We start from the raw sequence: 144179 nt of genomic DNA, 5'->3' as shown, positions 1-144179 counted from the left end.
CTGATGCTCGGAAAGATTGAAGGCGGGAGGAGAAGGGGACGACAGAGGATGAGATGGTTAGATGGCATCACTGACTCGATGGACGTGAGTTTGAGCAAGCTCCGGGAGTTGGTGATGGACAGGGAAACCTGGGGTACTGCATGCAGTCCATGGGGTTGCAAAGAGTCGGCCATGACGTGACTGAACTGAACAAATTGTGAAAATTTTTGCTCTAGTTCTGTGAAGAATGCCGTTGGTAACTTGATAAGGGATCACATTAAATCTGTAGATTGCATTTGGTAGTGTAGTCATTTTCACAATATTGATTCTTCCAACCCAAAAACATGGAATATCTCTCCATCTGTTTATGTCTTTGATTTCTTTCATCAGTGTTTTATAGTTTTCTGTAAACAGCTCTTTTGTTTCCTTAGATAGGTTTATTCCTAGGTGTGTTATTCTTTTTGTTGCAGTGGTAAATGGGATTGATTGCTTATTTTCTCTTTCTGATTTTTCGTTGTTAGTATATAGGTATGCAAGTGACTTCTGTGTGTTGATTTTGTATCATGCAACTTTACCAAATTCACTGATTAGCTCTAGGAGTTTGCTGCTAGTATCTTTAGAGTTTTCTATGTATAGTATCACGTCTGCAAACAGTGAGAGTTTTACTTCTTATTTTCCAATCTGGATTTATTTTATTTTTTTCTTCTCTGATTGCTATAGCTAGGACTTCCAAACCTGTGTTGAATAGTAGTGGCAAGAGTGGGCACCCTTGTCTTGTTCCTGATCTTAGAGGGCATGCTTTCAATTTTTCACCATTGAGAATCATGTTTGCTGTGGGTTCATTATATATGGCCTTTATTATGTTGGGGTAGGTTGCTTCTGTGCCCATTTTTTGTAGAGTTTTTAATCATAAATGGATGCTAAATTTTGTCAGGTTTTTCTGCATCTATTGAGATTAGCATATAGTTTTTAATCTCATTTTGTTAATATGGTGTATCACATTGATTGATTTGCATATACTGAAGATAAACTTGGGATAAATCCTGGGATAAACTCAGCTTGGTCAAGCTATATGATCTTTTTAATGTGTTGTTGATTTCTGTTTGCTAGAATTTCATTGAAGATTTTTCCATCTATATTCATCAGTGATATTGGCCTATACTTTTCTTTTTTTGTGATGTTTTTGTCTGGTTTTGGTATCAGGGCAATGTTTGCCTCATGGAATGAGTTTGAAAGTGTTTCTTCCCTTGAAATTTTTTGTAGGAGTTTCAGAAGGATAGGCATTAGCTCTTAAATTGAAGTCTAGTTATTTTTAATAGAAATAAATGACAAATAATAAAAAGAATTTATAATGTTCTGTTTGTCTTATTTCTGATGAATGTTACTGTTTGTGAGGTAACATGAACTAGTAAAAGGGATGCAAATGTGTTCTAAATTGACTCAACTATGATGGTGTGGTAGGTACTTGTATGTATCATGATGTGGGGGGAAGGAAGCAAGAGTGGGGTCTAAAAAAACAAATTAACTACCTCATCGGGTTGCTGGGCTTGCCAGGTGGCACTAGTGGTAAAGAACCTGCCTGTCAATGCAGGAGACCTAAGAGGTGTGGGTTCGATCCCTGGGTTGGGAAGATCCCCTGGAGGAGCGCATGGCAACCCATTCCAGGATTCTTACCTAGAGAATCCCATAGACAGAGGAGCCTAGTGGGCTACAGTCCATAGGAGTTGCAAAGAGTTGGACACAACTGAAGCGACATTTCACACACACACACATATAGGACTGCTGTAAGAATTCAGTGAAATATTGTACAGAAACGTCTCTTAACAGTATGCTAGACAGCAGGCAGGCACTCAATACAGTTTACTTATACATTTTCTTATTCATATCCCATGCCAAGATTTGAAGTCTGTTTGATTTCAACAAATGAAAGCAGTGAAAAAAGGATTATAAATATGTCAAAACTGTGTCCTGAATTTGATTGTGATCAAACATAATTATCTGCTCCTGTCACTTCTTTTTGCACTTTCTGGCTAACTCTAGGCAAAAACAGTGGGCTGAATATTTATATTGATGCACTGTGATCAGATAGATAGGACCTTCTAAGGGATAGAATTTTAAGATGAAAAGAGCCAAAGAAGAGGTCAGCGAACTGGGACAGTTATAATGTTACAATCCACAAAGCGCTTTATGCGTCCCACTGCTCCTTCACCTCCCTTGATGCTTACACGGACGAGCCAAGCATGGATGATACCAGCCTCATTAATGGGCACGATGGAAACTGAGGCCCAGAGAGGTGAAGTGACTTGCCGACAGTCACATTCTGAGCAAAGCCAGGTCTTACACCCAGGCAGTTTTTATTCCTGTTATTCTCCCAAGATCAGTGGCCTATTCAAGAGCTGAAAATGCAGAGGGAAAATCTTTTTAGAGACAGGACAGCCTATTTTTCCTGCAATAGAATGTAAGTACTCCAAACGATCAGTGTATGTGTTATACATATTATATATTTTGGTTTAATATTATTCAGTTAAGCAATGAATAAAGTGGAGAAGGAAATGGCACCCCACTCCAGTACTCTTGCCTGGAAGATCCCATGGACGGAGGAGCCTGGTAGACTATAGTCGATGGAGTGGCAAAGAGTCGGACACGACTGAGCGGCTTCACTTTCACTTTTCACTTTCACACATTGGAGAAGGAAATGGCAGCCCACTCCAGTGTTCTAGCCTGGAGAATCCCAGGGATGGGGGAGCCTGGTGGGCTGCAGTCTGTGGGGTCGCAGAGAGTCGGACATGACTGAAGCGACTTAGCAACAGCAACAGTGAATAAAAATCTTAAGTCTGAAAGTAGTCCAGCATCATTTTGGTAAATCTATTGGAGGGTGAGGAGTTATGCTTTGGTGTTAGCCTTTGTTCATTGTGAGTGAGGATTTGTTGAAGAAAATTGTGTTGATTTAATAAACCATGTATCAGCCTCTTAGTGGCACAATCAGCCTACTAAACTTTGGGCTGTTTGCTGTTTATTCAGCAAAGAACAATCAATAAAGCTTACTTGGAGGGCACTTGGGGACAACAGAGGCAAGCACGTGAAGGGCCATGTGCATGTGACTTTCATGGAAAATACTCTTTGGTGATGGTGATTATGAAGCTATGCTGAAAGGAGAAATCGAGGGTAGGGGAAGATCAAGGGCAGTTGGCGTGCAAGCTTACCCAGCAAAAACACGCAGTGTTAAACCAATTACAAGGATTATAGTGTCTTAATTTTTAGGAAGGATTGATTGTTGAAGAAGCCAAATTCCAGTCTGCGAAAACACCAACTTAAATTTGAAAGAGACTTGACCAAGAACTATTGAGGTATCTTTTCCATGTCTCTGAGAAAATCCGGAAGCATCAAGAGTGCACACCCCACACCTCATTCCAATCTATCAACATCCTGGCCCCAGAACGCAGGCTTTTTAAGTCGATGAGAGAGGTCTGGGACCTACAGTTGGGCTCCATCATGTTCTTTTCACTCCTTTTTTCCACCCCACCAGTTAAAAAAAACAACTGGGTGTGCCCTCCCAGTAGTGGACACCTACTCAGTGGTGGTCCAACTCTTTGCAGCCGTATAGACTGTAACCCGCCAGGATCCTCTGTCCATGGGATTCTCCAGGGGGGAATACTGGAGTGGGTTGCCCTGCCCCGGTCCAGGGGAGCTTCTCAACACGGGACTGGAACCTGCATCTTCTGCCCTGGCAGGCGGGTTCTTTACCGTGCGGCCCCGATCTAGGTTGAGGTATAGTTGATTGACAATGTTGTGCCAGTCTCTGATGTGCAGCAGGGTGACTCAGTGATACACATGGAGACATTCTTTTTTAAAAAGATATTCTCTCCTATTATGGTTTATCCCAGGATATTGAATATAGTTCCCTGTGCTATACAGTATGACCTTGTTGTTAATCCATCCTAGTTTACATCTACTAATCCCAAACTCCCAATCCATCCCTCCCCTAGCCTCCTTGGCAACCACCAATCTGTTCTCTATGTGATTCCTGTTTCATAGATAGGTTCATTGTGCCATATTTTAGGTTCCACACAGAAATGATAGCCTATGATATTTGTCTTTTCCTTTCTGACTTACTTCACTTAGTTTGATGATCTCTAATTGTACCCATGTTGCGCAAATGTCATTATTTCATTCCTTTTTGTGGCTGAGTAATATTCCATTGTATATATGTACCACATCTTCTTTATCCATTCATCTGTTGACAGACATTTAGATTGTTTCCATGTCTTGGCTTTTGTGAATTTTGCTGCTATGAACATAGGGGTGCATTTCCTTTTTGAATTAAAAGAGTTTTCTCTGGGTACATGCCCAGGAGTGGGATTGCTGGATCATATGGTAACTCTAGCTTTATGAGGAACCTCCATGCTGTTCTCCACAGTGGCTGCACCAGCGTACGTTCCCACCAGCAGTGTAGGAGAGTTCCCTTTCCTTCACACCTCCTCTGAAAGAAGGTTATCTTGACAAATACAGATGGAGTTTTGCTCCTGCTGAACTGAGTGTATAACCTGAGACAAGCAGGAATCAGTTCACAAAGCCTCCTGTCCTGGTGAAGGGTACTCTTGCTGATAATACACAGTGGAAAACTGCAGCTGCCTGGTGTGGGTCAAGAAGGACAATAACTAGGGATGAGTTGGTTCTAATAATTCGTGTTGTTAAACTGCTGTCAGAAGGAAAATCCCTAGGTCTCATAATATAGCAGAGGTTCATTTGATGTTTGTTACCTCTGTTGTTGTTTGTTGTTCTGTCAGTAAATGGCGTGTCTGCCTCTTTGTGACCCCATGGGCTACAGCATGCCAAACTTCCCTGTCCTTCACTGTCTCCCAGAGTTTGTTCAAACTCATGTCCATTGAGTCAGTGAGGCCATCCAACCATCTCATCCTCTGTCATCCCCTTCTCCTGCACTCAATCTTTCCCAGCATCAGGGTCTTTCCCAATGAGTTGGCTCTTCGCAGCAGGTGGCCAAAGTATTGGAGCTTCAGCATCAGTCCTTCCAATGAATATTCAAGACTGAATTCCTTTAGGATTGACTGATTTGATCTCCTTGCAGTCCAAGGGACTCTCAAGAGTCTTCTCCAACACCACAGTTAAAAAGCATCAATTCTTTGGTGCTCAGTGTTCTTTATAGTCCAACTCTCACATCCACACAGGATACTAGAAAAACCATAGCTTTGACTAGACGGACCTTTGTCAAAAAGTGATGTCTCTGCTTTTTAATACACTGTCTTCATTTGTCACAGCTTTTCTTCCAAGGAACAAGCGTCTTAATTTCGTGGCTGCAGTCACTGTCCATAGTGATTTTGGAGCCCAAGAAAATGAAGTCTGTCATTGTTTCCACTTTTCCCCATCTATTTGCCATGAAGTGACAGGATCAGATGCCATAATCTTAGTTTTGTGAATGTTGAGTTTTAAGCCAGCTTTTTCACTCATCTCTTTCACCTTCATCAAGAGGCTCTTTAGTTCCTCTTCACTTTCTGCCAATAGGGTGGTGTCACATGCATATCTGAGGTTGGTGTTTCTCCCAGTAATCTTGATTTCTGCTTGTGATTCATCCAGCCTGGCATATCGCATGATGTACTCTACATATGTTAAATAAGCAAAGTGACAATATACAGCCTTGATATATTTTTTCCCCAATTTTGAACCATTGTTCAAAATTGTTCCATTGTTCCATGTCTGGTTCTAACTGTTGCTTCTTGACCTGCATACAGATTTCTCAGGAGGCTGGTAAGGTGGTCTGGTATTCCCATCTCTTTAAGAATTTAAAGAATTTGTTCTGATCCACACAGTCAGAGACTTTAGCATAGTCAATGAAGCTGACTTTTTTGGATTTATCTTGTTTTTTCTATGATTCAGCATATGTTTGCAATTTGTTCTCTGGTTCCTCTGCCTTTTCTAAATCCAACTTGAACATCTGGAAATTCACGGTTTACATAGTGTTGAAGCCTGACTTGAGAATTTTGAGCATTACTTTGTTAATGTGAGAGAAGTGCAATTGTGTGGTAGTTTGAACATTCTTTGGCATTGCCTTTCTTTGGGATTGGAATGAGAACTGACCTTTTCCAATCCTGTGGCCACTGCTGAATTTTCCAAATTTGCTGGCATATTGAGTGCAGCACTTTCACAGCATCATCTTTTAGGAATTCCATCACCTCCACTAACTTTGTAGTAATGCTTCCCGAGGCCCACTTGACTTTGCAGTCCAGGGTGTCTGGCTCTAGGTGAGTGACCACACTATCGTGGTTATCCAAATCATTAAGACCTTTTTTTTTTTTTAAACAGTTCTTCTGTGTATTATTGCCATGTCTTAATCTCTTCTGCTTCTGTTAGGTCTATACCATTTCTGTCCTTTATTATGCCCATCTTTGCATGAAATGTTCCCTTGGTATCTCTAATTTTCTTGAAGAAATCTCTAGTCTTCCCCATTCTGTTGTCTTCCTATATTTCTTTGCATTGTTCATATAGTGTTACCTCTATTAAGAGTTACTAATCAGTGAAATACTTTTACTCCTATAGGAATAGAGATAATTACAGCAGCTGATGGGAAGTATACTCGTGTATCAACATCTTTACCTACTGTAAATATATGATGGGTTCACAGGATAAATCCTGAAAGTTGATGAATATCATGGCCCACCTATCCTAAAGGTTCTTTTTATTTATTTGTTTATTTTTTCAGAGTAAGAAGTTACAATGTGCGAGATTATTCCACATCCAGGTAAAATCAGGATATAAACTTGAGGGTGACCAAAGAATCAGAGTAAGTGTTGGCATAGAATTGGATCTCCTTCTCCTGCAGGGTCAAAAAACGTTGTGTTTCCATTTTGGCCTGTGAAGAACAGAGTCATTTTGGCTGGTGATACTGGTAGGAATGATAATAGTAATACAACTGTTATCAACACAGCTCATACAAATAATGGTGTTTGGTATTGAGATGGAGCAGTTGGCTTTATATTAATGATGGCACTAAGGAAATTAATAGCTCCTGGGATTGAAGAAACACCTACTAACTGTAGGGAACAAAAGTGTAAGGTCGACGGAAGCTCCTCCATGAGCTGTTTCCTGGGGATGGCTGTTACATAGTTCCGCCTGTCACAGCGCCAGTTTGCACCACGGATGCAAGTGAGTAAGAAAGAGGGTGCGAGGAATCTGAAGCTTCCGTTGTTAATACGGGTGAAGCTGTACTGGGTGCTCCGGTTAACAGTGAGACTAGTCAGCTTCCAAACCCTCCAGTTATGACAGGTATAACTGTGAAGAAAAAGATTGACGAAGGCATGGGCTGCCTCTGCTGCTTTGTGGATTTGGGCATCTCAGGGCCGTGCTCCGGGGTGACCTAATTCAGCATGAATTAGTTGGCTTCAGGGAGAACCTGCTGTTCCAGCCCAAGCACCAGTTAATAAACAGAAGGGGACTTCCCTGGGAGTCGAGTGGATAAGACTCTGCCTGCCAGTGCATGGGACATGGGTTCAATCCCTGGTCTAGGAACAAGAATTAAATACACTATTTGCTGAGGGCTTTGAAGGCTCTTGGTCGTGGTAAGATTGGCATGAGGGGTAGAATTTATGTGAGGATTACAGTTAACATTGGGAGGAAAGTCACTTGCTTTGTGTGCTCCAATTATTGTTTATGGAGGGGAACATGCTTCATGACGTAGCGTGTGGAAGTTGTATGGGCTTCTCTGCTGGCTCAGACAGTAAAGAATCTGCCTGCAATACAGGAGACCCTGGTTCGATCCCTGGGTGGGGAAGATCCCCTGGAGAAGGAAATGGCAACCCACTCCAGTATTCTTCCCTGGAGAATCCCATGGTCAGAGGAGCCTGGCGAGCTGTAGTCCATGGGGTCGCAAAGAACTGGACGTGACTGAGTGACTAACACATGCAATGATGTAGTAATTATCAGTGTAGGTAAAATACTCTTGTCATTTCTTGACTTAATGCTTTTACTTTTTGGCCATGGTGCATGCAGGATCTTAGTTCCCTAAGAAGGGATCAGACGCCTGCCCCCTGCAGTGGAAGTACAGAGTCTTAACCACAGGATAGCCATAGAAGTTGCTTGAATAATTATTCATTTGGGTGTAAATCCTGATAGTGGTGGGAGGCCTCCTATTGATAATAGTGAGAATAAGTGAAATGGGTATTTTGTTTCATGTATATGATCATGCCAACATAGTATTGCTTGAACTGTGAATGAATAACATAAATGTTGTGAGTGTTATATAAATGGGTGGGTTTAGGATTGTTCTAGTTGTTACTTGGCCTGTAGGGGCAGTAGATGAATAAGCTATGATTTTTTTGTTTGATTTAGTCTGCCTTGTCCCCCAGTTATAATGGGGAGTATGGATATGCTGCTGCTGCTGCTGCTAAGTCGCTTCAGTTGTGTCTGACTCTGTGCGACCCCATAGATGGCAGCCCACCAGGCTCCCCTGTCCCTGGGATTCTCCAGGCAAGAACACTGGAGTGGGTTGCCATTTCCTTCTCCAATGAGTGTGGATATAGGTAGTACTAAATTTAGGTTAATGGAGAGTGAAATTTGGTATAACCCCGACAGGTGGGTGCAATTTTTTGTCACATTATTAGGATTAAGCCTGCTGTTAGTGAAATGCCTTCTGTGATGTCAGGTACTCAAATGTGGAATGGGGAGACTCCTCCTCTGATGACTAGGCCACTGTTATGACTGATGACGTGTTGGATGATGTGATGGTTCATTGCCTGGTGTATAGGAGATTGATGATGATGGCGAGGGACTTCACAGGTGGTCCAGTGCTCGAGACTCCATGCTTCCACTGCAGGGGGCTCAGGTTCAGTCCCCATCGGGAAACTAAGATCCTGCACATCCTGAGATGCAGCCAAAAATTAAAAAAAAAAAAATTTAAATAATGATGGCTTAAATTGTGAGTAATACTGATGCAGTGGCTTGTGTTAAGAAGTATGTAGTGGCTTCTTCTATAGCTCATGGGTTAAAGTTATTGTTGGGATGGGGAGGATACCTAGTATGCTTATGTTAAATCTGAGGCAAATAAGTAATCAGTGTGAGCTAGTTGTTACAGTTAAGGTGCCTGAAATAATAGCTGACACAAAGAAAATGGGGTTTCTTAGTACAGGAAGGCTGTTAACCATCATTTTCAGGGTCTGTTTGGGCCTGATCGCTTATTTAGCTGACCTTACTATGCAATGTAGTGTAATGTGCCAATACCAAGAGTTTTGGATTCTTAAGTGAAAAGGATACGAGAGTGTTAGTTGCTCAGTTGTGTCCAATTCTTTGCGACCCCATGGACTGTAGCTCCCAGGCTCCTCTGTCCATGGGAATTCTCCAGGCAAGAATACTGGAGTGGGTTGCCATGCCCTTCTCCAGGAGGTCTTCTCCACCCAGGGATCAAACCCGGGTCTCCTGCGTCGCAGGCAGACGCTTTACCATCTGAGCCACCAGGGAAGCCCCAAGGGTCAGTCCAGTTCCTGTAATTCTAGAAATAAGATGTAAGCTTCTGTCACTCTATCAAAGTTGTTTATGTTTGTGGGGGTATGTTTGACAGCGTCTTGTAAGCAGTGAGGTGTGTCACATAGACGAGGCTAGTGGCCCCATCTGAAATTCTTTCAGAGTAGAGGTATGAGTGATCATACTGGAATTGTGGGTAGGAGGCTCACGTTCATATGAAGAAAATTGTTAGAGATTTGGGGTTTTTTTTGTTTTTATTTTGCCATGCCTCAAGGCAAGTGGGATCTTAATTCCCCAACTGGGGATTGAACATAAGTCCCCTGCAGTGGAAGCGTGGAGTCTTAACCCTACACAACCAGGGAAGTCCCTAGTAAGAGTGTTTTGATAATGAAGTTAGTTATATGTAGTTCTGGTATGTGGAGACCATGGAATGCTCCTAGGAATAGGATTGTAGTGGCCACAAGACTGGAAAAGGTCAGTTTTCATTCTAATCCCTAAGAAAGGCAATCCAAAGGAATGCTCAAACTGCTGCACAATTGCACTCATCTCACAAGCTAGTAAAGTAATGCTCAAAATTCTCCAAGCCGGGCTTCAGCAATACGTGAACTGTGAACTTCCAGATGTTCAAGCTGGTTTTAGAAAAGGCAGAGGAACCAGAGATCAAACTGCCAATATCTGCTGGATCATCGAAAAAGCAAGAGAGTTCCAGAAAAACATCTATTTCTGCTTTATTGACTACGCCAAAGCCTTCGACTGTGTGGATCACAATAAACTGTGGAAAGTCCTGGAAGAGATGGGAATACCAGACCACCTGACCTGCCTCTTGAGAAACCTGTATGCAGATCAGGAAGGAACAGTTAAAACTGGACATGGAACAACAGACTGGTTCCAAATAGGGAAAGGAGTACGTCAAGGCTGTATATTGTCACCCTGCTTATTTAACTTATATGCAGAGTACATCATGAGAAATGCTGGGCTGGAAGAAGCACAAGCTGGAATCAAGATTGCTGGGAGACATATCAATAACCTCAGATATGCAGATGACACCACCCTTATGGCAGAAAGTGAAGAGGAACTAAAAAGCCTCTTGATGAAAGTGAAAGAGGAGAGTGAAAAAGTTGGCTTAAAGCTCAACATTCAGAAAACTAAGATCATGGCATCTGGTCCCATCACCTCATGGGAAATAGATGGGGAGACAGTGGAAACAGTGTCAGACTTTATTTTGGGGGGCTCCAAAATCACTGCAGATGGTGACTGCAGCCATGAAATTAAAAGACACTCCTTGGAAGGAAAGTTATGACCAACCTAGATAGCATATTAAAAAGCAGAGACATTACTTTGCCAACAAAGGTCCGTCTGGTCAAGGCTATGGTTTTTCCAGTGGTCATGTATGGATGTGAGAGTTGGACTGTGAAGAAAGCTGAGCACCGAAGAATTGATGCTTTTGAACTGTGGTGTTGGAGAAGACTCTTGAGAGTCCCTTGGACTGCAAGGAGATCCAACCAGTCCATCCTAAAGGAGATCAGTCCTGACTGTTCATTGGAATGACCAATGCTGAAGCTGAAACTCCAATACTTTGGTCACCTCATGTGAAGAGCTGACTCATTTGAAAAGACCCTGATGCTGGGAGGGATTTGGGGCAGGGGGAGAAGGGGACGACAGAGGATGAGATGGTTGGATGGCATCACCAACTCGATGGGCATGAGTTTGAGTAAACTCTGGGAGTTGGTGATGGACAGGGAGGCCTGGCATGCTGCGATTCATGGGGTCGCAAAGAGTTAGATACGACTGAGCGACTGAACTGAACTGAACTGAAAGATATGATGATAATAGTGGTGTATTCTTCTGGGAAAAATATGGCGAATGGGCCTGCTGCATATTCCATGTTGAAGCCAGATATGAGTTCTATTTCTCCTTCTGTGAGATCCAAAGGGGCACAGTTAGATTCTGGTAGGGTAGAAGTAAACTATGTGATCCAATAGGGAATGGGATGAGAAGATTATTCATAAACATTCTTGTGTTGTGATAAGGGTTGGAAGGGCAAAGGATTCATTTATTCAGTTCAGCTGTGGTTTTTCCAGTGGTCATGTATGTATGTGAAAGTTGGACGGTAAAGAAAGCTGAGCACCAAAGAATAGATGCTTTTGAACTGTGCTGTTGTAGAAGACTCTCGAGAGTCCCTTGGACTGCAAGGGGATCAAATTAGTCCATCCTAAAGAAAATCAACCCTGAGTATTCACTAGAAGGACTGACACTGAAGCCAAAGCTCCAATCCTTTGGCCACCCGATGCAAAGAGTTGACTCATTTGAAAAGACCCTGATGCTGGGAAAGACTGAGGGCAGGAGGAGAAGGGGACGACAGAGGATGAGATGGTTGGATGGCATCACTGACTCGATAGACATGGGTTTGAGCAAGCTTTAGCAGTTGGTGATGGACAGGGAAGCCTGGCGTGCTGCAATCCACGGGGTTGAAAAGAGTCAGACATGACTGAGCGACTGAACTGACTCAAGGAATGCCATGGCTAGAGAAATTGGATTAAATATTAAAAAACATTTTTTAAGGGAGAGGAGTGCAACCTCTGATTATAAAAGTTTAAGTTTTTTGAAATTATGGGGCTCTGTCACCCTAACAAACCCTTTTCTTGGGCAGAGTAATTATGAATTACACTAAAATTATATCATTAATTATTTTAAGGCAGTTTTGTAAGTAGGCCTTATTTCTCGTGTCCTTTCATACTGGGAGAAATCCAGTGTAGATGGAAATCAGTTGGATGGCTCTATTCTGAACTCAGATCACTTAGATCTGTTCAATGATTAAAGTCCTAATAGTGGTTACACCACTGGGGTGTCCTGACCTGACTCTGTGGTTGTAAATCCTCATGTCGCTAGGAACTCTAGAATAAGGCTGTGCTGTTAGCCAAAGGGCGACCAGTTCTGTTGATTGAGTTTTTGGATCAAAAGAGGTTTCATTCTTCTGACCACTAGGTCTAGATTTTAATCACTTGGAGGCTTTTTATTCTTCGAGGTCACCCCACCCAAAATTGTTGACCCATATGAAATTGTTAGCCATTAGTGGTTTTATTTTTGCAGTTAATTAAAACTCCATAGGGTCTTATTTTGTCATTCCTGCCTCTTCGCAGGAAGGTCAGTTTCTCTGATTGAAGGTAAGAGACAGTAAAACCTTCACATGCCCATTCATACAAGTCCTCATTTAGAGAACAAATCGTGATGCTGTCTTCACGCGGTCAGGATGCCGCACCTGTTTCCTGATGTCAGGGGGCAGGCAGTGCCTCTAATGCTTATTATGCCAGAGGTAGTGTTTTTGGTAAACAGGCACAGCTTATGTTTGCCAAGTTCCTTTTATTTTTTAAAATCTTCCCATAGGTGCCTACCTGTTTTGGTTTAACAATATATTTGATAAATAGTTGACTATTGGTTTAGTTTTACTTACTATTATCAGTATAGTGTTAGTCATCGATGTAAGCTTATGCTTATATTTCTTATTACTCATAAAAATTTCTTCTTACTCATATTAACATTAGTGCTTCTATAAATTAATGGGTTAGTTCAGGGTTAAACTAGGAGTTGATTAATTTGTTGTTGGTATTAAGATAATGTTGAATGCTTTCCTAACTGATGGCTAGATAAGGTTGTAGACTGTTTCTAAAAAGCTGTACTTCTTTAGATGAACATTTAAGTTTTAGTTTTCTGAGTAATTTTAAAAATTGAACTAAAGTTCTTTTCTGGACAGCCAGCTTTCACAGGCTTGTTTGGCTTATCATGTCTACTTATAAATCTATTTTGCCACGTAGATGAATCTGTTCTGGGAAACTGATTAGCTCATCTGGTTTTGGCACATTTAACTTAAATTCTCTTTTTATTATTATTTTTTCTTTCTTTCTTTATTTTTTCCAGTGGGTTTTGTCATACATTGATATGAATCAGCCATAGATTTACACGTATTCCCCATCCCGATCCCCCCTCCCACCTCCCTCTCCACCCGATTCCTCTGGGTCTTCCCAGTGCACCAGGCCGGAGCACTTGTCTCATGCTTAAATTCTCTTTTTAAATATTTACTAGTTAAATTATGCAAAAGTAAAAGGGACAAGCTCTGATTTTTATTACTTTTAATATTTCTTTCATCACTCCCTTATGGTACATTTTTTGTTGTTGTTCAGTCGCTCGGTGATGTCTGACTATTTTGCAACTCCATGGACTGTAGCCCACAGTCTCCTCTGTCCGTGGGCTTCTCCAGGCATGAATACTGGAGTGGGTTGCCATTCTCTTCTCCAGCAGATCTTCCCGACCCAGGGGTGGAACCCGGGTCTCTTGCATTGCAGACAGATTTTACTGCTGAGCCACTGAGGAAGCCTAATGCCAAAAAAATTTTTTGAATTTCTATCTCCTGCACTTCATTTTTTAAATGAATTTTTATTGGAGTATAGTTGTTTTGTAGTGTTGTTAGTTTCTGCTATTCAGCACCGTGAATCAGCTGCACGTCTACATGTAGCCCCTCTTGTTTGGACATCCTTCCCGTTGAGGTCCTCACAGAGTGCGGAGTTTGCTGAGCTATGCAGTAGGTTGTCATCAGTTATATACACTGTTGACAGTATGTATAAAAGAGATATATCAGCCTCCATCTCCCAGTTCATCCCACCACCCTCAGCCGGGGGTCCATACATTTGTTCTCTGTGTCTCTCTTTCTGTTTTGCAAATAAGGTCATCCGTACCATTTTTTCTAGATTCCACATATATGCATTAATATATTTTTCTGATTTAGTTCACTCTGTTTACCAGTCCCTAGACCGCGTCTCCATCAATAACCCAATTTTGTTCCTTTTCTGCCTAATGCCCATTGTCTACATGTACCAGATCTGCTTTATCCGTTCGTGTCGATGGACATTTTCGTTGTTTCCACGTCCTGATGTTGTAAATAGTGCTGCAGCGAATGTTGGGGTGCCTCTGCCTTTCTGAATTATGGTTTTTTCTGGGTGTATGCCCAGGAGTGGGATTGCTCGGTCGTTATCTCCTGTGCTTTAGATATTGGGTGAATGTTTTGTATAACTTGTAGTAGTTGAATGTGTGGGTGGTTTGGACTGGATTTAGTTCAGGGTATTTGTGACTCATGCATTCTCCTGGGTGTGAGCTAGGTGCTCCGTCTAAGCTATACCTTGATTTCTCCAAGCACCTTTTCTGGTCTGCTGGGCTTCCCTCATGGCTCAGCTGGTAAAGAATCCACTGCAACGTGGCAGACCTGGGCTCGATCCCTGGGTTGGCAAGATCCCCTAGGGAAGGGAAATACTACCGACCCCAAAGTCTGGCCTGGAGAATACTGTGGACTGTATAGTCCATCAGTCACAAAGAGTTGGACACGACTGAGCAACTTTCACTACCTTGTTACGACTTGTTTCCTCTCAGTTAAGTGGTTTACAGGTTAATGTGATACTTGAAGAGGGTGATGGGCAGTGTGTGTGTGTTTTATGGCCTGATTCAATTAAACGCTCAATTCTGAATTTACCACTAAATCGTTTGGTTTTCAGTTTCATGAAAACTTTTTTGTCATAGGAAATAAGTTCTTGAAATAGAAAATGTAGCCCATTTCTCCTCATCCCATAACTTACACATCTGACCCAGTGTTTTTATGTTTTTTGAGTATGCTTACTGCAGTTCATTTTTAGGGTTTTGCTGAAGATGGCAGTGTATGGACTGGGTTAGCAAGCGCTGATGAGGTTTGCCTGTGTTTATTGATCATTGAACAGACTCCTTTACGTGTATAAAGCTCTGCTAAGTCCTAAGTGTAAAGCTATTGCTAGTATTCTGGTGAATAATTTTGTTATTGTGACTGTTTGGGTTTAGGCTTGGGGTATCTAATACTGGTTTGGGTTTCAGCTGTTGTGTACTCAGGAAACATTAAAGTCACTTTCAGTTTATTTCTGCTATGGCTTTTTAAGGCTTAGAACTTGTTTGTTGCGGTGGTTATTCTGTAACATTTTACAGTGGTGTTTTCTATGAATTTGGATTACTTGTATGATGATGGTGGCTGACAGGAAATTTACCCACCCTAGATAAACTTACTCAGACTTCATTTATGGCTTAATTTTGATTACCGCTGTTTCCCTTGGGGGTGTGAGTAAGACAGGCATTGTGAGCTACTATTTTCATGTGCTTGATACTGGTTCCTTTTAATCTTTATGATGCTTGCATGAACAATTTTATTAAAAACAAAAGAGGCTGGGAGCAAACCCATGTTAATGGAATTCAATGCCTGCCTTTTAAGTATTTTAGCTACATTAACAGGTGAGTTTGTATATTTTGTGTAATAACGTAGCTTATGTATGGTTGATCTATATAATTTATGTTGAATTGAGTGCTGATTTTTTAACTTATTTTGGTAAAAAGATACACTCCTTATATAGACAGACACCTCCCTAGATCTAAGTAATTCATTGATACGTTTAGGGTTATTTTCTAGGTCTGTTTTCCTTTGAGCATGAAAATGTTTGTTAAACAGATCCACTAACAAACTCTGTGTATTTGTATTTTTTGCCTTGTTTTGGGGGTTTGGCATGATGTCACAGGCACACGGAGCACGGCATTTAGTGAGGGTGGTAAGGGCAGTTTGTTTCGCGGGTTACTTACTGTTTAATGCATACATACGTGTACACGTCCACAGGGAATGTAAACTAAAATGAGGCTGTTTCAGTGCCAGACTGGCTGCAATAAATCATCTGAGATTAAATGCAAGACAAGAGGGAGGAACCCAGCATACACATTGCCAATGAGAATATAATCCAACTGGTTCCACCACCTTGCAGACCCATTTGGAAATATTTAGCTATGTTGAAATTGCATATGCCCCCTGACCCAACAATTTTGTTTCTAAATACACACCCAACACATGTGCACAAGATGTTCAAGTATGTTTATTTGGTACCACACTGGTTGAAATGATCAAGAATTTAAAACTTTTGTATCAACAGAGAAATGATAAGTAAATGTGGCATATACATTCAGTGAAATACCAAGTGGCAAAAAATAAACCAGCTAGAGTTACATATATGAGATAAATTTCAAAATACTATTGACTGGAAAAAAGCAAACTGCACATGTTACACACTGTGGATACATCTGTACATATAGTACAGACAAGAAAAACAGAAAGGATGTCCAGCAAATTCAGAATAGTGTTTACCTTTGGAAAAGGAAAGAGTAAGATTAGAGGTGGTGGTACTTAAGAGGATAACTTCATTTTCTCTTTAAACAGGGACCCTTAAAGCAAATGATAGCAAAATGTTATGACCTACCAAAGCTGGGTGATACCTACCACAGGCATTATCCTGTACTTCCAGTGCTTGACAGATTTCAAAAATTAAAAATAAAAGTAGCCAGGGGCTTCCGTGGCAGTCCAGTGGTTAAAGTGATCGTGTTTCCACTGCAGGGGTCCAGGTTCCCTCTCTGGCTGGGGAACTAAGGTCCCGCATGCCGCGTGGTGCAGCCAAACGCAGTAACCAAATGGCGTGGTATCAGGGAGAGAATACCCACCGTTTGTTAAACCAATTTTCTGTGGTACACATTGTTTGTAGAATTGTAATTTAGTATGAGTTTGTATGATTATAATTTTCTATTTTAAACTGTTGTCGGTTAGACAGGCCTCCCCCAATTTCTTAAACAGGAGGACAGACACTGCTGATCCCTAACCCATGTCCGTTCTCTTGCTAACAGAACCAGTTTTGTTTAGCTTTCAGAAGGCTATATGCTTCACAGGCTATTCATAACCTAAGGGGAGGGATCTTGGTGACTTTAAGCCAATCACAGCAATTCTGTTCTCCATGTTAATAACTGATTTGGAAACAGGCATTTAAGGGCTCCTAGTAAGACACGTAGGTGAAATCTACCAAGGGGCTTGGGTGAAAAGCCTTGGAGAGACACGGACGTTGTTGTACAAGCAGATGATGCCTGGAGATGTCAGCACTGTGTTACACCACAGAGGGTCAGCCAGGAGGACAAAAAGAGGACAGGCAGGAAGACGGACAGAGCCTGGCTCCCTGGTTACAATCCTGAGCCACTGAAGTTACCACCTGTGGAACTGAGCCCCCAGACTTCTTGTGAAATAAGTTTTCCTTAGTGCTGTGTGTTAGAGCTTCCCTGGTGGCCCAGCTGGTAAAGAGTCTGCCTGCAATGTGGGAGACCTGGGTTCGGTCCCTGCGTTGGGAAGGTCCCCTGGGGAAGGGAAAGGCTACACACTCCAGTATTCTGGCCTGGAGAATTCCACGGACTGTATAATCCATGGGATCGCCAAGAGTCAGACACTCTTTCTGAGCAACTTTCACTTTCTAAGTGTTTTAAGACCCACCTAGTTAGATGTTCTGCTCCTTGTAGTTGATTGTATATTGATAAAATCATGCTCTTTATCAAAACACAGATGTCTGAAGAATGTACAAATTCCAGCGAGTTCATGACAACTGTAAAGATCTTGTTATTCTCATACGTCTGGAGGCAGGAATTTCGCTAACTACACAAATAGCTTTAGCTTCACCAGAACCGCCCTAGTTTGGCTTCCCTTTCCCAGTCACCGAGCAGCCCGAACGAGAAGGAGCCTGTTTTGGGGACTGTTACCCATACTAGGAAATGTGACTGAGTCCAAATTTGCTGCTTTGGAAGTATTTGAAGGCCTTTAGTTCACAACATTCCTTTGTAACTCTTCACACATAGTTCCCTAAAGATGTCTGAATGTGTATTCTAACTTTCCAACAAGAGGGAGAGCCCATGGGCTGACGTTTTTCCTGCCCATGCCCCACGCCCTGGCAGATCCAAAGTCCAGTGTTCTCACCCACGTTGTAAAGCCAACTCCTAGAAGTCTGGGGAACACTTTCATTTAAACACTATGCTTCTGTAGTAAACAAACAACTACAAAGGTATGAACAATAAAGTGGATTTATTTTAAAAGACTACAAAATTTGACACAGAGACACACATAAGGCCCACAGGAATTATTAAATATAAAAATGATTGGCTATAAACAATGTAAAAATACATTCCCCAGCCCCCATACAGAACATAATTTAAGTATAGCAATTATAAAATCTTTGTACTGTATGTCCATTTCCCTTTTAAAAGAACCGTTCTCAAAGGTCTACTTATGTAACAGTGGCTTTGGTTTCACGTTCTCCTTGAAATTTTTATTGACCACAAAGATCTTTTTACTCCTAACTCCTACCATAGCAGATAGAGGCTAATTAGTCGTGGGTCCTGTTTAAAAGAAAAAAATGGTGAAGAAAGGTTCTAGGATGCCCTGAAATACCAGTGAAGGTCGTATATTTGGGTGGCCAGCCAGGAGCTCCCCTCTGCACCAATGAAACAAGTGAAGTGAAACGTGGGGACAAGGAGCGCTTCCACTGAGCACCGGCCTGTTGAGGCCATTCCCTCAGCCTCCCGAGTGGGGACCCTGAGCGGGCCCAGGTGGTCTGCTGGGCGGAGACAATACTTCCAAGGACAGCGGAGCCTGCCTACCACAAGCTGGTTATCTAAGCCCAGGTTAGACCTAAGCCATCTCTCCTCCCTTACTTCGCACACCCTGTGAACACACACACACACACACCCTTGGCTGGTTCCATGACCTCCGGAGCAGGCAGTGGTGACGTCGCCACCGGCAACCAAACTGACACCAGCAGATAAGGTTCTGCATCAGGACGGCAGCAGAGGTTGTGTTTGGGCATCTGTGTCTGAAACCCATCCATGACACAGTGGCAGGTGAGAAATGAGAGGAGGATGGGGCCATTAACCTGTCTCATTGGAAACGCAAGTCCACTCTGGAGTCTTGAGTGAAAACTCTTAACAGGAGGACAAGAAAGGTCTAGCCTGTGAAGCACTTGGTTAGAAAGCTCCTGTTATAAAAAGACCTCCTTTAAGAACGGTCTCATTCAAAGTGCCCTGGCTGGCTCTAAGACAGCTAAACTGGGCACTCCCTTTCTTAAGGTCTCCTCTGAAGAGAAACTAGGGCAATGTCTGTGTGGGAACAAGAACCCTAAAGATCTGCTGTGAATCTATGCAATTCGACAGACCCGGGAATCTGGAGAGGCTGCCCTCCAGGCAGCCAGAGCCCCAGGCCCACCGCTGCAGGTACTGAAGCAGTACCTGGACCATCCTGCTAAGGAGACAGCGGGGAAGCTCTCAAATAGAAAATCAGAGGTTGAGGTTTTAAAATAAGATGGGCTCCAAAGAAAACACTGAACAGAAGCTGAATTTCAGGAGAAATAATCGTGTGGCAAAAAGGAATGAACCATTTTCTGTCTCGTAGTATGAACTCATCTCTTCGGACACGAGTGGTGAAGGCCTGCTTTTACAGTTGCTTTCAACTGCACTGTGCAACATGGATCTGATCTTTGGTCCTTAGTTAGGGTAGCAGTTTCTTCCATTTTTCTATGTGTACTTTTACATGGGGTTGCTGACATTGTTGTTTTTATAACATGTAAAATATCAGCATCTCCCATACATTTTCTATTAGGCTATAAAAGATCTCAGAGTTAGTAATTATATCCTAAAATGTTCCAGTATAATTTTTAAGGCAGAGTGAGATATGGCAAAAGCCTGGGTTTTACATGTGTAAGGAAAAAACCTAGACCAACATTTAAAATAATGATCTCTTAAATATACATTAAACTGTAACTAGTCATCAAAAAGCAAAGTCACAGCTAAGCAAATTAAAAGTGAAACCATTTATAAATGGATGAACTTCATCACGCTGTTTATACAGCTATAAAGCATAATTTGAAAGCTAACCCTAGTAACAATGATGGAATAATTTATCATCAGCTGAGCTATGTGATTTAAAGGAACAGCTGCTTACCTCCAAACAAAAACAAAACTTCATCTGACACAAGTTTCAACTGTTATAAAAAAAAATTTTTTTTAAAGCCCTCTGGCCTTATTTATGGTGACTGATACACAGTCCAATCAATACTGATCAAACTGCCGTCCTGCCTTGCTCTCCAAAAATCAGCGGTTTAACAAGGACCCAGGGTCTACGGAAGCTGCTGCACCCCGCGCGGCAACCTTGCACACCCATCCCCTCGAGTCTCTAAGCATTCAAAGGTTCGGTGAGGCACTCTCTCCTCACGGCGGCCTCCCCTTTTCTCGGCTGGGGCTCCTTACATTTTTCACGGAGCATAAAGGAGAAGTCAGTCAGGTATGCAAAACTTGCTAGAAATCCAAACACCTGAAGAGGGAAAGGGGACAAAGATTACATGAGGAATTATGGAGTATACACTCATTTCCTGCTTGACTCTGGACCCATTTTATACAGCAAGACAACTCGATTTACTTTTATACACATCATTCTTAATATCATGTGTGTGTGCTCGGTCGTGTCCAACTCTTCGCGACCCCATGGTCTGTAGCCCACCAGGCTCCTCGGTCCATGGATTTCCCAGGCAAGGACACTGGAGCAGATTGCCATTTCCTTCTCCAGGGGATCTTCCTGACCCAGGGATCGAACCCACGTCTCTCGAGTCTCCTGCATTAGCAGGCACGTTCTTTACCACTAGTGCCACCTGGGAAGCCCCATTCTTAAGTTAAAAAAAAAAAAAAAATTCAAGGTCAGGTCATCAAAAAATGCAAAGTTAAAAAAAATTTTCAGAATAATGCCCATTAGTCAAAGTCTCCCAAAATATCAACATCCTGTCGTGTGTGTGCGCGCAGTGCCGATCTATGAAGCTAAGGTTAATAATGAAAACCAAGTCCTACTACATGATGTGAAACAAGATGGTCAGCAAGGGTTAGACTGCCCCACAGATGAAAAGAGCAGGTGACCGCGCCTAGGCAACAAGGAAAAGTTATTCACAGCAAAACACTCTACAGTGAAGACACTTTCCAATTACCTAAGGACTATTTTCCAGTTCACCGTCACACTGTAATGACACAGCAACGGGGCGCCACTACCTACTTCCTCTTCCTTAAGTCACTTCCTCATCGCGCGCGTCTAATATCTGATCAAACATTCTGAGAATTCTGTCGAGAGACAGAAGAACAGTTCAAATTTAGCTTCATCACTGACAAGCCCCTTAAGACCGGGGGCCGAAAGAGTGCTCTGCGGAAAGGGAAAATCGCTGGAGCGCTAGGGCTCCAGCCCCACACCGTGACAGCTGGTGGTCGTCTGCCGCAGGCCCCCGCCCCAGCACCAGCCCTCCATCCTGCCGCATTTCACAGGAAAGCAAACGGAGGGAGCTTCCTCGTTCACCGGAGTGTGCCCAGCACATCCAGCCAAGGTGGAACGATCAATTCCACCCCTCAAAACCCAAGTCCCTTTTCCCCTCTGGAGTCTTTATTTGGCTTGATGGCGGCATCTGTCCCCTTATTTGGCTGGCAAACATATTCCATACTTTAAAGGCCAGACCAGATGTCACCTTGTCTGTGACGACTACCTCAGAGAGCTCTGGTCTATACAGGATCCCCTCTGCATATCACCCAATGATCTTCTAGCTTTTTCGCTCACATCAGAATTCTTTTTTTAAATAGACTCCCTCACTCATTTAAATCTATATAATTTTCATACTTAAATAGCTGTAAAAGGTAATTTTAAGCATATTATAAATACTGAGCTTTTAAACCACCACTCTTAAAACATATTCAATGAAACTGAACACGGTAACATTCTAACACACCACCTATTAGAACACACAACTAAGCTTTTACATATCTGGGAATTTGAGGACATGCTCCTTCCCACCCTCCATAAACTGAACATTTCCTCAACTTTATTTCACTTTTCACTTCCTCCACAGGATTTTTATAGTAATACACTTCTCTACTAGAAATTACTGCTTCACCTTATCATATTCTTCTGCAACAAAATTGACTATAAACTGAAATTAACCATAAGACTTTCTCTTTAGTTGGTACATGTATAATCCATGGCTAAATACTTTATTGCTAAAATGCACCAAGGTTCAGCATTAATTTTATTTCCATTTTGTTTTTACATGTTTAAGTACTAAGATGTTGTGTTCATGTAAGTAGGTAGATGATATTACAGCCAACCAATTCTCTGAATGCCTTTTGAGTTGTTCTAAGCAGTTTGAATGATCTATATGCTGATGTTTCCATTAATTACAACTGCAGTTTTGTTATAAACAAAGCATTAATTGGAAATTGGCTGACTAGTGAGAAGACTTGTTAACTAATTGTTAATTATTCATATTCACAGCACTGGCCCGATTAAATCCACGATCTTTGATCTGCAATTCTGAAATTCAAAAAGCTACAAAAACTCAAAAGTTTCATGATTTACTTGGCTCAAAATTAACACAAGATAAAACTATTTGGTCCTTACCCATCTCTTTTACTGTGAATATTCAGAATAATATTAATATGCAGAAATATTAACGTTGGGTAACAAGGTGCTGCTCAGACTGCCCAAAGGTGTGTCATACAGTGTATGTACAGTTACTGCCTTTCTAAAATCCGGAATATTCTGAATTCCAAAAAACATTGGCCCCTCAACGATTTCAGATAAAAAAACGTTTACTTATCTCTCTCTTCTATTAGACCGAGCTTTGGGGTCATACCTCTGCTATCCCCTACACTTAAAACAGCACCTGATATATAAGTGTGCTTTTGTTGAACTGAAAAGGGGAGAGATTTTAAGATAATCAGTCAATCCTACCACTTCCATTAGCAATAATGTTCATAGGCAGAGTAAGTGGATTTTTGTTAACAGAACTCAAATTCTAAAGACAGGTTCTAGGTTTTTAAGGCTATCATATTTATTTGCTTTTAGGTCCTCTATTGAAAATAACACTAAAAAATAAGACAAACTACTCTCCCTTATTGTGTAATCTGTTAAGTACTTTCCAAATGCTGTCTTTTTAAGCAAACAAAAACAAGCAAAGGTAAAGGGTACTTACAATTGCAGCAATTTCAGTTATGGTATTGTCATGTGTCAAAGCGAAAATGATGGATGCCACCAAGAGTACCAGTCCTGTGCCCAGAGTAATAAAGAAGTCCTACACATTCATGAAACAGAGGGATACAGACAACAGGGTTAGGCTGGTTGAAAACAAGTGTGTTCTACTTTTTAACTTTTAAAAAACAGTGACTTCTTTTTTCTTTACTCAGACTTACATATTTCAACTAACTTTTCAATAAGCTTGGTACTTCATAAATACCTTGTAAAGGAACACCCTATAAATATGCACAGGCTATATTCAAAATACAGCAGAAAATAATCTTTTAATAAAAATAGTTCTCCATTATCACCTCTATGTGGAGTCTAAGAACTAAAATCAATGTGTGTAACTTTGAAACAGACCCACAGATGCAGAGAAACTAGTGGTGACAGGGGGGAAAGGGGAGGGGCCAGGTGGTGGGAGGACCAACTAACTGACTTTAAATGGAGTATAATCTATAAAAATATTGAATTGCTGGGTTTTACATCTCAAAGTAATATAAAATCAACTATATACTATTACAAGTAAATAAGATGAAACACGCATGCATGTATGTTTATCTTTTTAAGACATAAAGATCAAAACCATAAGATGAAATACCATATTACTTCCAGCAAAAAAAAAAAAAAGCATTTTTCTTTCCTTTTCAGGTAACCCATGCTAGGATGGCCTCTCTCAGAGTACTTTTAAAGTACTTTGGACAAGAGACTCAAAAGGACTGCCCATCAATAAAGTTAGGCCAATAGTCTGTTTTTTAGACACTTAAGCTTTGTTGTATAGCCTGTTTTCAACTGTGCCCACCAGGTCATCCAGCACAAGCTTGCATTAATAGGATGAGATTATCTACCATGTAGGAGCACCCACAGCTCATCAGAATGCAGCTTGCAGCACTGGACTGGCTTCCTGGTTTCCAAGAGCTCTCTCGGGCATCACCTCATGAGGCGCTCTCTCAGAGGCCGACTGCAAATGGTGCTTGACACACAGATTTGATTCAGAGGAGAAACTGGAAACATGAGTCACTCCAAAGGGTTTTAAGTCTGGTATTTCTTGAGTTTTCTCAAACACATTCTCCACTAAACCTACTATCAATAAAACTACCCAAAACAGAATTCACTATTTTGTTAGTTCAACATTTATAAAAAACACTTGATTTTTCTCTCTGCTTCTAAAAGTGGTGTTTTTCTGCAGTTTTTCTTTTTTTCTATGCCTTTGAATTATTATTTCAAACCTGTTACTTATAGAACTATTAATATTTGGAGTACACACGAAGGATTTAAACAAGACAGTCATATTTGAGACAGGATGGTAGTATTCAATAACATGGGTTCTAGAGCTAGACTACCTGAGTTCACATACCAGTAATATTCCTTCCTGGCGGCATGACTGAATTAGTTACCTATGGAGTGTGTGCTTTTGTTTCTTCATCTGCAAAGTGAGTAGTAACAATATTGTATTCATTGGTGATTCTATGGATAAGAGTTCTTTAATCCAAGAAAACGCTCAGACCAGTGTCAGATACATAATAAATGTTTCATGAACACTGGCTATTGTTATTCTTCATGTAATGGGACAGAAAAGATTCTCTCTTCAAAAAGATTACTGTTCCACCCTAGACACCACAACCACTATACACTCAGAACGTTTTCTCAAAAAGAAAACCTTACATAAAACAATTTTAAGTATGTTAGAAAGCAGACAGTAAGAGTAACTTTTAAATCAAAGAAACATGACTTCCTTACAATGTTGGTTGAAAAGTAGAATATCTATATGATTACAAATATGTTTAAAACTTTCTATAAGACCCAAAAGAAATATTGTAAGATATTTTACAAAAACTATTTTAAGATGAAGTGACTAATTTTTTTTATCAGTATTTTAAAATCAGTGTTTACTCATAACTTTTTAAAGGTTGGGAGTTTGATGTCATAAGTGTTCTACCTTTTGCTTATTTTGACCATAAGAGTAGAAAATTTATATTGTTTCTCGTCCAAAAGATCGATGTTCTTAAGCACAACCAACCATTTCTGGGGCTTCCCTGGTGGTCCAGTGGGTAGGAGTCCACCTTGCAACTCAAGGGCGCGCTCCCGCAGAAGTCACCGCACTGAGACCTGAGCGCTGCAATCAGAGAGCGGCCCGCCTGTCGCAACCAGAGGAGGCCGGCAGGCAGCAACGAAGACCCAGTGCCGCCAGGAAGTAAACAGTATTTTAAAAGAACTAAACGCTTCTGAAATACTTTCATGGAAAGTAATGCTGTCTGGCTGTTGGACGAGAAACGCATGAATGTGGTCATCAGAGTCTTCATGGATTTGATTCAGACTCTACCTGACTTTCAAAGTTATTTTTTAATTGTTTTGTATCAACTTTTTTTTGTTGCTTCATTTTTCAACCTTAAAAGAATCATTATATATATGTACTTATTTATTGACGTATGGCTGATTTATCCTTTTGTGTTCACTTCAGGTGTAATACAAAGTGTTCAATTATGTTTTTTCAGATTATATTCCATTAGAATTTATTATAAGATACTGAGTGTGGTTCCCAGTGCTATGCAGTAAATCCTTACTGCTCCTCTGTTTTATGGATAGTTTCTTAACCCCGCATCCCTAATGTGCCCCTCCTCTCCTCCTCACCTCTGTGGCAACCACAAGCTCGCTTTCTCTAAGTCTGTTTTGTAAATATATATTCTTTTGTATTTTTAAGAATCCACATGTAAGTGATATCATATGGTATTTGTCTTTCTCTGACATAGTATAATATTCTCTAGGTCCAGCAACATGTTACTGCAAATGGCAATATTTCATGCCAGAAAGAATTATTTTAACAGACAGTATCCAATCAAAATGGTGGGACAGAAGGACATGGAACTTGCTTCCTCCCACAAATACATGAAAAATGCATCGACAAATGGAACGATTCTCACAGCACATCTACTGAACACCAGCAGAAGGCCTCAAACCCCTGAAAGGACAGGAATGATCTCCAAGTGACAGGCAGGATGAAAGGGGCAAAAAGGCAGCAGAATGGGACCTGTACCCCTGGGAGGAGCTGGAAAAAGGAAAGGTTCTCAGAGTGTGGGAAGCCACCTCCCTAGCCAGGAGATAAGCCAGCACAGACAGGGAGCTGCAGAGGAGCCAAACCCGCACATGCAGTCCAGGCCGCCACCCTGCGCGCCCCAGCTCGAGTAAACTCGTCCAGGCGGAGGCTGGGTGCTGGCCTCCGGAGTCTAGAGGGCAGGCCCGCGGACAGGACCGCTGTTGGCTGCACAGAGATGGCCCGAAGGGGCCGGCGTGTGCTCTAGCCACAACCTCAGGGGCTCCTGCCTTGGCAGGTGCCGGGGAACAAACGCCAGCAGGCGTCCATGCACAGAGGCGGAGCTGAAACCCCAGCTGGACCCAGGGGCCATGCGGCTTAGGAGCAGGACCGCGGTCTCTCCCCATAGCTCCGGGAGCCGCCAGCGTCCATCTCTGCTGGCAGCTGTGTCAACTCCGCACCCACAGAACATCGTGCAGACCACGGGTCCTCCCGTGGCTGACAGATGCAGCCTGAGCAGTGGGGGCTTCCTGGACACGTGCACACAGGGCCAGGGCCTGAGCCCCTCCAGAGCCCCACAGCAGGTCCAGGGGCCCCACTCCTATGGTCCTGGAGCCTGACTTCAGTGGAGCTGGGCTGGTGGCCAGGCCACAAGGACCCCAGGGCCAACTGGTGGCCGTCCCAAGGCTGAGATGGGGTGAGGGCAGAGCTGACCACAGCACGTCTGAGCTTCCTAACAGGTGCCAGGTGAGCAGACTCACCTGAGAACCGCTCTGAGGAAGGCTCAGTGGGGACGCTCCCATCCCCCCCACCTTGCAGCACAACTCAGAAGCACATCCGAGAACTTCTACTCAACAGCTAGGGCACACACCTGGCCCCCGACAGGCCAGTGACCACCCGAGCAAGGAGGCCCCGCCCGCAGCCCACTGCACGTGCCGGTCACGCCAGTCACACCTCCCAGCAAGGGCAGAACGGCAAGCAGACACGCTGAGCAAAGCCGGGGCAGGCGTCCGCGCTGAAAGCAGCCCCCGCCCCCAGCAGCAGTCAACAGGGCCACACAAGGGCGCTTCCACGTAAAAACAGCCCTCCAAAACCACAGCAGATAACTGCTTCTCCTAAATGCATACAGCAAGGGAAATACAAGTAAAATGAGGAAGCAGAGGAACCACTCTCAATTAGAAGATCAAGAGAAATCCCCTGAAAGAAGAAACAACAAAACAGACTTCTTCAGTCTAATACATGGCAAGTTCAAAAAGGAGATAATGAAAACAGTGAAGAAATTGAGGACTACTGATAGAAATGCAGATTACTATGAAAAGGAACTAGAAACTAAAAAGGGAACCAAGAAAAATTTAGTGAATTCATTTCTTGAGATTAAAGTTGACCTAAAAGTAGTGAATAATAGAATGAAAAATGCAGAACAATTAAGTGACCTAGAAGATAGAATAATGGAAATCACTCAATCAGAACAGCAGACATAAAGCCAAATTAAAAAAAAAAAAAAGGAAAGCAATATGAGACCCCTATGGGATAATATAAAGCATGCCAATCTGTGAACAATTGGAATTCAAAAAAGGGAAGAAAGAGAAAAAGGGACTGAAAATGCATTTGAATAAATTATGGCTGAAAACGTCCCAAATCTAAAGAAGGAAACAGATATCCAGGTACAGGAAGCAGAGAAGAGTCCCAACCAAGGTAAACCCAAACAGACCTACACCAAGACATACTTCTCTACAGCAACTCTGCAGGCCAGAAAGGAATGGCAAGATACATTCAAAGTCCTGAAAGGGAAAAATCCGCAACCCGAGATACTCTATTGAAACAAAGAATCTCCCAAACAACTAAAAACTAGAACAATACAGCAATACTAAACCCATCCTAAGGAAAATATTGAAGAGTCGTCTCTAAACATAAACGAATTTTAAGAATCTACAGGAAAGAAAATCGTGATCTGAAAGTAAATCACTTAGGTAAGCTAGTATACAGATTAAAAAATCAAACATTCCTGTGAAGTGGGAGGTTGGGATTGACACATGTACACTACTGATCCTGTGTATGAAACAGATAGCCAGTGAGAACCTATGTGTGGCATGCAGTGCTCTCTGGTGACCGAAGCTGGAAGAAAGCCCACACACAAGGGGCTGAATGTATACATGTAGCTGACGCACTGTGCTCCACAGTAGGAACACTGTAAGGCGGCTGTGCCCCAATGGAAACTGAAACAAGCACAGCGTGGCTCTGGCAGAAAAACAGACGCACACAGATCACCGAGACGGAGCAGGGAGGCCAGAGGTGAGCCCTGACGCGGGTGGTAGGGACACATGGGTGTAGCCTTGACGTGCAGCAGCATGGAGGCTCCTCAAAGACTAGAGAGTTGCCACAAGACCCTGCAATCCCACTCCTAGGCACAAACCCAGACAAAGCTGCCATTTGAAAGGACACATGCACCCCAGAGTACACAGCGTCACTATTGTTGCCGAGACATGGAGACAACCTAAAATGTCCATCAACAGATGAACAGGCAAAGAAGATGTGGTGTGTGTGTGTATGTTTATATACACACAATGAAATGTGACCCCATAAAGAGAATGAAATTATACAATTTGCCGCAAAATAAATGGATTAATCTTACTAAGTCAAGTCAGTCAGAAAGAGAAGGACAAATACCATATCACTTATAGGTGGAATCTAAAATATGGCCACAAATGAACCTACCTATGCAAGAGACTCCAGACACAGAGAACAGATGGGTAGCTGCCCCGGGGGAGGAGGGTGGGGGAGGGATGGATTGGGAGTGTGGGTTAGCAGAGGCAAACTGGTATATATAGGATGGATGAACAAGGTCCCACTGTATAGCACAGGGAACTAGATCCAGTATCCTGTGATAAACCATAGTGGGAAAGGATATGAAAAAGAACTGTGCGTGTATGTGTGTAACTGAATCATTCTGCTGTAGAGCAGAAATTAACACTGTAAGTCAACTACACTTCAATAAAAGTTTTAAAATGCAAAAAAAAAAGGTAACAGATTCTTATGGTACAAAAGGGTATACAGAAAAAAGTAAATCTTAGGTATATTATCAACATAGGACCCAAAGCTTGCTTCTCATTAAAACAATAATAAAATCTTAACTGGTTTGTATTTATCCTATTATCTTGTTTTTAATAGTTAAAACTTACTCTGTTTTTTTATCTTTCTCCTCAAAACTGTGAATTTCATAAATCAACCCTGCTAGTTACAATTCCTTATAAACCACTCTTGAGAACCTGAATGCTACCGAAGTAAACTGTTTGATTTTTTCTTTCTTAAATGCAGTAACTCTGTAAATTAGCTCATCTGTCATCTCACAAATCCATACTAAAAGAAAAACTGAGGGTCAGACTAAGTCTTTAGAAAGTTATACATCTCTTAATTTTGTGAATATAAAATTGCCCCCTCTACTTTTATTAAAAGGGTTACTTCTAAATAATGAATTTAACAAGTACCTTCTAAATTCATTCAGAGACAACTTTCTTTCATAATAAAACCAAAACAAAATAGGTAGAATTACATGCTGTTTTGCTTAAAGGCTCCGAACCCTGTCACATTAGTTCATCACTCCATCTTATGTTCAGCACAGTGCCTGACCTAAAACAGGCACAGTGCAGAACTGCAAAAACCCACACTCTGAAATGTGAGAAATCAAAAATGACAAAATTCCTAGTTTTTAAAAAATACCTAATGTGAATCAGATTAAACCACCAATACCTGTAAATTACTGGCAGTGTCTGTCACTAATTTCGCCCTCCCCAACCGTCCCATTTGGCAGGGAAAAGCAGGCTGCTTGGAGGCAGACCTGAAACAATGGAGGGTGTCTCTTCCTGTTAGGGTTGTGAAAGCACTATTACCGTGAATAATACAACTGCACAAGGTCCAAAAACATCTACCTCCTTGTCACAGGGATTATGTTTTCTCGTGCTTACCGATGACTTGACTTTCGCGGGATCGACTCGGTCGTACACCGGCGTGCAGTACACGATCAGTATAAGCAGGCTCAGCAGGAAGGCGCTGCAGCTGACGAACTCAAAGAAGTAGAGTCCCCCACACAAGGTGCACTGCGAGACCACCTCCTCACAGATGAAGGCCAGGAGAGACAGCACCTACGGGAGAAGCAGCACCGGCTTAACTTGTCAGGGAGACCCACAGAATTCAGAGAATACCATCTGTTCACCCAAACATTTGCTGAGTGGAGACCTGGCGAACAAGATTAGTCAATGAACCCGATCTATCCACACAGAACTCAGTCCAGATGCCCTGAAGGGAATCCAAGTACACAGAAAATAGTTACTATGAAAAAGTAGTTACTATATGCTGAGTGCCAGAACAGGAGACATTCAGGACCGGTCCTAAGAGCACACGGCACAGGCACTCAACCCGGGTTCAGGAAGGGCTTCCTACAGGAACGCTGAGACCAGGAGGGCTGCAGTCAGCCTGGGGCTGGGGCGGTAAGGGACTGGGGCACGGGCTCAGGCAGAGGAGCGGTGCACAGGAGACCTGGAGATGACGGAGCCCGGCACCGGCCCACCCCAGCCACACACGGCGCCCACGACCCCCGAACCGCGACAGGGGCTGGGCCCTGTCCAGGTGGAGGGGAGGGGATGCCACAGAGAAGGCGACGTGACAGTGGGGGGTACGCAGGGGGCTCTCCAAGTGCCTCCGGGGGCGTCCCTGGCAGTCCAGGGCTAAGAATCTGCCCGCCGACGCAGAGGCACAGGTTCGACCCTTGGTCCGGGAAGACTCCACATGCTGCGGAGTAGCTAAAAGCCCATGAGCCACAACTACTGCTGCGGCCAGGGCCCGCGCTCTGCAACAAGAGGAGCCGCCGCAACGAGCAGTGATGCCCCGCAGGCAGAGCAGCTCCCGCTCGCTGTAAAGAGCGCACAGCACACCCAGCGAGGAAGACCCGCGCAGTCAAAAGTAAGTGTGTGAATAAAGAGACGCCTGCTTTTCCTGGTGTAAGGACTCTGAATTTTAAGGGTTTTTAACGCAAAGGGTGACATGATCAGGCTTATGTTTTAGTGGTTCTTTCTAGCTACAAGACAGCGAAGGGATGGGGAAAAGGGCAAAACGGGGGGGTAGCCATCCAGTCGAGAAGCTGGTGCCAGAAATGAAGGGAAAGATGAACAGGGTAGCTGTAATGGACGAAAGTCAAACCCCTGATGATGGAGAAGCCCTGAGCTGACAGGATGAATACAGACAGAAGAGGAAACAAGATAACACGTATGTGCTTAAACACTTTAACACAGAAAGGCACGTTTATTCATTCACCTGTCTCTGCAAGTGGGCCTGTTCTTTGCGAGTGCGCCTGGCTGGAATTCCCCTCCGTGTCTGCTTCATTAATCACCTCCATCATTTATGACTGCCACTTCTAAACTGATGTTGTTTCAAGCGGAACAAGATCTGGGACACTCAAGAAGCAGCATGCTGACTCTTTCTAGAATCAGACTAGTTTTACTGGCCTTTCACAGTTGCCGCACTCTTAATTCCACAGCAAGTATTTATTAACTTATTTTTTGGTCTTTCTGAAGCATCCCATTTATTTTCATAGAAAAAATTCCTTTTCACATTCAATCTCAGTCTTGCAGTATTTAACTGGCCAATGCATTTGCGGTGAATGGCTGTCTGGCTAATTCGACAACTCAATTAAATGTAGGTGGGTTTTAACAGAGCTCCCACTGTTGTGTGATGAGGTACTCACACACTGATGCCTCACTGCAGAAAGAAGAGTCGGTCTGCTTTTTAAGAGGCAAGAGTGCTGGGAAGAGGAACAATTCATTTTAAACATGCTGTAAATGAGTGGTCTATGGAGGAGTTAGGTGCTGCCTAAGGCAAAAGGATATATGGGTCTGGAGCTCAGAGGACGCATCTGAGGTGGAGCCAACACGTGGGAGATCACCCAGAGCTGGGAACGCTGGCCCATGGCAGAACTGTGATGAACCCCAAGACTGGGGGGCTCGACAGAGGGGGCTGCCGGTGCTGATTCAGTTGCTCAGTCGTGTCCGACTCTTGGGACCCCGTGGACTGCAGCCTGCCAGGCTTCTCCATCCACGGGATTCTCCAGGCAAGAGTACTGGGGTGGGTTGCCATTTCCTTCATCAGGAGATCTTCCTGATCCAGGGATCGAACCTGCGTCTCCTCCACTGCAGGCAGATTCTTTACAGCCTGAGTCAGCAGGGAAGCCCCAAAGAGGAGATACGAGCATAGGACAGTTAGGAGCAGCATCCAGAGGGTAGCAGATCAAGAAAAAGGGTTTCTATGCAGAGCAAGTTACCAGAAGTGCTGACTGTGGACTTCCCCGGTGGTCTAGTGGTTGAGACTCCGTGCTTCCAATGCAGGGGGCACGGGTTTGATCCCCGAGGTCAGGGCACCGAGATCCCAGGCCTGCCGTGTGGCGCAGCCAAACACAGAACCAGCACCAAGAGTGCTGCATGCCCCTCAGAGGCCAGGCAAGAGCGATACCGGAACGCTGCGAGGGCCTGAGTGGCAGGGCCGCCTCAGCGAGCTCTGCGAGGGCAGCTCACGCTCCAGCGCCGTCCTCGGGCAGTGAGGGCTGAGGCCGGGCAACAGACGGCCCAGTCACCAAGTGCAGCGCCACGTGGCCGGGTGGAGGGCAGTGGTGGATGAGCTCAAAGGGAAGGGCATTTCAAGACAGAGAACTGAGCATGTTTAAATGCTTAGAAGCCTGTGAGATGTCTCAATAGGAAGAAGAGAGGATCTCTAAAAGCAGGACTCAGGGCTCAAGGTGTGGGGCGAATGCTGCTCTACAAACAGAAAGGAAGAGGGAGCAGAGATTCACTTGGGCAGTCTGTGGGTTTTGTGGAAGCTGAGGGAATTTCCTTCTGAGCACTGAAACCTGATGGCTGATGAAATGACTGATGACCCAAGTCAAAGCCTACTGGGAAACGTCATCCTACTCAATTCAGGCCAGCAGGTGCAACGAGATACATGAATGGCAATAACACTGCTACCAGAATCAACAGTGAAATTTCAGAATAGCTTTATCCTACAAAACATTTTCATCAAAGCAGAGGTCCTTGATACAGCCTTTCTGGAAAACCGTTTAGCAATTTCTTTAAAAACTAAGCAGGCAACTGCCATATGACCCAGGAACTGCATTCCTACAATCTGCTCATTTCTTGGTCCAGAAAATGTACATTCCTGCAAAAACTGATAAGTTAATGTTCTCAACATTTTATTCATCAGAGTCCCAAACTCTGAACACTCCAGGTGTCCTTCAATGGTTAAGCAAACTGTGGTATCCATACCATGGAATACTACTCTTAGCAATAAAAAGAAACTTGATATATGCAACAATCTGATGAATCCCCAAAGAATTCTATAAAGTGAAAACAATCCAATCTCAAAAGGTTACATACAGCATGACTGCATTCACAGAATAACACAACTTTTCAAGATGGAGAACTAATCCATGGTGGCCAGGACATGAGGGAGCTACATGGTAATGGGACAGCTGGGTCTTGGCTGTGGTGATGATTAAGGAAGCTACACTCGATACAACAGCACAGAGGTACATGAACACACACGTGTGAACGCAAAGGACCTCCCTTCACGTGTTTCTTTGCAAGTTCCTGTGATACTATGATTATTTTAAACAAGTTTAAAAACAAATCTAAATTAGCACTGAAGCCTCTAAGGGATTTCCCCCCTCCTACTGGCCATACAAAATTCACATGTGCCCACAACAGAAAAGAAAGCACGTAAGGATGAAAATAGATCCTATTTTGCTGTGATTTCCTGTAAGTTAATGAGGCATAAAACAGTCCAGAAGATCCCAAACAACTTCCTCATATCAGACAGATGTTAGGTGAGGCGTTCCCAGTCATGGCACCACAGACAAAGCAACACACCTAGACAAGTCCCAGAAAGTTACTGTGTAAGGAACTTCCTCTCCTGTAATTACAAGGGCTTTTAATGTCTAGAGTGTAGTAAGTGCCAAATGTCTAAAACTCCATTTCTTTTGTTCTCTGCTATGTTAAATCTTACCTGAATGTTAGGAGTTTCTCTACAAGAAATCTTCAGGATATATCTAAGTTGTATGAAATTAACTGTGAGAAGATATGAGCCTAGCACTCATTGAGATCGGAGAACAGCAGCTCTTGAACCATCCTTGTTACAAGAAGGAGATTATCGGGAACACTCATCAGTGTCCCTAAGACAATAAAATCCTATCTACAGTAGATACAGACCACTTATCTACTCTCCCCAAGAAAAGTGCAGGAACCAGCTGGGCCAGAACCTATCAGAGACAAGTCATTATAAGCCCTCTTCCAAACTCCTCAAAGGAGGCGTTCTTACCGACCTTAAACCTTAGGGCTCTATCAGGAGGCGGGTTCAGCATGGACATCCGAGAGAAGGAAGGGGTACTATGTCAAGCTTGGCTATTTACTAGTTCCTATTCCCAGTTAAAGGCCAAGAAATTAGCACTATAAGTTGTATTCGGTATGAAAACTCCTGACTCCCCACCTCTGTTAATACTGAGCTTCCTTTAAAATCTCCCACAGCTCTCTGTGCTTCCTGGTGGCTTAGTAGTCAAGAATCTGCCTGCAATGAAGGAGATGTTGGTTCGATCCCTGGGTTGGGAAGATCCCCTGGAGGAGGGCATGGCAACCCACCGCAGTATTGTTGCCTGGAGAATCCCACGGACAGAGGAGTCTGACGGGGTACAGGCCATGAGGTCACAGAGTCAGACACGACGGAGCGACTCAACTGCAAGGGCAACAGCCGCTCTGTATGGTCTCCCACACAAGACAAGGGGACACTTCACAGGCTATACAAGTGTCGCATCGGTACACACGAAACTAACCAGTCAGTTACATCTCAAGTTCAAATTTATTTTTAAAGTGTGTTGAGCATTATGTATCCAACATTGTCATATGTGTAGGAACATGTAGTAACAGAGCAATAAGACCTATGTATGGACTCCCTTGTAGCTCAGGTGGTAAACAGTCTGCTTGCAATGTGGGGCTGGTAAACAGTCCGCCTGCAATGCGGGAGACATGGGTTAGAAGATCCCCTAGAGAAGGGAAAGGCTACCCACTCCAGTATTCTGGCCTGGAGAATTCCATGAACTGTATTTAGTCCACAGGGTTGCAAAGAGTTGGACATGACTGAGCAACTTTCACTTTTAAAACCTATGTATAAGGAAAAAAAATAAGAAAACAATAATTTTATATCTCATACTTGAGCATTTGGTATAAATTCAGGAAAATGTTCAGATCCACCTGGATTAATAGTAGCCACAGAAGGATGTGTGAAAAGACAGACCCAGGATCAGGACAGGCAGAGGGCACTCTGGGTGTGGCACAAAGGGAACAGAATCAGACCAGTGAGGATTTGCAGGGCAGCCAAGAGGGTAACAAGGCAACTGACCCAACTGGATGGGGAGGGATGAGGTAAATGATTACGGAGCCGAGTGTGGTTATGTGATGATCCTGCCAGAGAGGATGGACTTTCAGATGCAGGAACTGCCTGTCTGGTTTTGTTGGTTAGCAGACAGGCGGGGTGGAGGGCTGGGAGAGCCTGAAGAACGTCTCAGCCCGAGCGGAGGAGGGACCAGGGCAACTGACAGCAGAAGAGCAAGGCCGGGAAGTTGAACATGTCTCAGGGAAACGCCTTAAAAAGCAAGTACACACACTCCAAACTGTTAATCCAACAGTGAGGCAGCAGAGTGTGTTGATGAGGCCTGAAGTGTGACTTGTTTTAATCTCATATATATAATGTATATATTTATGTTTTTATTTGTTTGTAAGCAGACACTTTTTTGTATTAAAGAAGAAAAAGTGAAAGTAAGGGAAGAACTTCAAGAAATGTGTGGTCACCAGCATTAAATACCTAAGTGGTTGAAGACAGGAAAAGCGACAAGGTCACTGAACGAGGTAAGGATATGATGGTGAGCGCAGCCCCTAAGTTCAGAGGCTCCGTGATTACTTTCTGGTAGACAGTCTTGCTCCCAACAGCATGACAGCATCACACTGAATGCTGCTTACTGATTATTAGGCTAAGCACCTAACAGGGTACACATGCCCAGCATGGCTGCTTCTGATGATATAAAAGTGTATCAAACGTAACCAAGGGCATTACTGATCTGCTAAGAGTGGGCAGGGCCCTTGGAGAACAGGGCCTCCCACCCTTCTGTTCACAGCTGAGGGCTCAAACCCCTGACAGACTTAACTCACAAGTTAGCCACATACCCGACTCCCACTCTGTACTCTTTTCCCCCTAAAGCACTGTTTATTAAGCTCATCTTTCAACTGGATGTGTTTGTGTAGGATCTGTCTGTCATCTGGGTTTTTGAAGTTACAACTAGAGGTCTGTGCATTTCCCTTTTTGCCGTTAAGTCATACATTAAAACCACCATGCTAGAGTCAACACATCTGGGAAGTCTTAGTGACTAAAGATGCACTTACCGTTCTGGTGACTTCAACATTCAGAGAATGACTCCTCTGTCTCTCCATTTCAGTTTCACTACCCTTTCTGAAACTTCAGTCTTCCCTAAAATTAACAGTTACCACGCTAAACACTAATTCTCCATCACTGAACAGTCTACCGCCAAAAAATTTCTCATAAAAGAACTTTTTAATGTTTGCATTAATTGTAAGGCTCCATTTACACAATTCTTTTATTCTGTGAATTACTAAACTCACTTTAAAAACCTTGTAGTGATATGTAAGGTTCACGTAAACAAATGTGTCGGCCTGTAGTCAGGCTAAGCCTCCCGTGCGTTCAGCAAACATTTACTCACAAAGATTCAGATTTGCTGACATTATGGATCTTCTTCAAGGTAAAAACAAAGCGCTTCAATTTAGTATGTATCAATTTTCACATTTAAGTCATGAAAAGAGCACCAAGATAAACGGCTTCAAAGTGATTTGTTTCTTGGCACTTACAAAATAACACTATTCACAATCTAATACATTTAAATCACTGGTGAATTCTAAACCAAACTGCTTGCCTGAAGTCATTATAATCATAGTACTATGCAGCCTTCAGGACATTCAGCTGGTCCTATAAACACAATGCTTGTTTGTGACAGAGACTATATCATACGTAGTTAGATCACTACACCAGTTTACTAGCAAGGAATTTGGCTGCCAAAAAGGTCAGTTCTCCTCGTAAAGCCAAGAACAAACAAACAAACAAAAACCTGCCTCAAAAAATAACAGTAACAACAAAAACCTCACAAAGTACCTGCGTAAGGACCAACCTTAGGGATAGGATAAACTACTAAAGTGACTGCATGGACCGGGAACTGCAATGCCGCCTTACGGTACCTTCTCCGCCGAGTCTCCCGTTTCCTCTTCAGCTCTGCAAGGGTGGACGGACAAGCCTTTGACAAAACTGAGGTCACACGTGAACGGCAGATACAGCCCTCTAACTCCCAGAGTATGTAACTCAAGAGCCAGTCATGCCGTTTTCTCTCTAGCCGCCCCTTCCGTTTGCAGGTGCCGCTCTCCACCCCGGGTGTTCGGATCTGTTCTGGCACACACAACCTGCAGAGCCCCAGACTGTAAAAACCTTAAGGCTGGAAAGAACCTCAGAGGAGACCCAATCCCACCTCCCAGGACTCTATGAATTTCCTAAGTACACAGTGTCTGGTTTGTTAAATTTCAGAATAAGGCATTTCTCTTTTGGGGTTTTTGAGAATCTGGTATGATTTATGGGTCTAGAATAATGAACACAGAAATGCACTGTATTTTGAGTAAAATGATCTCGGGCTTGCAGGTCCCTTGTTAAAGTACCTCGTCTTTTTTGATTATGGGTTTCTCCACTTCAGTTATTCCTTCTTGTAGCTCGCCAACTCTTTTTGATTAAAAAATAATTTATCTAAAGAAAACAACCTAAAGGCAGAGTTTGAGTTGAGGCAAAGACTTTGTTGCCCCTGGCTGGCTGAATTTTCATTTACTCCATATAAAACTTTCTTGGGACTTTCTGGAGAAATCTATTGTTGTGAAGATGTAAGACATTAAAACCAACAAAGCAGAAACAAAAAGACAACCATTAGAATGAAAGGCAATACTGAAGAAATATTTTTCTAAATCTATGTTAAAGAAAACGTAATATCATAAAATCCCCTGTAAACAAGGGGATTCTCTGGCAGTCCAGGGATTAGAACTCTGAGCTTTCACTGCCGAGGACAAGGGTTCAATCCCTAGACAGGAAACTAAGATCCTGAAAGCCGCAAGGTGAGGCCAAAACAAAGTGAAAAGGATGGGACAGGTTCACCATAAACAAACAAATGGATTTCAAGAAGAGACATTAATTTTCATTCTTTTGCTCTTTCTCCTTATGGATGATGGAGAACATGCAGGAATAGTCTAACAATCCCCACAAGGCAAACTCATTCTCCCCCTTCTCTCCAAGCAAAAAGTCTACCATCCAAACTTATGGCTGCATTCTATTCAGAAGATATGGAACTAGTTTATTAAACTATAAATAAGGCAATCAGAAACTTTACTTTAGATTTGCCAGTTCTCATTGGAAAGAAAAAAGAAAGGCAACTGTAGAGATTTAAAGGGGAACAGACCAATACTGACGATGTCTTTTGAACAGCAAGAGTGCTTCGAATGAATATTACCTCTTTCCTGTTCCAAATAATTCTTCTACTTATATAGAACCATTTTAACTCTAAGGCAGAGAAACACAGCTGACATCCAAAAGTCATGCAAGAGCTGAGAACAGGAAGAGCAGAAGGAAGCCCTTCTTGGGTAGGAGGATCCGCTTATGCAGAAGAACAAAGGCAGGAGGGGGCTGAGGACACTGTAGGAATAGAAAGGCTGCCAGCAAGCAGTTAAAGGGAGACACAGGCCGACCCTCCTGGGCCATACTGTCACTTGCTTCCAAGTGACTTCCCAGCTATTCCCAGAAGTGATGGGGGGGGGGGGGGGGCTAAAAAGCTATGTTATTATTATTTTTTTTTTTGCAATTTTTATTTTCAATGAAAGTAGGTCATCTGAGTTCTAAGAACGTACGTTCTGGTTATCTGACTTCTAAGAACTTAAGATCTTCCAAAAAAAACCAACTGGCTGTTTTCACTGGGGATGATTCAAAAACCAAACCAACCCAGAAACATTCTAAACAGTCTGATTTTTCCTTTTGCAGGAAATGTTACTCATCGTTCATTAAAACAGAACAAAGGAGCTCAATGTGCATTTGATCTGAATGAAAATTTAAATTTCAAAGATGGTTTGGTATTTTCACTAGTAGATTTAAGGTCCTTAACCAACGCCTAAAGCAAATTGAAACTCAGTGTCCCTGAAAGAGAATGCCCTCGGCCTGCTTCCCTTCACACAAAAAGCTGTCCTTCTGACTTTGTATTTGGTACACACACTGCTCACTTAGAAGGAATTCTTTTCCAGTTAGTACTAAAACTTCTTAACGACAACTTACTAGACACATCTCTCTCTACGCCTCGCGTAGTATCGGAACACTCTGTCCAACAAATGTAACTGCCCCCTTGGGTTCACACCAGGAAAACCGCAAGAACCAGAGAAAGATAAAAAAGCATTTTGTGGCCCAAATACGGACACTTTGGGAGATAATGCAGGGTAACAGCAGGGAGAAGAGCCAAAGGTCACTACACAGGAGCAGGAAACGGTTAGGCTGCTGGCTTGGGTCTCCGACGCATTTCCTGCGCCCGCCCAAAACGCTGGGTGGTCCCAGAACACCCGGGCGGGCGGGCGGGGGTGGGGGGCCGGCCCTCGAGGGACCCGGGAGGAGGGAGCGCCGGCGGACTCCCCCGTGGGGAACGGCCCCTCCCCGGGCGGAGAGGGAAGGAACTGGGGATGTGGAAACGGCCGCCTCTTAGCAGCAGGCAGAGCGCCGCTCGCTGCCTCCTCTCGCCCAACCCGGCCGCGGACTCACCAGCTCCAGCAGTTTGAGTCGCCGGAACCCCGTGAGCCGGCTCAGGGTGAAGTAGGCGGCGAGGCCGCTCCGGGGGCCTCTGCCAGGGCCCGGGTGCGCCTCGGTGGTGGCTCTGTAGACCTCCCCGTTCTCCATCGCCCAGAGCCCGGGAACGCAAGGCCGCGGCTGGTGCCCCCGACTCCACTGACTCGGCGGGGTAGGCCGTCACTTCCTGGGCCTCCGCCCCACTTCCGGCAGACTCCGCCCAGGCCCCGCCCCGCCCCGCCCCCTGCCGCGAGGCCTTACCTCTCTTCTCGTAAAAATCTCGGGAGAGACTGGGGAACATAAACAGCAAGTGCAAACGTCCTGGGGACCGCAAACGTCCCGGCTCCCTCTGAAATGGCTGCTGTGGCCAGGTTGAGCAAGGGAGAAAAAGAGGAGGTGAGGCTGGAGAGGCAGGCAGAAGCCAGACAATGTACGGGCCTTGCAGAGCAAGGGAAAAAAAGAATTTCATTTTCAATGTTACAGGTTATCTCAAAGGACTTTCAGGATTGCTCCCTCCTGCTTCTCTGAATTCCTTTCAGGCTTACGTGTCAAAACTGATGCCATAGTACCATATATTAACTTTGTGTGAACTTAACCTCATCAAGGAAGGTAATCATAATTTAGCAACCAAAGCTGATCAATTCACATGCCAGGCACACGTACTTTCTCCACAACAATATAACGTAGGTACTGTCATTACATTAATTTTACAGATGAGAAAACTGAAGTTGGAATCCAGCCCTCCCAGGTACAAAAGCCTCCCTTCTTGAACCATGTCCCCCATTTCTTGTTTTTAGAAAAAGGCTTTAAATCTCCTAGGCCTTCCCTGAGTTCCAAAGAGCAGATTCAAGCAATTACTAATTAAGGAAGTGAGAAATGCAGAAACAAAAGCAGTCAAGACAACAGTTCAGGGATTAAACAGTCCTAGTTCTTCCTCAGGCAATACCTGCCCCTAACAATCTGACCACGGATCTTGGAGCTGTTCTGCAGGAAGAACTAAGACCCCTGCGCAGGTGGAGGGTGGTGACTACAGGCTGACCACCAGCACACAGACCCCAGACTGGCTGGAACCAGACAGCTGAAGAAGATGATTCCTGAAATGCCTTACCTCACCACCAGCCAACCAGAAAAAAGTTAGGCCCTCTGCATTCTCACCCCAAAACCCACTCATGTTCTTGCCTGGAGAATCCCAGGGATGGAGGAGCCTGGTAGGCTGCCGTCTATGGGGTCGCACACGACTGCCGCGACTTAACAGCAGCATTCTCATCCCAAATGCTGCCTTTAAAACCTTCTGATGAAAACCATTGGGAGTTCAGGTCTTGTGAGCACAAGCTGTCCACTCTCCCTGCTGGTCCTGCGAGAGACGCTCTCCTTTCCGTCACTGCAAGGTCAGTGTCAAGTCCAGCTGTGCTGGACTGTAAGCAAGAGGACCCGAGTTCAGGTCAGAAACCAGGCCAAGAGGCTGAGTATGACATCCAAGGTCAAACACCCACGGGCAAGTGGAAGGTAGGCCCAGGCCACCTGACTCAGCCTTGCTGCTGGCCACGAAGCCAGAAGCCCCAGCCTGCACCCCTTGAGGGCCTGGAAACTCACATGAAAGGGAGGGGATACTGCTTCCACATCGATCTTCTGTTCTCCACAGCCCCAAACCTCCCTTTCTCCCATTCAAATGGAACAAAAAAAGTAGATCCTATGCTGGGGGTGAGGGGGGTGGGGTGGATAATCTACAGTCAGTCCAAACTATCCTACCGTCTTTGATTAAACACATTCTTAACCTCTTGCCAAAGCCAAGCAGCCACCAATCCTAGCCAATAAAGCCTCTGTGTTTTCACAGGACTATAAGGATTCATTGCCTTGTTATTCTTCAAGTCACTGTCATCCCAAACTAGACACTACCTGTGTCTGAAATTTACTTGGAAATTCATCCCCCACAAGGAGAGAGAGATGGGTTAATGAACAGAGAGATGGATGAAAGGAGAGACTTGTGATAAAGCAACTGTGGGAACATGTTAATGGGGTAGCACACGGGTGTTCACTGTACAATTACTTCAACTTCTGTGTTTGGATATTTTCAAAATAAAGTATTAAGGGAGGGAAATGGCAACCCATTCCAGTATTCTTGCCTGGAGAATCCCATGGACAGAGGAGCCTGCTGGGCTACAGTCCAGAGGGTCGCAAAGAGCCGGACACGACTGAGCAACTTCACTTTCACTTCCCTGGTGGTCCAGTGGTTAAGAATCCCCCTGCTGAAGCAGGGAATACCAACTTGATCCCCAGTCCGAGAAGATCCCACATGCCGAGGAGCAACTAAGACTGTACACCACAAGCCTGGGTTCTAGAGCCTGTGCTCCGCAACAGCAGAAAGCACCCCGGAAATCAGTGCCCAGCAGTCAAAGAACATCCCACGCTGGCAGAGACTGGGGAAAGCCTGAGCACAGAAATGAAGACCCAGCACGGCCAAAAAAAACCCAAACAAGTGAGGATGTGCATAGGTTACATACAAATACTACATATTTTTAAATGAAAGACTAGAGCCGCTGAGGATTCTGGTATCCAAAGGGGGATGAATGAAGTGAACTCAAAGTCACTCAGTCATGCATGACTTTGCAACCCCATGGACTGTTCAATCCATGGAATTCTCCAGGCCAGAATACCGGAGTGGGTAGCTGTTTCCTTCTCCAGGGGATCATCCCAACCCAGGGATGGAACCCAGGTCTCCCACACTGCAGGCGGATTCTTTACCGTCTGCGCCACCAGGGAGGCTCCCAAAGTGGGGTCCTAGAACCAATTCTCCCAGACACCAGAGGATGACTATACTAGGGAGTCCTTTCGATGGGGGGAGCCACACAGAAAACTTTCCCTTCATTAATGAATAAACAACCCTGAATAAATGCTGGGAGTGGCTACACTGAAATGAGAAATCTTATTTATGGAGAAAAGATACACCAAATAAAAGGAAGATTAAGTTTTGAAGATTATTCAGTTTTCTCCTTTAATAGCAGTATTTTTTTTTTAATGAAGGAAAGAAAACATTCAAAAAGAGACAGTTTGTGGAAACACAATTTGAGATTTTCACTATTCAAAAAGTAAATTGGTGCTACTTTTTCAATTAAAATTTTGTTTTCAGCAGGTCCTACTGAAACATCTTCAGGGCTCTCTTAACTATGTTAGGACTGTTAGGCTGGAATGTGGATACAAATCTGGATCACAGACCCTGACCGTCCTACAGAGACGTCCACAAAGGACCATGTCACAAAACAGAGTGTGGATGCCATAAAAGAGAGAGGACACAAATTATAAAAAAGAAAAAAAAGAGAGAGATAATACAAATTAAATGTTTTGAGAATTCAGAGTCGAAGAAAATGACTTTCAGCTGAAAGGATCGGCGTGGCGGAGCTTCAAGCTGGGGGTTAAACAATAGTGGACTTCGGACGTGCAGAAAGAGGACAGGGGTTACTGCAGGCAGAGTGGCAACAGGAAGAGAAGCCAAGAAGTGCCCGTGAAACAGAACAGAGGAGGAAGGCCACCGTGGGAAAGGAGGGAAACTGACCGGCCAGTTTTGGACGGCCTAAGGAGGCAGGCTGAGGAGGGACTTGCATTGTGGTCTAGTGGTTAGGACCCCGTGCTTCCACTGTGTGGGGCACAGGTTCGATCCCTGGCCCAGGAACTAAGATCTCACATGCTTCGTGGCACAGCCAAAAAAAGAAAAAAAGAAAGAAATCAGGCTAAGGAACTAGAGCTTTCCTTTACTGCTGGACAATGAGGAACCACACAAGAGGAAAGTGAATGACCAGAGCTCTTCCTTGGGGGTGTTTTTCTAGCAGCCTTGTGTAGACTGGGTGGTAACAGGCAGGCAGGGACTGCTGCAGATGTTCTGGAAATAGGAAAGGGAGGCTCGAACTTGGCCAGTGGTCACAGAACCAGAGCAGAAGGGGTGGCCTGAAGAGACTCGTGGGAGGGAAAACCAGTGCGATTTGGAGGTTGATTCGCTTGAAGAAAAAGGGAGGACCTGGAACAGAGGCTAAACTTTCAAGTCATGTAACAGACTAGAGAGACAGGGAGCACAGGAGGAACTGCCTCTTGTCAGCATCAAAGCACGCACTTCAAAACATTAAAAGCGTGACAGTCCTACAAGCAGAGTCAGCATGCTTCAAAGATTTATTTAACTTACTGGCAATCAAAAGAATGCAAAAACACTTCGGAGGATGATATGAACAATCGTGGGATGTGTATATATGTGTGTGAGTGTCTGTGTATGAAAAAAATGGGAATACAATTACTAGGCTAGTTCCAAAACTAGCTGATACTCTACAGGACATAAACTGGTGGCCTCTGTGATTAACTAAAGCAGAGAGAAACCATTTTCATCTCCATCGGGAAAAAGTGAAGTAAGTCAGACAAAGACAGCTATCACATGCCATCGCTTACAGGTGGAATCTAAAAACTGAGACACATGAACTAATCCACAGAACAGAAACAGACTTTCAGACTTAGGAAAACAAATTTATGGTTGTCAAAGGGGAAAGGCAGGGGGAGGCAGAGGGACAAACTAGGAGGTTGGGCTTGACACAGACACACACATATATATAACATAGATCACCATCAAGGACCTGCTAGACAGCACAAGGAACTCTACTCAATATTCTTTAATAACCTACACATATGGGGAAAGAATGTAAAAAAAGCAATGGCTATATGTATAACTGAATCACGTCAGGGTACACCTACAACAAACCTAACATTGTAAACCAACTATACTCCAATATAGAACAGAAAAATTTTTAATGCCTCTATATTCCCCTCAGGCCCTGGTGGCCCAGGCTGGTGTCACACCCCTGGAGCCTTGGGTCCCAACGATGGACTGTCCTGTGGCTGAGGGAGCCGGGCAGGATGTACCAGCAAACGAGCCCCACTTGGACATGGAGTGCACAGTCCTCTCTGGTGGGACCACAATCTCCAGACTCAGGAGGGCCCTCCTACAGCGATACCAAGCCAAGGACACCTTCAAATGGTGGATGCTCTGGACCGGAGGAGCTCTGAAGAGTCACCCTGTCTCCACGTGGCCTGGTGCTGAGTTCCCACCTCCAGCCTCCTTCCTTAGAGTGGCCCCACCTGTGGCCAACAGCGCCCTAAGTGTGGCAGTTTTGCAGGGGTTGCAGTTTGTCTAGGGAAGGGTGAAAGGGGAAGAGGTAATGAGCCAAGTCCTTGGGGTTTTGTTCTGGCACATGCCACCCTAATTGACAACCCAGGAAACTCAACTTTTCCTAAGGCTCTGACGGCCCCAACTAACCAGGTGGGCATGAAGAAATGCTTCTGTCTTGTGGCCATTTCCCATCATTGCTCAGTCACTAAGTTGTGTCCGATTCTTTGCGACTCCATGGACTGCAGCACGCCAGGCTTCCCTGTCTGTCACTATTTCCCAGAGTTTGCTCAAACTCATGTCCATTGAGTCAGTGATGCCATCCCAACCAACTCATCCTCTGTCATCCCCTTCTCCTCCTGCCTTCCACCTTCTCTCCCAGATGAGAATGAGTCAGCTCTTCAAATCAGGTGGCCAAAACTAGTTCTGATTGCACTTCCTATTCACAAGGCCCATGGGGCTGGAAGTGACACCTGCCCTCAAGAAATGTCCTATGGCAGGTCACGGAAAAACAATTCAAAACAGCGCTGACTTTCAGGAAGCCAACTTCAAGAAGTAAATGTCACTCATTGAAAAAAAAAATTTTAATGGAAAACATGCTCCACACGGCTATTATTGAGACATGCAAATCAGAACTGCTAGGAGGTATCACACTGTGCCAGTCAGAATGGCCATCAGCAAAACGTCTACAGACAATAAATGCAGAGACACCGAGGAGGAAAGGGAGCTCTCCTACCAGGCTGATGAAAATGAAAATTGGCAACATGCACTCTGGAGAACAGTGTGTGGAGGTTCTTTACAAACTAGGAACAAAGCTAGTTTATGATCTAGCCACCCCAGCCCTGGACCTACCATCAGAGAAACACAATCTGAAAAGGCACCCCAACATTCAGTGCAGCCCCGTCTACAACATCCAAGCCACGGACGCCACCAGTGTCCACTGACGGAGGAACCGAAAAAGATGACGTGCTGCGTGTACACAGTGGGATGCTGGCCACAAAAACACAGGTGAAGTGATCCCATCAGCAGCCACGTGAATGGACCTAGACAAGATCACACTCAGGGAAGTAAATCAAACTGAGAAAGACTAGCATCATATGAGATCACTTACACTCGGAATCTAAAAATTGATACAAATGAGTTAATTTATAAAAGAGAAAAAGACTCACAGAGTTAGAAAACAAAAGCATAATTCCCAAAGGGGAAATCAAGGGTGGAAGGGAAGAATTAGGAGCTTAGGGTTAACAGATACACTGTCCTATATATACACAAGAGATAATCAAGACAGACCTACTGTATAGGACACGGAACTCAACTAAACACTCCTGTAATAACCTATATGGGAAAAGAATCCGAAAAACGAGACATCTATACGTGTGCCTAAGTGAATCAAGTTGCAGTGGACCTAAAGCAAACACAGCATTGTAAATCAACTCTACTTCATATAAAATAAAAATTAAGAAAGCAGAGCCAACCCTACTCCCCTCAGGCCTCAGGGACCCAGGTGGGAGTCACATCCCTGGGGCCTGAGCAGGCCTGGGTCTGGAGGCTGGACTCTCACGGGACTGACGGAGGATCTGCAAGCAAATGAGCCCCCTTGGACCTGCACTGCCCCCTCCCCTCTTGATGGGAGCACAAACCCCAGATCCAGGCAGGCCCTTCAAAAGCTACAGGAAGCCTACCTCACCCAAAGATCCGTGGATCCTCCTGGGTTAGAAGAGCTTTGTAAAGTCACCTGGGCTCCCCTCCTTGTGCCCTGGGGCTGGGGTCCCACCTCCACCCTCCCCCGAGAGTCCCCACACCTAGGGACCACAGCACCCTTAGCGGAGAGGTTTTGCAAGGACTGGGCTTTCTCCGTGGGGTGAAAGGTATCAGGGAAGGCGGAAAGACACACCAGCCCCTGAGCGTTTCTTCTCACGCGTTCAGCTCTCCTGGACAACCCAGGAACCCAGGTAACCAGATCTGTATGTGGGAAAGTGCTGCCGCCTTGTGGCCCTTGTCTGTAACAACACTTCAAAACCTGCAGCTTATGGTCACTTCCTAGTTACAAACCCTGGGAGGCTGGAAATGACACCCACTCTCAGGAAATGTCCTGTGGTAGATCTTGGAAGAATAATGCAAAACGGGGCTGACTTTCAAGAAGCCAATTTCAACAGGCAAATTTCATTGACACAGTTTGAAAAGAAAAAGCAGTGGAAAAGATAACCCATTGGCTATTAATGTGCTGCACTTAGTTGCTCAGTTGTCTGATTCTTTGCGACTCCATGGACTGTAGCCTGCCAGGCTCCTCTGTCCGTGGGGATTCTCCAGGCCAGAATACAGCAGTGGGTTGCCATCTCCTCATGGCTGTTAATAGAGAAATGCAAGTGAAAACTACAAGGCGGGGGCTTCCCTGGTGGCTCGGTGGTAAAGAATCCGCCTTCCAATGCAGGAGACATGGGTTCAATTCCTGACCTGGGAGGATCCCACATGCCATGGAACAAGCCCATGAGCCACGACTGCTGAGCCTGTGTGCCTCGACTACTGAAGCCCGTGTGCCCCAGAGCCCGCGCTCTGCAACCAGAGAAGCCACTGCAGTGAGAAGCCCGTGCACCGCAACTAAAGAGCGGCCTCCACTCTCCACACTAGAGAAAAGCCCTCACAGCAACGAAGACCCAGAACAGCCAAAAATAAGCACATTTTTAAAAAAGAGCTACAAAGACATATCACCTCACACCAGTCCCAAAAGTATCAAAGGTGGAGACAGCATGGAGCAAAGGGAACCCTCCTATGCTGCTGGCAGGGATGTAAACTGGTAACAGTCACTATGGAGAAATCTGCGAAGGTTCCTTAAAATCTAAAAATAAACCTAGCATATGGTCCAGCAATCCCACATCTGCACATATATCCAGGGAAAACTGTTAACTTTGAAAGATATATGCACCCAACATTCACTGCAGCATTACTTACAACAGCCAAGACATGGAAGGAACCTAAATGTCCACTGACAGATGAATGGACAAAAAAGTTGTGGTATGTGTGCGCGCGCACGCACACACACACACACACACACACACACACACACACACAGAGTGGAATATTACTCAGCTATATAGAAGGAACGAGTTTGAGTCAGTTCCAGTGAGTTAGATGAATCTAGAGCCTGTTATACAGAATGAAGTAAGTTAGAAAGAGAAAAACAAATATCATATATTAATGCATATATATGACATCTAGAAAGATGATACTGATGAAGCTATTTGCAGCAACAGAGATGCCAACAGAGAACAGACTTGTGGACATACTGGAGGAAGGAGAGCGTGGGATGAACTGGGAGAAGAGCGCCGAAACACACACATATATATGTATTACCACATGTTAGAGAGACAGCCGGTGGGAATCTGGACTATGACACACGGAGCTCAGCCCCGTGCCTGCGACAACCCAGAGGGACAGGATGGGGAGGAGGGGGCTCCGGTGGAGGGAATGTACGTATAATTACGACTGGTCTGTGCTGTTGTACAGCTGAGACCATCACAACATTGCAAAGCAATTCTCCTCCAATTAAAAAAAAAAACTAGAGAGGATAAGCAAATCACATCATCAATCTTGTTTCATTTACACCAGCAGAGGGCTGCACTGGCCAAGGAATGCTAGTGCTGCCTTTTTTCTAGGGCTTCTGCATGCCTGTACATGCACTTAATTCCTCGATGGGATTTGGGGGGGGCGGGGGTGACTACAAAACTCAGCCTCCTTGCTTCCATATCAGTTGGTATTTTAGTTCAGCACAGTTGGGTTACTTGGGAGGGAGATGTGATGGAGAAAGGTAGAAATCAGAACCCTTTCTAACACCATACCCCAAAATAAACTCAAAATGGATTAAAAGACCAGAAACTATAAAACTCTGAGAGGAAAACATAGGCAGAACACTCTCTGACATAAATCACAGCAATATCCTCTATGACCCACCTCCCACAGTAATGAAAATAAAAACAAAAATAAACACATGAGACCTAATTAAACCTAAAAGCTTTCGCACAATGAAGCAAACTATAAGCAAGGTGAAGTGACAGCCCTCAGAATGGGAGAAGATAAAAGCAAATGAAACAACTGATAAAGAATTAATCTACAAAATATACAAGCATATTATGTAGCTCAACACCAGAAAAACAAACAATCCTATCAAAATATGGGCAGATGAACTAAACAGACATTTCTCCAAAGATATACAAACGGTTAATAAACACATAAAAAGATGCTCAAAATCGCTCATTACAGAAATGCAAATCAAAACTACAATGAGGTATTCTGATATTCTGACCTCATACCAGTCAGAATGGCCATCAACAAAAAATCTACAAAAAATAAATGCTGGAGAGGGTGTAGAGGAAAAGGAACCCTCTCACACTGTTGGTGGGAATGCAAAATGATACAACCACTGTGGAGAAGAGTAGGGAGACTCCTTTAAAAACTAGGAATAAAACTACCATACGACCCAGCAATCCCACTGTAGGGCATATACCTTGAGGAAACCAGAAATGAAAAAGACACATGCACCGCAAAGCCCAGTGCAGCACCATTTACAGTCGCTGTAAATAACTGGAAACAACCTAGATGTCCATCGGCAGACGAATGGGTAAGGAAGTTGTGGTACTTATATACAATGGAATATTTCGCAGCTATAAAAAGGAACGCATTTGAGTCAGTTCTCATAAGGTGGATGAACCTAGAGCCTATTACAGACAGTGAAGTAAGTCACAAAGTGAAAGTGAAAGTGAAGTCGCTCGGTTGTGTCCGACTCTTTGCAAGCCCATGGACTGTACCCTACCAGGCTCCTCTGTCCATGGGATTTTTCCAGGCAAGAATACTGGAGCGGGTTGTCATTTCCTTCTCCAGGGGAATCTTCCTGACCCAGGGATTGAACCCAGGTCTTCCGCCTTACAGGCAGACGCTTTACCGTCTGAGCCACCAGGGAAGTTATAGACAGTGAAGTAAGTCACAAAGAGGAAGACAAACATTGTACATTAACACATATATATATGGAATCTAGAAAGATGCTACCAACGATCCTGCATACAGGGTGGCAAAGGAGACACAGATGTGAAGAACAGACTTCTGGACTCAGTGGGGCAAGGAGAGGATGGGATGATTTGAGAGAACAGCACTGGAACGTATACATTACCATATGTAAAACAGATGACCAGAGTTTAATGTATGAAGCAGGGCACCCAAAGCCAGTGCTCTACGACAGCCTGGAGGGGTAGGGTGGGAAGGGAGGTAGGAGGGGGGTTCAGGATGGAGGGGACACATGTGTATCTATGGCCCATTCAATACTGATGCATGGCAAAAACCATCACAATACAGTAAACTAATTATCTGCCAATTAAATAAGTTTTGTTTTTAAGTTTTCTGATTGCTTAGGGAAAAGAGAAGTCCAATTTGGGAATGTGAATTACAGGGCATCTCTGCCATTACAAGGCCACCACAGACTTGCCTCATACTGAGTCATTAAAGAGTACAGAAAACAGTTTTCCACTCGTTATCAATTAAATCCTAGTTTTTGAAAATGGGAAACATTAACAGAGGTTCCCGAAGAGAAAATATTACAGAAAGATACCCACTCTCTGCAGGGAACATCTTGTTTCTTGTTATCCTCCCTGTGTTTCTGTAGTCGAAAGAGGCACATACTCTCCTGAAGCTGCTGCATGTCAGTTTATAGTAACCAGCTTAGTTTTGTTTTTAATGATTACATTGAATGGCCATACCTCAGTTTACCTACCCAATTTCTCATGAAGAGGCCTTTAAGCTGTTTCCAATATTTTGCAATTAGAAACAATGTCACAGAGAATAACTGTGTCAATATTATTTTTGTATCCTCAGATATGTATCTTTGGGGTAAGTTCCTAGGTTAGGTGGTTACTGAGTTTGCGTAGTTTTGTTAAATAGTGCAAATTCCCCTCACCAGAGGTTGTACTGTTTTGCACTCCCAGAAATAGTGCACACACTTGTTTCTCCAACATCTCCCACAAAGTGCTTTCTCAAGCTTTGAATTTTTTTCATTCAGATAGGGAGAAATAATATTTAGTGTAATTTTAACTTGCATTTCTCCCAGAGAAAAATTCAATGTATTTACATATATTCAAGAGCTACTTTTATGTTTTACTTGCCTGTTCATGTTTTTTGCCTATTTACATCCTATAGGGATTTTGGTTCCCCTACCTCTATTTTAAGAATTCTTCAAATATTAGGTATATCAGCTCTTTCTCTGTGGTATAACTTTTTTCTTAACCTTTTTGCCTGCCTTTTGCTTCTGTTTATGGTGTTTTTTGCCATCATGCTTTTTTTTCCAGACTATTTTTAGATAGTTGAGTATACAATTTTTCTTTAATTGCATGTATATTGAGTTAAAGTTAGAAAGCCTGTCCCCATTCGGATACAAAAGAATTTTAAGTTTTTTTTTAGTACTTGTATGGGTTCATATTTTACATTTAGGTCTGATACACCTGGGAGTTGATTCTTGTGACTGATGTCAGGGATGGATCTAATTTTACCTTTACAAACAGCTAGCAGTTGGTCTAATACCATTTTATACATGTGTATGTATAAATACATATTTATATATGTGCATACATGTATACATATATAAATATATAAAACTGTTTTCTTGTAGAAACAAGCACTCAAGGCAGCAGGATTTTCAGAATGGTCAATCACACCAATACACTTAGAGCAGATGGCTAAAAGTGCTTGAAAAATCATGGGACTAGTATTTAATGAATTTATGCAAATTAAAATTCCTTCCCTGGTGGCTACCAAAATTTAATTTGTGTAACACGTTACAGTTTAGAAAAGTACCCCCACACCCTCAGTCTGGTTTACCCCACTGTAACTCCAATCCCAAGCAGGCTGTCCTCAACACTACGCAGAGGACGGACTAAGGCTACAGAAGAGCAGATGACTTAGAGCCACGCGCTTAGTGAATGGAGCACCCAGTCCGCTACCTCCTGCCACGGTTCTCCAGAGTCCTGGCACCACAGTTCATTCACATTAAGACAGCGGTGGCTTTACAAAGTCCATTAAGAAGGTGGTGGCGGCTAAGACGCTCAAATATCTTGCAAGGCAGGGATGGATTAAGACTTTACTTGAAGGTTAAAGATCTCAAAATACTGAGCATCTCCGGCAGCTAAAGAGAAGCAAAACATCTGGGAGTATAACAACAGATGTGGCTATCCAGCAATTCTGCTCCTGGGTATGTATCCAAAAAATCCAAAAACACTCGTTTGGAAAGACACATGCACCCCAGTGTTCAGAGTAGCATTACTTACAACTGCCAGATACGGAAGCAACCTCAGAATCCATTAACAGATGAATGGATAAATAAGATGTGGTACATAAATACAATGGAATATTACTCACAAAAAAGACTGAAATTTTGTCATTCGCAGCAATATGGACGGAGTTGGAGGGCATCAAGCTAAGTGAAATAAGTCGGACAAAGACAAATACTGTATGATATCACATATACGGAATTTAAAAGTTACAATAAACTAGACACAGAGAACAGCTAGGGGTTACAGCGGTGGGCGAGTGGGAGGTACAAACTAGCAGGTATAAGGGTGTACTGTACAACATGGGGAATATAGACAGTATTTCGTAATGACTTGGTGGAAAGTAATCTTTAAAACTGTATAAAAAATTTTTTAAACTAAAAAAAAAGTTGTGGTCATTAGCTACCATCTTAATAGTACACTTCCCACCTGCACAGAATTTTGCAAAAGGGCAGAGAGCACACGTACCCCAAACAAGAGCGGGAGACCAACCCGGCTAACTATGGTGAGGTTGTGGCATTAAAGACAGAACAGACTTTAACAAAAACTGCTTGGAAGAGTCGCATCCTACAGGATGTCAGCTCCAATTTCTGAACCAAGACCTGGCTTTAAATTCAACATGGGGCAACATCAAATGACTGATTTGGCTACTGAGTTATCACAGCAGTTCTGAGGGTGATCAGAGGACCCCGAGAGGTCTTGACAACTTCACAGGGATTCTGGGAGGTCAGAACTCTTCTCCTCCGCCTGCTAAGAGGTCATCTGCATTTCTCACTGTGTGAATACTGGTTTGCACTGCAGGTGGAGTAAAACGAGGAGCACTCTAGCACAAGGCAAGGCAGTGGGAGCAAACTGAATTTGCAGTCATTCTCTTCTTCACCACTCTGTGGGAAAATACAAAGCAAATTCACTTAAGAATTCCCTTGATGAAGTAAAATTTTATTAAGTTGCACCAACCAGTACCAGTTCTTCTACTGTTCTGTGAGGAAATGGAAAGACACATGTACATTTCTGCTGCTTACGAAAGTGTGTTTGTACTATCGAGTGATAAGCTGGTCCAGCCAATTCCTTCCCCTACTTGAAAGAATTACTTACAGACCAACTGGTTCTTCAGGCGTATTTGGGAGACATTTTCTCAATAATGAATGAACTGATCCTATCAGTACAAGGAATATAAACTGATAGTATCTGTTGCATTGATAGAATCTGAACTTTCCAGAAAAAAATTAGAACCTTGGAAAATTTGTATCGGCCACTGAGCCTGACAGTTTCCCACCACTTTAAACTTTTCTAATGAGATTTAATAATAACTAAAATTATGTTATTTGGGGAGGAGACATTTTATAATGGGACATGTTAGAATTTGGAAGAACCTGGAGTTTAGCAAACTGAGATTTTCTAAATCCAATGAATGATGTTACAGAAGTCACACGGGGGTAAAAATCCACTCCAGGTGAAAGAGAGACCAATGGTTTTCTCCACTGTAGTTAGCCTGCAAAATACACTTGCCAAGTCTTAGCATCAAAAGAGAAAAAGCACAATTCTCTGGAAAATCTATTAAAATACTACCTTTTTCCACCTATGTATTTTGAGGCTGCATTTTCTTCCTGGAATTCAGACAGCATTTCAGATCAGACGGAATATAGCAGATGGGAGAACCCAGTTGTCTTCCATTAAGCCAGACAATAAAGAGTTTATAAAAATGTAAGACAACAGCACCCTTCCACACACTTTTTTTAGTTTCACAGAGTTGTTTTCTATAAAGTTATGTTAGCATAAAATGGATATACTATTGTTACTTATAAATGAATATTTTAAATTTTTCAGCTTTTATTTACCATGTAGCAAATATAGATAAGTGACTACATTAAAAATAATTCTTTGGGGTTCTTAATAAATACAAATATAAAGGAATCCTGGGCATTCCCTGCTGATCTAGTGGTTAGGACTCCATGCTTTCACTGCTGAGGGCCCAGATTGGGCAACTAAGATCCCGCAAACTGTGAGCAAAAAGTAAATAAAACAGAAGAGGAATTTTGTGAGCAAAAATATTGAAAATCACTGTATCTAAAATTTTAGAAAAATAAATTTTACCCCAAGACAAGACAGAAAAGAATTGTCACCAACTAATTCTAAAAAGTTTTGGTAATACAATGACATCAAGGTACAGCTCTGCCCCTGCATGTGTGGTGGTGTGTCTGGGTGTGTATTACTCTCCCTCCAAATATATATAATCGTATTTTGAGAAATTGGAGGCATCATTATTTTATTGTTTCTTAAAAATATAACTATCTCCATATATGCTCTATCTGAAAAATCTTTAAAAATATCCCTGAATTTCATGTACCTCTTCACATTAATCATTTCATGTATTTTTTATTTTATGTATACATTACAGTTCTTCCTATAATTCTCTGAAGTGATCATGATCACAGGATAAATCTTACACATATAGCGAGAATTCCCTATCACTGTCTACAATCCTATTTCAGCATGGGGAACCATTATTTGATAAAGACATTAATACAGGTGCTACATGAAGGAGGAATTCCCATATTTTGGCATTTTTCCAATTTAAGAAGCAAGTACTTTCTGTAAAGCAAAAGCCCACATAGAAAACGGTAAAGAATATTACCATTTGGGCCACTGTTACATTCCATAATGGGCCTTATAAATTGATATCTGATAGCTTTAAAGAAGCAAAAATAACAAGTTCTACATCAATCTTGGGCTTCCCTGGTGGCTCAGTACTAAAGAATCTGTGCCTGTCAACGCAGGAAACATGGGTTCAGTCCTTGAGTTGGGAAGATCCTCTGGAAAAGGAAGTGGCAAGCCATTCCAGTATTCTTACCTGGGAAATCCCAGGGACAGAGAAGCCTGATGGGTTGCATGAGGTTGCATGAGTTGCATGGGGTTGCAAGAGTTGGACTCAACTTAATGACTAACCACCACCACCAATCTTACATAAACTCTTTACAATGAACACAAAGAGGGAATACTTCAAAACTTGATTCATGATGTCAAACATAAGCTTGATATCAAAGACTGACAAGTCCATGAAAAGTATAGGTCAATTTTTCTCAGAAGCATGATGTAAAATCCTAACAAAATATGAACAAACCAAATTCAGTTTTATCAAGATCAAGTTAAACCTATTTCAGAGATACAAAGGTGGCTTAATATTTCTAAGAGGTAATGTAACTGATAATCATTAACAGAAAAATTATCTCTAATATATTAAAAAATTTTTATAAAATTTAACACCTATCTATAATAAAACTTACATAACTAGGAAAGAAGAGAACTTTCTGATAGACGATCTACAAAAAGCATGCAACAAATAAACTCAATAGTGAAATACTTAAAGCTTTCACTCAGGAAACAAAGATACTTCTACTCCTTGGTTCCAGAGAATCCTACATTGGCGTATAGGTGTCACAAAGCAAGATAACATTAGAAAAGAATAAAACTCATTATTTACAGATGACATAATTGTTCTAGAAAAATATAAAGTACAGAGGGTGCACCTTTCCATAACCCAATTTGTAGAGCAGAGGACTGTAGACCAGATGCATGTATAATAAACTACAGATGAACTATTACATTAATAAATGGATTTTAGTAAGGTTGCTGGATAAGATCAATATAAAAAAAAAAAGTGTATTTCTACATACCAGCAACACAGTAACATTTTAAAAGGATGCCATCTAAAATACCATCAAAAAGAGAATTCTCTGGCAGTCCAGTGGTTAGAACCCCTCGCTTTCACTGCTGAGGACCCAGGAGTCTGGGAACTAAGACTGTGGTCTGGGAACTAAGATCCCACAAGCTGCACAACACAGCCAAAATAAATAAATAAGTAATAAAATAGCTTTAAAAAATTAGCTGAAAAAACATCTACCAAAAGAAAATGCAACCTGAAATACAAATACACTTGAAACTATAAATACTGCAAGGAGACAATGAAGATCTATATAAATACACAGATTTTCCTCTGCATAGTTTTGGAGGATATAAAAATTATAATTATCCCCAAAAGGATCTATAAATTCAATGCAATCTCAATCAAAATGCCACTTTTCTTTGGTGTGGCAATGGACCAGTTGACTCTAAAGTTTATATGGAAATGTAAAATGTCAAGAATAGCTAAAATAATCTTATGGAAATACATTAGAGGAGGGCTTAGGCTGCCAGACAAAGGCTTCTTTTTTAACTACAGAAATTGACAAGGCAGTACTGGTACAGGACACACACCCCGGCATTATGGATAAGACGGAAAGCCCAGAAACAGACGCATGAACCAACAGACAGTCCAATTATGACCAAGGTGACTGCAGTTCAGAAGGATGATACCCTCCCCCCAACTGATGGAAGAAAAGCTATGATAAACCTAGACAGCGCATTAAACAGTAGAGACGTCACCTTTTGACAAAGGTCCGTCTAGTCAAAGCTATGGTTTTTCCAGTAGTCATGTATGGATATGAGAGTTGGACTATAAAGAAAGCTGAGCACTGAAGAATTGATGGTTTTGAACTGTGTGTTGGAGAAGACTCTTGAGAGTCCCTTGGACTGCAAGGAGATCCAACCAGTCCATCCTAAAGGAGATCAGTCCTGAATATTCACTGGAAGGACTGATGCTGAAACTCCACTACTTTCACCACCTGATGCAAAGAACTGACTCATTGAAAAAGACCGATGCCAGGAAAGATTGAAGGCGGGAGGAGAAGGGGACGATAGAAGATGAGATGGTTGGATGGTATTATCAACTCAATGGACATGAGTTTGAGCAAGCTCTGGGAGTTGGTGATGGACAGGGAAGCCTGGCGTGCTGCAGTCCACGGGGTCGCAAAGAGTCGGACAACTGAACTGAACTGAACGATAACGAATTAACTGAACACGTTAAAAAAAAAACCCTTATCCCCTACTTCACACCACGTACAGAAATCAATCTCAGGTGAATTGATGAATTGTAGAAAAGTAAAACAATAAAGCTTCTGGGGGGAAAAAAAACTTAAGACTATCTTCACAACCTTTAAAAGTGAAGTCGCTCAGTCGTGTCCGACTCTTTGCGACCCCATAGACCGTAACCTACCAGGCTCCTCTGTCCATGGGATTTCCCAGGCAAGAGTACTGGAGTGTGTTGCCATTTCCTTCTCCAGGGTATCTTCCCGACCCAGGGATTGAACCCAGGTCTCTGGCATTGCAGGCAGATGCTTTACCGTCAGAGCAACCTCTGAGGACAAGCAAAAACACTTCAGAACAGGTTAAAAAAAAAGTGAAAGGGCCAAACCACAGAATGAGAAAAGATATTTGCAATGCATATCTGACAAAGACTAGTATTCTGAATATGTTAAGAATGAGTCAGAAAGACGCCACATATTTCCCTGTTTTTCTGAGGAGGGGAAAAAAGAAAAGATTCTTAAGATTCTCAAACAGGTACATTACAGATAAGGATAACCAAATGGCCAATAAACATGAAATGTGCTTAATTTCATTATTTATCAAGGAAATAAAATTAAAATCACAGTAAGATTCTACTGTATTAATAAAACTCCAGCCAGAATGACAGACAATAGCAAGTGTATACAAAGATAGACAGCAACTGGAACTCTTGTATATTGCTGGAAGCAATGCAAATTCCTTTTAAAAAACTGATACATAATTCACGTATCATAATTCACCCTTCTGAAGTGACAAGTCTTTAGTCTATTCACAAGACTGAGGACTATATCATTTCAGAACTACTTCCATAACCCTCAAAAGAAACCTATACCTATTAGCAGTCAATCCTCACTGCCCTCTCCTCTTGCAACCACTAATGTCTCAGAGAATTGGTCTATTCTGGACATTTCATATAAATGGAATCACACATTTTGACTTTTTGTGACTGGCTTCTTTCACTTAACATGTTTCCAAAGTTCATCCATGTTGTAGTAGATATCAATACTTCATTCTTCTTGTTTGTTTGTTTGGGCATACCACCTGACTTGTAGGATCCTAGGTCTGGACCAGAGATTGAGCCTGGGCCCTCGGCAGCAAAAGCATAGAGTCCTAACCACTGGACCACCAATTCCTCATTCCTTTTTATAGTTGAAAAATATTCCATCGTACGGACAGGCCACACTTTGTTTATCCATTTGTCCAATGATGGATGTCTGGGTTATTTTCACCTTTTAGCTATTATCACTAGCTGGTAATAGCTGTACTGTTATATATAATGCTGCTATAAACATCTGTATACAAATGTTTCTAGGAGGACACACATTCTCATTTCTGTTGGGGATATATCCAGGAGTGGAGGTGCTAGGTCTTATGGTAAGTATATGCTTAACCTCTTGAGGAACCACCACACTGCTGTCCAAAGCGGCTGTGCCACTTTACATTCCCAACAGCAACATACAGGTGTTCTAATTTCTTCACGTATTTGCCAATTGTTACTTTTTATTTTTGGCTGTGAGGCTGGGATCTCAATGTGGCTTTGTTTTGCGTCTCCCCAGTTATCAACACTAATGACATCAAGCATCTTTATATGTGCTTGTCATTTGTGTATCTTCTCTGAAGAAGGATCTACTCAAGTATTTTGTCCATTTTAACACTAGGTTGATTTCCTATGAAGTTTTAAAGAGTTTTCCTAAATTCTGAATACTAAACCCTTATCAGATATATAACTTGCAAACATTTTCTCCCAGAAGTGTGACCTCTTATAACTCTGGAAAAACTGTTTGGCTAAACATTTAACATCTGCTAATGCTGAAAATACACACAGTTTATGAATCCAGCAATCCAGGTCGACATTATACACCCAACAGAAAGAACACATTTTCCACCAGACACACTGCAGACTGTTCATGAGAGCACCAGTCATAACAGCAAGAGGAAAACTGAGAAACCACCCAGATATCCGGCAGGAAGCTGAATACCGGTCCCCCAAGGATGCCACTGTTCTCGTCTCTGGCACCTCTGTGCATTACTTCACTAGGAACTCCACAGGTGCAATCAGGATTCTCAGAGGGGGAAATCAGACTTCCATATTCTTGGAAGTCATCCCTCCATCCCAACAAGTAAAAAAGCTGAACACACTGGGAAAAATAAACAAGTCTTCTTGGATCTGTCAGAGAAGCGAGGTGACAGGGCCAACTGCAGCCCCCACACTGGAGAGACAGGTGGGTGGACACGGAGAATCACAACCTACTGAAGCAGAAACTTCCAGGCAGAAACCTCTATGGGAGGCAACACTGGGGTGAGGGGGCCTGAACTGTAACTAACACATTGCTAGAGCTCAGCATGGACGAGTCTTGAGTTAAACACTACGGGGATCATGAGGGGGTCCCCACAGTTTTGTGGGTTTTACCTCCAGGAGCTCTACTAGAGTCTCAGAGGGAAATTCAGAGAAAAATCCCCTGGTGCTTCTGGCAGGGGAAGGAAGAAAGTAACCATTTTGAAATGTCAGAGTCTTCTGTTCTTAACAAGGCCTGCCCTCAGCAGAAATTATTTTATCAGAGACTGAACATACTGGTAGGGAAATCCCCAACTCCAGCTCCCCCTAGAGAAGCACTTGTGAAGTTCAGAGCCCAGGGACACGGGCTTACTGAGAACTGATCACACCTCCCCAAGCCCTCACCATCAATCACAGCACTAAAAGGTCTATTCCCTGGAGCTCCTGTTACCCAGCACACCATGCTCAGCTGTCAACAGAAAATTACAAGGCAGAGTAAAAGCTCCCCCACCCCCAAAAAACCCCCATCACAGCCTGAAGAGACACAGCAAGCATCAGAACCACATTCAGACTTGGCAGAAATGACAGAACTATTAGACCACGAACTTAAAACAGCTGTGATTAATACGTTAAGGGCTTTAACAGTAAAAGTAGACAATACACCAAAACAAATGGGTAATATAAGTAGAGAGATGGAAATTCTAAGAAATAACCTTTTTAAAAAACAGACATAAAACTGTACAGAAACGATGAATGCTTTCCACGGGCTCATCAGTCGACTGGACTTGGCTGAGGAAGAATCTCTGAGCTGAACGATAGGTTAACAGAAACTTCGAAAACTAAAAAGCAGAGATAAAAAAAGCCTGGGGGTGGGGTGGGAAAAAAAGAGGAAACAGAATACCCCAAAACTATGGGACAACTACAAACAATGTAATATATGCATGAGAACGCTGAGATACGAGAGAAAAGGATGGAAAAAATACTTGAAGCAATAGTGACTGAGAATTTCCCCCAAGTTAATATTATTGAGAATTTCCCCCCAATTAATGTCAGATACTAAACCACAGACCCAGGAAGTTCAGAAAGTACTAAAGATAACAACCACTCCTCCACCCCCACCCCTAGGCACCTAGGCATAGCATATTCAAAGCTGCATAAAATCAAAGATTTTTAAAATCTTAGAAGAAGTCAAAGGGAAAACACCACCTATGGAGGACTCAAGGCAGTAACATTCAATCCCTCTTCAGCAACCACGCAGGCAAGGACAGAGAAGCGCTGGGGGAGCTCACAGCGGATTACTCACGTGGGCCACCTTTAATCCCATGGATCCTGATATGCAGAAGCAGCAGGGTCAGAGTGAGCAGCGGTGTGCTGGAAGCAGAGACTAGAAGATGCAACGCTGTTGCCTTTGAAGACGGACAGAGGACCAGGAACCAAGGAATTCAGGCAGCCTCTAGAAGCTGGAAAGGAAGGAAACAGTCGCTCCCTGGAGCCTCCACAAGAAACCAGACCTGCTGACACTTGAACGTAGCACAGCTGATTTGGGGCTTCTGACCTCCAGAATGGCATGATAACACGTTTGAATTAAACCAGCAAATTCTGTCCGCGTGTTACGCAGCAGGAGGAAACCAAGATACCCCTGTCAACAGTACGCTAGAGAAATCACAGCGCTTTTGCACAAGGAATAGTGTGATGCAATGAGAATCAGTAACTATTGCTACAGGCAACAAAATGGAGGCAGCCCGGAAAACGGAAAGAAGCCTGACACAAAGAAATATGAACGCTAAGATTCCATTTATATACAGCTTAAATATAAGTAGAACTCATCTGTGGCTTTGGAGGAAAGGGCAGGAGTTACTTGCTGGGTGGGAGGGCTGATGAGGGGGCACACAGGAAATACCAGCAACGCTGTCCTTCTCCATGCTGGTGCTGGTTATATGTGGTAACTTTGTGGTATTTCAAACCACACACCTGTTAAGTTGTCTACTTTTCTGTACTGTATACATCAATTTAAAAGGGCTAAAACAAAATTAATTTAAAAACAGATTTCCTTGCAAAAATTGGGACCAAAAAAGGTTTAAACTCTAACCACACTAAACAAAAGATCTTCAATTAGTTAAAACTAAACCTCATATAAAGTGAACAGTTATAATTAATTCAGGTAACAAAGTAATTCTGAGGGTTTTCTAGTACACAGAAAAAAAAACAAAACAAAACACATGACTTGGTCTAGACATGCAAAAGCAGCAGACATCCCACAGTATACCCTGAAGCACAGTCTACAATTCTCTTCACTGGTTTCTTACTTCAAGTACAACTAGTTTAGAAAAACTGGTCTTTACACCACCAGAATTGCAGAATCGTTAAGAGTTTATCAGTGGCATTTTCCCCCTCATATTTTATCAAACAAAATGTTTTTGAAAATTAATTTTTTCATGCCCACAAACATCCTAGGTTTTTCCCACACTGAAACAAATTATAACCCTTTCATATATTTTAGTATTTACATTCAACCATTAGGAGCCAAATACTACTATAAAACTAAACAGATTTTAAAGTTATAATAAAAGAATTACATTTGAAAGTAGAGGTGTCGTCCTCAAATATTTTGTGGAAAAAAAAATCTTTGGAATATATATTATAAAGTTATAACAAAGACCAATGTAAATAGTAGTAACCGTTTTCCCTCAATTATCTGAAATTAAGCAATAGGTCAAATGTATGTATGTATGTTCTTTAGGTGAACGTCAGTACGAAAATCTAACTGTTCTTACAAATGTTTCAAAACAAGCACTGAAAACTGAGTATCAAAACGGTGAAACAACTACCAGGTGATCTGACCTGTAAGGACCTGTAAAAGTAGCTATGCAAATTTACCGAACTTTTAAAACAGCTTCTGCCCAATAAATAACGATAAAAAGGGCTTTATTTTTTCCTACTAGGAATGCTGACATTAGATTCGATAATTCAAGACATGCTGATAGGAAAGATGTAATGATCAAGGTAAATTCCTAATTTAAGGAGACTTACAAGGTAGTAATCTCATGTACTTACTTGTCTCTTAGAAGAGTAGAAAGCTTAATAAGCCTATGAAGTTAAATACTTTAAAATACTGACAAATCTTATTCATTATATGATAAATATAGATTTACATATAAGAGAATGCAACAAGTTATCTGAACCTGAATGCAGAGAATAAATACTTTATTAACTGATTACAGTTGAAAGTCACAAACAAAAAAGGGGTATATTAAGGCAGAGTCATATATATATATATATAGGTAAATATATATATATATAGACAAATCCAAAGACTGTTACCTCTTTACATTTTAACAACCTCTGCATTTTTCTTGTACACATTTAGGCAGTGTGCTTTCTTTTTCTTCTCAGTTAAAGAAACAAATCTTGACCAATGTTTCTAAATCATATTTTGATAACTTATAGGACCATGGATTAAGACAGTGACTAGTGTATCCAGTGCTACCTGATAGTTTTCTCAGCATATTTCATGTGTGGTGGTATAGTTACGGTGGTGTGGAAAATCTGACAACTGATCATCTCCTCTCTTCCAGCAAAACTAACACATAACTTTTTAAAAGATTTCTTAACAGTCTTAACTAAAATAAGCTTGGACTTCCAAGTCAGTCAAATGCCCAAAGCATATTATTTTTCTGCCCTTCCCAAACCCTCCTAGACATTTTAAGTAGCCTTTAGAATATGATCCCATGGCTGTATTTCAGATCTATAAATTTGAGTTTTTCAAAATCCAAAATTACTTTCTTATGCAAAGTGGCGATGCAAATAGCAATCCTACATAGTGTAGAATAATTTTTTCTGTATAGTTCCCTTTTATTAAAAAATGGGCAACCACACACACCAAAAAAGGACATAAATTTAGTCCATCTGAAAAAGCACTCCAGCTCCCTAATTCCACTTTAGAAGGAGAAGGCAGAGGCAAGTTTACATTATCCCAGATAACTGAATAAATGGCTTTATTTGGTATCTTCAAGAAGCTTCTCCTTCTGTAGGAGATGCAGGTGTTGTAGCGGAAACTGTAACTGGTTTTCGTGCAATTCTGTCCAGTTCCGCATGAACATCTGACAGGACAGGCTTCTGGCCTACATTGAAGGAAAAGAAACTAAGATTTAGACATAAGGCAAAATATCTTTTACACCAATGCATCTTCATTTAACAACTGCCAATGGTTTCATTAACTTTATCTAACACACATATAAAAAACATATGTATAAACATATCTTTATCTAAAACACCTAAAACTTTACCTAAAGCGCGCGCGCGCGCGCGCGCACACACACACACACACACACACACACACACACACACACACATATATATATAAACATCCTAATTTAAAAACAAATTTCCTCATTTTCTTTTTTTTTTAATTTTTTATTTTGGGGGGGTCGCATGGCATGTGGGATCTTAGTTCCCTGACCAGGGATCAAACTCACTCCCCCTGCAGTGGAAGCACAGAGTCTAAACCACTGGACTGCCAGGAAAGTCCTTACAGTCCCTTCATGTTAAATTGTAGGGTCTGTTACTAAATAGAAGTAAAACTAGCACCTACCATTTCATCTCATAAAGGTTTTTTTTGTTTGTTTGTTTTAAATAAGAAGGCACAGAACAAACGTAGAAAATAGCCAGAAAATAGCCAATAAAATTTTGTAATCTGGAAAGATGAGTGAGTGGTAATTAAATTAGCAGTCCTGAGACAGGTTATCTTTTCTACACTGAGGGTGACAGAAGCCAGAAAGTAAATCAATTTATACTCAGAAATCTGTAAGATTAAAAATGGTAGCAGCAGGTACTTGAGAAAAGGGTGGCAAGAAGGTGTGATTAAAAAAGGAGAATAGGTGAAAGTCTGAAGAGTACTTATACAAACAACAAAAGGAAAAAACACTTCATCAAAATTGAAAAATTCTGTGTTTCACAGGACACTCTTACCAAAGTTAAGGGACAACCAACACAAGAATACTTGTAAATTCTATGTCTGTTATATAGGGGAGACAATACTTGCAAATTCTACATTTGAAAAACGTCCAGCAAACAGAAAATATAAAAAACACTTAGAACTCAATAATAAAAACAACCCCATTTTAAATGGGCAAAGACTTTGAATAGACATTTCACCAAAGATTAGATAAAAATGGCTATTAAACACATAAAAAGATTTTCAAAATCATTAGCTATCAGGGAAATTCAAATCAAAACCACAATGAGATACAACTTCACAGCCGAAATGATGTCTCTAACCAAAAAGATGGACAAGTGGTGACCATTTTGTAATGTATAAAAATATCAAACCAGGGACCACCCTGCAGTCCAGTGGTTAGGACTCTGAGCTTCCACTGCATAGGGCACGGGTTCCATCCCTTGTTGGGGAACTGAGATCCCACATGCTGTGCGGTGTGGCCAAAACAAAAAAATCAAATCACTAGGCTGTATACTTGAAATACACTATTGTTCATCAATTGTATTTCACTCTAAAACACAGACACACATGCAAAAATACTCTAACAAAGAGACATTCTGGACTTGGTTAAGCAAAACCAAAAGAAAAAACAACAAAAACCCACAAAGATGAATAATAACACCTGTTGGAAAGCATGTAGAGAAACTGAGGTCCTCATAAACTGCTGGTGGGAATGTAAAGTGGTGCGGCATTTTGGAAACTTGAAACACAGGGGTACTACATGACCCCCCAGTCCCACTCCTAGACACATACCCAAGACAAATGAAAACATGTGCATGTCAACTGGTGAATGGATAAATAAAAGATGTATGCAGAACCACACAATGGGATTTTTTTCAACAGTAAAAAAATACTGATATATATGCTACAACATGGATGAAACTCAAAAACATTACTTTAAATAGGCATATACTGTATGATTCCCATTTATATGAAATCTTCAGATAGGCAAATACACAGAGAAAGAAAGCAAATCACTGCCTAGGAGGAGTGTAGGGGAGGGAAGGGTAACTGCTAATAGCTAGGGGTTTTTTTTTTAGTTTTTTAAAAAGATTTTTACAATGCTGTGTTGGTTTCTGAGATACAACAACTCAAATCATCCACTCTCTCTTCTCCCCCACCCCATCCTTGCAGGCCATCCCAGAGCACCAGACTGGGCTCCCTGGGCTCCACAGCAACTTCTCCCCAGCTAGCCATCCTGCCTGAGAGCGTATACTTCCTCCACCCGCCCCACTCTCCCCCCAGCTGTGCACACAAGCCCACGCTCTACGTCTGCACCTGTTCCTTCCCTGCATGTAGCTTCCTCAGTGTCAGCTTAGTCTAGATTCCATATATATGCGCTAATACAGTGTATTGGTTTTCTCTGACGTACTTCACTCTGTATTATTAGGCTCTAGGTTCAACCATCTCACTAGAACTGTCTCAAATTCCTTCTTTTTGATGGGGATGTCTTTAAGGAGATGAAAATGTTCTAAAATTAGATTATGGTAATGTTTTGCATGGTTTCCCTGGTGGCTCAGCAGTGAAGAATCATCCGCCTGCCAATGCAGGAGGAATGGGTTCAATCCCTGGGTTGGGAAGATCCCCTGGAGAAGGGAATGGCAACCCACTCTAGTATTCTTGCCTGGAGAATCCCATGGATAGAAGCCTGGTGGGCTACAGTCCGTGGGTATCAAAGAATCAGGCATGACTGAGCAACTAAATAACAACAACAAAATGGTTTGTGTAAGTCTGTAAATACACTAAAACACTGAAATGCACACTTTCAATGCACAATACAGCTATTAAGAAAGGAAAGCTCCAGTAAGTACCTGACTTCTTGGCAGATGGAGGTAAGCCGCCGCCTCCGCCTGCAGCCCCACCGCCAGGGCTACCAGCACCAACACCAGGGCCTCCTGGGGAACCAGTCTTTTTACTCAGCAAACTGTTAAAGAAATTTGCCAGGACTCCTTCACTTGTAGCTCCAGCTATTAAAGAAAAAATAAAAGGATAAAAAACATTCTCAAAGCATTCCACTTTTCTGTAAATTATTACAGTAATGACACACAGAAAATGAATCACACACAGAAAATGTTCCAAATTCAAGCCAAGTTTAATCTTTTGAGGCTGGGTAACTTCTCTAATCTACTCATATGTAAAACAAAATATGAGTAAGTGTTAAGAATGTAAGGTAATTATTAAAAACTTAGAGTGTTATTTTTTCTTTACATTTTATTTCTCTTTTGCTGTGCTGGGTTCATTGCTGAACAAGGATACAGTGTTATTTTTAAAAGGCCAAAAGCATTTAAAACAGATGCTGCTTGGGAATATATATCCCTTTTGAAAGGGGTTCTTCAAAAATAGAAATAGTTGCTTCAAGTATTACACAAAGCTCTCCAATCTGATATGAAAACCAGTAGAAGCCCTAAGAGATTAATGGACAAAGGAGGGCAATAAACAATTCACAGAAGAAAAATACAAACAGGAAGGAAATACTAGGGGCGGTGGGAGCTCGTATTAGTTAATATTTAGAGAATGCTGATTAGGTTTAGGCAAATTGCAAGGCTGCATGTGGATGAGAGGTAACCCGAACAACTGAGAAACATCAGGAGAGGGCATAAAAAGATAAGAAGCCTCACTACTAATCCCACATAGGGCAACTGTTCCCACAGAAATAACCATAATGCACAGAGTTTTTTCTGCTTGTTAACTGCAAATACCCCATTTCAGGTAAAACATGAATTTCTCCAATGACCTACACCTACAGGAGCGTGATTAAACATAACACAAAGCTTTTATAAAGTGCACACCACAAAGTGTATGTTAAGACTACACTGTAAAACGGTTCAGTCTGATTCACTGAGTTCCTACCTCCATAGATTCACAAAGACAAGACGCTACTGGATAAAAAAGAAAACAGCTAAGGCAAGAGGTGGGATGACACTAGGCAGATTTCTGTTGTCAAATACATTGTGCTGTTTACTCTTAAAAAGACAGACGTGTACCTTTCATGTTCGGATCGATTTTTTTTGACCCAGCAGGGATGGGTGACACGCTGGCAACATTGGACGACACAGATCTGTTTGGTGTCCGAGGGGAGCCTCCTGGGACTCTTGGGGAGGCGTCCTAAGTAAAAAGGTGAAAGCCGTATTTATAAAACCCTGAAAGCTCAACTTCACAGAAGTTACCATATAAACACTCCTTTTCAACTGCCCCCATCTCTTCCATTGGTCCCTTTATGCTGCAAGCCCTGGACAAAAGTGTTTAGCAATTGTGTCCTCGTTATCAGAACACCAGGGACCCCTCATATTTTAGCATACTAATTTTCCCTTCGATGGAAAAAGGGGAACACAAAAAAATAATGAAGTGTGGTCATGAAGAGAAGCGTGGGAGTCAGATCCAGACTCCAATCTGGACTTGCATCCTATCCCACCAACGTATAATCTCAGGCAAGCCATGATGTCCTAAAAAGCCTCCATTTCCCCACCTGCAAAATGGGGATGAGGCTAGGACTTGCCTCATCCGGCTGTTTTGAGGATTTATAAAATAACATACAAAAATGGTTCAGCCTACTAATGGATACAGGACAAATGGTACAAAATAGATCTTTATGATTTCAATATTCTAAAAGGGAATGAAAGTTTATCTTTTAAAATCTCAAAAATTCCAGCGGAGTTCTTAATTCAACTTTATATCCAAGTACACCCGTAAGAGACAGATATACAATTAATGAAATAAAAGAACTAAAACAATATGCACTGCATTTTAATCATTTAGTCAAGATCTGTAATACTGACCACAGGCCTTCCAGCTGCAGTTGGTGGTTGCTTTGCTAAAAGGGACTGAAAAACACACAAAAATTCTAGGTTAGACATTCAGTCATGTATTGCTGTTTTTAAAGAAAATGTGTACAAGAACCATTAACCATTTACCATTAACCATAACCATTAACCATACTAAGTCTGCTTCTGATGTAATTTCATACCTGTAGCTTCATGAGAAACACTTGGTCATCTTCTGCCACAATTTCCTTCTCATGCACAAACTGAAATGAGCAATGCATAAATGAACAGGTCATTATGCTACAGTCATTCATAACTCACTCTCTAGATTACTTTTTTAAAAACACCAAGAATATGAATATTACCTGTATCACATATACATGGGTGGACTGCCCTCCCCAGGGCCCTTCAGCAGAGCTGTCCAATATCGATCTGAGCTAACATAAATGTCCTATATCTGTGCTGTCCAACATGTTAGCCTGTGGCTACTGAGGAGCTGCAATAATGGCTAATGCGACTGAGGAACTGAATTTTCCCTTTAGTTTTGTACTTGCTTTATACTCAAGAGCCATATGTAACTAGTTGCTACTGCACTGGACGGCACAATCCAAGAGCCACACGCATATCAGTCATGCTTATAAAATCTGTGTAACTCAATGGTAAAGAATCCTCCCATAATGCAGGAGACGCGGGTTCAATTCCCGGGTCAGGAAGATCCCCTGGACAATGGAATGGCAACCCACTCCAGTAGTCTTGCCTGGAGAGTCTCATGGACAGAGGAGTCTGGTGAGCTACAGTCCATGGGCTCATAAAGAGTCAGACAAAACTTGACAACTGAACAAAAACAACAGTTAGGTGTTTTAAAAGGGCCAATAATATCCCAGTTAGGAGAAGAACACCTTGCTCCTGGTTTCCTAAAATAAAAATATCATGTCTCTTCTATCTGCTGAATAATTAGAATTTAAAAAAAAAGGAGCTGCCAATGTCTCCTGCTCCTCCTATTTCTGTACAAGGCAGGCCATCATCTTATTTTCCGCCCAGGAGCCAGGGCGATCCTTTGGAAAGGTTAAGGCAGACTGTATCACACCCCCACTCCAACTTGCCTGCCCATCACTTTCCATCCCACTGAGCATGAAATCCAGAGTCCTGCCTGCAGCCTAATGATGAGGCCCCGCACGATCCTGACTCTGCCTTTCTTTCCTACTGCTCTGGCCCTCCGGGGGGCTCTGTTCCAGCCTCTCCAGCTGCTTTCCACACTCCTGCCTCAGGGCATGTGCACCCTCTCTTCCCTGTGCCTTCATATTCTCCCCTCTCATCAGAGACCTGCCTTCACCATCCCCAGGACTATAACCTCCCACCCCACCTGCTCACCATCCCCTCACTTGGCTTCCTTTCTAAAGCACAGATCACCACGTGGGTGATGGCATTTACACTGATTCACTACCTCATCATGGTCCTAAACGGCAGCTCAGTAAGTATTTGTGGAATGAATGAAAAACAATTTGAAGCACAATTTCACTGGTAAAAGAGAGAATGGGGAAAAAGTTGTTTTTAAAGCGTGCACTTCTTTCAATAGACACCCAAACCGAATAAGGCAGCAAATGAGTCTTCATTTGATGCTACGTTTCTTATTTCTAACTGCTCTGTAAACGGTGGATTTTTAATTAAGAACCTTATTATATGCTGAATCAACATTACTTTTTCCTGAGGCGCGTTCAAATTAAAAGTCAGTGAGAAACTTACTAAATGCGAACACTCATCTTTACACAGCTTTTCAGAAGCATCTATACTATCTAACCATAAAACACCATCCTTAGTGAAATCAAGACATATGAAAGAAGAGTATCATCTGGAATCAGATTTAAAAATTTTAAGAATGACATGCCACAACACAGAATAAAATGGAACCTGGCAGCCCCTGGATCTGCTGTGGGCTAGTAGGAACAACTAATAACCATGAAGAAGATGCAAGATCTGTCTCAAGAGACAAAAGCTAACGTAGTTATTCTACCAAGGTGTTCTTGGCTTTTGATTGAGCCCCAGGTTGTAAAGTTCACGACCTGATAGAAATGAAACCCCTTACCTTTCTACCTACAATTTCAAAATTATGGACTGCCCCCTCAGTTTAAAAGACTATTAAGACTATACAGTTAAATTTACCTTTCGGACAGGTGGTTTAGTTATGATGTCTTCAAAATTATCTTCTGCTTTTAACGTTTGAAAGTTTTCATGTAATATTCCTATTTTCTTATCATTATCCCACCCTGCTGGACTAGAAAGAAATGCAAATGATAAATTCTCAACCATTTATACAGTCATTCTCTCATTCAATCAATGATCAGATTAAGGTAAACATTTTTTATGAAGTTAAATCTGACCAATTATGGGAAATTAATCTATTACAATACTCAAGTTAAAGTTTACTAATTTCTACTTAAACTTATCAATTTTCTTGATTTTAGAACTGACATTACAAGTTTTTTATTTGAGAGGAAGTAATCATTAGTTTTACCTCCCAAGTTATTCAGATAGCTTTCCAAAGCATATCTAGGTTATACACTGGGCCCTTTATGAACCATAACCAATTAAAGAATAAACACATTGACTGAAACATGCGCCCAATAGATAGGTTAGCTCTAATAGCTGCCTTTCAAAAAGGCTCAGGCCAGCAGCAAATCTAAAAGGCAACGATAACAGATCAAAGCATGTTATAAATAAAATAATCGAGGAACAGATTCTCATCAATTCATCATGGAAAAGTTTACTGGTCTCACTTCAAAACCAAAAATGATAATATAGCATCAAACTGCAGCAACAGTACATGATAGAACAATATACTCAGGAGTACAGTGTAGGATTTTCCTGGTGGTCCAGTGGTTAAGACTGTGCACTTCCAATGCAGGGGGCAAGGGTTCGACCATTGGTCAGGGAACTAAGATCCCATGTGCTGCATGGCACGGCCAAAAAAATTTAAAAAAAAAAAAAAGCATACTTACATAAATACTGCATCTTTTTCCACAACAACAGCAGGAATCTTATAAGGAAATCCATAGAGTTTCTGGACGATGTATTTATATACTAAATCTATATTTTTATTTTCTTTTACTGAAGTGTAAATAAGTGCTGCACCATCTGAATAATACCGTTAAAGAAATTTTTGGACAAACTCCATGAAAAGGTACTGTAAAATTCTGTGTTCTCAGCTTAACATTTACACATATTAGTTCCAAAAATAATTTCCACAGATATAATTACATGGTAATCAAGAATATAAAACCCATAAAGTATTTCACACAGGTTAAATTCAAATAAAACAATCTCTACATAACTGATTTAACTCAGGAGGGCAAAAACCTCGTTAGCCAAGAAAGTAAAGGTAATTAACTGGGTCCACTACTACCTCTGTATTTATAGCACATGCAGATGAGATTTGTTTTTGCTTTTCACCTTCCTAAACTTCATGAAGGAGGGATATTATTTATCAAAACAACTGTCTTGCCTCTTCAACAAAGGTAACTGGCACTAGCATCTCTTATAGTTTTTACTAGTCTCAGGAATCAGGACTTTGGGGAGAAAGCTCAGGAAAGCCACCGAACAGAGAAGATGAACCATCAAGGAGCTTTCAGGAACAATCCACGGCAACTGTGACCAAAATGTGATATAACACAAGCCTACATGAAGACGCAGTAATTAACGCAGATTCTAACTCTGACCTTTATCCAAATGACTTGGTGGATCAAAAGATCAAAAGAGGCATGTAGAAAAAGGGGCCAAGTGACTACTGACAGATGATGTGGTAGGAGTGGCTACAGAAATTCTGACCACTGCTCAGGGTGATCTGCCAGCGCTTGACGCTAGTCCCCAGAGAAACAGTGACTCAGGCCAAGAGGAAATGATGAGACTGGTCTAACCTCTGAACTGGGATATTCATATTTTCTAGGACAGGAACCAAAGCTTGAGAACCTTGAAGCAGTATTGCTAAATATACTTAACTTGTCATAATATTTAATTTGGCAGAAACAAACTTCTTAATCTTAAGTAAAAGCTTAACTGTGTGAACTTGCCAACAATCTTTCTCACAGAGAGAACCAATTTATGATAATTTGGGAGATTTATACAGCTGGAAAATTTGCATTACAATGAAAACCTTTTTAATTTTAAAGGAAACATGATTTGGAATGGTGGCCCTCGCTCCCTGGTAGCTCAGACAGTAAAGCCTCTGCCTGCAGTGCAGGAGACCCAGGTTCAATCCCTGGGTCGGGGAGATCCCTGGAGAGGCAAATGGCAACCCACTCCAGTAGTACTGCCTGGAAAACCCCATGGACCGAGGAGCCTGGCAGGTTACAGTCCTTGGGGTCGCACAGAGTCAGACACGACTAAGCAACTTACTGTTCACTTCACTTCACTCACTGACACACCCCCCCCCACACACCTCTCTCTCTCCTGAAGTGATTTGTTTTATATTCTTTTAAAATCAACCGGCTTTACTACAGGTCTGTAATTATTTTAGTGGACAGTCTTCTTCCTGATTACATCTCTCTATATACATTTTCAAGTGTAGTTTTAAATAACCATTTAAAGAGACTGCTTGTTCTCAAATTCTCTAATCTGCAAAGATAACAAAAAAAAGGCCATAAACACCTAACTGCAATTACTCCCACTTTTTGTTTTCTTTGGCAAACGAATGCCCTTTAATTCAACCCAACTAACCATTACGTGACATGAGAAAGCGCAGCAGAGGACAAAGTGCTGAAGGAAAAGGGGAAAGGGAGACTCCCAGTATCAAGTGATCTTATTCGTTATTCAGGCAGGCTTTCTCCACGCGGTCTTTGAAGTCAACATTCACTGATGGAGATGAAAGCCTTCGGACGCTCTAAACACGTGTCCGTCACTTACTCTTCCTATCTACTCCTAACACCTATCGCTCAGTCACTTTTCAGACCCACAAGCTTTGGTTTAGGAATGCAACTGCAAAACATCTGATCCAGGAGGGGCGAGTAAGCACACTTCTCCTTCAGTGCTCTCAAGCCATCTGAAGTTTTCAACAGGAAATTCTAAAAGCATTCACTCACTGATTCATTTTATCCTTTGCTTAGCTATAAATGTTATTCACTGGCTCATCTAATCCTTGCAACCTAGACTACAAAAGATTCCTATGATTGGTTTTCTAACCTTGTGATCATCAAAATTATCCAGAAAGCTTTTTCAGAATTTAACATAGATTTCTCCAGCCTTCCTTTTGAATGTTTCAATTCAGTTAAGTCTTAGATGGGCACAGCCAGATTTAAAAACCATTTAAAACCATTGCATCAGACTATGCAATGAAGATGAATGCATACTCTGGAGATGATTAACATACGAAACAGATTAAAAATAAGAACACACAAACCCAAACACTGATCTTGCCCTACCACCCACCCCCAAGTAATGAACACCAGTTTTAAATGAGAACATTTACAATGCTAACTTGTTAGAATTTTCTGCATAAGTCTAAGAATTATTTTTCTTAATCACAGTACTTTAAACACATCAAATCAAAGTTACATATTTCAGTACCTGCTTTTGTATCTCAAAATACCAAGATATAAATGACTTGGGAATTGAAATTTCTGACCAGAGGTAGGAAGATAAAAAATTTTATGGAATTTCTAAGTTCATCAATTTACTCCTCTACTTAAATAAACAAACAGCTTAGAAATATTGCACCAATCAATGTATTAAAAGGATACACTGTAAACAAAACTTCCGGATATGTGACTGAATAAAATCAAAATGCTCATCTCTGTAGTCATGTTCTTTCTCCAACACACTAATGGCATCACACTGATGAGTTAAAATAATTTTAAAAAGAACAATATTAACTTTAAATAATAATATAATGATTTAAATTCAATTTTGGGTGGGAGAACATCACAAAACTACAACTCAGATATGGTGACTGACCGGCAGGACCTAGAGTATCAATTCCTCCTATCTGTCTAGAGACGTTCAGTCAGAGTCTTGAGACTAATGAATGCTTTTATTACTTAAAGAAGTACTGACTTCTATGATACACTGATCTCTTCGGTGATGAGAACACCAAAGAGAAAGTTTTGGTACATAACGGAAGAACAACAGGACAAGCTTATAAAAGGCGGTTACACTTGTTAACTCAATGACTTACATCCTAGAACAAGTTCTCTAAAGCACTCTGTGTATCCAGGGAGTCTGTACCGCATACCATTTCCCCTTTGTTCCTCTGATTATCTGACAACTCTAAATTGACCTTCATTACTTTTCTGGTGCTTTTATTTACTCTCACTGCAATTTTACCAACAGCACAAAAGGGGAATTACAGGGTATTTCTGAAATGTGACCAGTACAATCAACGAAACAACTCTGATTTCTACTTGCAACAAAGAAATGTTAGGAAAAAAATTAAAGCACGTTCCAAACATCATGACATCCAAGTAACGTCACCAAAACTTCTGAATTGGAAGCTTATGAAATCTTAAAAACAAACAAGGTCCAATCCAGATTGGGGTCCAATCTGTCATTTTTTTGTCATGCATATATATATACCATAGAACTTTTTCCTTTATAAACAGCATATAAGATGTGGCATATTTGTCCATTCTATAGAACTGAGAGCATTTCAAATTATTAAAGATACATATAATTACTATAATGACAGTTGGCAAAGCATGATAGTTTACTAAAGATATTTTTAACTGAACTATGAGGATGTGGCAAGTAGTAGTCTGAATCTCAATTTCCAGGGTCTCTAAAATGAGTTGTGTAACCCATCTCATCTGAGACACACATTCTCCCACACCCACACATTTTAAAAGCTCTTAAACTCAAGTAGAACTGATGGTGCCTTAGATTCTATGAAATACTATAAATGATCTCTTCTGGCTTGAAAATTTTCTGAATTTATGACTCATCTGATACTGATTCAGGTCCCTTTTAAACTTAACATTTCTTTCATTAGAAAATAAGAGCTTTTATGAGGCAATCTGCAGTGTAAAAGCAGGAAAATATCTGCCAATAAGCAGCTGTTTGCCAAACAAAATCAAAACAAACCACACACGAAAGGATTCTATTGGGAGAGCTTAAGCACAGATTTATAGAAAAGGTACAAGTAACACTTCTAACTACACCAGAATCACCATTTGAAAAGCAGGCAACAAATTTTGACTTAATTATTTTAAATCGTACTCCCACTCCTTTGTTATTGATAATTTCTGCTGTGTTTAAAGTAAAACTTAAACTATATTTTAAAATTTATCATTTTTATTCCAAAGATGAATTCCATACCCTCTTTCAATTATATGCACAAATTTCACATTACTTTTTGATAATAATTTTAGATAGCAAAAGCATTTACATGTTCTGTCATTTTCTTAACTAGTCCGTGGCTTACTAAAGTAAAGACACACTACTTAGGATCAAATAGGGAGAAGATGAAGTATAAATTATTTTTTAAAGGAAATCTGATTTTATTATAAAGCGTATACATACCGTGACAGAATGAACAGAATTTTTATAATAGCAACCCTACCAGAATCTCTTTAATAAAAGGCTTTTGATAGATGCATATCAACTTTACATAATGAGCACTGATAGGCCTTTAAAATCAAGTCCATTTTACATAATCTCCTAATATATCAAGATATCAGCATATATAACTCAATGCAGGAAAATATTTTACAAACTTGATAATCATCATCTTACATGTAATTCTTTCTACTTAACTGACTGTACAATCTGAAGTCTAATGAGAATTAGGAAAATGAAATTCGATCACAACAGAACATCTGAAGTAACACTTTCTTTCAAAAAAAAAAAAACTACGATTTAGATCACAAAGGGAACATGTGAACAGCATTCAATATTTTAAACTATTATTTCTAGTTTGGAAGTTACCTAGAAAAACTAATGCGTCACCTCCACAAGGAGCCTAGAAAATGAACAGCTGTCCGCCCCGGGCCAACATCAGCAGCAGAACCTACAGGACGCAGACTAACCTTTGTGCAAACTGCCAGCACTGGGACGCCCAGGTTCTGGGTCAGCGTGTCCGCACCCAGAGGCAGCAGCACGCTGTCATCTTTCTCTTCCTGGGACGCGGTGTTTCTTCTCTGAGGGGAAGCTGGGAAATCTTCTCCTGGTTCTACATATTCTTGAAAATCTCTAACCACTGCAAATCAAAGTAAGGTAATTTAATACACAGTTTAGAAACAGCTTTTCATTTCAGTAGGTAGCTTTACCGCCATAATCTAGACACATTTTTTACTAGAGTTCGTACTTGGTCTTCTAAGAAACAAAAAGGGCTTGAGAAATCTGTTTCAAAGACAGTATACAAATACTGGACACTGGACCCACATTAATTATCAGGAGGCAGAATAAACATTGAGTGGCTCCAAAGAGTGGGGCTCAATGCAGGCCTGGTTCATCTGTGCAAATTACTATGAGCAAGTCACAACTGAGCTTTGTCCCTCTTCCTCTCTAACTCACAAAGGGCACTTGAAAGGATAAAAGAAAAGATAAATGTGTGCTGGCAGGGGGTCCACAATTTAAAAGATGGTTCCAGATGACTTTCTAATATTAACTTCTCTCTAAACGTTTTATTCAGGTCTTTTTATCGAGGTGCAATCTTGAGCCATATTTATTCTATCACTCCCATAAGAACTAATAAGGTATTAGCGAAACTGATAAATTTTTAGAACTCATCTGCAAAACTATCAAAACCTTCACTTAAAAAAAAGCTACTGTGAATATACCAAGGGCCTTAACAAAGTATACTTTGACATAGTAATTCCTCTTCAAGGAATTCTTAAGGAACCAACGATAGATACACACAGGGATTTCCACATGACTGATTTTCATGTTTAAAGGCACAGGATGAGAAGTGCGCGAGGGACTATCACACGGATCACAGAGGAGGAAAACGCCCCGCGCTGACATGGGGTCAGGGAGAGGGCCTCGGGAGCAGTGGCCGTGTGTGGACGCAGGGGCACGGGCACCTCTGCACGCGTGCACAGTCGCTTCACTCAGACCCATGGGCTGCAGCCTCACGGGTTCCCCCACCCGTGGGGGTTCTCCAAGGCAGGAACACTGGAGTGGGCCACCATGCCCTCCTCCAGGGGATCCTCGCGACCCAGGGATCCAACCCGGGGCGTCTCCTGTATCTTCTGCATCACAGGTTAATTCTTTACCACCAAGCTAACCAGGAAGCCCGTGCACACCTTTACTGCCCTTCAAATCGGAGGCTGAAACCTCACCGTGGTTCTCAAGTTTGAGCACGCACCAGAAGCTTCTCACACAGCAGTCTACGGCAGGGCCTGAGAATATGTATTTCTAACAAACTCCCAGCTGTACCGTTACTGGCCGTGGGACCACAGACTGAGAACCACCTTACGGCAGAAACTTAGAGAGGCAGGAAAACGCCCCATAGGCAATGGCCAACAAGAAAAGAAAGATATAGATTAAAAGCAGTGAGATATCTTTTTTAATGGTTTAGGGTATACGTTCTCTTAAGTTTTTACTGTTTCCATGCATATAAATTCCAGTAAGCTGTCAAATTTCCCCTAAAAGTTATCAGCTAATGACAGCAAAGAACAGCAGCATACCATCTGCATATTTCCTTAAACGAAATGCAAGACTGACACATGAAGAGCTCTCAGTGAAATAAAGAATTGTGATGACTGATTTACAACTTGTCAGAAACGCCCCATATTATTTTCATAATTTCCATGAAAATTTCCAACTTACATGGGCACATACAAAATATATTATGTACTTCATAAACCATAAAACCAGCTTAACATCTTTTTATTATAGTGTTAACATCCTTATGGACATACTTCATTTTGACAAGGTTAATAAGATTGTTCCACTTACCAAGAAACTAAACTACTGAAAATGAGCAGCTGTAGAAAGATTCAGAATTTTTCATCCTGAAATACTGCTCTGCAAATGAACACACACGGCCTTTTGGCAAAGAAGAAAGGGCATCTCTTCAGAAGAGTCTGCCATTATGTTTATGTTTCCAGTGTAAAGCTATATTAAAATCTAGCACGTCATCCAAATTGAATTTCAAAGGCAGTACTCACATTATGTTTCCTTCATTAAACATTTTTCAAACTCAAAAATTCCTAACAATTATGAAAGTCAACTAGGAAATTTTGTCTTCAAAATCTGTATTGTCTAGACTACTCACACTTTTGTTCCATCTCTTTCATTTCTTCAGGAGGAATTTTCAATTTGTCAATATGTTCTCTAACAACACTTGCCCATTTCTGTAAAGAATCCAAAGCAGTCCAAGGCTTTGACATATCAACAACCAGCATAACTAGAGTGTCCTTCAGAGAAATGGCATCCAGTGAAAATTTAAGGAGGCCTTTGTGATATGGGTCTCCATCCAAGATCCATACATTACATCTTGTTTGATCTGCAAAAGACAAAAAAGGTTACCAAGGCAACAAGATAGTCATTTCATCATCCAACTCGCAATACTACCTGGTATTTTAGGGCAGCTCCACAGGAAAGGTTTCCTCTGGCAAGGTTCAACTACTTAGGTGACATCTACCAATTCAGTTAATTTCTAACAAATACTCAAGAAAACTGCCAACACAGAAAATGAGCATCCTCCACTTTGTATTTCTCAATCCCAACCACAGACTGAATCGTGTTTCTATTCTTACCATCAGAAGATAGAGCCATGCATATTCAAGATACTATATACAAAAATGAGAAAGCAAGTGGTCTACAGAAGATAAAAATGGCTGATCAGATGAAAAAAGCTGGGAAGTAGATGACATTTTCTTTTCAAAAAATGAGAAGACGATAAAAGGAGGGCAAAATATTCACAGAATACTCTTATTTCACTAAACAGGGGAGAAAAGGAACTGAAAAACAGATTCTTCAAGGTCAGCGAGAAAGCTGAGGTTCACACACCAATACCTTAAGATGTTTAAAAATACCACCATATAAATCCCAATCCCAAACCAATAAAAGTATGCCCTAAACTATTTACTGACTGGCATGAGATAGTACGAATCCTGGTAAAAAAAAAATGACACTAAGAAAAGTCAAAGACTAACATTCATATGGACAGCAGCACAACCTGAAGACAGACATCAGAAAAATTAATTACAAGTAAATGACACTCACCATCCCTGTCTTCATCATGAACATTTAAGTACAAATATTCCAGTCCTCTTCCTTTCTTGTACTCCTCTATTCCCTGAATTTTTCTTATTAAGCTTGTTTTTCCAGCTCCGTCTTCACCTGTAAAAAGGACAAATCTTTAAAATTATAATGTGGACTATTTAAGGATGCTCTCTAGTGTGCTGAGTGAAAAACCCAATTGGAACTAGCTTCAACCAAAAGGGTAATTTGCCAGAAGATGACTAGGTAACTATACAGATTAAGATGCAGACTTCACCTCCATGATTCTCTCTCCACTTTCTCCACTCCTCTTGTTCAGCCTCTCTTTCTTCTATTAAGAATGATCTCCTCTGTGCCTATCTTTTAAGAAGCTCAACTCTTACACCATCCTCATTCAATCTACAAGGAATACAAGACTCTCTGTCAGCTTTCAGTCTGAAGACGCTCAGGTAAAGACTTCTAGTTGGTCCAGGTGGCATCACGTGCACACACCCAAGGGCCACTCATGAAGGAAGGGTAGGAGGTAAAAACGGACCAGCGCAGGGGCCTGTGACTGGCCTCACCCAGATCACGAAGCCACAAGAAGTAAGTAGCAAAGGAGAGGGGTGAGTAACTCGGGGGTAGTGAGTTAAGCAAGAACAAGGGTAGAGAGAATGTAGGATAGACAAAAACTGTAGGCTTAAAAAATATTAATAGCAAGAAATCATGTGACTTAAACCTGGCACAAATTTCAGAAGCTTAAACCTAGGCCAGCTATTTGATGGTTTGGTAGGAGGTTTTTTAAAAAGGTTTAATATTGTGATTTTAAATACTACATGTTACTATTTCATGGACTTAATCTGTTATTGGCAATATGTCACTAGTACTTAATAAAAGTGTATTTCTTGGATCTAAGGACTTATTTCTACAGATTCATGAGTTCTCTGAGAATTTCAAAGTTATTTTCAATTTTCATGTTAGCATTTAAGAAATTATATATATCCTGGATCTTCTAACTATCTTTAGATGTCAAAGCTGTCAAGAATCTGCAGTACCAACCTGTGCACTGGTGTTTATTATCCTCCTGGTGCCAAGCTAAGGCCAAGTGATGCAGACAGAACAGAGCAGCGGCAAGCCAAACTCACAAGAAGTGTCCCAGGGAAGTCAAAGCTGTTTTCAACTGCCCTGGTCCTACTGGTTTTAAACCACTTCCCAACACTTCATGGCATAAGTGTAGCCTTTGCTATTGTTGTTCAGTCGCTTCAGTAGTGTCCAAATCGTTGGGACCCCATGGACTGTAGCCCGCCAGGCTCCTCTGTCCATAAGATTTTCCAGGCAAGAATACTGGAGTGGGTTGCCATTTCCTACTCCAGGGCATCTTCCCAACACAGGAACCAAACCTGTGTCTCCTGCATTGCAGGTGGACTCTTTACTGCTGAGCCACCAGGGAAGCCAGTATTTAAAAGATGCTTGGGAAAAACGGATGCTGAAGAAGCCGAAGCTGAATGGTTCTATGAAGACCTACAGGACCTTCTAGAACTAACACGCAAAACAGACGTCCTGTTCATTATAGGGGCTGGAATGCAAGAGTAGGAAGTCAAGAATCACCTGGAGTAACAGGCAAACTTGGCCTTGGAGTGCGGAATGAAGCAGGGCAAAGGAAAATAGAGTTTTGCCAAGAGAACGCACTGGTCATAGCAAACACCCTCTTCCAACAACACAAGAGAAGACTCTACACATGGACTTCACCAGATGGTCAATACTGAAATCAGATTGATTACATTCTTTGCAGCCAAAGATGGAGAAGCTCTATACAGTCAGCAAAAACAAGGCCGGGAGCTGACTGTGGCTCAGATCATGAACTCCTTATTGCCAAATTCAGACTCAAACTGAATAAAGCAGGGAAAACCACTAGACCATTCAGGTATGACCTAAATCAAATCCCTTATGACTATACAGTGGAAGTGAGAAATGGGACTAGATCTGATAGAGAGCCTGATCAACTATGGATGGAGGTTCGTGACATGGTACAGGAGACAGGGATCAAGACCATCCCCAAGAAAAAGAAATGCAAAAAAGCAAAATGGCTGTCTGAGGAGGCCTTACAAATAGCTGTGAAAAGAAGAGAAGTGAAAAGCAAAGGAGAAAAGGAAAGATATTCCCATTTGAATGCAGAGTTCCAAAAAATAGCAAGGAGAGATAAGAAAGCCTTCCTCAGCGATCAATGCAAAGAAATAGAGGAAGACAACAGAATGGGAAAGACTAGAGATCTCTTCAAGAAAAATCAGAGATACCAAGGGAATATTTCATACAAAGATGAGTTCAATAAAGGACAGAAATGGTATGGACCTAACAGAAGCAGAAGATATTAAGAAGAGGTGGCAAGAATACACAGAAGAACTGTACAAAAAAGATCTTCACGACCCAGATAATCACAATGGTGTGATCACTCACCTAGAGCCAGACATCATGGAATGTGAAGTCGGGTGGGCCTTAGAAAGCATCACTACAAACAAAGCTAGTGGAGGTGATGGAATTCCAGTTGTGCTATTTCAAATCCTGAAAGATGATGCTGTGAAAGTGCTACACTCAATATGCCAGCAAATTTGGAAAACTCAGCAGTGGCCACAGGACTGGAAAAGGTCAGTTTTCATTCCAATCCCAAAGAAAGGCAATGCCAAAGAATGCTCAAACTACCGCACAATTGCATTCATCTCACACACTAGTAAAGTAATGCTCAAAATTCTCCAAGCCAGGCTTCAGCAACACGTGAACCGCAAACTTCCACATGTTCAAGCTGATTTTAGAAAAGGCAGAGGAACCAGAGATCAAACTGCCAATATCCGCTGCATCATCGAAAAAGCAAGAGAGCTCCAGGAAAATATCTATTTCTGCTTTACTGACTATGCCAAAGCCTTCAACTGTGTGGATCATAATAAACTGTGGAAAATTCTGAAAGAGATGGGAATACCAGACCACCTGACCTGCCTCTTGAGAAACCTATATGCAGGTCAGGAAGCAACAATTAGAACTGGACATGGAACAACAGACTGGTTCAAAATAGGAAGAGGAGTACGTCAAGGCTGTATATTGTCACCCTGCTTATTTAACTTATATGCAGAGTACATCATGAGAGAAACTGGGCTGGAAGAAGCACAAGCTGGAATCAAGATTGCTGGGAGAAATATCAGTAACCTCAGATATGCAGATGACACCACCCTTATGGCAGAGAGTGAAGAGGAACTAAAAAGCCTCTTGATCAAAGTGAAAAAGAAGAGTGAAAAAGTTGGCTTAAAGCTCAACATTCAGAAAACTAAGATCATAGCATCCGGTCCCATCACTTCATGGGAAATAGATGGGAAAACAGTGGAAGCAGTGTCAGGCTTTATTTTTGGGGGCTCCAAAATCACTGCAGATGGTGACTGCAGCCATGAAATTAAAAGACGCTTACTCCTTGGAAGGAAAGATATGACCAACTTAGACAGCATATTAAAAAGCAGAGACATTACTTTGCCAACAAAGGTCCATCTGGTCAAGGCTATGGTTTTCCAGTGGTCATGTATGGATGTTAGAGTTGGACTATGAAGAAAGCTGAGCGCCGAAAAATTGATGCTTTTGAACTGTGGTGTTGGAGAAGACTCTTGAGAGTCCCTTGGACTGCAAGGAGATCCAACCAGTCCATCCTAAAGGAGATCAGTCCTGGGTGTTCAATGGAAGAACTGCTGCTGAAGCTGAAACTCCAGTACTTTGGCCACCTCATGTGAAGAGTTGACTCATTGGAAAAGACTCTGATGCTGGGAAAGATTGAGGGCAGGAGGAGAAGGGGACGACAGAGGATGAGATGCCTGGATGGCAGCACCGACTGGACGGACATGAGTTTGAGTCAACTCTGGGAGTTGGTGATGGACAGGGAGGCCTGGCGTGCTACAGTTCATGGGGTTGCAAAGAGTCGGACACGACTGAGCAACTGAACTGGACTGAACTGGGAAAAAAGTCTGTATTTAAGTAGATGCCTGGAAGAAAACTATTTCCAGGAGAGCAGTAAGTGTGGCCTTAACTAAGCAATAAAGAACTTACCATTAAAAAGAGTACTAATTTTTCAGTACTATTTTTGCAGTAAACTATTAAAATGATCCACCAAGGGCATTTCCTGGTGGTCCAGTGTTCAGCACTCAGTGCTTCCCCTCCTGAAGCTGGGTTCAATCCCTGGTCAGGGAACTAAGATCCCACAAGCCACGTGGTGCGGACAAAACAAAATACAGAGTCCATCAAAATAACAAACTGGGCTGAAAACAGTAATAACTATGCTAATGACATCCATTCCATGGTGATCACACTTAAAATAGAACTCATAAATTCAACCAGTGAAAATGAAAACACAGACTTCAGTTTACTATTAAGCTTACTTAATTTCAGCAAAACATCATTTGTTATACTGATTACTAATTTGAATGTTATCAGTTTTACAGTTTTTATCGCATTTACTTTATAATTTTTTTTTTTGGTTGCATCATGCAGCTCGTGGGACTTTACGCAATCAGGGATCAAACCAACACCCTCTGCACTGAAAGTGTAGAGTCTTAACAACTGGACTGCCAGGGAAGTCTCTATATAATTTGCTTTTGTAGTTCAAGAACTATAAAACAAAATTTAAGAATTTATATCTAGTCAACTAAGTGGGCATGAGCAACAGACAGAACAGTCTAAATCATAGTGAGATCTAGGAAAACTAGCTTTTAAAGACGGTCCTTGGCATGATCAGAGGATTTTTAAGGCAGTGAGACTATTCTGTTTGGTAGTATAATGGTAGATACAAGTCATCAGGCACTATATTTTCAAAGTACATAAAAACAGGCAGTAATTAGTCAGGTAAAACTTCACTTAATATGACCCAGGATTTATCTTATCTCTTTAATTTCCATTTCAGATGTTAGAAAGTGAAAGGGTAGGTTTAGAAGGGTCAAAAAAACTTTAGCTTCAACTTTTTTTTAAACATTTCAAATATATATTTTATATATAAACATTTCTGAATAAAAAATATACTTGTAGATGATCTTAAGCATAAACAAAAGAATAAAACCACAATAACATCAGTTAGAAATAATCACTGACAATCTGGTCATCTGTGGTGAGATGATGAGTGATTCCTTAAGTTATAAGTTTTTGTCTTCCTTTTAGTTTATCTAATTCTAACTTGTAAATAGTATCAGGTCAGAACTCCAAATTCATGATATTGTTAGGCAGTTAGAATAGGAAAATGGAGTCCAAAATGGCGATGGCTAAAAGACAAAAAAAGGAAAAGCCCAAGAAAAGGAATGAAAGAAAATCCGAGGACCAGAGTGAGAACGTCAGGTGAAACAAACAGCCCTTCTGGCTAGCCCATTTTACACAGGGCAGGCTCGGGGGAGGAGAAAAAATATATAGAAAGAGGAGCAAGACTGATCCCCTCTCTTCTTTTGGGTCGGCCCACCTCACACCTCAAGGATGTATATTCCTTTGCTTGCCAAATAAAACTGAGCTGTAACAGAGGTGTAACACTGGTCTGCCATTTCAAATTTTTGGTGCAGTGAGACAGAACCAAGGAAACTGCACACTCCCCCAACATATCAACAACATTATCAATTGTGGGATTTTCCCTAGCAATCTAGTGGTTAAGAGGAGAGTGAAGATACCAAGAATCAACTCAGTGGGAAAGACCCTGGTGCTGGGAAAGATTGAAAGCAAAAGGAGAAGGGGATGGAAGAGGATGAGATGGTTGGATGGCATCACCGACTCAACAGAGAGGAGTCTGAACAAACTCTGGGAGACAGAGGAGGACAGGGGAGCTTGGCATGCTGCAATCCATGGGTTTGCAAAGAGTCAGGCATGACTTAGCAAGTGAACAACAACTAGTGGTTAAGACTCTGCACTTCCAAACCAGGGGGCACAGGTTTGATCCCTGGTCAGGGTACGCAGATTCCACATGCCATGCAGACAAGTCAAATAAATGAATTAAAAATACACACACACATCTATATACTGTCAGTCATAAGGACATATGCTTACAATTCTAAGTTCTTGCAGCCATCACTATAGCATGGCTGTTTCCTTTTTCTAAAGTCTGTATATAAGTGGAAGGGCTCTCCCTCACTTTCGGGAGATGAGAGTTTGTTTACCATCATTCACTTCACTGAATTAATGGTTCTCAAAAATGCATCAGACTCACCTGGGGGGCTTATTAAAACACACTGCTGGGCCTTGCCTCCTGGCTTCCTGGTTCAGTAAGCCTGGGGCGGAGCCCCCACATCTGCATTTCTAACAAGCTCCCAGTATTGCTGATGCTACTGGTCCAAGGACCACACTTTGAGAACCACTGCACAGACATTTACTACAATGAGCCAAGCACTAGGAATACAAAGACCCACAGCTCAAAGCTGCTGTCCTACGAGCTCATAAACTGGAGAGGGATAAACAGAAGATGATGTCAAGATACTGTCATTAGGACTACACCAGAGATGGGCAACAACCAGGAAGCCAGCCCAAAGGAAGACTCTGGTTTTGCCTCTAAGTCAAAAAGGGTTTTGAAGAGAAGGTAATACTTCAGTCAAAACTTGTAGTGTTCATGAACCATACTGAGTTACTCATTCCAAGAAGTAGGAAAACACATGCAGAGCCTGGAGGCAAAGAAGTGTCCTTCTAGAAAAGACAGATAATTTGAATGCAAGAAATGTAGGATGTGAGGAAGAAAGGGGCCAGTAAGTGAGGACAAAGAGGGAATGCCGGATTACGAAGGGCATCCTACACCAGTCTCAGATAGTTAGATGTTATCCTGAAGAGTCACTGGTGGTATTTAGGCATTTTAGAAAGACTGCTATCGCAAAAGTGTGGAAGGGTGACTGAAAAGGTTAAGTTCGAGAGTAAGGAGATTGGATACAGTAAGCCCCCTACATACAAACCTCCAAGTTGCAAACTTTCAAAAATGTGAGTGTGCATTCCATCAACATCAGGCATGCGTGAAACTGCAGCTTGCTCTCCCTGTCTCCTAGCGCTGACACCCTCAGCTCTACCGTCTCCCGGCCCTTCCCTCCTCCAGTCAGTAGCTCTTACCGCCTCTTCACGCAACGAGAGACCCCGCATGCCAGCTGCTGCATTGCACCACCGCACACGGTGACGAGTACCAGTCGCTCAGTCGTGTCCGACTCTGAGACCCCATGGACTGCAGCCCGCCAGGCTTCTCTGTCCATGGGACTTTTCCAGGCAAGAATACTGGAGAGGGTTGCCGTTTCCCTCTCCAGGGCATCTTCCCAACCCAGGGATCGAACCTGGGTCTCCTGCACTGCAGGCAAGGTACTGTCTTGTAAGATTAAACGTTTTACTTTTTGTGTTTATTTTTTCCGTACATATAATTTGTGTGAGAAGTATTATAAACCTGTCACAGCACAGTACTCTATAGACAATTTTGTTAGTTGGGTACCTAGCCTAAGTCTGTTGCACTTAGGAACAAATTGAACTTATGAACGAGCTCTCAGAACAGAATTTGTTCATACGTAGTGGACTTGCTAGACTATTAGTGGAATGCGAGCGAGAGGCAGGCCTGAACTAGGTGTTACGGGCGGGGATGGGGGCAGCTGGACTCAAAGGCTGCTCCAGCTGGGACCTGGCAGAGACAGAAAGGAGGCACACAGGGCAGAGAAGACTGTTCCCCGCCCCACCCTCTGCTGTCCTCCCACTTGCCTCCAGTGGTCGGCCCTAAGTCTTCCTGGAAGGTTTCCAACCCCGTCCAACGTCTGTGTTTCCCAGGGTTCCTTCTTCAGACCCCTATTCTCCTCACTCTACATACAATTCCAAGAGAATCTCCACACAAGACTTCAGTACCACCTATAATCCAGTGATGCTCAGATTTCCTTCCAGTCTCAGCTGCTCAACTACTTATTGTTCACTCCCATTTAGAGGTCCCGTGAATAACTCACGGGGCAATATGCATAAAAGCAGTATTGTTATCTTGCCACCTAAGTATTAATGTAACATTCCAACCTCAAGGCTTTGATCCACTGTTCCCTCCCATTTAGAACACACTCTCTTCAGAAATTTATGTAAGTCTGTTACCTAAGCTTCCTCCCAACCTCCCTCAAATATCATGTCCCCAGCTAAGCTGTTCCTAACCACTGTATTTAAACTCACAACCTTAGGAAAACAAAACAAAAAAATCACAACCTCCCAACACTCCTACTGTGTGTTTTATTTTTCTCCACTGAACTTACGAACATAACACAGGTTTGTTTTCTTTTGCTTAATCACTCTCTATCACCCCAAACTCCAGAGGACCAGGAGTTTGTGTGTTGATGACTGCCTCATCCCCAGTGCTTGTTAACTCTTTACAATGGAACGCTTCTAAGCCGCCTACAAAGCAGCCACTGATAAATTGTCACAAACAAGAAAAAATGTGGCAAATATTAATACAACTTTCACAAACCCCTGAATGAAAGATACAAAGTGTTGTCCCCTTAACCAGGTAGGGAGGATTTTTAAACTTTATTATGTAGTGAAAGTAAAGTCGCTCAGTGGTCTGAGTCTTTTGCGACCCCATGGACTATACAATCCATGGAATTCTCCAGACCAGAATACTGGAGTGGGTAGCTCTTCCCTTCTTCAGGGGATCTTGCCAACCCAGGGATCAAACCTCAGTCTCCCACACTGCAGGCAGATTCTTTACCAGCTGAGCTATCAGGGAAGTCCATGTATTACTATTTATTGTGTATTTATGGCTTTGAAATGCAAAAGCCTCAGAAGTTAGGATAGAAAAGGGATGAAATTTCAAGTTCATCAACATGTTTCTATATAAGAAAAATTAAAGGACTGTCATTTACCTTCGTTCACCCACATTCTGAGCAGTCAGAACCATCAGTAACTTCTGCTTCCATCTCTTTGGAAGCAGCAGTGGCCGCAAACACAGATGGCCTAACATATGCATTTCAGTCAGTTCAGTCGCTCAGTCGTGTCCAACTGTTTGTGACCCAGTGGGCTGCAGCACGCCAGGCCTCCCTGTCCATCACCAACTCCTGGAGCTTGCTCAAACTCATGTCCATTGAGTCGGTGATGCCATCCAACCATCTCATCCTCTGTTGTCCCTTTCTCCTCCTGCTTTCAATCTTTCCCAGCATCAGGGTCTTTTCCAATGAGTCAGTTCTTTGCATCAAGTGGTCAAAATATTGGAGTTTCAGCTTCAGCATCAGTACTTCCAATGAATATTCAGGACTGATTTCCTTTAGGATTGACTGGTTGGATCTCCTTGCAGTCCAGGGGACTCTCAAGAGTCTTCTCCAACACCACAGTTCAAAAGCATCAATTCTTTAGCGCTCCACTCACTTTACGGTCCATCTCTCACATCCATCACATGCATTTAACCAACAGTCTAATTCCAACACAACCACATTTCTGGGGGCATGATGATTACCTCCCATTTGAGGACACTAGGGTTCAGAACTATTAAAATGTCTTATCCAAAGTCTCAAACAGTTAGGAAATAACAAGGTCAGGATCTGAAGTGATAAAAAATTGAACTCCAAAACACCCTCTTTTCTTGGGACTTCCCTGGTGGTCTAGTGGCTAAGACTCTGCACTCCCAATACAGGGGACCTGGGCTCGATCCTTGGTTGTGAACTAAATCCCACATGCTACAACTAAGAGTTCACATGCCATAACTGAAGATTCCAAGTGTCACAACTAAGACCCGGTGCAGTCAAACAAATAACTGGGTTTTTTTTTTTTAAGTGTCCACTTTCCCTATTCTACACACACACACACACAAACTAAATGTTCAGAGGACAATTAAACATACTGCTTATAATTTCTGTCTTATGACGAAATAATAAGGTATTCCTGCTTTCAGGGGTCATTTATTTTCAGAAGAAAAGCAATTTAATACATTCCTCTCTCTCAACTGCCTTTGAGTGACCGGTGGTTATGTTCCCACTCTCCTGATTCTACATCTAAGGATCAGGAATGACGTTTGTTTTACTATACTGGTAATTTCTTCTCTTCTGGAATTTTAAACCTTGGGGATCCATTTTAAGAAAAATTTTCCAATATTAAATTTGAAGAAGAGTATACAGTCAAATAAACGTAATATGGTAAATATGGTAGAGATTTCCCCACCCCCACCCCACCCTGTGATTCTGAAATTTCTCATTTTTGGTAACAAATTACCAGTGTTCCCAATGAGAATAAAGAACATTACAGAAACACACACAGGCTGTAAGGAACTCTGATGACGTCCTCTCTACCTACAGCTGAGGAAACAGGCCAGGCCACAGTCACAACACCGGGGGCACACTGACAGTCGGGAACGCTGCCCCAGAGAGGGCAAGTCACCCTTCTCCCAAGTGCGGCTCCTGGGACTTCCCCGGTGGTACGTGGTTAAGAACCCACCTGCCACTGCAGGGTCACAAGAACTGAGCCCACGTGCCACAAACGCTAAAGCCCGAGCTCCGAGAGCCCAGGCTCCACGAGAAACACCACCGCCACGAGCACCCCCACTGGAGAACAGCTCCCCCTCACTGTCACGAGAGAGTCCTCTCACAGCAACGGAGGCCCAGAGCAACAAAAACAGCTTTCAAACAAAGAATATTCTAAATCTGAGAGAGAAGAGTCTCAAGATGACTGAAGATGCACCTTCCTTGCTGAAATAAAATCTTCGCGGGAACAAAATTTCTCCCCTCTTCAACATTAATGACATTTGCAAGTTACAGCTGGCTGAAAAAGTAAATATTCATATTTTATACATTTTAAAATATATCTTAAGCCTCAATTATAATGACCATTTTCTGCTGTTGTCCCTTAAAAAAAAAAAAACAACACCTAAATGAACTCTGATATGATTTGTCTTGATGACAAATGTGGACAACTGAAAATAGATTTCCTAAAAATGCCAGGAAAAATAGCAATAACCTCAGGTATGCAGATGACACCACCCTTCTGGCAGAAAGTCAAGAGGAACTAAAGAGCCTCTTGATGAAAGTGAAAGAGGAGAGTGAAAAAGTTGGCTTAAAGCTCAACATTCAGAAAACTAAGATCATGGCATCTGGTCCCATCACTTCATGGGAAATAGATGGGGAGACAGGGGAAACTGTGTCAGACTTTATTTTTGGGGGGCTCCAAAATCACCACAGATGGTGATTGCAGCCATGAAATTAAAAGACGCTTACTCCTTGGAAGGAAAGTTATGACCAACCTAGATAGCATATTAAAAAGCAGAGACATTCCTTTGCCAACAAAGGTCCGTCTGCTCAAGGCTATGGTTTTTCCAGTGGTCATGTATGGATGTGAGAGCTGGACTGTGAAGAAAGCTGAGCACCGAAGAATTGATGCTTTTGAACTGTGGTGTTGGAGAAGACTCTTGAGAGTCCCTTGGACTGCAAGGAGATCCAACCAGTCCATCCTAAAGGAGATCAGTCCTGAGTGTTCACTACAAGGACTGATGCTGAAGCTGAAACTCCAATACTTTGGCCACCTCATGTGAAGAGCTGACTCATTTGAAAAGACCCTGAAAGATTGAGGGCAGGAGGAGAAGAGGACGACAGAGGATGAGATGGTTGGATGGTATCATCAACTCAATGGACATGAGTTTGGGTAAACTCTGGGAGTTGGTGATGGACAGGGAGGCCTGGCATCCTGCGGTTCATGGGGTCGCAAAGAGTCAGACAGGACTGAGCGACTGAACTAACTAAAAAGACCAATCAAGACACATTGTAAACAGAAGCTCATTTGTTACCTAGTATTTCCAGAAAGCTCAACTGAGGCATTAGCAAAGATACAGTCTTGTTCTAGAGTTATAGACATTTTCCAATCACATCCCATGTTAGACTGCTTTTTCTCTGTCTTAATCCACAGCCACCTCCCAGCTCTCTTCTCTCACTATATAAACCTACCACTCAAAAGTGAACATTCACCAAGTTCATTCCACACTCTAATCCATTCCACATCCTACAGCTGAGTAATCTTCTCAAAACAATCATGCCACTCACCCTCTTAAGACCCTGAAAGGGATTCTAGTTAATAGTATTTAGAGGGAAATACTCCAATTAGTGCAATTTACTTTGAAATGAAGTTTTTCTTCATGGTTGCACGGTTATATGATAAGGCAAAAACAGTTCAATATTAATAGCCGAATCTGGTTTGGGTATATGAGTACTAACTGTAAAATTCCTTCAACTTTTCTGTTATGTTTGGAATTCTCATTAAGATGTCAGAAAAAAATCCTTAAGGGTCTTCCTGCTGTTCTCACAGTAAAGAGCCAACAGTAAAGGTCCCTTACGAAGCCCCCTGCCCTTTGGTGCCTCTCATCACGTCCTACCACCTGCACGCGAGGCCCCAGCCACTCACAACTTCTTCCAGGGCAGCAGAGAGGCCTCGCTCTCTCAAATCTAAATCTTCACACTCACAGTCACTTCTTTCTGGAACTTCCCTTCACCACACCTGGGAGAACCCTACCTTATCTTTCTGGCCTCAGCTTAGTATCCTCTAGACTCCTGCCGCCAAAAGTCTGGTTTAACAGCCTCCTTTGTACTTCCAACAACACACGCACACTTCGTCGTAGTGCGTCGGCTTATCTGTGTTTCCTTCAGTCACATCTGTCCCCTTCTTTCAACATTCTCTGAGCAAGTTCTCTTAACAGCAGCAGGACATAAACTCCTTGCTTTTAACATGCTTACAGGAAAGAAATTATCCCATTCTTACCAGGCACTGTCCTAGCTGGCTCATCAAAACCGGAAACCAGGACTTCCCTGGTAGCACAGTAGATAAAAATTCGCCTGCCACTGTAGGTGATACAAGTTCAATCCCTGGTCCAGAAGACTCCATCCAGATGCTGCAGAGTAACTAAGTCCATGCTCCACAACCCCTGAGCCCACGCTCTAGAGCCTGCAAGCTGGTAGTTGAGCCTGTGTGTCGCAACTACTGAACCCAATGTGCCTAGAGACTGCGCTCCACAACCAGAGAAGCCACTGCAATGAGAAGCCTGTGTACCACAACCAAGCGCAGACCCCACTCACTGCAACTAGAGAAAGCCTACACAGAGCAGTGAAGGTCCGGCACAGCCAGAAATAAATGCATAAAAACACCAGGAACCATGTCTCAGTCTCTTCAGGCCGCTATAACAAAAAAGCCATAGGCTGGGAGACTTTTCAACAAGACATTTCTTTTTAACAGTTCTGGAGGCTGGGAAGTCCAGGATCAAAGATATTGGCATGTCTGTCTAGTAAAGGCTGGCTTCCTGGGTCAGGAAGTCTTCTCGCTGTGCCCCTCATAGCAGGAAGGGCGACAGACAGCTCTCCAGCATTCCTTTTGTAAGGATGCCAATCTCATTCACCAGGGCTCCCCCGTCTCCTAATGCCATCACACTGGGGTTAGAATCTCAACGAGAATTTGGGGGGACGCATTCACTCCACAGCATCGGTCCTATTCACAGAAGATCCTTTACCAGCATCATCCTTTTTTGGTTGTGCCCCACCTTCCCAGGCACGCGCGGGCTCTCTCCAGCTGTGCGGAGCGGGGGGACAGCCCCCCAGTGGCGGGAGACGGGCTGCTCGCCGCAGGGATGCTTCTGCTGAGGAGCACCGGCTCTAGGCGCACGGGCTGGCAGCATGCAGGCTCCGGAGCTCGCAACAACAGTTCTTATCTTTCTCACAACCACGTGGAGTCTCTATTTTCATAACTATACCTCATCTGTCATCGCTTATCTTCGGCCTTCACTGCAATCTACTACGATGATTTACTATTACCTATAAAACTCTCATCAGTAACAGATCATAAAAAATACCTCCTTCGCTAAACTTAGGAAAACTTTTCAGTCACTATACAGTCATCAGTATTCAACTGCCTGGCCACAGCCAAGCTGAAATAAGTTTGAAGATATTAAGTCCATCGTGAACTTTCTCTCTTTATTCTATCATGCAATTAAAAGGATCAAAGGGTTAAAATTCAGGATGCCTATTGGAATTGATAAGACATTTTAAAATCATATTTAATGGCCAAACTATTCAAGAAACAAGTCAGTAAATTCCAAGTTATTTTTGGAAAACAAAACACAGAGCCTAAAAGTGAGCAAAATAAACTAAAAACTACACACATACGTCATTTTATACAATTAGTATCTTTAAAGTGGCAAGTAGGGCAATGGGGCCTGTGTGGCTTCAAACAATGCTGAAAGAATGCATCCACCCGTCCTCTACGAACTTTAAGAAAGCCTTATCTTCACTTCCTTGGCCTTCAACTGGCGGCGAAACAGACACACCAGCATTACGTGTGCCAGCCAAAGAGCTTATGATCTGTAAACACACACTTGTACAAGAAGAGAGTTCCTATTTAAACAGACTAAGATCAAAGTCCTTCTATAAAGCACTCCTTAGTGATGACGTTAAAATTATTCTCTAAACAGTTTCTCTAAACTTGCATTTACGTATCAGATTTTCTTAGAGGCCATATTTTGAAGGAGTTCTGAAAACAAACCAGGAAATTCCCTGGCAGGCCAGTGGTCAGGACTCCGCGCTTTCACTGCCAGGCTCAATCCCTGGTCAGAGAACTAAAATCCCACAAGCCACAGGGCAAAAAAAAAAAAAAAAAAACCCAAAAAAGACAAAACACTGAAGCTTCCGAGATAAGATGGCAAAGAAGGACATGAGTTCATCTTTTCTTATGAGAACATCAAATCACAACTAACAGCTGAAATACCATTGACGAAGAAAGAAAAACCCGGAACCTACCAAAAAAGACATTCTACATCCAAACACAGAGCAGCAGCCACAATGAGACAGGAGGAAAGGACACCATCATAATAAAATGAAATCATATACCCGCCAGGTGGGCAGCCCACAGAAGAGAAAATAATTATAACCCGAGGTTCTCCCACAGGGGTGGAAGTTCTGAGCCCCATGTCTGGGTCACCAGCCTGGGGATCTGAACACGGGAGGAGGAGCCCCAGAGGATCTGGCTTTGAAGGCCAGCAGATGTTGACCGCTGCAATTTCATAGGACTGAAGGAAACAGAAACTCTACTCTTAGAAGGCATACACAAAGTCTAGTGCGTACCCAGGGCACAGGTAAAAAGCACTGGCCTCATAAAAGCCTGGGCCAGACATATCTGCTGGTATTGGAGGGTCTCCTGCAGAGGCAGGGGCTGGTTGTGGCTCATGACAGGGACAGACGCCGGTGGAGGCAGTTCTGGGGAGTACTTAGTGGCAGGACCCCTCCTAGAAGCCGCTATTTTTTCACCAGGACCTGGCCCCTCTCAAAAGCTTGTAACCTCCAATGCTGAAGACCAACAGCGTGGGAACATAGTCCAACCTATTAGCAAAGAACAACTTAAAGTCTTCTTGAAGGCTGCCCACTAAACATATCCCCTGACACAGCCCTGCCCACCAAAGGACCAAGACCCAGCTCCACCCACCAGTGGGTAGGAACGAGTCCCTCCCACGGGGAAACCTGCACAAGTCTCTTAGTCTCACCCACCACGGCGCAGACGGCACAAGCAAGAACTACCTCTCCGCAGCCTGCAGGACAGAAACTGCAATCAGAGGAAGTCAGATAAAATGAGACAGCAGCAGAACATTTCCCAGATGAAGAAACAACATAAAACCCCAGAAAAACAACTAAGGGAAACAGAGACAGGCAATCTATCTGAAAAATAATTCAGAGTAACGGTAGTAAAGATGATCCTAAATCTCAGAAAAAGAATGGAAACAGGACATCCCTGGTGGCGCAGTGGATAGGAATCCGCCTGTCAATACAAGGGACACAAGTTCGATCCCTGGTCTGGGAAGCTTTCATATGCCAGAGAGCAGCTGAGCCTGTGTGCCACCACTACTGAGCTCCCAAGCAACTACCGAGTTCACATGCTGCAACTACTGAAGCCCAGGCACCTAGAGCCCGCGCTCCGCAAGAGAAGCCACTGCAGTGAGAAGCCCCCCCACACAGCGAGAGCAGCCCCCAGTCACGGCGCTAGAGAACGCTCCTGCAGAGCAACGAAGACCCAGTGCAGCCAAAAATAAGCTACTTTTCTTTCAAAAGAGAACGAAGGCACAGATCAAGATACAAGAAATATTTAACAAAGACCTAGAAAAACTAAAGAACAGACAGACAAACAACAACTGATATAAAAAATACACTAGAAGGAGCCAACTGCAGCATAAGGGGAGGCACAAGAATGGAGAAGACAGCAGAATGGTGGAACACACTGCCTCAGAACAGAATAAAGAGAAAGAAAAAACGAACAGAGTCCAAGAGGCCTCTGGGACAACATTAAATGCAGCAACATTCACATTATAAAGGTCCCAGAAGGAGAAGGAGAGAGAGAAAGGACCTGAGGAAATATCTGAAGAGACAATAACTGAAATTTTCCTAGCCTGGGAAAGGAAACAGTCACCTGAATTAAGGAAGCACAGTCAGTCCCAGGCAGGATAAACCCAGGGAGGAACATGGCAAGACACACAGTGATCAAACTGACAAAAATTAACCACAAAGCAGAAATATTAAAAGCAACAAGAAAAAAGCAGTAATTAACAAACAAGGAAACTCCCATAAGGTTATCACCCGATTTCTCAGCAGAAACTCGGCAAGCCAGCAGGGAGTGGCAAGTTATATTTAATGCGATGAAAGGGAACAATCTACAACCAAGAATACTCTACCCAGCAAGGTTTTCATTTAGATTTGAAGGAAAAATCAAAATCTTTACAGACAAGCAAAAGCTAAGAGAATTCAGCATCACCAGATCAGCTTTGCAACAAATGTTAAAACAACCTCTCTAGGCAGAAAAGAAAAGGCCACAACTAGAAACAAGAAAATTACAAGTGCAAAATAACAGGTGGTAAAGTGAAACATACAGTAAAGGTAGGAAATAACCCACATACAACATACAAATATGATATCAAAACTAGCATCGTGGGACTTCCCTGGCAGTCCAGTCATTAAGATACTGCACTTCCAAAGCAGGGGGCATGGGATCCATCCCTGGTCAGGGAACTAAGATACCACATGCCTCATGGCCCAGTCAAAAAATTAAAATTTATACAACTAGCAATTGTGAGAAGAGGAGAGTACACACGCAGGATGTTGGAAATGCATTTATAATTAAAAGACCAGCAACTTTGAACAATCTGCTCTATCAAAATCTCAAGGTCGGGCTCTCCTGGTGGCTCAATGGAAAAGCACCTGCCCGCCAACGCAGGAGACATGGTCCGATCCCCGGTCTGGGAAGACCCCACACGCCCTGCGGCAAGTAAGCCCGTGAGGCACAGCTACTGAGCCTGCGCTCGAGAGCCCGGGCGCTGCAACTGCTGAGCCCTCAGCCACTGCAGCCTGTGCACCCCAGAGCCTGCGCCCTGCAACATGAGAGCCACCGTAATGAGGAGCCCGCACGCCACGCTAGAGAGCAGCTCCCACTCACAGCAACGAGGGAAAAGGCCATGCAGCAACCAAGGCCCAGCACAGCCAGAAATAGATATGCTTTAAGAGACAACTTCAAGGTAACCACAAACCAAAAATCTGCAACAGATACACTCACACAAAAGAGAAACAAATCCAAACACAATACCAAAGTTAGTCATCAAATCACGAGAGAACAAAAGAGGAAGGAAAGAAAAGACCTACAAAAAAATTCACAAGAATTAAGAAAATGGTAATAGAAACAGACGTATCAATAATTACCTTAACTGGAAACGGATTAAAACCAATGAAAAGACAGACTGACTAAATGAACACAAAAACAAGACGTGTCTATATGCTGCTACAAGAGACCCACTTCAGATTCAGGGACACATACAAACTGAAAGTGAGGGGATGGAAAAGGTATTCCATGCAAACAGAAATCAACAGAAAGCTAGAGAAGCAATACTCATAACAGACAAACAGCCTTTAAAATAAAGACTGCTACAAAAGACAAAGAAGGACACTACATAATGATCAAGGGATCAATCCAAGAAGATACAACAACTGTAAATATATATGCATTCAATAGGAGCACATCAATATAAGGCAAATACTAACAGCCATTAAAGGAGAAATTGACAGTACCACAGTAATAGTAGGGGACTTTAACATCCCATTTTCATCAATGGGATCGTCCAGACAGAAAATCAATAAGGAAACACAGACCTTAAATAACACATCAGACCAGACGGACTGAATATTTACAGAGCATTCCATCCAAAACCAGCAGAATACCCATTCTTCCAAGTGCACAAGGAATATTCTCCAGAATTGACCACATGCTGAGCCACAAAGCAAGGCTCAGTAAATTTAAGAAAACTGAAATCATATCAAGCATCTTTTCTGATCACAATGCTATGAGATTAGAAATCAACTACAAGAAAAAAGACTGTAAAAAACACAAACATGGAAAGGCTAAATAATATGCTACTCAACAACCAATGGATCACTGAAGGAATAAAAAAGGAAATAAATACCCAGAGTCAAATGAAAACGAAAGCATAAATATCCAAAAACCTAAGGGATGTGCAAAACCAGTTCTAAGAGGGAAGTTTGCAGCAATATAGTCTTGCCTCAAGAAATACGAAAAAAAATCTCAAAAGCTTTTACATACATATATACATAAATAATATGTATTATACATTTGAGAAAACATGAATTTTTGTCTAAAAAATTTATGAGATTTTTATTTCACTTGTTTGACTTAGTATGACTAGAATGCTAGATTTCTAATTAAAAAAACACATATGCAACCAGCAACAAAGGTTTACTGTATAGCACAGAGAACTATAGCCAGTATCTTGTAATAACCTATAATGGAAAACAATTTCAAAAATATATGCATATATGTATAGCTGAATCACCTGCTGTGCACCTGAAACACTGCAAGTCAACTCTTTATCAATAAGGTAAATAATTATTAAGTTTAAAAAAATTTTTTAAAGAAATAATAAAAATCTCAAACAACCTAACCTTTATACCCAAAGCAACTAGAGAAAGAAGAACAAACAAAACCCAAACTTAGTGCAAAGAAGGAAATCATAAAGATTAAAACAGATATAAATGAAATAGAGATCAAGACCAATGAGACTAAATGCTGGTTTTCTGAAAAGATAAGCAAAATTGATCAACGTTTATCAACACTCACCAAGAAAAAAAGGAAGAGGGCACAAATCAATAAAATCGGAAAGGAGAAGTTACAACAGACACCACAGAAGTACAAAGGGTTGGGGCTTCCCTGGTGGTCCAGTGGTAAAGAATCTACCTTGTAATGCAGGAACACGGGTTCAACCCGTGGTTGGATAACTAAGCTCCCACAGGCCACAGAGAAACCAAGCCTGCATGTCACAACTAGAGTGTTCACGTGCTGCAGGGAAAGATCTCAAGTGACACAACCAAGGCCCGACGCAAAACATATTTTTTAAAAAAGAAAATACAAAGGATCATAAAAGCAACATGTACAAGCAACTACATGCCAATTAAAAGGGACAACCTAGAAGAAATGGACAAATTCGTAGAAAGGTACAATTTCCCAAGATTGAGCCAGGAAGAAACTGAAAATATGAACAAACAAATCACAAGTACTGAAAGTGAAACTTGAGATTAAAAAAGGCCCAACAAAGAAAAGTCCAGGGTCAGATAGTTTCATGGGTAAATTCTATCGAGCATTTAAATGGCAACCCACACCAGTATTCTTGCCTGGAAAATCCCATGGACGGAGAAGCCTGGTAGGCTACAGTCCATGGGGTCGCAAAGAGTCGGACACAACTGAGCGACTTCACTCACACACTCCTGAAACTCAAAAAACTGCAAAGGAAGGAACACTCCCAAACTCATTCTAAGAGGCCATCATCATTTGGTATCAGGAACTGATACCAAAACCCAACAAAGATACCACAAAGAAAAGAAAATTACTGGCCAGTATCACTGATGAACACAGACGCGAAATTCCTTGACAAAATACTAGCAGATTAAATCAAACAGTACATTTAAAAAAAAATCATATACCACAATCAAGTGGGATATATCCACACACACAAAAAAATCATACACCGTAGTCAAGTGGGATATAACCCAGGGATGCAAGGATTTTTCAGTATCTGTAAATCAGGGTGATATACCATACCACATCATTAAACTGAATAAAAACCATATGATCACCTCAATAGATGCAAAAAAGCTTCTGACAAAATTCAACACGTACTTATGATTTAAAAAAAAAAAAAAACAAACTCCAGAAAGTAGGCACAGAGGGAATATACCTCAGCATAATAAAAGCCATCTATAACAAACCTATAGCTAACATCATACTCAATGGTGAAAAGCTGAAAGCACAGGAATAAGACAACGACATCCACTCCCTCCAATTCTATTCAACATAGTTTTGGAAGTCCCCGCCATGGCAATCAGAACAAATGAAAGGAATCCGAATTGGGAAAGAAGGAGTGAAACTGTCACTGTTCACAGATTAAACTATACACAGAAAATCCCAAAGATATGCCAGAGAACTACTGGTGCTGGTCGAGGAATTTAGCAAAGTTGCAGGATACAAAATTAATGCACAGAAATCTCTTGCATTCCTATACACTAACAATGAAAGATCAGAAAGAGAAATTAAGGAAACTGTCCCATTTACCACTGCAACAATAAAGAACAAAATTACTAGGAATAAACCTACCTAGGGAGGCAAAAGAGCTGTACTCAGAAAACCGTAAGGTAGTGATGAAAGAAATCAAAGACAACACAGATGGAGCGATATATCCTGTTCTTGGATTGAAAGAATCAATATGGTGAATATGTCTATACTACCCCAAAAGTGAAAGTGTTAGTCACTCAGTCGTGTCTGACTCTTTGCAACCCCATGCACTATAGTCAGCCAGGCTTCTCTGTCCATGGAATTCTCCAGGCAAGAATACTGAAGTGAGTAGCCATTCCCTTCTCCAGGGGATCTTCCCAACCCAGGGATCGAATTCAGGTCTCCCATGCTGCAGGCAGATTCTTTACCAATGAGCCACCAGGAAAGCCCAAAGCAACCTACAAACTCAATGCAATCCCTATGATATTACCAATGGCATTCTTCACAGAATTAGAACAAAAAGATTTTAAATTTGTATAAAAATACAAAAGACCCCAATCAGCCAAAGCAATCCTGAGAAAGAAAAACAAAGCTGGAAGAATCAGACTCCCTGACTTCAGACTAAACTACAAAGCTACAGTAAGCAAAACAGTATGGTCTGACACAAAACCAGAAATATAGATCAATGGACCCAGAAATAAGCCCATACACCCGCGGTCAACTAATCCATGACAAAGGAGGCAAGAATACACAGTGGCGAAAAGACAGTCTCTTCAGTAAGTGGTGCTGGGCATACTGGACAGCTTCACGTAAAAGAATGAAACTAGAACACTCCCTAACACCATACACAGAAATAAACTCAAAGTGGATTAAAGACCTAAATATAAGGTCAGACACTATAAAACTCTAAAAAGAAAATACGGGCAGAACACTCTTTGACAAACTCCAACAAGATCTTTTTCAACTCACCTCCTAAAATAAAGAAAATAAAACCAAAAATAAACAAATAGGACCTAATTAAACTTAAAAGATTTTGCACAGCAAAGGAAACCATAAACAAGATGAAAAGATAACTCTCAGAATGGCAGAAAATATTTACAAACCAAGTAACTGGCAAAAGATTAATCTCCAGATATACAAACAGCTCAGAACTTCCCTGGTGGCCCAGTGGCTAAGACTCCACATTACCAATGCAGTGGACCCAGGTTCAATTCCTGGTCAGGGAACTAGATTCCACATGTCATAACTAAAGATCCCACATGCCCCAATGAACATCAAAGATCCCACTAAGATCCAGTGCAGCCAAAGAAATAAATATATACACATATACATGTATATTTATTTTTATATATACATACACACATACACACATTTTATATATACATACACACATGACATAATCCAGATCCAAAAAAAAAAAAACTCAACCAAAAACTGGGCAGAATATCTAAACAGACATTCTTCCAAAGAAGATACACAGATGGCCAAACACATGAAAAAGATGCTCAACATTGCTAATTATTAGAGAAATTCAAATCAAAACTACAATGAGGCGACACCTCACACCAGTCAGAAGGGCCATCATCAAAAAAAACCTACAAACAATAAATGATGGAGGGAATTCCCTGGCGGTCCAGTGGTTAAGAAGCTGCCCGCCAATGCAGGAGACAGATTGATCTGTGGTCAGGGAACTAAGATCCCACGTGCTGCAGGGCACTGAGCCTGTGCACCCAGAGCCCGCACGCCACAGTTAGTGAGCCCACGCCCCGGAGCCCACACGCCACAGCCACTGAGCCTGTGCACCCAGAGCCCACACGCCACAGCCACTGAGCCCACACACCATACAGCCCATGCTCCGCAACAAGAGGAGCCACCACAGTGGGGCGCCGGTACAATGCAACTAGAGAGGCGCCCCCCACTCGCCACAATCAGAAAAAGCCGGTGTGCAGCAGTGAAGATCCAGAACAGTCAAGATAAATAAATTAATGCTTTTAAAAATTAAAAACTAAATAAATGCAGTGTGGAGTAAAGGAACTCTCTTCCACTGCTGGGAGGAACGCGTACTGATGCAGCCACTGGGAAGAACAGTGACATTCCTTAAAACACTAAAAACATTAACTACTCCCTGATCCAATAATCTCATTCCTGAGCATGTACCTGGAGAAAACTGTAACTCAAAATGCTCTCCAATGCTCACTACAGCTCTGTTTACAATAGCCAGGATATGGAAGCAACCTAATATTCATCAACAGAAAATGGATGAGGAAGATGTAGTACATACATACAATGGAATATTACTCAGCTATAAAAACAAACGAAATTGTGCCATTTGCAGAGACATGGATGGACCTAGAGATTCTCAGAGTGAAGTAAGTCAGAAAAATAAATATCACATTAACACATATGTGGAATCCAGAAAAATGGTACAGATGAATCTATCTGCAAAACAGAAATCGAGACAGACACAGAGAAGACACACATGGACACCAAGGGGGAAAGCAAGGGGCGGTGAGCTGGGAAACTGGGACCGACACACGTAACTACTATGTATTAAACAGGTAACTAATGAGAAAGCTACCGGACAGCACAGGGAACCCTACTCAATGCTGGGTGGGGACCCAAGTGAGAAGGAAGCCAAAAATATACATGGACAGCTGTGTACGAACAGCTGATTCACTCTGCTGCACAGCAGAGATTACCACCTGCCCTGCCTCCTGAGAAACCTGTGTGCAGGTCGGGAAGCGACAGTTAGAACTGGACATGGAACAACAGACTGGTTCCAGGTCGGGAAAGGAGCACGCCAAGCCTGTGTATTGTCACCCTGCTTGTTTAACTTCCATGCAGAGTACATCATGAGAAACACTGGACTGGATGAAGCTCAAGCAGCAATTAATATTGCCGGGAGAAATATCAACAACCTCAAATATGCAGATGACACCACCCTTATGGCAGAAAGCAAAGAACTAAAGAGCCTTTTGATGAAAAGTGAAAGAGAAGAGTGAAAAAGTTGGCTTAAAACTCAACATTCAGAAAACTAAGATCACGGCATCTGGTCCCATCACTTCATGGCAAATAGATGGGCAAACAGTGGCAGACTTTATTTTTTGGGGCTCCAAAATCACTGCAGATGGTGACTGCAACCATGAAATTAAAAGACACTTGCTCCTTGGAAGAAAAGCTATGACCAACCTACTGCTAAGTCACTTCAGTCGTGTCCGACTCTGTGCGACCCCATCCCTGGGATTCTCCAGGCAAGAACGCTGGAGTGGGTTGCCATTTCCTTCTCCATTGCATAAAAGTGAAAAGTGAAAGTGAAGTCGCTCAGTCATGTCCGACTCTTCGCGACCCCATGGACTGCAGCCTACCAGGCTCCTCTGTCCAAGGGATTTTCCAGGCAAGAGTACTGCAGTGGGGTGCCATTGCCTTCTCTGATGACCAACCTAGACAGCATATTAAAAAGCAGAGACATTACGTTGCTAACAAATGTCCATCTAGTCAAGGCTATGGTTTTTCCAGTAGTCATGGATCGATGTGAGAGTTGGACCATAAAGGAAGCTGCGCGCCAAAGAATTGAAGCTTTTGAACTGTGGTGTTGGAGAAGACTCTTGAGAGTGCCTTGGACTGCAAGGAGATCCAGCCAGTCCACCTGAAAGAAATCAGTCTTGAATATTCATTGGAAGGACTGATGCTGAAGCTGCAACTCCAATACTTTGGCCACCTGATGTGAAGAACTGACTCACTGGAAAAGACCCTGATGTTGGAAAAGACTCAAGGTGAGAGAAGGGGACGACAGAGGATGAGATGGTTGGATGGCATCACCGACCCAATGGACATGAGTTTGAGTAAGCTCCAGGAGTTGGTGATGGACAGGGAGGCCTGGTGTGCTGCAGTCCATGGAGTTGCAAAGAGCTGGACATGACTGAGCAACTGAACTGAAACTGAAAAATTAACACATTATAAAGCAATTATACCCACTAAAAATTTTAAAGTGGAAACAAGTAAATAAAATAGATAACCAAGGGACCTAGTTGTATAGCACAGGGGCCTCTGTTCAATATTCTATAATAACCTAAATGGTAAAAGAATTTGAAAAACAATACACACATGTATATGCATAACTGATTTATTCTGCTATACACCTGAAACTAACACAACCTTGTTAATCAACTATACCCAAATATAAAGTAAACATTTAAAAAACCCCTAACATACTTTGGCCACCTCATGCGAAGAACTGACTCACTGGAAAAGACCCTGATGCTGGGCCAGACTGAAGGCAGGAGGAGAAGGGGACGACAAAGGATGAGATGGTTGGATGACATCACCAACTCGATGAGTTTGAGTAAACTCCAAGAGTTGGTGATGGACAAGGAGGCCTGGCGTGCTGCAGTCGATGGGGTCGCAGAGTCGGACACGACTGAGCAACTGAACTGAACTGGTCATTTCTTTAGATCAAACTTTATCATAATAAAATTATTTTCATGTCCTCATCCAGGCACTGGGCAACTTTCCCTGTAAGGGACTAGATAGCAATACTTTAGATTTTGCAGGTCACATAAGGTCTCTGTCACATATTTATCTTTGGGTTCCACCTCCCCAACTCTTCAAAAATGTGAAAAACAAACACCGTACTTAGCTTGCTAGCCACAGAACAACAGTCTATAGGCCAAATCCTGTCCTAGTGGATGGACCAAAAGGAGGAATTTGTTAATCCAATTACAGTGAAATTCTCCACCGCAAATAAGCCTGTATTTCAAATTATTCATCTGAACCTATTCAAGTAAATCACTCTCTGTGAGCCAAGTACAGGATCCAAGCACTTAAAAGAACTTCAGTTTTACCATAAACCATCACCAGTCATCAATTCTCACTTCGAAGCTCACATGTGAACACCAAATTAATTAGGAAAAAAAACTTCACATAAAATAACCAAAACAGCATCAAGGTAAACGTGTGCTCATGATGTTGTTTTGTCTCCATAGATCTATAGTTTAACAACAGGATGTAATGCTCATAATCTTTCTAGTAATTTGATGAATAAATAAAAACATAAAGATCTAGAAGATGGGACTTCTAGTAACTATAACCTTGTCACCATTAGTTGTCTGAACCAGGACAAATCACATATTTCCATTTGCTCCCTTGTCTTCTAAATGGAGGTGGGGTGGGGTGTCAAACCAGACAATTGCCAATCTTTAAAGTGATGGATTTAAAGTTCTAGGACTATTACAATCCATACCTTCTTGATCAGTGATATGATACACTAGGGTTTTTCTTAGACATTGGCGTTTTAAAAAGAAAACAAAAACATGAATTGTGAAAATGAGCAGTTAAAACACTAAGTACATACTGTACTAGGTTAGTAACAGCTGTCCTGACCACTACCTCTGTATGCCAATGTTTGAAGCGTTTCACAAACAGTATCTCATACAATCCTTACAATAATCCTCAAAGGTAAACAGTGTAATCTGAAAGATTAAGCCACTTGCTGAAGAAGGGTCAGGATTTAAATCCAGCAATGCTCCTCCACTCTATTATCTCTGTCATTGTCAGGGAGCAGGTTCTAGTATCCTCCCCCCAGCTCAAGACAGACAGGGATGAAAAACGGGAAATCTACACGGTACTCGGCCTCCCTCTCCTCCCAGCTTTCTTTCCTGCTGTCATGGAAGCCTGAAGCACAGCACACTCCCTGCTCGACACAGGTTTGTGTCTCTGACGCCTGCTTTCTGGGCAGAGCTTTGATTCACACTTCCACATACCTCTGTTGGAAACTTTATGGTCCACAGCATCATGATATCAATCATAACAGAGAATTCAAGCCTGCAATATTCCTTCTTTATCCAAGTAAGATACCAACACTGTAAAATGAACACCCCTGATTTGGCTTTGCATGACGTAAAATAAATTACTGGGCTTCCCTGGTGGTCGAGTGGTTAAAAATCCGTCTGCCAATGCAGGGAACACGGGTTCAATCCCTGGTCCGGGAGGACTCCACACGCTTCGAGGCAGCTGAGCCCAGGGGCCACAACTGCTGAGCCTAGAGCTGGCGCTGCACAAGGGCAGACACGAGGAGAAGCCCGCGCACCCCAACCAGAGAAAGCCCACGCGCACCAACAGACAGCAGAGCCAAAAATAAATGTTTATTAAAATAAATTAGAAAATAAATCATCCTGCTTCATCTGAAAGCTCTGGCGCCAAGAGCCACGAGCAGTCACCACTGGAGCTACCTTTGGGCGTGGGCCTTCCGCATGGCTTTCCGCAGGTTGCCTGGATGACCCGGGAAGGGTGGGGGGGTTGGGGGGCTGGTCCACTCTTCCTACTGCAAAGAGCACCTCTCCCTTGCCAGCCGGCAAAAGCAGGGAGAAACTACCAACCAGCTACAGGATCTGCAGCCACTGATTCAAGACCACCTCCCTCCAGCATGTCAAGGAGTGCGTGTGGTGGAAAGCCAACCCTGAATCCTAGCTCAGCAGTGTACCCTGGGGCTCAAAGCCCTCTTCTACAAGACAGTCAACATGCTACAGAGCAGGGCACCTAGCAGAAGACTCAAGTAACAAGCGTAACACACACTCCAGCAGCTGGCCTCAGCCCTACCTCTGAGTGTCATTCAGCCTTCTACATGACAGTAAAAAACAAAACTTACCCTCTACCATTTCTCTCACTAGACCTGAACTGAAAAACACTGAGTGTAATTCAATGAACATTCACCAAGGCCAATAAGTGCTGATCCCCATGGTTATTAACAGTTCCTAGGTGCCAGAGGGTCAAAGTCACCCTCATGCAACAGTTCTTAATGAACAAGCATAGTATGTATGTATTCTACAATTAAACTGCCTTTAAATTAATATGCCAGTTTTTAACCTACCTACCAGATAGGCAAAGATTAACACGAACCGTCCCTGGTGTCACCAATGGTGTTAGACAAACAAGTACTTTCACACGCTGACAGTGGGACATGCAGAACAGTACAACTTTCTAAGACTACTGTTTAATAAGATTTAAGAAGACTTTAAAGATACATACTTTCGACCCAGCAACTCAACCTGTGGAAGTTTATCCCAAAGATAATACCTGGTATCTTAAGTGGAAAATGGGGTGTAACAAGAATAATCTGTTTACCCATCAAGTAAAATTTTATGACAGAGCCATATGTATTATTCAGTCACTAAAAGGGAAATCCATATCTGTTACCATACCAAAAAAAAAAAAACTTTGATACATAAAGAGAAAAAAAATCTGATTTCAAAATACGAGGTATGAGCCTATTTTGTTTAAAAAACAAAAAACTTTGATACATAAAGAGAAAAAAAATCTGATTTCAAAATACGAGGTATGAGCCTATTTTGTTTAAAAAACAAAAAACTTTGATACATAAAGAGAAAAAAAAATCTGATTTAAAAATACGAGGTATGAGCCTATTTTGTTTAAAAAACAAATATATACATAGAGAAAATGAAAACTGATTACCTCCAGGTGGTGAGACCACTTGTTATTTTGATTTTTCTTACTCAAAAATACTTCTTCTCTCTGGCAAGAAACATGTATTACTTTTATCATTTAAAAGAGTGCATGCTAATCTTAAGCAGAAGGTGTGCTACCCATCATTTGAGTTCTCTGAATCCCAGGAAATGTGAAAGACTCTTCGCTGAAAGGTCAGGAGGCTGCAAGCTGCCCACAAGCCCACAGCTTCGCATGCTGGGAGGGCTGACTCCAACACCGGGGCCTCTGGTTAAGGGCTCCCCGACACGTGAGCAGCTCGGGACCCTCTCACCAGCGGCCACACGTCCCCCCAGCCCTGCAGTGTCCCCCCCCCCACCCTACTAGCAAAATTTTACTCAGACACCACCTTTCCCATAAAATCTTATGTAATCTCTTTAGCAATTACTTCAGACTGATACATCTGACCTCTCACCCAGACGCTGAGAGTCTCTCCCCACTGGAGGTTATAAGCTCCTGGAGGGCAGGGACCACGTCGTAGCGAGCCTTGTCTTCTCCAGATGACCCAGCAGAGCATTTTATGCACAGCACGCTCTAATACATGCTTGATGAACTAATGAATAAAGAGCCTACCTGTGAGGTTTCTCCAACGGCCACTGCCCTTACTTTACAAACAAAATAAGGACCCCAAAAGGTTAGTCCATGGTCACTTTTTTTTCCTTTTTGGCCTCACCACAAAGCATGTTGGATATAGCTCCCCAACTAGGGATTGAACCCATGCCCCCTGCACTGGGAGCAGTCTCAACCTCTGGACGACAAGGAGGTTCCTTGGTCACTCACTTTATGGTCACACAGTCCCATGCTGAACTTGGGTCTTTCCTTTTTCCTAACTCAAGGCTCCTGTTCTGCATTTTCAAAGGGTTTTTGCTGATCTTCCTTCATGTGGACGTCACACCAACTGAATTACCACTCTTATCACCTGACATCTGTACTTCTTCCCCTGTTTTCTGTTTTTGACAATAGCTCTAGAAGGAAATATATGAGCTTCTCTTGACAATTTTTAAACCTGTGTTCAGACTATACCTCTAGCTGGTATAACAATGAACCTTCAAGTAAAAGATGGTCAACATTCATCCAACGTTTATTTACTGAGCACCTATTAGGGGCCAAACACCATATTCGGTTAACCAGAAACCTCTATTAACTGGCACCTGGCACTGACTGATAAACTGATGCCCCTAACATTCTAAAAGCAGGGGCTGCAAACTTCTGCCCATAGGCCACATCTTGTCTGCCGGCCTCTTTCTGCAGATAAAGTTTTCTAAACACTGCCACCCTCATTCACTCATGTATTATCTATGGCTGTCTGGGGCCTACAAGGGCAGAGCTGAACAGTTACAATAGAGACCATATGGCTCACAGAGCCTAAATTATTTCCTATGTGGCCTTGATAGGTTGCTGACCATCATAAAATACCAATGTGCCACTGGACTCTCAAAACACTTTATATTTGGTATATTTTATAGCGACAGTAACATGTAATAGGCAATAGTTTTGTTAAACCTTTGAAAATTACCAGTCCAACAGCATAGCTGTGATAGCACTATTCCTTATATCCCATTCCTATAACCGATCATGCCAGAAAACAGTTGCTACCTGATAAAAATCTGTTTCTCACAAGTCACAACTTTGGGGACCTTTAATCCCAGTTTCTCTCAAACAGTTTCTGACTGAACAATTTCATTCTTTTCAGAGTCAGCCCTTATACAGAAAACCACTCACTTCCCTGAAAAGATCTCCAGTCCATGTGTATCTTGAGGTCTCCTACTTAAAATAATTCAAACATAAAACAAATGAATTTTATTCATGATGATGCTCAGTATTTTGTGAGACTTTTTTCGGCTGCGCACTATCCTGAGCTAGTAATGCCTTCAGGGGTAAAAACTGCAGACTCCAGATTTCTTCCCTGAGCAGAATCAAACCGTCCACATATACAAAGAAATACTTCATCAGTTTAAACCCAATTACAGCATGTTTTCAAAACATTTCTTCAAAAACATACAACTCACAAGCTTTACAATTAGAAATAATTATAGAATGTCAGAGGAGGTAAGACTTCAGAAATCACTAAGTCCAAGTCTCTTAATTTACAGATGAGAAAGATGAGGCTTACATGATTTACCAATGGGCCAACCAACTAGCTTTCATTAATTCATGATGGCCTCAAAACAGGAAGTAATACTAATGTCTCATCTATCAGCCAGGCACTGTGCTGTCGTCCAACGCTACGTATGTATCTTCAGACAATGAATTCAATTAATCTATATCAATGAGATTTTTTGCAATGAGGCAGATTGCATCAGGAGAACTAAAGAAAATTCCTTAATAACTGCTAGACATCTTTTACTTTCCCTACAAAGAGAGCTCTCTTTTCTTGAAGAGAGACTGCCCGGTATATAGATTAAGGATACTGGCTCTGGAGCCAGACTGCACAATTCAGGATCCTGACATTGCCCTTTTCTGGCTATTGTTTCTGCTGTTGTTATTTTCCTTAGGTAGTCTTATCAAAACATGGTTAAGTGACCCAAGGTATAGATCTGATCTTTAGGGAGATAATCTCAGTATGTAAACAATCCTAATGTGCCTGGTACATGTAAGTGCCTACAAATTTGTTGCTGTTGTTATTTTCCTTAGGTAGTCTTATCAAAACATGATCAAGTGACCCAAGGTATGGAGAAAGTGCCCTCAGCAGCAGCTATTAAAATTCATATACCTCCAATCACTGTAGTAAAGTTTGATTAAATAGTAAGCGTAAAGAGAAAAAAAGTTCTTAAAAGGACCACTTGTAAGTTAAATGCTACTAAAACCACACGCACAAGAAGTTCTGCCTTTTAATATCAAGAACAAACAAGTTCATTCTCAAAATCTTTCAAGCAAGAATGACTGAATGCTAATGCCAGAGTGCTTCTGGGTTTCACCAGGGGTCAGACGTAGTAAACGACTGCTTCAGCACAAATGTCATGGCAGCAGAAGTGTCCCTCATTAAGCTACATCCTAGAATCCAACAAATATTTGGATTTTACTTTAAAATAATTATTAGTATTTTCACTCAAAGATAGCCTTTCTAAAAAGTTATGCAGTAGGAAGAGTAGGTGGCACTTTCTCCCTTAAAGGAATTTCTATCAAAAGTCCAAAGGCCTCACCAAAATCAGAGGGCAAGGTCTTTACAGCTGTGTGGCCTTGGAAAACTCACTGAACAGGTCTCTGAAATTCAGTATCTCATCTACAAATTGGCATTAACATCTACATCCCAAATTTGGGGAAGTTGGGAGGAAGGGGGGCAGAGGAGGCAAACTAAGATTTGTATGTAAATGCTTTGAGATATGATCCAGCAATCCTACTCCTGGGCATATATCAGAAAAAAACATAATTCAAAATGATACATGCACTCCAGTGTTCACTGCAGCACTATATACAATAGCCAGGACATGGAAGCAACCTAAATGTCTATCAACAAAGCAATGGTACATATATGCAATGAAATACCAGTCAAGTGAAGTCACTCAGTCGTGTCCGACTCTTTGTGACTCCATGGACTACAGCCTGCCAGGCTCCTCTGTCCATGGGATTTCCCAAGAAAGAATACTGGAGTCGGTTGCCATTTCCTTCTCCAGATCTTCCCAACCCAGGGATCGAACCCAGGTCTCCCACACTGCAGGCAGACTCTTTACCGTCTGAGCCATCAGGAAAGCCCCTGATGAACTACTACTCAGCCATTAAAAGGAGTGAAATATCATCATCTGAAGAGACAAAGATAAACCTAGAGACTCATACAAAGTGAAATCAGAAAGAGAAAAAAACATGTAATACTGCTTATATGTGGAATCTAGGAATGATGAAGATGAATTTATCTGCAAAGCAGAAACAGAGACACAGATGTAGAGAACAAACCAATGGATACCAAGGGGGGGAGGGGAGGCTGCAATGAGCTCACAGAGTGGGACTGATATACACATGCTACTGTATACAAATTATGTAATGAATGAGAACCTACGTGCAGCCCAGGGTGCTCTACTCAGGGGCCTGTGGTGACCTAAACGGGGAGGGGAGCTAAACGAAAGGGAGGAGTAGGTACAGCTGGTTCACTTTGCTGCACAACAGAAACTAACAACAACGTAAAGCAACTGTACTCCGATAAAAGGTTTTAAAATAACAAAGAAAAGGTGTTGAGGATGGCTCACACACAGGCATACATCGCCAGTTTTGAGTCCTTCCACCCCAGGCAGTGGGAGGGGAGGCTGCAGAGCAAGGTAAAGCTCAACTGCAATTTGTGTTCATGATAAATAATGTTTGAGCCTCGTGATGAAAGTGAAAGAGGAGAGTGAAAAAGTTGGCTTAAAGCTCAACATTCAGAAAACTAAGATCATGGCATCCGGTCCCATCACTTCATGGCAAATAGACGGGGAGACAGTGGAAACAGTGGCTGACTTTATTTTTCTGGGCTCCAAAATCACTGCAGATGGTGACTGCAGCCATGAAATTACAAGACGCTTACTCCTTGGAAGGAAAGTTATGACCAACCTAGACAGCATATTAAAAAGCAGAGACATTACTTTGCCAACAAAGGTCCGTCTAGTCAAGGCTATGGTTTTTCCAGCGGTCATGTATGGATGTGAGAGTTGGACTATAAAGAAAGCTGAGCGCGGACTTCCCTGTTGGTCCAGTGGTTGAGAGTCCGACTGTCAATGCAGGGGTCATAGGTTCGATCCCTGGTCTGGGAAGATTCCATACGCCACAGGGCAACTGAGCCTGTGCGCCACAACTACTGAGCCTGTGCTCTAGAGCCTGGGAGACGCAACTACTGAGCCCGCGTGCCCTAGAGCCCGTGCTCCACAGCAAGAGAAGCCACCACAATGAAACCCCATGCACCGCAGCTAGAGTAGCCCACACGCAACGAAGTCCCAATGCAGCCAAAATAAATAAGTAAATAAATAAAACATTTTTAAAAAAAAAGCTGAGCGCCAAAGAATTACTGCTTTTGAACTGTGGTGTTGGAGAAGACTCTTGAGAGTCCCTTGGACTGCAAGGACTAAAGGGGATCAGTCCTGGGTGTTCATCAGAAGGACTGATGTTGAAGCTGAAACTCCAATACTTTGGCCACCTGATGCGAAGAGCTGACTCATCTGAAAAGACCCTGATGCTGGGAAAGATTGAGGGCAGGAGGAGAAGGGGACGGCAGAGGATGAGATGGTTGGATGGCATCACCGACTCAATGCACATGGGTTTGGTTGGACTCCGGGAGTTGGTGATGGACAGGGAGGCCTGGCGTGCTGCTGTTCATGGGGTCGCAAAGAGTTGGACACGACTGAGCAACTGAACTGAACTGGAAATGTAAAATCTTTTTAGTCTCAGATTTGGTTTTTTAAATATGGGACTCCAGAGATCACCATAATTCATATTATGAAAGACATATTAGAGTCAAACATCCTTTGTCTACCACATTCAAACTCCAAACAAAGAGAGCCACAATCCCTATTTATACATTTTTCTCTTCCACCAGCATAAACTGAAGGCAGCCATAATACATGATGGTAAAATGTCTTTAAGAAATCTTTAAGAGGTATTCTAGAAAATTAAACCTGTTTATGTAATCAGTATAAAAATCTGTTGTCAGCTTTTTCCCAAAGCTGAAAAGGATTTTGATGAAATCCCAGTAGAAATAGTACCCCCAAAAAAATTTTTTTAAATTATAAACTTGCATAACTTGGTATCAGGTGGAGCTGGTAATGCTCATATAAAAGGAATCTATTTTACAGCAGAGAAGATATAGAACAATCTAGTCTAAGTTTGGAGGGATGGAAGTCTAGGGCCTCTAAGTATATTCAGTCTTTGACCCAAAGACAGAGGTTTAAAAAAGGGTCTAAAAAAGATGGGGCAAAAAAAAAAAAAAAACATGGTGCAACCTCAGTGCAAATTAGAAATATCAAGAAATGAACAAAACTGTCACTTTTGTTTCACCAGAAACAGAACCATGTAAGTAACATCTAATGCACTAAGGATTAGTTGGGAAGAACTTCTAAAATGAGAACAAAAATCAGGATCTTCTCTTTACAGCAGCAGCATTTGAAAAGAAGTCTTGAGAGTAATTAAAAATACAACCCACCTCAATGAGGTCAAGCTGTGTTAGGTACATTTTAGTTTAAGCACTTAATAGAAATTTGTTTAAGCTAGTAGATCAAAAACATTTTCTGGATTTTTTCTTTTTTGCTTTTGGAGTCTGTCTCTGGCCTCTATTACCACTATGTAGGTACTAACTCAATTTTTAAAATAAAAATATTTTCTAATCCATTTAAAAGAGACTCACAAAAGTCATTGTTCTGTTATCAGTTCACAAACATTATCTCACTCAGTTGTCCCCATAACCCTAAGAAGTAGGTATTATTTCTATAATGTCAATTTTAAGAAAGAAACTGAGGGTCATAGAAGTCAAAGAACCTGCATAAGATCACAGGACTAGTATGTAACATGGTCATGAGGGAACCCAGGTGAATCTGCAGGAGGTACTTTCAATCACATTAAAAACAAAGGCAACACTAATTTTTCAAATAGCTCCATTAACCTTAAATAACGTCAAGAATCACACTGCAGACTGGCAGCAGTTCATGAAAAATAATTTGTTTTTATTTAAACATTCCCATTAAAAAAATAATAAAATAAACATTCCCATTAAAAGCAGACCCTGACAAATAGATTTGACTTCTGTTTCCTTTCCTGTTTTTAAATGCACATAAAAAGTCCTGAGGCATCAACACCAAAGTTTTAAAATTTAACCGTTATCTTATGAGCCAAACTTCAAATTTTCACATCGAAAGAGTATGAAAGAAATCTCTCCTCTAAATGACTTTGGAGCTAAGCCTGCAAAAAGGTGAACCTGTGAATTGTTCTCCACGTCCACCCGCAGACTCTGTAAAGAAACATATACCTAACTCCAGGAGAGCAGAGGGGATACAGAACAATCTGGACACTCGACACATTAGACCATTTCTCCTTATTACACCCATCTGGCCAAAGGGGCTGAAAAAGAAAGCTGTTTACTGCCCTATAGGTGTTAGTGAAAAAGGCAGCTGCAACACGAGCCCATTGTACCTATAAAAGCTGAATCAAATAAGAACATTTATCACAACTACCAGGTCCCCTTTCTAGCTTCTCTGTCAATTACACAAAGAGCCTGCTATTAAATATTGATGGCATGCTATTTGCAACAGAACTCTGGTGGAGAGCCTCCTGCTACCAATTTTTGTTATGAAAGAAAAACCGTCCTTATTTTCGAGGTAAATCCTAAGCCACGAGATCTCTCAGATGGGCTATTGCATTGTCCTTCCCAGGGGAGACTGTCAGGGCCACCCCCACACACACCCAGGAGAGGAGAAGGGTTCTGGGGAGGGCGGGTCCCCGCAGGTCCCGGGGCAGGGGTCCCAGTTTCTCTTCTCCCCCAGCTGTCAGCGACAGGTCGGGCGGCGCGGCGCGGCGGGGCGGGGCCCGGCCAGGCTGTCCGCACAAAGCCAGCCGGAGCGCGGCGGGCGGACCCGGACCCAGGCCCGGGAGGACGCCGCGCAGGGCGGAGCAGGTGGGGCACTTACCCAGCAGCAGCACATTCTTCCCCGCGGGGAGTTTGGAGCGGGAGCGGGTGGAGACCTCACTGAGGATGCAGGACCTGGCGGGGAACAAGGCGCGCGCTCAGGCCGGGGCCCCGCGCCGGAGGGGTTGCCCCGGCCTCCACGCCCGGACGGGGGCGGCCGAGAACGCGGCGGCCTGGGCCGGGCGCCGAGCCCCGGCGGGCACGCGACCCTGGACCATCCCCGGGCCGGGGTTGCCAGCGGGAACCAGGGAGGGGTGCGGTCCTTACCAAAGGTTCTGTCCGTCCTCGTCGTCGCCTGCCGCGGCGCCGCCGTTGCCCGACGCTAGCTCGTTGGCCAAGGGGCCGCCTGTGTAAGTCGAGGTTAATCCTGGCGGACAGGAACCGAAGGAGCCGACTCGCCCCACGGCCGCCATCTTGGTCGGGAATCACACCGCTCCCGGCAAAGCTGAATGAGCGCGGCAGCGGCGGCGGCGGGAACCCGGATATGGGGCGTTCGGCGCACGGGAGCGGGGCGGGGCCTGCGGGGGTGGGACCCAGGCTCTGCAGGGACTGACGGAGTTAGCGAGGGCGAACTGCGCGTGCGCTGCAGGCTGGCCGGCGCGGAGGGGATGCGCGTGCGCAGATTACCCGGCTGCCCGCCCTGCGGCAGCGCCAGTCCTAAGCTCTGCGGGTTGATTGCCGCCACCCCCACCCCTCCCGCAGTCCTGGGCTGCAGCCGGTCGCCTTGGGGTGTGTCAGGGGGACAGTGCTCGCTCGCACGCGCTCGCTCTCTCTCTCCCTCCTTCGGTCAGGTCCACAAACCTCGTAGCGGGTGTGAAATTCCTGCACTGTCACTGCTACCCCGCCTGCTGCAATTAGAATTGGTTGTTCTGTTTACCTAAGACAAAGCTGTCATCCTGCAATCTCTTTTCACCCATTGTTGTGCGGATTCTGTTTGCCTCATTCCTGTGTCTTCTTTCGTATTTTAGTGGAGAACTTCCTCCGTTGGTTTTATGAGAGAAAAAAAATAGGGTATGGCTACGTTTTGGGAGACCTGTATTCAATCAAGGTCCAGGTGAAAGCTTAATGAAGGAATAATTGATAAAGGTGTGAATGATCTTAAGAGATGGGGTTAGCAAGAGCAGGAAGATTTAGGGCTGAAGGGAGAAAGGAAGGCATGTTCACTAGAATCCAGAGAACTGTAGCTATAAGAAAAGTGTTGATGAGCAAGATCTGTGACTTTGAGTAAATGAACAGAGCACTGACCTCTCTTCTGCCCTGAGGTATCCCACCAGTGTCTCACATTTGCCAAAGCCACCAGAAGCCAAAAGGCAAGAGAACTCGAGCAAAGGAATCCATGCAGGTTTACCTATCTGAGCACAGAAAGGGTTAGGAGGAGCAAACAGAAGATAGCCAGCTCACCTTGTCTGTTTGAAAATGCAGGTAGTCTATACTCAGTGATAGTTTGGCTGGGTATAGAATTCTTAGGATGCAAATTATCTTCCCTTATGTTTTTTTAAGGCCTTTACCCCTTGTCTGCTAGATTTTAGTGCTGTCATTGAGAAATCCAAAGCCATTCTGATTCCTGCTCCTTTGTTATGTGGTCTTTTTTCCTTTTCTCTACTTGGAGGCCTTTAGAACTTCCACAGATTTCCACTAACACACATACCCCTTCCAGTTTCTGCACTGTCATACTAATTATCCTGCCAATTATCATAGGCAAATAATTCATACTCTTACACTAAACCAACAGCTCCACTTCTGCACTGGATTCCATCTCCTTTCCACCACTCAACGGCATTGCTCCAACAATTCTCCCCACCCTTTCTCTAGATAATCATTTATTGATTTCAACTTGATCATTTTTTTCTTGGCCCTCCCTACTCCGTCACCAGCTACCACTACATTTTTTTTCTCCCTTTTATAGCAAAACTCTTAGTTGTCTTTACATGCTATCTTCAATTCCTCTTCCCCTTTGGCCTTAGAACTTACTTCAATAAGATTTTTAACCCCATGACTCCACAGAAACTGCTCTTATCCTTGTAGTCAATGATCTCCTTATTGCTAAATCCAATGGTAACTTCTACTTCCTTGTCTTTCTTAGCTTTTCAGCAACATATACTATACTTGATCATCCTTTCTAGATATTCTTCTTTACATGACTTCCTGGTCACCATGTTCTCTTGCAGTTTTTTTCTGTGTCACTAGCTGTTCCTTCTCAGTCTCCTCCACCATTTCCTCATTTTCTTGACCACTTAATGGCTCAGGGTTCAGTCTTTGTTCCTCTTCTCCACCTATACCCAATTCTTTGGTGATCTCATACAGTCTCATTAAATTCTATCTGTATGATAAATCTCCCAGATTTTTCTCTCCAGCCTAGAGCTCCATCTAGAACTCCAGATTAATGCATCCAACTGTTTCTTCCACATCTTCACTTAGATATCTAACAGCAGTCACAAATTCAGCATGCTTTAAACTGAGTATCTGACCTCTCCCCCCAAATTCTATTTCACCCATCACCTAACCTAGTGATCCCCAACCTTTTTGGCATCAGGGACCAGTTTCACAGAAGACAATTTTTCCATGGGTGGCGGGGGGGCGGATTTGAGTGATGAGGAGCAGTTGTATATACAGATGAAGCTTCACTTGCTTGCCTGCCACTTCACCTCCTGCTGTGTGGCCTGGTTCCTAACAGGCTACAGACCAGGACTGGGGGTTGGGGACCCCTGACCTAACCCATTAGGTAGCAGTTCCTTATTGCCTAAGTTATTCTTGACTCCTCCCTTCCCTTCACACCGCACAATTGAATACATCAGGAATCCAAAAGTCTTCACCTCTAAAATATACCCACAGTCCAACTTCTTATCACTCACCCTCTGATACGACTGTGAGCTATCATCTCTTGCCTGAATTGCTATAAAAGGCTCTTCAATACAGCAGCTGGAGGGATCCTTTAAAAATATGAGCCAGGAGTACCCTGGTAGTCCAGTGGTTAGGGCTCAGGGCATTCACTGCTGTGGCCTGGGTTCAATCCCTGGTCAGGGAACTAAGACCTCACAAGCTGGCAAAAAAAAAAAAAAAAGCATATCATTTTACTCTTTTACTCAAAATCCTATAGTGGTTTCTCATTTCAATCAGAGTAAACTCCAAAGTCCTTACAATGACCCACAAAGTCTACAGAATCTGGCCCCCATTGCCTCTCTGGACGTTTCTGCTCTAATTGGTCCCTCAGTTTCCCCACTCAGCCACACTGCTGCCACTGCTATTCTTTAAACATATTGTGTATCCCTTTGATTTAGCTGTTCCCTTCTGCCATGAAAGAGATAGTGAAAGTGAAAATGTCATTTTCACAGTTGCTCAGTCATTCCCAACTCTTTGCGACCCCATGGACAGTAGCCCACCAGGCTCCTCTGTCCATGGGATTTTCCAGGCAAGAATACTGAAATGGGTTGCCATTTCCTCATCCATGGTATCTTTTCCAACACAGGGCTCAAACTCTGGTCTCCCACACTGCAGGCAGATTCTTTACCTCTGAACCACCAGGGAAGCCCATGAAGGAGATAAGGAGCTGCCAAACCAATATCTTCCTCCAAATAGCCACCTGGCTACCTCCCTCTCCACCCCCAATGTCTTTGCTCAGATCTCAGCTTCTCAGTTCTCAGCTTCCCATTCAGTGCTGAAATTTAAATCTTCACCTCTGCAATCCCAGGTTCTTCTTACCTTGCCTGCATTTGTGTTTTCCATAACACTACCTTCTGACATAGTATAAGATGTACAGATTATTACTTCCTAACCTAGTACTGTCATCCTCAATATCTTCAGGGGATTGGTTCCAGGACCCCCCAACAGATACCAAAATCCATGGATCCTCAAGTATATGAAATGGGGTAGTATTTGCACTAAACCTTCACACAACATATACTTTAATCATCTCTTTGTTGTTGTTTAGTCACTAAGTTGGTCTGACCCTTTTGCAACCCCATGGACTGTAGCCCACCAGACTCCTCTATCCATAAGATTCCCGAGGCAAGAATCCTGGAATGGGTTGCCATATCATTATCCAGGAGATCTTCCTGACCCAGGGATCAAATCTGTCTCCTGCATTGGCAGGCAGATTCTTTACTGCTGAGCCACCAAGGAAGCCCTTAATCATCTCTCGATTTCTTATAATACCTAATATATTGTAAATACTATGTAACTAGTTGTAAATACAATGTAAATGCTATGTAAATAGTTGCCTGACCAAGGCAAATTCAGGTTTTGCTTTTTGGAACTTTCTGGAGATTTTTCCCAAATGTTTTTTTTCTTGGCCACACCAGTTGGCATATGGGATCCTAGTACCCAGACTAGGCATCAAACAGGCAAAGAAGAAAAGGAAAGATATACCCATCCGAATGCAGAATTCAAAGAACAGCAAGGAGAGAGAAGAAAGCATTCCACAGCAACCAAAGCAAAGAAATAGAGGGAAGAAATAGAATGGGAAAGACTAGAGGTCTCTTCAAGAAAATTAGAGATACCAAAGGAACATTTCATACAAAGATGGGCACAATAAAGGACAGAAACAGTATGGACTTAAGAGAAACAGAAGATGTTAAGAAGAAGTAGCAGGAATACACAGAAAAACCATACAAAAAAGATCTTCACGACCCAGATAACCACGATGGTGTGATCACTCACCTTGAGCCAGACATCCTGGACTGCGAAGTCAAGTGGGCCTTAGGAAGCGTCACTACGAACAAAGCTAGTATGGGTGATGGAACTCCAGTTGAGCTATTTCAAATCCTAAAAGATGATGCTGTGAAGGTGCTGCACTCAATATGTCAGCAAATTTGGAAAACTCAGCAGTGGACACATGACTGGGAAAGGTCAGTTTTCATTCCAATCCCAAAGAAACGCAATGCCAAAGAATGTTCAAACTACTGCACAATTGCATTCATCTCACATGCTAGCAAAGTAATGCTCAAAATTCTCCATGCCAGTCTTCAATAGTGTGTGAACTGTGAACTTCCAGATCTTCAAGCTCGATTTAGAAAAGGCAGAGGAACCAGAGATCAAATTGCCAACATCCACTGGATCATCAAAAAAGCAAGAGAGTTCTAGAAAAACATCTATTTCTGCTTTATTGACTATGACAAAGCCTTTGACTGTGTGGATCACAACAAACTGTGGAAAAATCTTAAAGAGATGGGAATACCAGGCCACCTGACCTGCTTCCTGAGAAACCTATATGCAGGTCAAGAAGCAACAGTTAGAACCGGACATGGAACAACAGACTGGTTCCAAATAGGGAAAGGAGTACGCCAAGGCTGTATATTGTAAACCTGCTTATTTAACTTATATGCAGAGTACATCATGCAAAATGCTGGGCTGGATGAAGCACAAGCTGGAATCAAGATTGCTGGAAGAAATATCAATAACCTCAGATATGCAGATAACACCACCCTTTATGGCAGAAAGCGAAGAACTAAAAAGCCTCTTGATGAAAGTGAAAGAGGAAAATGAAAAAGCTCATTTAAAACTCAACATTCAAAAAACAAAGATCATGGCATCTGGTCTCATCACTTCATGACAAATAGATGAGCAAACAGTGGCAACAGTGACAAACTTTATTTTCTTGGGCTCCAAAATCATTGCAGATGGTGACTGTAGCCATGAAATTAAAAGATGCTTGATTCTTGGAAGAAAAGTTGCGACTAACCTAGACAGCATATTAAAAAGCAGAGATATTACTTTGCCGACAAAGGTCCATCTAGTCAGAGCTACGGTTTTTCCAGAGTGATGTATGGATGTGAGAGTTGGACTATAAAGAAAGCTGAGTGCCAAAGAATTGATGCTTTTGAACTGTGGTGTTGGAGAAGACTCTTGAGAGTCCCTTGGACAGCAAGGAGATCAAACCAGCCAATTCTAAAGTAAATCAGTCCTGAATATTCATTGGAAGGACTGATACTGAGACTGAAGCTCCAATACTTTGGCCACCTCATGTGAAGAATTGACTCACTGGGAAAGACCTTGATGCTGGGAAAGACTGAAGGCAGGAGGAGAAGGGGACGACAGAGAATGAGATGGTTGGATGGTATCACCAACTCAATGGACATGAGTTTGAGCGAGCCCCAGGAGTTGGTGATAGGAAAGCCTGGTGTGCTGCAGTCCATGGGATTGCAAAGAGTTGGACAGGACTGAGCGACTGAACTGAGCCATACCCTTGGCAGTCCTATAGTAGAAGTGTGGCGTCCTAACCACTGGACCACTAGGGAATTCCCTTTCCAAATACTTTTAATCCGAGGTTGGTTAAATATGTGGATATGGAACCCACAGATACAAAGGGTGGACTGTATAGAATTTACTTATTTATTACAACTTAAGCTCTGTGTGGGCTTCACTAATGTACCCCAGAGCACTTTGTGCCTAGAACGTAGCACAAGATTTGTTGAAGGAATGACTAAGGAACAGATTTACTCTGTCACCAGGTTTCTAAAATTTCAGGATAATGATGGGGATGATGATGATGGTGTTTGTGCATTTCAAGAGGAAAAAGGAATACAAAAAAATTCTTCAACACTTGAAAGCAGGAGCTCTCTTTTGCAATATGCTAGCCGGTTTTTGATGTGTGTGTGTGTGTGCACATGAGCGTTCAGTTGTCTGACTTTTTGTGACCTCATGGACTGTAGTCCACCAGGCTCCTCTGTCCATGGGATTTTCCAGGCAAGAATACTGGAGTGGGTTGCCACTTCCTCCTCCAGGGGATCTTCCTGACCCATGGATGGAACCTGCAGCTCTTGAGTCTTCTGCATTGGCAGGCGGATTCTTTACCACTGAACCCAAATCCTTCTAAAATGTATTCCACATTCTCTTGCTACTTTAAGATGCTGCCTGAATACTGATTTACCTTTTCTTAAGAGGCTCTGGGCCTCTCTAGGTTTCTCAATAATAGTATCCTGCTGTCGTATGAAGAAGTCTTAGATCCTGCTGTGATACCCCGGGGTGTACCCCAGATATCCTTTTTAGTTTGGTTTCTAATTCAGCTGAGCCACGGAGCCTGGAAGTGGAAAATGGAACACTAGTTAGAGAGGAGACAGCTCCTCTCTCCGGCTTTCCATCACTGAGGAGCTATGTCTCCTCTCTGTCAACCATCATCTCCTGCTTACTCATCAGCTTCCTCAAGGCCATATAGTTAGGTTTTATTTTTCTCAAGAAAAGTGATCATTTGTCAGGCACAAGAGCTCTGCAGAAAACTGGTTAGGGAGGAGAACCTTCTGGAGGGCTGAGGGATGGAGCGCTGAGGTGGGGGGTGGGGCTGGTGCAGGCCACTTCCTCTTTCTGCCAGGGACGGCTCCCCCTGTGTTTGAGAACTGGGACAAAGCAGCCACCCCTCGAGCTGCTTCCCCTTGCACCAGCTCCCACCGGCTGTCTCCGGCAGATTTTCAGATAAGACTTGTTTCACCCACTGCGCCAAATGCTGGCAATCACGGTGGACACAAATGCCAGCCGAAAAGCCAAAAGAAAAAGGAAATAAGCAAGGCCATAAGTGACCCCTTTGAGGCTGACTCTATGAACAATTCAAACAATAAAAGAGGTTCAAGAGTCCCCTACATAATATATGATTTTTTTTTTTTTTTTGGTAATACCCTGATGTTTGAGGAAAAGCAGTAATTCTAGAATTGGCAGAGTCTCTGCTTACAAACTTTCCCAGCAGGAGATCAGGGACCCAATTAGAGGGAAAATATGCCTAATCTTGCTTTTTTTGCTTTCCTTTGAGTTGTGTTTCTCTAAGTACCTCCTTAGAATGAATGCAATGATGGGTATTTAATTCACATTTCAGTCACCAGTCCCTCTAAATTACACACCTAATCTCTCTCCTAACACTCACTTGGATTTTTATCAGGTGAGCCCTGAAAGAACTTCATGTCTTAGACAAAGAAAGAGAGAGGGAGACACCTGAGAGGAGAAAACAGGGACAGACTTTCTTAGGTGTTTTTCCCCCTTCATGGAAAACACCTGAAAGAGAACCTCTTCTATTTCTGGTCGAAACTGAAATCCATGCCCTTCTTTCTTTAAAAAAAAAAAAGTGCTTGTGTATGCATATGTGTGTGTTTGTGTATAAGCATACCTGAGGATCACAGTTTACAAAGAAAAAAATGCTTCATTTGCTTTGAAATATATCATTGAAAAATACTATGCTCTGAATATTTTTAAAAATTCCAGAATAAAGCAATAATTAGAATTGTCTTTTCATTTCAGGGTGAGCTCCTCAGAACAATTCCCATGTTCATTCCTGGAAAAATGGGTGATGAATGAAAGCGTAAAAACCTGGAAATCAATCCATATTCACAGGGAGTAGATGCTCGGTGACACACAGGGAAAACAAAGGGACTTATCTTTTAGGCTAGAGGAATGTTTATCTAAGCATTTTAATTATCTACTTATACATTTTTAATACCGAATAAATAGGATTTTTAGAATGCTTAGTTGTCATTGTTGTTTTAATCTGTTCTTTACCACCAAAAAGAAGAAAGAGAAAGGTCCACTGATTGATGTATTGCTAGCTGGATACTTATTACATATGTTTTGGGAGGATCTCATTTCCTTGTAATCAGATGCTCTCAAGTTCAAGTCCATTACCTTTTTAAAGGAATAGTGATTTCAATGAGGCTGGCTTCTTAGATTTCCAGAATTAGACTCTGCCACCCTAACTCCTTAAAGGAGAATATATTTAATAACTGACTTTATAGATTGAGATCTGCCAACATTAGATCATCAAGGTCATTCCATTTTTCTACTCTGGGGGCTCTACCTGAGGCAAAAAAATAGGAAATTCCATGGCATTCCGCCCCCCCCCTCGCCTTTTTATTCCACGGTGCTTTTAGAAATGTGTTGTCTTTTGGGGCTGCAGGTGATTTCATATTCATAACAATTTAGTCTACTTTAGTCTAGAGCTAATTATGGTTTCTTATTGCTTTGACTAAAAGTAAGCCTAGGAGTATAACCTATTATATTCTGCACCAACAAAAACATTATGTTCATTTCTTTTTTCCCCACATGGGAAAGAGGATGAAAGAGGTGCCCAGTGGGAAGTTTCTAATAAGCAAAATGAATCAGTTATTTTACACCATGTAAAATTAAAAAGTTGTTTATTTGGAGGTGTTTGAGATTCTTAATCGATTCAGTGCATGCTAAATCGATTCAGTCATGTCCTACTCTTTGCAGCCCTATAGACTGTAGCCCATCAGGCTCCTCTGTCCATGGGATTCTCCAGGCAAGAATACTGGAGTGGATTGCCATGCCCTCCTCCAGGGGATCTTCCCAACTCAGGGATCAAACTCACATCTCCTGCATTGGCAGGCGGGTTCTTTACCACTAGCACCACCTGGGAAGCCCTTAAGGAGATTCTAATGATCTTGAAATTTTTACTATTAGAAAACAGAGTGACTTCCCTGGAGGTCCAGAGGTTAGGACTCATTGCTGGGGGTGCGGCTCTGATCCATGGTCAGGGAACTAAGATCCTGCATGCTGCACAATGGAAAGAAATAAAGGAAACCGAAAATAAGCGTTCCTGAGTACTATAAAGGTGACATCAGGAAGCAGAGTGTCCTATCTGATTCTTCCTCTGTAAATATCAGGATTGCTTCAAAGAATCAAACTTATATTTCATTTCATTGGTAAATGATGAATAGCCAGATAACCTACTAGAATTTTTACTCTGGTACACACATATATATTTTTTAATATACTGGCTTTAGTCTATTGACCATATGATCTCATGGTTTAAAATTTTGCTTTAAACAGCAACAATATTATAATGAGCCTGACATTTTAGATCACTGTCCACATGATCCAACCTAAGTATTCCACTAAACAATGTTAATGAAAAATAGAGTGATCTAGATAGCAAATCTGCATCATTTAGATGAAATAAAGTGTTTGGATTCAGTGTTCAGAGTGACGTGGGTGGGGTCATGGGTTACACAGTTCAGGCTCCAGAGTCAGACCAATTTCACTTCAGATCTAGACTCCACCACTTACTAATTGTGTGACCTTGGAATTGTTTCAAATCTAAAGCCTCTAATAGAGTTACGAGTGGTAAACAAAATCTGACATACAATGAGGATTCAATAAACATTAGAAATATTTACTGTTATTTCAAATAAATTTATCAGGTATTTTGTACAGCAGGGTTTCTCAATGTTGAAATGGTTTAAATGTGCACATGAATTCCTTGAGAACCTTGTTAAAAAGCAGATTCTGATTTAGTAGGACTGGGATGGGGCCTGAGCATCTACATCCCTAACAAGCTTCCAGATGGGTATCTCTACCATTGGACCACAAATCAAGGATATGTGGCAAGAAGAACACATACTTTGGATTTATTCATCTGCAGACTAGAATCCTGACTCCAAACATGTCAGCAATATGACCTGGGCAAGGTCAAGATTTCTCATTTCTACCATGGAGATGATAACATGTATTTCTATTTAAATCAATTTTTTGAAAATAAAAAACAGTGAATTCAGGGACTTCCCTGGTGGTCCAGTGGCTAAGACTCTGAACTCCCAATGCAGGGGGCCCAGGTCTGATCCCTGGTCAGGGAGCTAGATCCCATAAATGCCACAACTAAGAGTTTGCATGCTGCAACTAAAAAGATCCCACATGCCACAGCAAAAGACCCTGCATGATACAACTGAAAAAATATATATGTGTCCAGCATGCCGCAACAAAGACTGAAAATCCCGTGTGCTGCAACAAAGACACACTGCAACCAGATAAGCATGTTTTAAGAATAGTGAAACTCAAACAATATCTGCCACCTTATAGGTACTTAACAAATCTGAGTTCATTTTTTTCCGTAAGACACGCTCTACTGGTTCATCCAATGTGAAAGGCTATGGTAGCCTTCCTTCCTGGCAAAGCTGAAAATTCCAATCTTCTTTGAAAACATCTTAGAATTTGATGATTATAAAATCAACTTCAATGCTGATTTAAAAGTTTGTCATTGCATGGCAAGCAGATCCGTTCAGACCAGATATTGTGGTAACACATCAGGAAAATGCCCCAGGCAAGTGGTGGCCAGCTTCACTAGTTACCAACACGTGGCCAGTCTTATTTTAGTTTGACTCTCACCCTCTTCTTCCGTCTCTGAATCATGTTAAATCAAATCCAAGACATAATATTATTTCACCCATAAATATGTCAATACCTATCTTTAAAAACTAAGGGTTTTTTCCTTTAAAGACATGACCATGATACCATTATAAGAATCATTTCAGGGACTTCCCTGCTGGCCCAGTGGTTAAGATTCTGAGCTCCCAATGCAGGGGGCCCAGGTTCGATCCCTGGTCAGGGAACTAGATCCCACATGCTGCAACTAAGACCTGGTGCAGCCAAATAAATGAATAAAATTAAAAAAAAAAAAAAATCATTTCAAACAAAATTGCAACTATTGAATTTATGCATATGTGCATGCTCAGTCACTAAGTCATGTCTGACTCTCTGTGACCACATGGACTGTATGTAGCCCACCAGGCTCTTCTGTCCATGGGATTCTCCAGGCAAGTATACTGAAGTGGGATCTTCTCCAGGGGATCTTCCTGACCCAGGGATCGAACCTGCATCTCCTGCATTGGCAGGCAGATACTTTACCACTGAACCATCTGGGAAGCCCATTAAATTTATAGAATATGTAAATCACCATCCAATTTTTACTATAGTTCATGAGATTCATATGCATGTTAAAGTAGAATTCAAAACAGCCCCACACTTAAGAACAAAGGAAATATGCTTGTTTCCTAAATGTTGCCCTTGCCAAAGAGGACAGGGCAGTCATCATCTTACCTGCAGGGCTGACATCCTCGGCATCCCTCTCCTCATGGCCAGTTTGAATAGCTCTGCCAAGTCTAGGTGTGGATTTCCTCTGCACATTGTCCTCTGTACTCTGAGCAGTCCCTGCTTCATTCTCTCCATCTGACAGAAAGAGACTGCTTTTAACCTTTGCCAGGAGCACGCCCCACTGCGCAAGCTGATCTGAGTTCTAAGCTCACACAAAGAGCTTAGGGTTCTAGGAGCTCGTAAATGTTAGACCTCTTAGTTCAGCCACTAGACCTGAAACCTGAGGTGCGGGAGTGATAAGTCAACTTGCCCTGTTTCAGGATTATCTCAAAAGCTCTCAAAATAAGGGCAAATCACTGCATATCTGATCTGATCTTTCCATGATGATAAAATTTCTATCAAGGAGTTTGATCTCTTATTTTATAACACATTTTTTGTCTTGGACATTAAGAAATATATATATGATTAGAGCAAAAACATGTCATTAAAGAAGATGAAAGGTTTTTCAGCATTGTCTGAAAACCCATGGGTTCTTTTTGAACCCATATAAAATTTCTATTTCAATTTCTAATTATAAAACACTTCAAACATATAAATACAAAAATCAATATATATATTGTTACATTAATATGCATTAATAATATGCATATTATGTAAAAGTAACATATCACCATAGATATCCTTCCTGCTTAGAATTTTTTATTGAATATATTTGACATACAAGACTGCAAATTTAAGGTCTATAACCTTAGAATTTTTTAAAGAAGGTCCACTCTCATTCTTTTCAAATTCTTTCTTTAGAAGTAGTCTCATCTTAAAAACAAGTGAATTTCATTCTCATGCAGACACATATTTATATATTCAACTGTATGTTTTAAATTTTTACATGAAGGCTATATTCTCTGTGTACATTTTACAAATTGCTTTTTTTACTCAACATTATTCTTTCAAGATTGAGTCATGTAGATATATAGGAGGGTCTTGGATCATTCATTTTAATTGCTATATCATAGAATTCAACTGTACGAATAATCCAGTTTATTTAATCCATTCTCCCTCAAAAGAAGAGCTAAATTGATCTGCTAGGTATCTTTTATTAGACTTATCACGAGGTACCCTATCCCTTGGAGGAGGACATGGCAACCCATTCCAGTATTCTTGCCTGGAGTATCCCATGGACAGAGGAGCCTGGCAGGCTACAGTCCACAGGTAGCAAAGATCTGGACATGACTGAGCATCTTAGCACACTATACCCTATAGTTGTGGTAAACATGCTTGATGTCATTGATTCATTTGTTATTGTTTATTATTTACTAATGGAATAATAATAAAGGTTATGTCCTTGTTGGTTGCAGGTAAATCAGCATGCTATTGCTGTTTGTATATTAATCCCATATCCACCAATTTCGCTGACTATTTTATTCATTTTGAGATCTTCTTGTGGGAGGATGGTATCGTAGCCCACCACTTTCTTTAGTACTTCTTACTGTAACAAGATGGGCTTCCCTAGTGTCTACATGGTAAAGAATCCGCCTGTCAATGCAGAAGACGCAAGTTCGATCCCTGGGTCGGGAAGATCCCCTAGAGAAGAAAGTGGTAACCCATTCCAGTATTCTTGCTTGGAGAATTCCATGGACAGAGGAGCCTGATAGACTAGAGTTCATGAAGTCATAGAGTCGGACACGACTGAGCAACTAAACAACAACTGTAATAAGATAGAGAAATTGGATTTATCAGAATTTTAGGGGAGAGGTGACTGAAAGCTGGAGAAGCAGATGGCTTGGTGGGCTGGTCCTCTTGCAAGAAGCAGCCAGAGCTGAGGACGGCCCACCCAAGGCTTCATGTACAGAGGGTGTCATGGGTTTGAAAAGGGGGGTGACCCGAGGCACTGCTCGGGGACCTCACGAGATAGTGGAGGTTGCATTTTTAGTGATGTGATCCCCTCCTCTGTGTCTTAACACGTCTTCAGTAAAAAAGAAAAAAGAAAAAATCACATCCTTCATCTCACTGATATTTTTGCAGGAACCACCGAGAAGGTGGAATTTTGTCTCTGGATACGATGCAGGGACACGGAACCGAAGCTGCCAGCATCCACATAAGCAGGAGGGGTGGAGCCCATGGTCCTGGGAGGCACTGGCAGGACAGCCCCCAATCCAACACTCGCGTGTGCAATTCACGGTCATCAGGTTTGCACGTCCTCCATGACAGCGACACACGGTCCAAAAATAAGATTCACTTACCTTTTTTGCCAAAATTTCTTCTTTTAAAGTCTGACTTTGCTAATTCTTTGACCTCCTTAAAATTAAAGTGTGATCTACGGGGCATGAGAAAAAAAATATCACCTTTACATTATCTCCTTAGTGACTTGTTACAGGGCAAAATTCCATCCTTAGATTCATTTCTTCAAGGCCATCTACACACATAATGAGTTATGGCCTTACGGTATCTGAGGAGGTAATAAACCAATTCTGCATGACTAATGTTAATGTAGATTTGTTGATTCATTTAACCCACCAGTGATAAGGAAAAGACAATAGGAAAAGCTTGGAATGTTGGGTCAAACTACCAGGGTTGAATCCTCACTGTTTAATGATTAATCCTGTGCTGTTTGGGGCCATCACTTAGATTTGTTGCCTCGGTTTCCTTATCTATAAAATGGAAATGAATAAATAGTGCTTACCACATAGGATGGCTGTGAAAATTAAGTGAGTTCAACTTCGTCAAGCACTTAAAACACTGTCTACCTCATACAAAGCACTATTTAGGACTTTCCTGGTGGTACAGCAGATAGGAATCCGCCCGGCAATGCAGGGGATATGGGTTCTATCCCTGATCCAGGAAGATCCCACATGCTGCAGACCAGCTAAGCCCGCTGGCCACAACTACTGAGGCCCATGAGCCTAGCGCCTGTGCTCCACAACAAGAGAAGGCACTGCAGTGAAAACCCCACGCACTGCAATGAGAGAGCAGCCTCTGCTCACTGCAACTAGAGAAAGCCCACACACAGCAATGAAGACTCAGAACCGCCAAAATGTATAAATAAATGAAAATTATCTAAAAAAGAAAGCACTGTTTATTATTAGCTTTGATTACTAGCATCATTAGAGAGGAAGCAAAACTCTGCTTTTTGGGGGAATAGCCCAAAGAGCAGCTCCTTTTGAGGAGATAAAAAGATGGGAAAATCTACCCACAGATTGAAAACGAACAATCGGGAGCAACGGAGAGCAGGGACATTGAGAGTGAATGGAGGCTTTAAAGAAGAGGGACTCAGGACTCCCTGATGGTCCAATGGTTAAGATTTCTAGCTCCCAAGACGGGGGGCTGAGGGTTGAGGAATATGATCCCGCATGCCACACAATGTGGCCAAAATTTTAAAAGAAGATGTGGGACCAGGTAGAAATGGTTTCTCTTTTGAAGTTTCCCATAGAACATTGTCTAGATGCCTGGTCCTGGCATTTGGGGAATAAAAGTTTCTCGCCATCTGTACCCTCCAGAGAGATCAGCTTTGGTTGCAATAATGCTGCATGAAAAGGCACCCAGTTACTCAGCGCAAACGACACCAAGTATGCATTTGTAGGTCTGCAGGTCAGCTAGAATTGGTTCCCGACCAATTGGGTCTGCTCCACAGGGCTCATTTTGGGGTACAGGCTGAGGGTAAGTAGCTACTCAGTTCATGTTCTTCTCCTGGTGGAGGTCAGAAGCTTCCAGAGGCCTGGAGGCAGAGCTCACACACACACACACACACACACACACACACACACACAATTGATGGTATACGGCTCTGCCCACACTCCACTGACCAAAACAAACCACATGGCCAAGCCTAGCATCCATGGGATGGGGAGGTTCTGTGTTCCCATCCATGGAGATAGGGCAGAGGCAGTAGAAATATATCCTAAACAAATTCTCGCTTTTCACACCTTCTGTCTAAGATTTTATGGTTTCAGTTGTGTCTCCTCTCAGTCATTCATTTCTTTTTGCAGCGTACAGGGTCTTAGTTCCCCGAGCAGGGATCAAACCTATGCCCCTTGCAATGGAAGTGTGAAGTCTTAACCACTGGACCACTAGGCAAGTCCCAGCCTTTATTTTCTTAGACTGAAGAATTTAAATCTTTTTCTTCTCTCCTGATAAAGACATCACTCCCTTCTGGCTCTGCTTTCACCCTTGGTCTCCTCATCTTGTTAGACACAACCCATTTTGTTGGTCTTCTTGATTATATGTCCACATTGAACCGTTGGGCTTCTGAGTAAAGTTGGAAATATTGGGTTGGTCAAAGAGCTCATTCAAGTTTTTCTGTACTGTCTTACAGAAAAACCCAAAAGAACTTTTTGCCCAACCCAATAGATGCCAGTGTTCTTTTCTAGGATCAGGATAAATAAACAAAACTAACATTTTTGGAATCAATCACAAGCCAGGTACCAAGCTAGACATTCTTCATTCCACGTTAGCAATATTCATACATGTTTCTTTCAATCCTCACAGATCAAGCACCTCCAGGGATTAGGCAGGCACCCAGGTGAAGTGAGTGGGATACTGTAGTTTGCTCACATCAGAGGTAACTGCATTGCACGGAAGTATCATTTACTTTATTCACAATCGAAAGGAACGCCTGTTGAAATGTAAGCACCGTTTTTTACTTAGTAACTTCTGCAGCAGGCATCTTGCTCTACACCCATCATAACTCTTCCTATGGGTCACTTTGGAGTAGCATGTTACATTGTCTTCTTTCAACACAGACACACTTTATTCTCTTTTTAACTTTCCCTTTTCTTGGCCATGCTACCTAGCTTGCAGGATCTTAGTTCCCCTACCAGGGATCAAACCAGGGGCCCCAGCAGAGAAAGCGCCATCCTAAACACTGGACCGCCAGGGATTTCCTGACTCTACACATGTGTGCTCAGCTTCTCCATTCGTGTCCAACTCTGTGGGACCCTATGGATTGTAGCCCACCAGGCTTCTCCGTTCATGGGATTCTCCAGGCAAGAATGCTGGAGTGGGCTGCCATTTCCTCCTCCAGGGGATCTTCCCAACCCAGGGGTCAAACCCGCCTCTTCTGTCTCCTGCATTGGCAGGCGGGTTCTTTACCACAGTGCCGCCTTGGGAGTCCTGACTATATACATTGTTTACAAATTCAACATTTAGACTTCTCTTCCACAAAGAGCACAACTCTTTCATAATTGCCCTTAAATATACAGCTCTCATATATTTAATTCTCCCATTTCTGTGGGATATACACTCACAAATAGTTCACTTTCCTCTTAGGTATAAGAAAATGACTATGCAAGGGTGATGTCAAGTGGCAACTGACATTCAGCTGCGTTGTCAGGGTTTCCTTCAGGAAATGATGAGGACTGGGGTGAAATAGAGAGTGCGCGCCCACCCACGCACCATCCCTCAGCTCTGAACAATTACTGCCATTTAGGAATTCAAGCCCCCCAAAACTCAGATTCGTCATATAAAAATACCCAATTTTTAAGTGTCACTAACGTGGCTCAGAGGTTAAAGGGTCTGCCTCCAATGTGGGAGATCCGGGTTCAATCCCTGGGTCAGGAAGATGCCCTGGAGAAGGAAATGGCAACCCACTCCAGTATTCTTGCCTGGAGAATCCCATGGATGGAGGAGCCTGGTCAAGGCTACAATCCATGGGGTCGCAGAGTCGGACACGACTGAGCGACTTCACTTCACTTCACTTCAACCATGTTAGTCAGGATAGATTAAGTTATGTTGTAGTACAAACAAACCCGCAAATGTCACTGGCTCAGCACAAACTCAGACGCAGGTCAAGAGGATTCTCTTATCTGGTGACTCAGGGAGCCAGGATCCCTTTATCTTGTGATCCTGCCACCTCCATAGATGGTTTCCAAGACTACCACTGCCGGGAGAAAGAGATGCGAAATGCACACCGGCTCCCAAGTGCCTTGGTCAGGCGATGACGCACATCATTTCAACTCACAGTTCATTGATCATATAGAGTTGCTTGAGTCCAATGAAGACAGGGAAATTAAGGGGAGCAGTTGGATATTTGATGACCACTCATTGCCCCTACCATAGCAATTAATTCAAAACAAATGAACAAACAAGAAAAATCCCTGGGCATATCAAACAAAATACAAATGCAGTCTAGGATCCAATCCAGGGACTAATAATTATTTCGCAGTTGTAAACAACTAGGGCTTGGGACTTCCCTGGTGGTCCAGTGGCTAAGACTCCATGTTCCCAGTACAGGAGGCCTGGATTCAATCCCTGGTCGGGGAACTAGATCCCACATGCCACAGCTAAAGATCCTACACACTGCAACTAACACCCAAGACAGTCAAATAAATGAATAAATATTTTTTTTAAAAAAACTAACTATGGTGGGAATGCAAACTAATACAGCCACTATGGAGAACAGTGTGGAGATTCCTTAAAAAACTGGAAATAGAACTGCCATATGACCCAGCAATCCCACTCCTGGGCATACACACCGAGGAAACCAGATCTGAAAGAGACACGTGCACCCCAATGTTCATCACAGCACTGTTTATAATAGCCAGGACATGGAAGCAACCTAGATGCCCATCAGCAGATGAATGGATAAGGAAGCTATGGTACATATACACCATGGAATATTACTCAGCTGTTAAAAATAATTCATTTGAATCAGTTCTAATGAGATGGATGAAACTGGAGCCCATTATACAGAGTGAAGTAAGCCAGAAAGATAAAGACCAATACAGTATACTAACGCATATATATAGAATTTTAAAAGATGGTAACGATAACCCTATTTGCAAAACAGAAAAAGAGACACAGATATACAGAACAGACTTTTAGACTCTGTGGGAGAAGGCGAGGGTGGGATGTTAAGAGAGAACAGCATTGAAACAAGTATACTATCAAGGGTGAAAGAGATCACCAGCCCAGGTTGGATGCATGAGACAAGTGCTCAGGGCTGGTGCACTGGGAAGACCCAGAGGGATGGGATGGGGAGGGAGGTGGGAGGGGGATCGGGATGAGGAACACATGTAAATCCATGGCTGATTCATGTCAATGTATCGCAAAAACCACTACAGTAAAAAAAAAATTAAAAAAAAAAACTAACTAGGGCTCAAAGAGATAGTGTCTTGCCCAAACTACATAGCTAATAAATGGCTGAAAGTGAAAGAAGTGAAGTCTCCCAGTCATGTCCGACTCTTTGCAACCCCATGGACTGTAGCCTTCCAGGCTCCTCTGTCCATGGAATTTTCCAGGCAAGAGTACTGGAGTGGGTTGCCATTTCCTTCTCCAAATAAATGGCTGAACTAAGTCCATATTCTTTTTCCACACCATGCTACTATTATTGATTGAATAGTATAGATAGACATCCAGGCTTCCTAAATAACCCTTAAAACTCCTCTCTCTGGCACTAAATAGAATTTCACAATTAACAAGAACCTTACTGACTCTAGCCTGTGATTTGCAGGCTTTGCATAGTCCAGTGGTTTCCAGCCCTGAGTGAGCAGGAGAACAGGCTGGAGAGCCTGTTCAGACACAGAGTGCTGAGCCCCAGCCCAGAGTTTCTGACTCAGGAGGTCTACATTATATACTTTAAAAAAATCTTTTGACAACTTATTTCTTTATTTATTTTTGGCTGTGCTGGGTCCTCACTGCTGTGTGGGCTTTCTCTAGTTGCGGTGAGCGGGGACTACCCTCTAGATGTGGTGTGTGGGCTTCTCATCACGATGGGCTCTCTGGTTGTGGAGCATGGGCTTAGTTGCCCCACGCATGTGGGATCTTAGTTTCTGGACCAGGGATCAAGCCCATGTCCCCTGCAGTGGCAGGTGGATTCTTCACCGCTGGACTACCAGGGAAGTCCCACATTAGACACTTTAATATATGTAGACTGGCCTCAGTAAAAAGGTCTACAACATACCTCTTGCCAAAAAAAAATTTTAATGGTTTTACAGTAATTCTAATTTTTATTTTTAGTGGGATACAGCTACCATAATTTTTTTATTACCTTGCATAAAAAATATCCACCAAAATAACCAAAAGTGATGGAAAATAAAGTTTCAACATGCACAGGTTTGTGCATGTAGGGGATATTAAAGTTGCTGCCAGAGACTTCCCTGGCAGTCCAGTGGTTAGGACTCCATGCTTTCACTGCAGAAGGCATGGGTTCAATCCCTGGTCAGGGAACTAAGATCCTGAAAGATGCAAGGCACAGCCAATAAATAAATACTTCCTGGTGGTGTGACATTGGGCACATTGCTTAACCTCTCTGAATCTGAGTTCTCTCCTCTATAAATGAATGGGTTGAACAGGGCTCATAGGGCTATTGAGGATTAAATAAAACTAAGTATGTATAGGGGACTCCTTAGATAGAAAGCATAAAACAAAGAACTACTATCATTCAAAAATCAGTGTAATCTGGAAAATACTTCTAAGAGGGACTTCCCCGGTGGTCCAGTGGCTAAGACTGCGGTTCAATGCAAGGGGGCCTGAGTTCAATTTCTGGGCAAGGACCTAGATCCTGCATGCCTCAACTAAAGATTCCCCATGCTGCAAGGAAGATCGAAGGGCCTGCGTACCAGAGCTAAGACCCGGAGCAGCCAAATAAATAAATAAAAAATATTAAAAATAAGTATATAAAAGATTTAAGTTTTTCATAAAAGAAGTCTGGACATATACAACATATGATAAAGTATATGATACTATATCAGTATATCCAAGCTGATACAGTAATTACACTATATCTTCTAGGAAACACTAGTAGTAAAGAATTCACCTGGCAATGCAGGAGATGCAAGGACTCAGGTTTGATCCCTGGGTTGGGAAGATCCCCTGGAGTAGGAAATGGCACCCCACTCCAGTATTCTTACCCAGAGAATTCCATGGACAGAGGAGCCTGGCGGGCTACAGTCCAGCGAGTTGCAAAGAATCAGATGTGACCGAGCACATCAACCCTAGGGCATAAGCTTTCATCTTTCTGTTCCACCATTCTTAGCCTGTGACCTCCCTTCTCAAGGTCACCTCATGTCCCAAGATGCCTTCTAAAGGCCAATCATGATGTCCATGTCACAGACACCAGTTTAGAGGAAAGAGGAAAGAAGGATATACCACCTGGTTTTCAGAGACCTCCCTTTAGTCCCAAAGACATTTCTACCTACATGTCATTGGTGAGAATCTCCTACATGTCATTGATGAGACTCTCACAGCCTCTCCTAGCTACAAGGATACTTGGGAAATGTGGTCTTTCAGGCAGGTGTATTGTTTCCCCAAGTAAAATTACAGTCTGTTATCAAGAAGGCAAGGAAGGGACTTCCAAGATGTTCCAGTGGATAAGAATCTGCGCTCCCAATGCAGGGGGCCCAGGTTCAATCCCTGGTCAGGGAACTAGAACATACATGTTGCAACTAACAGTTCGCATGCCACAACTAAGACCCAACACAGCCAAATAAATAAATAAGAAAAAAGGAAGGCAAGGGAAAGGATGTTGGGGCAGGCATTTCTGCTGCAGCAGCTAAATTATTATCATTAGGCAGCTGAATGAATGAACAAAGAGAGCTAGATTTATGATTCATGATTTAAGATAACAGTTAAGGCTGAGCTTCCAAACTTCAATGTGTATTGAATTACCAGGGATCTTGTGAACATGCAGATTCTTATTCAGAATCTCAGAGGTCAGGATGGAAATTTTATATTTCCAACAAGCTCCCAGATGATGGTCTGTGGACCACACTTTGAGTGAAAGTGAAAGTTACTCAGTCATGTCTGACTCTTTGCGACCCCAGGGACTATAGCCTGCCAGGCTCCTCTGTCCATGGAATTCTCCAGGCAAGAATACTGGCATGGGTAGCTGTTTCCTTCTCCAGGGTATCTTCCCAACCCAGTGACTGAACCCAGGCCTCCCACATTGCAGGCAGATTCTTTACTGTCTGAGCCACCAGGGCAGGGCCTAAAGCATCATTCCTAACATTATTGGCACTCTCTCCAACAACTGGATGTAAACAGCTGACACAGTCAGAGTATTACATGCGGACCCGAGGGCTAGGGGTGTTTTGGCGCCTGGATTTGGAGTGAGTAGAAACTGGCTAAAGCAGAATGCAGTTTGCTTCAACTGAACTTACTATGGCAACTTTTCCCATAGAGTTTCTGCTCTGTCTGCAGACAGACTGAAATTCCCTTCAGCTCTGGGTTCCTAGGACACTGTGATAGGCTTGAATGATCTACCTCTGAACTTCTCGATACATGAGAAAAGTCAGTCTTTATTTGGGACTTACAGTCACTTCCCATGGAGGTGTTGGGCTGGGCTGGTGCCCCAGTCACGATAAACAGCAGTGACATTGGTATAATCCTCACTGAAGAAGCTCTCCGTGTAAATTGAGTTGTAATCGTGTGTGGCCTCAGTGGCTTCTTCCAGGAAGCTTGGAGTGTTTGACGCCACTGGAAAGCCTGTGTCTTCTCCAAGGACCAGTCAGGGGTGGAGTTTAAAGCAGTAGTGAATTCTACAGCAGTGGTCAAGTCCAGGGCTGGTGTGGGGAAGGTCATAGCCAGGGTGGCAAGGCAGAAAGGATCAGGGCTTTCCTGGGCATGGTGCAGAGGGTGAGTGTGGAGCGCTCTCCAAGGTAAACAGGAACTCAGGCAGGCCCTCAGTGTGATCCCCTTGCCAATCCTCTCTTCATTTTCCCCACTCTTCACCCCTTTCTTTCCCTCCTTGCATGGATCCCCATGTGTCCTCTTGCATTACCTTGAAAGCCCATCCCGGAGCAGTGATCTGCTTTGCCAAGCGGAAGACAGACCAACTCATTGCTCTGACGTTTTGAGCAGCTACTCTGGAGGTAGATGAAAATAAACCCCCCTCCCTTTCCGTTTTTATAACCCATTCAGGAGTGAGAATGCTATTTTTAGGGCACAATCATTTTCAGAGCTCTTGCTGGCCTGGAAGGAGATGTCTCCAATGCTTTAGGGAAATGAAGTAGGTTCTCTTTTTCTCTTCCAGCCAGTGTCCAGAATGGGTTCTTTCTTCGTAGCAACAGGAAACAATTCATTGTTCATATCCAGCTGAGAGAGTTTCAAATCACTGGAAGTTAGGGCACTTTCCTGCTTTATGGCCTATACAGTAAATGAACTTGATCTCCCCAATTCCACCTTGGTGTGGGAGGGTAAAGGTGATGTATTTTGTTCCAAATGACTCAGCGTGTTGTCAGGCATGCATGGAGTGAGGTTCTCATAGTGAGGCAAGGGTTTTGGTGCATGAGATTTATTGAGGATCAGAAGGCGAAAGTGGAGAAGAGAGGATGAGGAGACAGCGGAGCAGATGCTCATCGGCAGGTCTCTATTGTGGCTCCTGGGGCTTCATCCTCTGAGAACTCTGGAGGTCTGCTGGGACGTGTCTCAAAGACATCCCACTGAGGGCTGTGCATACACTCACTCCCATCCCTCAGGGACTTAGGGCTTAGCCTGGGGTGCTAACCATCTGATGCCCCTGGCCTGCCCTAGAGTGGACTAAGCGCCCCACTTCCCAGGATCAGAGACCGTCTCAGCCAGAGAGATGAGGAAGCCCTCTAGGAAGCCAAAGGATGTGTGGATGGGACCCTGACGGCCCCTACGACGAGGGTCAGAGTCTGAGTTATAAAGGAATCACGTGACCCACATTTAAAACATACAGTACGGGAGTACTTCTCCGTGGTCCAGTGGCTAAGGTTCCACATTCCCAATGCAGGGACCCCAGTTCCATCCCTGGCCAGGGAACTAGATGCCACATGCTACTAAGAGTTCCCACGCTGTAACTAAAGATGTGCACACCACAACTAGATCTCACGTGCAGCAACCAAGACCTGGCACATCCAAATAAATAAATAATTGGTATATATACTACATATATATACATGTATATACACACACACAGAATGGGAACTTCCCTGGTGGTCCAGTGTTTGGGACTCGGCACTTTCACTGCTGAGGGCCTGGGTTTAATCCTGGTTGGGGCACTAAGACCCCACAAACCTCTTGACCAAAATTAAAAACATGCGCGCGCACACACACACACACACAGTTTGAACTTCTGAATGACCATTTTTGCCTTGCAAGGCCTATTTGCTTTTGAGTAAAGAAACAGAGAATCTAGCTGTAGGTATAGGCTATGCAGCAAAAGCACATTGGAACTGAAACCTTCACCACATGCAGCTCCCAGCCCCCTTCTCCGGCTCCACCCAAAGTAAATGAGGTCACCCTCGCCCTGTGGAGTCAGCACAAGTCTGGGCAGAAGGTGACGGCTGGTCGACACTCAGCTGAAAACCGAGACAGCAGCATTTGCAAGAGACAGGAAAGAACGCAGGCCTGGACTCCATCATCGCTACCTAGACAATTCAGGGAAGGATGCTCATTACCTGAGATGGCCAGACAATGAAGCCCGGTGCGTCAAAGAGGTCCCGCGGATGTCTATGCCTACATCAGAGCTCTTGCAGACAAAGCAGAAGCCCCACAGAGGCACTGTTTGAAATACGTCTGTTTTCTCTTGTTCATAAAAATAACACACACTTCTGGTAGTTGGAGAAAACTTAGAAAATACGAGATAGGGACTTCCCTGGTGGTTCAGTGGCTTAGACTCTGGACGCCCAATGCAGAGGGCTTTGGTTCAATCTAAGTGTGGGAACTAGATCCCACAGGCTGCAACTAAGACCCAGTGCAGCCAAATACATAAATATTAAAAAAGGAAATGCAGAATAAGGTAAAGAAGGGGAAAAAAATCAATGGTAATTCATGTTCTGATCCTGTACAAATACATAAACAAAATAGATAAATTTATCAACAAATAAAGAAAATCAGATATTTTATAATATAATCACATATTAGAGCCATCTTTTTACATACACGGCTTTGTAGCCTGTTTTTCATGTAACATATCATGTTTTTCATGTAACATAACTGTGTGAATCTGAATGTCACTGACAATTCCTCACCATTTCTCTGCCATCTGAATCCTATTCCATCACCTGAATGGGCCATAAACCATTTGACTATTCTTCTATGAATTTTGGGTGAAAACCTTTGTACTGGGGCTCTCCTGATGGCTCAGACGGTAAAGAATCTATCCACAATGTAGAAGACCCGGGTTTGATCCCTGTGTCTGGAAGATCCCCTGAAGAAGGGAATGGAAACCCACTCCAGTATTCTTGCCTGGAGAATCCCATGGACAGAGGAGCCTGGCGGGCTACAGTCCATGGGGCAGCAAAGAGTCAGACATGACTGAGCAACTAACACGTTCACACTTTTACCTTTGTGCAGACTGCCTCACCTCTGGGTATTTTGTCAGGATGTCCTCTCAGATGACAGAGTCAAAGGGAATGAGACCAAAAGTCTGCGGACTGAGTGAAGGGGCAGCCTCCACGCAGCCGTCCCCGGGGAGGATCTGTGATATACAGAGACAACTCCCCTGGCCATGGAGGTGCAGGCCAGGCAGGGTCCTCGAGCTTGTGGGTACCCTAGAGATGACCCCCTCCCACACCCTATTTCTTATTTTTCAGCCAGCAAACTGAGTCCCCAAGGGGTTAAGTCACTTGCAATTCTTGACCACTTTATAATGGCCAAGAATTGCAAGTGACTTAACCACTTTTGGCATTTCTGCCACTTCTGGCATATGTACAAGCCCTCAATAAGCCTCTCTGAGAGCAGCCCAGATGGACCAGACTTGGCCAGGCCATCGGGCTCCGGACTTGGGTTGTTTATAGAAATTAAATTACATCATGACACAGAAGATGGAATGGCCAGGTGGCTGGCTGCCCAGCTAGAAGGAAGACTATGTTCTTCCGGTGTTCAAGAGCCTGAAAGGGTACCTCCTTCCCCATCAGCTGACTACACATAATAGGATAAAATATCTCTGCCTTCATTTGGAAGAACCATGAGGTTTGGTGGAGTGCCTAGGAGCTAGAATAAATCAGAAGGAACACAAGGCACTGGATCAAACTGAGTCAGTGAAACCATGCTGGAAAGGCAAGTGCTTTCATGACCGCAGCTCATTCTTTCCTTGTTTGCTGAATGAAGATTTGAACTCCAGGTCTGGTGTGTATGGCAGACACTGTCAGAGACCTGCTCATATTCCCTCCACACACACAGTCCCCAAGTATGTTAACCACTTCCTACTACAAGCACCTGAGAAGTGTACCCAGAGGACTTTATCTAGCTACAGGAGTCTGACTCAGACCCATCTGGACAGGCAGGATACAAGTGCAAGAAGTCTCCCAGAGCAACTCTCAACCAATGACCAATGGGAGTTGGTGCTTCAAAACCCGTTTCCAGGACTTCCATGGCGGTCCAGTGGCTAAGACCTCATGTTCCTAATGCAGAAGGCTCAAGTTCAATCCCTGGTCAGGGAACTAGATCCTACATGATACAATTAAAGATCCTGCATGCCACAACTAAGATCCAGTGCAACCAAATAAATACTTTTTATAAAACTGAATGAAGAAAGTGATGATGTTTGATTTCTGGAACTATACAATAAAAGGCACTAGGGTTTTCTCCTTCTCTAATGTCACACTTCCTGGGGGACCGTCAGCTGCCATGTTGTAAGGATGCTGAAGGAAATCAATGGAGAGGTCTTTGTTTTGTGAAAATGAGGTTTCCTGTCAACAGCCAGCAAGGAATTAAGAACCTTCTGCTAAACAGCCATGCGAGTGACCCCTCTTGGAAGTGAATCCACCAGGAGCCCTACACAATGTCTTCATGCCACGTCATGAGAAACTTCAAGCCATAACTACCCATCTGAACCACTCTTGAATCTCTAACCAACAAAAATCAAGATAATAAATGCATGTGGTTTTAAGCTGCCAAATTTTGAAGAAATTTTCTACACAGCAATAGACAACTAATATAAAGATTTCACCAACAGTGTGCAAACATATTTTTTTCCTAAGATCCCAAGTAATATCAATTCTTATTACTGTGCTGTAAATTTAGTAAGAAAAGTGGAATCTAAATAAACATGATTCCTGCTTTAAAAAAAACTGGAGAGACAAAACCCTAAAAAAAATTTTTTTAAATCTCTATTGCCTTGCAGATAGGATATCTTTGTTCTGTACCATCTCACACAGGTCCCAGTGGGAGTGGATCCCAGACACCCACAAAACAGTAACCTGCTCGTTATCACATCCTATATCGGTTCACTTTCCTGCTGGTTTACTTTCCTAATCCCCTACCAGATCTCCTGTCATTACCTCCAACTCAAATCCTTGTGTCTCGAACTCCTGCTAGGGGAAGCCAATCTAAGACAGTGTAGCCCTTTGAGAATTAACTATAGGAAACCTTGACATGAGAAACTTCAATCAGTGGAGTAGCCACAAACTGATACAGGTGTTAAAATTGGCAGACAAGGACATTAAGATCATGATTATAACTGTATTCTGCATTTTCAAAAAGCTAGAGTAAAAATGGAACATAATAAGATCAGACATGGAAGATGTTTTACAGCCCAATGGAACCTCTAGATATGAATGAGAGAGAGGAAGGTAACCCAAGATAAATATAGGTTACGAGCGAGGATCCCAGGGAGAGGTCAAATTATAATAGTAGGATTAGGTTCAGATACATAAAACAGGTGGAGAGTGGTAATTAGTAGCACCTTAAGCAAGAGAGAAGCTTATTCCTCTCTCAACTAAAAGAAATCTGGAGGTAGGCACTGCATAGCTGAAAGGGGAGTTCCACTATGTGGCTGACTTTATTTTGGGGGGCTCCAAAATCACTGCAGATGGTGATTGCAGTCATGAAATTAAAAGACGCTTACTCCTTGGAAGGAAAGTTATAACCAACCTAGACAGCATATTAGAAAGCAGAGACATTACTTTGTCAACAAAGGTCTGTCTAATCAAGGCTATGGTTTTTCCAATAGTCATGTACAGATGTAAGAGTTGGACTATAAAGAAAGCTGAGCACCGAAGAATTGATGCTTTTGAACTGTGGTGTTGGAGAAGACTCTTGAGAGTCCCTTGGACTGCGAGGAGATCCAACCAGTCCATCCTAAAGGAGGTCAGTCCTGGGTGTTCATTGGAAGGACTGATGTTGAAGCTGAAACTCCAATATTTTGGTCACCTGATGCGAAGAACTGACTCATTTGAAAAGACCCTGATGCTGAGAAAGACTGAGGGCGGGAGGAGAAGGGGACAACAGAGGATGAGACGGTTGGATGGCATCACTGACTCAATGGACATGGGTCTGGGTGAACTCCAGGAGTTGGTGATGGACAGGGAGGCCTGGCGTGCTGCGGTTCACAGGGTCGCAAAGAGTTGGACACGACTGAGCAACTGAACTGAACTGAACTATGCCATCAGATTCAGTCTGGTCTGTCTTCCTTCCTTCCTTTGCTTTCTTTTGGCTGTGCCATGCAGCATGCAGGAACTTAGTTCCCTGATTGAACCTGTGCTCCCTGCACTGGGAACATGAAGTCTTAACTACTGGACTGTCAGGGAAGTCCCCATCAGCCTGGTCTTTCAACCCTACTATCCTGTGTGCATAGCTTTCATCCTCTCATGGCCCAAGGTGGTAACCAGAGCTCCTGCCACTACATCCACGTTCTGGGCAGGAGAAGGAAGGAAGAGAAGATGAGCAAACAGGAACCTTTCCTAGTAGGTCAATTCCATTTAAGCAGTGTGTCTGGAAATGACACAGAACTCTTCCATTTAGATCTCACTGTCTAGAACTTCTTCATGTGGCAGCCTCAAGTTGCAAGGGAACCTTACGATTATAAACCTTAGCTGCTAAAACCAAAGTTGTGTTACTAAGTGGAGAGGAAAGAACAGCTGTCGCGTCAGATAACCAGTATTCTCTGACTTACCAAGAAAGATCTGGACTTCCCTGGTGGTCTAGTGGTGGTTAACACTATGTTTCTAATGCAGGGGCT

At 42.5% G+C, this 144179-nt stretch overlaps 2 protein-coding genes across 2 annotated transcripts; both read right to left on the bottom strand.

The window, feature by feature from the left end:
- Positions 1 to 18365: 18365 nt before the first annotated feature.
- On the bottom strand, positions 18366 to 40553 carry CMTM6 (CKLF like MARVEL transmembrane domain containing 6). The gene is made up of 4 exons (XM_043442575.1): positions 40341 to 40553; positions 30383 to 30559; positions 23349 to 23447; positions 18366 to 20662 (listed from the first exon to the last, which is right to left on the bottom strand). The coding sequence occupies exons 1-4, from the start codon at positions 40473 to 40475 to the stop codon at positions 20525 to 20527; spliced, it is 549 nt and encodes a 182-aa protein (XP_043298510.1). The 5' UTR covers positions 40476 to 40553; the 3' UTR covers positions 18366 to 20524.
- Positions 40554 to 63214: 22661 nt separating this feature from the next.
- Positions 63215 to 116044, bottom strand: DYNC1LI1 (dynein cytoplasmic 1 light intermediate chain 1). The gene is made up of 13 exons (XM_043442622.1): positions 115790 to 116044; positions 115524 to 115597; positions 79939 to 80055; positions 78986 to 79216; positions 76794 to 76963; positions 74514 to 74607; positions 71781 to 71916; positions 70945 to 71056; positions 68988 to 69047; positions 68800 to 68844; positions 68008 to 68128; positions 66835 to 66990; positions 63215 to 64148 (listed from the first exon to the last, which is right to left on the bottom strand). The coding sequence occupies exons 1-13, from the start codon at positions 115933 to 115935 to the stop codon at positions 64036 to 64038; spliced, it is 1575 nt and encodes a 524-aa protein (XP_043298557.1). The 5' UTR covers positions 115936 to 116044; the 3' UTR covers positions 63215 to 64035.
- Positions 116045 to 144179: the final 28135 nt, after the last annotated feature.

The sequence above is a fragment of the Cervus canadensis genome, chromosome 22, assembly GCF_019320065.1.
Source record: "Cervus canadensis isolate Bull #8, Minnesota chromosome 22, ASM1932006v1, whole genome shotgun sequence".
NCBI lineage: Eukaryota > Metazoa > Chordata > Mammalia > Artiodactyla > Cervidae > Cervus > Cervus canadensis.
Note: the sequence above shows the minus strand (reverse complement) of the source record. Positions and strands in the feature narration are given on the sequence as shown.

Bases quoted from the DNA above. Each gene is read 5' to 3' on its own strand.
- CMTM6 (XM_043442575.1), bottom strand. From the start codon at position 40,475: ATGGAGAACGGGGAGGTCTACAGAGCCACCACCGAGGCGCACCCGGGC. The intron at 30,560-40,340 runs GTGAGTCCGCGG...CTTCTCCCGTAG, and splicing joins GACTCAAACTGCTGGAGCTG to GTGCTGTCTCTCCTGGCCTT. The intron at 20,663-23,348 runs GTAAGTACCCTT...TTCCCTCTTCAG, and splicing joins TAACTGAAATTGCTGCAATT to GTGTTTGGATTTCTAGCAAG.
- DYNC1LI1 (XM_043442622.1), bottom strand. From the start codon at position 115,935: ATGGCGGCCGTGGGGCGAGTCGGCTCCTTCGGTTCCTGTCCGCCAGGA. The intron at 79,217-79,938 runs GTGAGTGTCATT...TGTCTTTTGCAG, and splicing joins TCATGATGAAGACAGGGATG to ATCAAACAAGATGTAATGTA. The intron at 69,048-70,944 runs GTAAATTTAACT...TGCTCATTTCAG, and splicing joins CTAAACCACCTGTCCGAAAG to TTTGTGCATGAGAAGGAAAT.